This window comes from Brassica napus, chromosome A2 (assembly GCF_020379485.1).
Source record: "Brassica napus cultivar Da-Ae chromosome A2, Da-Ae, whole genome shotgun sequence".
In the NCBI taxonomy this organism is placed as follows: domain Eukaryota; kingdom Viridiplantae; phylum Streptophyta; class Magnoliopsida; order Brassicales; family Brassicaceae; genus Brassica; species Brassica napus.
Genome location: NC_063435.1, coordinates 23,123,250 through 23,249,811, shown reverse-complemented (window position 1 = coordinate 23,249,811; position 126,562 = coordinate 23,123,250). Strand labels below are relative to the sequence as shown.

The 126,562-nt window shown below is 35.1% G+C and overlaps 14 protein-coding genes and 1 non-coding gene across 17 annotated transcripts; 7 read left to right on the top strand and 8 right to left on the bottom strand.

The window, feature by feature from the left end:
- The first annotated feature begins 26,168 nt into the window (after window positions 1-26,168).
- On the top strand, window positions 26,169-27,790 carry LOC106432924 (nudix hydrolase 17, mitochondrial-like). The gene is made up of 5 exons (XM_013873769.3): window positions 26,169-26,546; window positions 26,659-26,764; window positions 26,878-26,961; window positions 27,065-27,193; window positions 27,290-27,790. The coding sequence occupies exons 1-5, from the start codon at window positions 26,461-26,463 to the stop codon at window positions 27,431-27,433; spliced, it is 549 nt and encodes a 182-aa protein (XP_013729223.2). The 5' UTR covers window positions 26,169-26,460; the 3' UTR covers window positions 27,434-27,790.
- A 3,259-nt stretch (window positions 27,791-31,049) lies between these two features.
- LOC106413897 lies at window positions 31,050-32,849 on the top strand. Its single transcript, XM_013854633.1, has 4 exons — window positions 31,050-31,824; window positions 31,930-32,256; window positions 32,370-32,673; window positions 32,822-32,849. Exons 1-4 carry the CDS (start codon window positions 31,050-31,052, stop codon window positions 32,847-32,849), a joined length of 1,434 nt encoding a protein of 477 aa, XP_013710087.1.
- Window positions 32,850-33,072: 223 nt separating this feature from the next.
- LOC106424274 (putative ribosome biogenesis protein slx9-like) lies at window positions 33,073-34,462 on the bottom strand. Of its 2 annotated transcripts, none has more exons than XM_048759206.1 (5): window positions 34,257-34,462; window positions 34,112-34,170; window positions 33,986-34,035; window positions 33,474-33,622; window positions 33,073-33,388 (listed from the first exon to the last, which is right to left on the bottom strand). In XM_048759206.1, exons 1-5 carry the CDS (start codon window positions 34,274-34,276, stop codon window positions 33,193-33,195), a joined length of 474 nt encoding a protein of 157 aa, XP_048615163.1. In that variant the 5' UTR covers window positions 34,277-34,462; the 3' UTR covers window positions 33,073-33,192. The 2 variants fall into 2 exon arrangements, with proteins under 2 accessions (XP_048615163.1, XP_048615169.1); XM_048759212.1 differs by having other exon boundaries at window positions 33,474-33,619.
- A 3,637-nt stretch (window positions 34,463-38,099) lies between these two features.
- On the top strand, window positions 38,100-41,033 carry LOC106401262 (glucan endo-1,3-beta-glucosidase 3). The gene is made up of 4 exons (XM_013841744.3): window positions 38,100-38,510; window positions 39,202-40,455; window positions 40,530-40,557; window positions 40,624-41,033. Exons 1-4 carry the CDS (start codon window positions 38,453-38,455, stop codon window positions 40,775-40,777), a joined length of 1,494 nt encoding a protein of 497 aa, XP_013697198.1. The 5' UTR covers window positions 38,100-38,452; the 3' UTR covers window positions 40,778-41,033.
- LOC106401270 (F-box protein SKIP28) lies at window positions 39,099-42,298 on the bottom strand. The gene is made up of 3 exons (XM_013841756.3): window positions 41,861-42,298; window positions 41,521-41,745; window positions 39,099-41,447 (listed from the first exon to the last, which is right to left on the bottom strand). Exons 1-3 carry the CDS (start codon window positions 42,218-42,220, stop codon window positions 41,133-41,135), a joined length of 900 nt encoding a protein of 299 aa, XP_013697210.1. The 5' UTR covers window positions 42,221-42,298; the 3' UTR covers window positions 39,099-41,132.
- Window positions 42,299-46,553: 4,255 nt separating this feature from the next.
- Window positions 46,554-47,557, top strand: LOC106424266 (pectinesterase inhibitor 11). Its single transcript, XM_013865020.3, has one exon. It carries the CDS (start codon window positions 46,633-46,635, stop codon window positions 47,254-47,256), a length of 624 nt encoding a protein of 207 aa, XP_013720474.1. The 5' UTR covers window positions 46,554-46,632; the 3' UTR covers window positions 47,257-47,557.
- Window positions 47,558-58,871: 11,314 nt separating this feature from the next.
- Window positions 58,872-59,701, bottom strand: LOC106424251 (HMG-Y-related protein A-like). The gene is made up of 2 exons (XM_013865007.3): window positions 59,558-59,701; window positions 58,872-59,474 (listed from the first exon to the last, which is right to left on the bottom strand). The coding sequence occupies exons 1-2, from the start codon at window positions 59,648-59,650 to the stop codon at window positions 59,193-59,195; spliced, it is 375 nt and encodes a 124-aa protein (XP_013720461.1). The 5' UTR covers window positions 59,651-59,701; the 3' UTR covers window positions 58,872-59,192.
- Window positions 59,702-59,765: 64 nt separating this feature from the next.
- Window positions 59,766-64,123, bottom strand: LOC106424243 (HMG-Y-related protein A). Of its 2 annotated transcripts, none has more exons than XR_007324301.1 (2): window positions 61,456-64,123; window positions 59,766-61,375 (listed from the first exon to the last, which is right to left on the bottom strand). XR_007324301.1 is itself a non-coding variant. In XM_013864998.3 (2 exons), exons 1-2 carry the CDS (start codon window positions 61,549-61,551, stop codon window positions 60,893-60,895), a joined length of 579 nt encoding a protein of 192 aa, XP_013720452.1. In that variant the 5' UTR covers window positions 61,552-61,941; the 3' UTR covers window positions 59,787-60,892. The 2 variants fall into 2 exon arrangements, 1 of the variants encoding a protein (XP_013720452.1); XM_013864998.3 differs by having other exon boundaries at window positions 59,787-61,375; window positions 61,456-61,941.
- Window positions 64,124-75,076: 10,953 nt separating this feature from the next.
- Window positions 75,077-75,183, top strand: LOC125589704. Its single transcript, XR_007325876.1, has one exon. It is a non-coding gene; the product is annotated as a small nucleolar RNA R71 (small nucleolar RNA).
- Window positions 75,184-75,286: 103 nt separating this feature from the next.
- On the bottom strand, window positions 75,287-77,879 carry LOC111208114 (glutathione S-transferase T3-like). Its single transcript, XM_048753271.1, has 2 exons — window positions 77,344-77,879; window positions 75,287-75,293 (listed from the first exon to the last, which is right to left on the bottom strand). The coding sequence occupies exons 1-2, from the start codon at window positions 77,877-77,879 to the stop codon at window positions 75,287-75,289; spliced, it is 543 nt and encodes a 180-aa protein (XP_048609228.1).
- Window positions 77,880-79,349: 1,470 nt separating this feature from the next.
- Window positions 79,350-82,646, bottom strand: LOC106401254 (putative clathrin assembly protein At2g01600). Its single transcript, XM_013841731.3, has 15 exons — window positions 82,386-82,646; window positions 82,234-82,303; window positions 82,067-82,164; window positions 81,843-81,981; window positions 81,624-81,751; window positions 81,441-81,533; window positions 81,307-81,357; window positions 81,117-81,182; window positions 80,969-81,034; window positions 80,797-80,877; window positions 80,637-80,717; window positions 80,365-80,553; window positions 80,197-80,275; window positions 80,006-80,121; window positions 79,350-79,878 (listed from the first exon to the last, which is right to left on the bottom strand). The coding sequence occupies exons 1-15, from the start codon at window positions 82,473-82,475 to the stop codon at window positions 79,492-79,494; spliced, it is 1,734 nt and encodes a 577-aa protein (XP_013697185.1). The 5' UTR covers window positions 82,476-82,646; the 3' UTR covers window positions 79,350-79,491.
- Window positions 82,647-84,700: 2,054 nt separating this feature from the next.
- Window positions 84,701-88,515, top strand: LOC125587888 (E3 ubiquitin-protein ligase RSL1-like). Its single transcript, XM_048759181.1, has 3 exons — window positions 84,701-87,002; window positions 87,179-87,948; window positions 88,046-88,515. Exons 1-3 carry the CDS (start codon window positions 86,673-86,675, stop codon window positions 88,236-88,238), a joined length of 1,293 nt encoding a protein of 430 aa, XP_048615138.1. The 5' UTR covers window positions 84,701-86,672; the 3' UTR covers window positions 88,239-88,515.
- A 292-nt stretch (window positions 88,516-88,807) lies between these two features.
- Window positions 88,808-89,767, bottom strand: LOC125587885 (probable NAD(P)H dehydrogenase subunit CRR3, chloroplastic). The gene is made up of 3 exons (XM_048759180.1): window positions 89,458-89,767; window positions 89,243-89,379; window positions 88,808-89,152 (listed from the first exon to the last, which is right to left on the bottom strand). The coding sequence occupies exons 1-3, from the start codon at window positions 89,694-89,696 to the stop codon at window positions 89,028-89,030; spliced, it is 501 nt and encodes a 166-aa protein (XP_048615137.1). The 5' UTR covers window positions 89,697-89,767; the 3' UTR covers window positions 88,808-89,027.
- Window positions 89,768-91,093: 1,326 nt separating this feature from the next.
- On the top strand, window positions 91,094-92,382 carry LOC106401236 (protein C2-DOMAIN ABA-RELATED 10). The gene is made up of 3 exons (XM_013841709.3): window positions 91,094-91,492; window positions 91,674-91,769; window positions 91,865-92,382. Exons 1-3 carry the CDS (start codon window positions 91,379-91,381, stop codon window positions 92,195-92,197), a joined length of 543 nt encoding a protein of 180 aa, XP_013697163.1. The 5' UTR covers window positions 91,094-91,378; the 3' UTR covers window positions 92,198-92,382.
- Window positions 92,383-107,018: 14,636 nt separating this feature from the next.
- LOC106401225 (MLP-like protein 328) lies at window positions 107,019-108,122 on the bottom strand. The gene is made up of 2 exons (XM_013841699.3): window positions 107,873-108,122; window positions 107,019-107,573 (listed from the first exon to the last, which is right to left on the bottom strand). Exons 1-2 carry the CDS (start codon window positions 108,057-108,059, stop codon window positions 107,305-107,307), a joined length of 456 nt encoding a protein of 151 aa, XP_013697153.1. The 5' UTR covers window positions 108,060-108,122; the 3' UTR covers window positions 107,019-107,304.
- Between the last annotated feature and the right edge of the window lie 18,440 nt (window positions 108,123-126,562).

The following is a 126,562-nucleotide window of genomic DNA, read 5'->3' as shown; positions in this document are numbered from 1 at the left end:
CAACCAAAAGAAGAATCTCGAACCGTTGCTTGATATGACTCACAAGACCAACGATTTGAGGAAGTGTTTACTTGGATATAACTCACCAAGAAACAAGACAAGTTCTTAAACGAAGAATAAAGAGTTTAAACTCAAAACTTTAGACAAAAACGATTTCTGATTTATTAAAATGAAAGAGTTTCATACTTATGGAGTTTTGTAAATCTAGGAATTAAATAGAAAAGTAGATCTAGATCTAGTCTTTAATACAAAAATAAAGAGATAAGACTAGACAAGGTGACTGTTCGGCTTCTATCCAGATGCATCCGAACCGGCTAAGTCCAAAGCGGTATGGATCAGCACATAGGAGGGTGGATCAGCACATAGGAGGGACGATCAGCAAGGGCCGCGGGACGTTCTGATCGGACAAGTTGCGTTCCAAAAAAGCCCAAGTCTTCTGATAGCTTAAGGATCCTTGCCTTAGAGAAATTTCCAAAGGAAAAGTCAATGACCGGATCGAACAAGGTAGAGAGATCATCAGCATGGTCGTTGGTACATGCGGTACGAGCCAATCGAGCCAAAAGAGAGAAGTCTCGATCATTTTGTGAAACCTCATGATCTAAGTCAAGTTTGGCATGATCCAAGTCAAGTCTGGTATGATCCTTGTCAAGTCTGGCATGATCCAAGTCAAGTCTGGCATGATCCACGTCAAGTCTGGCATGATCCAAGTCAAGTCTGGCATGATCCAAGTCAAGTCTGGTACGGTGAAAAACATGAACCTCGGTTGAAATGTTCAGAACGTCCTGAACTCCATGCTGAGCTGGTTCCATGTAATGATCTGTGGACTGCGGCACATCACGGTGTCTTACTCTTTCCTCATTAACGGCGCCCCTATGGGTTCTGTTATCCCGTCCTGTGGCATACGGCAAGGTGATCCACTCCTCCGTACATGTTCATTCTTCGTACGGAAACTTTATCCTCCATGTGCGAGATGGCGCAACGGGATGGATCTCTATCGGGTATTAAGGTGGCTCGAGGCTATCCATCTATCAACCATCTCCTTTTCGCGGATGACGCAATGTTCTTTTGCAAATCTAGTGCCTCAAGTGTCTCAGCGCTATTGGCCATCATCCGAGCTTACGAAGAACTCTCAGGGCAATGCATAAACTATGATAAGTCTTCTATTACCTTCTCTGCGAAAACCACATCGGAGGTGAAGCACGGGTTAAAGCAGCGCTGTCTATTGAAGCGGAGGGAGGCTTGGGAAAGTATCCTGGTCTCCCCGAACATTTTGGGAGGAAAAAACGAGATAGTTTTGCCTCTATCGTTGACCGAATCCGACAGAAGATCCTCAGTTCGACTACTCGCTTCCTCTCGGGAGCACGAAAGCAAACTCTCCTTAAGTCCATTCTCACAGCTTTACCGGCCTACGCTATGTCGTGCTTCAAGCTCCCTCTCTCACTATGCAAGCAAATCCAGTCCCTTCTAACCAGATTTTGGTGAGACGCTAGTCCGGAGAAACGTAAAATGTGTTGTATAGCGTGGTCTACCCTCACGTTACCGAAGCACGCAGGTGGCCTGGGGTTTAGGGATATCGAAACCTTTAATGATTCTCTCCTCGCGTAGATAGGATAGTGCCTCATCAAGCAACCACAATCCCTACTCGCCCAGGTTATGCTAGGGAAGTATGCCAGATTCTCCACTTTCCTTGACTGTAAGGCTCCCGCGAGTATGTCCCATGGCTGGCGTAGCATACTAGTCGGGAGAAATTTATTACTGAAAGGTCTCAGCTGGACTGTGACACCCCCGATCGTAGATAACCGGAAATGACACGGTCGATGTTCCTCGATGGACGATCCGAAGTTCTCAGAATACCTTCGATCACCTTAGACCAACAACCAAAGAACACCAACGCTCTTATCGAGTATCACTCTAGGCTTTTCAACCCGAAAAAGAAATAAGTTCGTCCGGACAAGGACTAATATCATATGGAACCTATACTTTAAAAAAAACATTCTTTATATATCAATCAAAAGCATTTTACAAAATTTGTTATAAATTAACCTCGAGGTTTTCGGTCAATAAATCTTATAAATAAGAAATATCAAAACGCCTTTGCAAGGATAATAAAACTACCGCTGGCTAATGATTTTCCTTCCCGTCCTAGAGTTAGGTCTCCCACCTATTGGTTACCTGCATCACAAATGAGTCATGAGTAACTAGTTTATTCAGTGAGCCTAATCCCGCACCCCAACATATATTAATAATATCTCAAGCAATCAACTCCATTTGTATGCAGTGAAAATATATTCCATAACTAATAAAAATACATATATAAGGCCTATCAATCCATCGATGTGAATCTTATCTTAAACATCATCTCCACGACACCCGCCATTCACTCGTACTTATAATATATATATACTAAACCCGGAAAACCACAAAGGCTAACCGAGCCTAGCGGGGAAATAAATATAACTATCATCTCAATTAGATATTCCAAGATCGAAAATCTAACGCTGCATGCAGTTACACGGCCTCCAGGGTGCGACCCCATCATCGTGTCTTCGTGACCTTGTTCCGTATCGCAGGAACAATTCACGGTAATGCGGGAACTCTCGGGAGAGTGAGTATACAATCAGACTTCACATGATTTATGCTTATATATTTAATACTATACATATGTATTAGTACTTGAGAACAAGTACTAAGGTTTGGAATAAACCTCTATGATCATTCATTAATATTTAATAAGTGTTTACATTAAGTAAACACCTCACCAATTCAATATTTGATCAAGAGACAAAGCCTATCAATCATCTACATTCAGTACGTTTAATCAAAAAATATTCATTCACTACTCATCAATTATCTATCTAGACTCACCTTTAATCCATGAGATTGGCTAAGGAAGACTAGACTCGAGCTCAACTAAACGTTCACCACTTGCTGATCACTCCCAAAAAGAATTAGGGCAAGGCCTGATCTGGCTGTTCTGATCACCCTCTTCGACCATCTGAATTCAAACCACAAGAACTCATGGTTAAATGATCTAAGATGGTGCTCTCCTCCAAGCTTAGCTCATGGCTGAACCGATTAAAAAGAGAGATCAAGGTTCGGTTCATATCAGAAACAGAACAAAAGCTATGGTTTATTCTGTATATCTCATCTTCTTCTTTCCCACATGTTCTAGCTGTGGCTTGAGGTTGAAGATTAAACCAACATAAATTTTCTCTTTATTTTTCTTCTGATTTTCTCTCTTTCTTTCTCTGATTTTTCTCTCAATCTCTCAATTTTTTTTCTGGTTTTCTTGCAGGTCATGGACGACCAGAAGAGAGAAGATGATGTTTTATAACATAAGAAGTTGCTTCAGCTGAGGGTTTCACTCAGCACAAAGCAAGGCTGAGAAAGGACATGTGGAGAGCAGCTTCAGCACTTCCAACAGCAAGCTGCTGTCCTTTCCCTCCCAAGAAGAAAGCTGCAAGCAGCTGGTGACAATCATGTGACTAAATTAATGAGCAAGCACAGCAAGCAGCTTGTGACTTTCATGTGCTGTTACTGAAGAAGCTAGGCAAGCAGGCAGGTGCATAACATGTGATTTAATACTAAGCAAGCAGGCTGGTGGAGAACATAACTTAGTTCTGAAATTATTTAGGAAGTTGGTCGATACTTATTAATAATTTTTCAACCAAATATTCCTTGTCTCGGCCCTCGTTTTGCTCTCGGAAAATCTCGTCCAACTTAAATAAAAAGAATTCGACCAGATATTTAAAACTCGATCAAAACTATCAAGGGAAGGTCTTTCGACCACAAGACAGTCCCGTCGAAGCATTAATTTACCGGCTTGATTTTTATTTTTAATTATGGTCGAACCAATTCCGAACTGGTCGAGCAGAATTTTTCTCGACCAAAATCCTATCAGCTCGTGAGGGTCTTTACATGGACGGTCGGAAGCGGAGATAAAATTCGAGTATGGAGAGACCCTTGGCTCTCTTGTGACTATCCAATGACACCCAATTGGTCCTGCAAATGAGCATGATGTGGAGCTGATGGTTAGTGATCTCCTCTGCCCAATATCGAATGTGTGGGACAGAGATAAGATTCGCCAATACCTTCCTCAGTTTGAGGACCATATCCTACGAATCATTACAAGCTCAGCCTCGTCTCCTGATAGTATTGTGTGGCTCCCAGACAAAACAGGATCTTACTCGATAAAATCAGGCTATGGGGTAGGAATAAAAGCTAGACAGATGCAGCCAGCCCCATTGGAAGACTTCAACTGGGCTAAGAACATATGGAATGTCAAAGATTTTCTATGGAAACTAGTGCGAGGAGCAATACCAACCAGTTCAAATCTAGCCAGGCGGGGAGTGCCAACCTTTAACTGCAAACACTGTGATGGAGTAGAAGATGACCTTCATGTGTTCTTACACTGTCGGGTCGCTGATCAGGTCTGGAATCTGGCTCCGTTGACCTGCTGCTATTACTCCCTCCATGCCGACCTTAATCTCGAAAATGGCATCTCTCACAGTCCTTCCCCCGGTGAGATTACATGTGTCTCCATGGCCTTGACTCTTATGGAATACTTGGAAGGCAAGAAATAAACTCTGTTTTGAAAATAAAACTTTTTCCAGTATGGAAATCATGATGAAGTTCATCTCTGATGCAAGAGAGTGGAAATCTGCACAGGAAGGATTCCAAACCTCAATGGCTCCATCCTCGGGGATCCCTGGTCGACCCTGTGCACCAAGAGCGCCCCCCCCCCCCCATTCCGCCCAATATGACGGTCTGCAATGTTGATGCGGCGTGGGATGCTCTCTCTGGGAACTGTGGCATTGGCGGCGTCTTCTCGGGATCTTCTTGCCTGCAACTCGATCCTTTATGTGAATCTCGGTCCCATGTGTCCTCGGCGCTAATGGCTGAAGCCATCACCATCCGTTCGGCGGTTATGCATGCTGCCTCCTTGAATGTTAAATCTCTAATGATTATGTCCGACTCTCTCTCCATGGTGAAGCTTGTGAAGGGAAAAGGCTCGTTTCCAGCATTGTTTGGCATTTTATTCGACATCTATCACTTTAGCTTGTCTTTTGATGTAATTTCATTTTCGTATGTTTCTCGTTTAAGTAATGTGATGGCTGATTCGGTGGCAAGATCAGCCCTCTCATTGCTGAACTCATCCTCCGGTCATGGAGTGTAGAACCCTTTAAGATTTAATGAATGTGTGTGTTTGATCAAAAATTTGAGGATGAACATTTGGAATGTAATGCACTACGGGAAATAATTAAGTTTACTTATAATTATATTTCCCAAAGCTTTGCTTCATTTAGAAAGTAGTCGAGAAGCGGAGTTCTTGATTGGTTTTGTACCTCGTCAGGAAAATGTTTTGTTTGGTTCATTAGCTAAGATAGCGAGATCCTTCCATAGGAACTTGTATTACATTGGTTGTTCTGTTCCGGTCTGGTTTTCCAGACCACCTCAAGCTTGAGTAATAGAACAACCGTTTGAAGAAAAAAAAAAGTAGTCGAGAAGATTAACTGACGTTGATCAACCGTCTATTAAATGATGCATATGTTTTTGAAACTTATCTCATTTTAAGTTTAGCTTCTTAAAAATGTGTATCTCTATTATTATAGAAAAATTGCTTAAAATACCACATAAATTTACTGCTGTTTTTTTTTTAAATAATATTCAATCAAAAATAGCTCTAACATTTGGGATTAGACTTTAGTGATTTTTTTTAAGGGAAATTCTAATTTTTTCCATAATCTTGATACCACTTTTCAAATTTATCTTTAAAGAATGATCATTTTCATAAATATCCTAAATTTGTGATATACAAAATTAAACTAATCCTCTTAAATCATTTATAAATATTTAAGAATTATTTATAAACTTGATTACACCCCATAAATACTAAACTCTAATAATGAACCCGAACACAAATGTAAGACTATTTTTGATTGAGTGTATTTTTGAAAAATGATATCCAACTTATGGTATCTCAAACTTTTTTTTGTTTAGGGTCATTTTACCTATTAAATGAAATATTTTGGTCATTTTCTTCTTTGTGGTCTATTTTTGTGATCAAAATTTGAAAATTGTCTATTTAGGAGAATTGCCCTAAATCTTAATATATGTATAAATTGTATTAAAATTCTAAAGTAACACTTTTTGAGTAACAAAAAAAAAGTTAAGACACATATTTTTTATAAAACATTAGAAGTATGTGTTCTAAACTTCTATTGTTTAATATGTTTCCTAAAAAATTGTGTATTTCATTTCTATCAATTCTGAAATCTGATAATGATATTCAGTTGTTAAAGAGAGATATAACAAAAAATTACATTTCGTTTACTTCTAAAATATAAAATTTTACCATATTAAATAAATATATATTCAATCATAAATGTGGAAAAACGTTTTTTTTTAAATCCATAACTCTAATAGATATTTTGGATCTCAAATTTGACACCTAAAAATGCATAAAATAAACAGCAAAAAGGTAGAAAGTCAAATTTAGAAATAGAGTAAGAGTGGTTGGATAGAATCCTTCCTGATGGAAATGCACTCGACTCAAAGGCGTGTAGCGGGCACGGATCACTTATTTTTTGTCAGTGGAGTACGAGATATATATGTAGAAAATTCAAATACTTTATTTGTTTTAGTTTAATATAATCTGTTAGAATAGAAGTACAAAATAGAAATAGTCTTTAGTTTTACAAGTTATTTACATTAGAATGACACTAAAGTAATAATTGAACCTATCTTCTGGAAATATTGTCTTTTCCTGTTTTAATAATAAACTAGGTGGTTGCCCGCGAATTCGCGGATATAAAAATTGTAAGAAAATATATATTATGTATATGATGTCATAAATTTTGAATAATAATAAGAAACATTAAAAATATAATTTTTAACTTTAATTAGTTTGAAAATCAATAGTAAAGTTTATGTAAATTTGATGTAAAAATAATTGATGAATATTTAGTAATAATAAATGCTTGTGAAATATATATGTAACTATCACATTAACTTCTTCAACATATATTATACATCTTCTTTGGCATCTTTTTATTTTTCTCGTTATCATTTCGTTCTTTTTATTAAACTGTTGCTAATGTTTTCCTAATTTTTTACATCCAAATATTTATTTTTGTCTCTAAATAGCAATACAAAACATACAATCAACGAACCAAAAATCCATCTTAAAATTCTTTTCAACCATAACATTACCTTATTCACTATATTATTTAACTTAAATGCAAAAAAAAAAAATTAATCAAAGTTCTCACATGATCCGTTAAATATAATTATTCCAATCTTCAAAGCCTAATTATTTATAAAACATATATGAACATTATAAGAGATTTGTAATTATTATAGATACAATTATATTTTTATTTGAATATGAAATCATTATATTGATTTCTATAAATATAAATAGATACAACTATATTTTATTGACAAAAATTGTTTCATTAAATGTTATCAAAATTAGTTTTACCAAATGTAGTGACAAACATGACAATCACCATGAAATTATTTTGTTAAACATTGTACAAACAAATGGTGTACATGAGTTTTTGGAACTAAACAATATTAACACCTAAAGGTTACTGGTCATTCTCATTCTAGACCAAATAAATTATAAACTGATTTATTACCAAAATTATAATCGATGTATATACATATCTAATACATTTATTTGTATTTTATTATTTTAAAATGATATGATGTTTTATCTCATATGACAAAATTAATCTTTGCATCCAATGTTAATAGCTTTTAAGAAGACAAAACTTATTTTTTTAGTAACAATCCAGGTATATCTGAGCCCATCTGGTTTAGTATTTTTCTCCATGTAAATTCCTTCAACTCTAGCAATATCACATCGCATCCTGCTGGCACCTCTGTATGCGCGCCATATAGTTCGAGAATTTTCCATTTTAGGCCCATGCGGTAAGAGGCAACGCCATACAATTATATATCCTAGGCCTCTCTCTCTGACCACAATTTAATATTTTTCACTGAATTTTACCTGGTGGAGAGGCTCAACATGTTTTTGGTTGGATGAGCAATTAACTTTTAGAATACTACCAGGACTGAATTGATTTTGTAGTTCTAAAATGCTATTATAACGCGGAACACACATTCCTTCATTCAAACCAAAACACATAGCGATAACTAGCGTAAATATGAGGTAATTCATCTTCTTTTATCTAAATTATTTGTTGAAGTAAGATTATCTTATAGACATTAAACTGGAACATAATTATAGACTTTTGATAAACCATGCGTTAATATTTTATTTAATATTAAAAAAAAAGTAGTAGCTAAAATTAAACACATATACCAACCAGTCAAATCTGTGGTCCAAAAACATTTGAAGACGAGAAATAAGGTGAATCAAATGAGATTATACTTAATGAGTTACACAATCAAATTAGTGGTGACTATGAAAAGCTAAAAAAGAACTAAAACAATACATATATGATATTTAATTAAGTTAGTTTCAAAATAATAAAAATTAAAAAGTTCCGCTCATTATATTATGTAGTTTATAAATATAAAAATGAATTGATCAAGCGTTAGTATTCTTTGTATAATTTCAACATTAGTTACCATAAATAAGTATTTGTAATATAATTTAGATTTTTGGCAAGTGATATTAATTAGATCTAGATATTTTTATTTTAAATCTAAAATAACATAAATAAAATTTAAAATTATCGACCAAGCAAATTATGAAAATATTTCTTGAGACTTAACAAATGATCGACATGTAAGTGAAATTCACTTAAGTGACTTCTATTTTAATATATAGGATAATTTTATTTTTTATAAATGGTTTATAAACTCATATAAATAATTTAAAATTAAGATAAAATAATTTTGTAAGCCATGATAGATAATTTTATAAATGCTTTATTTTTTCTAAATGACTTATAAAACATATATGAAAATTATAAGACATTAGTAATTATTATAATTCTTTATATATGAATTTATTGGTTTATATAAGAATATGAAATCATTATATCGATTTCTAGAAATTATGTTCGACTAATTATATTATGTATTATATACATATAAAAAGAATTAATCAAACATTATTACACTTTCTTTAATTTTGACAATTAGTTACCATAAATCATTATTTTAATATTATTTATACTATTTAGTAAGTTATATTAATTAGTTCTAGACTTCCCTTTTATTTTAGATCTATTTAAAATAATAAAAATTGATTATCTTTCAACCAATCAAATTATAACAATTTTCCTAAAGTTTCTCTATAATTGACACCTAGGCAAAATTAACTTAAGTGATTTCTCATTTAATATTTAGGAAGATTTCCTAAATTTATTATTAACCATACAAATCTGGGCAACAATAACATAGCTTTATTAAACATATGTACGATCTTAGACTAATCAACAATTCTCTTTATTTATTTTTTGGACCATGAGTCAATATCATGATTACCTTTCATAACTGAGGTTGTCACTAGAAATCAAATACAAACACTACAATTTTTTTTTTCTTTTACGAAACCATAAATTTTTTACTTTCTTCAATTTATTTTCTTCTTCAAGCATAGCTAATTAAACATGTACAAACATTAACATAGCAATAAAACATTGAATTAATTGAATTCTTTATCTTCATAGAGTCTTCTCTATATAATATCATACAAGTTTAATTCATTTTTATACACAGAAAATCAATATATGAAAAACTGAACAGAATATAGAAATAAATATATTTAACCAAGTTTAAATCCATACGTTAAATATCACCAGAATCTTTTAATAATAATAAAATCCAAAAAGTTATACACACGATTTCAACTAATTAGGAGATAAAACCATAAAATCCTAAATCAATTAATTTATTTCTACACTTATATCTATCTGTTTACTTGCGGAGGAATTTTTTTTAATTATGAATTATGAAATAAGTGATTTTGTATTTTTTTAAAAAAATCCACACTTTCCGTAAATTGAAAATTATGGAAATAAATCTCTATATCGAATATTGTTTGTAATTCATTTCTAAACTATTGTTTATACTCGTGCTCATTTCCTATTTTTAACGTTAAGAAAATCTAAACAGAATATTTTAACTTTTTTAATTTGTGATATGCTTTGGAAAGTTGGTCGCAAGATATCCTATGCTTTATTACAAACTAGATTTGGGCCCGTGCGTTGCAACGGGCTTTATTTGATATTTTAATTTAATTAAAAATATTAAAAAATCATTTTATTATTGTTTTAAAATTGTTTTTGCATATGTATTGTGAAATTTATTTTATAGTTAAGAACTCGTTTTCGCACATAAGTTTCAGTTAATATTTGGTAGAGCTAAAAAAACATCCAAGTGTAAAAATTAAAACCGGATCCAACCCGAAATAATAATTATAATGAAATAAAAAGGAATTTGGAAGTTAAATAAGGCCAAGAAGCAATGACAACATTATGCACTTTCTTATGTACTAATTTAATATTTTATTAAACTTATCTGATGTTAAATAATTTTCTTGATTCATTATTTATTAATGATATATTTTCATGATAACATTTTAATTAAAATGAATTATAAACTATTACATAGTAAAATTAAAAAATGTAATAAGATAACGATGAAGCTTGATTTGTTTTTGACTAAACATACGTACGGTGACAATAATAATAATCAATTTTTTTTATGAGCAAACATGAAAATATATATATCAAACATGTGTTTGATTTTCATATAACCAAACACATAAATACCAATCACGACAACATCCTAAGTTTTTATTTTTGTTAATTTAATAGCTTTAGCATCATACTTGTCATCAAATTCTTTTTTAAAAATACTATTAAATAGGTATGTTTACTTTTGTTAGGATTGTTTTAAAAAAGGAAAAATTATATTTTATAAATCTCGTTTTAATTTTCAATTTAAAAAAGAAAAACTATGAAATACTTTTTTATATTTTTGTTTAGGATTTTAGAAAAGGAAAAATATTTTCATATAAACTTTTACAATTATCTTCTGTTTAGAATTTCAGAAAAATATTATTGCTGTCAATTAATTATTTCTAGTTACTATTAAATAATTTCTAAACTATGATTAATACAGTTCATATCAATACTATTTTTACACTTCATTTTTAATTAAATAATTTTAGTATCATTTTCATCATCAAATTCTCTCTTGAAATATACTATTAAATAACTTCTTACAATTCTCTTTTGGTTAGGAATTAAAAAATATGATACAAATCTCTTTTGTTTAGGATTTGTTATAAGGAAAAGAACTATCAAATATTTGTTTACAGTTTTAAGGTGTTAGAAAAGAAAATTCAAATTACATAATCTTTTATAATAATCTTTTCTAGGATTTAGAAAATAAAAATACTATAAAATAATTATTTCTAGCAAATATTAACTATTTTTAAAAGTTGCTATTTGCAAAATTCGTTTTCTCAATATCACTAAATTTTTCAATTAAATATTTTCATTATCATATTTATCATTAAATTTTAAAAGTAAAAATTACTTTTACAATTCTATTTGATCAGGATTTAAAAGGAAAAAAAAATCTTATTTGGTTAAGATTAAAAGAGGAAAAACTTATTTTTCAAATTTCTTTTATTTAGGATTTTAGGAAAAAAAAAGTTATTTTCACATAATGATAGATTTTTATTAATACATACACAATTTTTTTTTATACAAATGTCACAATCATATCAGGTAAAATATTTGAAATTATTTTTGGTTTATAATTTTTTAACACAAAATTATCTATCTTATTATATAAAGCTAATTTTAATTTTTTTTAAAAGGAAAATTGCAACTATAATTCGTTTTTGTTAAGATTTTTATGTAACTAATATATTTTCAATAAAATAATTATATTTAGTTAATTATATATTGTGTATTATATATACATACATATATTTTTCATATTCACGCATACTTATGTACGACAAAAACATCATAATTATAAAAAAACTTGTGTTAGCATCATAAGATGTAAAAAGAATGATAATAAATTGAGTTGTTTAAATAAATTAAAAGAAAATACTCAGATAATATTTTTCTTGTAAATACTATTTTTTATGAAAATAATATGAGAAAGCTTAAACCTAAATATAGATGTGAAAATAATATTTATTTTGGTTTATATTTTTGTAGCATACATTTATGTGTTAAAAAGGAAAGTTAGTTATTAATATGAAAATAATAAGAGTATTTTTACATTTTATTTTCTTAGTTTCTTAAAAAGGAATATCACTTATTTTATAGTAAGTTTTTTAATTTTATTTTTATTAAATAATTTCTTGTACTTGTAGGATTTTATAATTCGTTTTTACTTAAGATTATTTTTTAAAAAATTAATATTTTCTCTTACAATATCTTTCTTAAGTATCTTTAAAGATAAAAAATATAAAAAATATTTTAAAAAGGAAAAAAAACTTTCAAATAGCTTTTTACAATTATTCTTTGTTTATTGAATTTTTAAAAAATTAAATTTACTATCAAATATTTTTAAAAAACTATAAAAAGAACCATAAAATATAATTGTAAAAGATTATATAATAGTAATTTTCCTTTTCTAAGCTCCTATAAAGAACAGTAAATTATATTTTTGTATTAATTTTTCTTTTCTAGTGTCCAAAAAAATGTAATAATAATTTTCTTTTTAATAAAAATGTAATAATAATTTTTTTTCCTAAATCTTTTTAAATCATAATAAAAGACAATTGTAACATATTTTTGACACATGTCACAATCTTAATAAATTGATTGCCACATGTCACGATCATGTTAACTATATAATAGTAATTTTCCTTTTCTAAGCTCCTATAAAGAACAGTAAATTATATTTTTGTATTAATTTTCCTTTTCTAGTGTCCAAAAAAATGTAATAATAATTTTATTTTTAATAAAAATGTAATAATAATTTTTTTTCCTAAATCTTTTTAAATCATAATAAAAGATAATTGTAACATATTTTTAACACATGTCACAATCTTAATAAATTGATTGCCACATGTCACGATCATGTTAATTAGTAATTTTGAAGAACCAAGTTTTATATAATAAGATAGTAATTTTCGTTTTCTAAGCTCCTATAAAGAACAGTAAATTATATTTTTGTATTAATTTTCCTTTTCTAGTGTCCAAAAAAATGTAATAATAATTTTATTTTTAATAAAAATGTAATAATAATTTTTTTTCCTAAATCTTTTTAAATCATAATAAAAGATAATTGTAACATATTTTTAACACATGTCACAATCTTAATAAATTGATTGCCACATGTCACGATCATGTTAATTAGCAATTTTGAAGAACCAAGCTTTATATAATAAGATTTCATAGAAGTTTAATAACCATTGTATTCTCTTCAAAAATTAATAACTAATCTATCATCTTTTGTATAGCATTCTAAGTCATGGATCTCTATTTTCCATACTTTTTCAAAATAAATATTGTTTTCTATATATCCTATACAAATGTCTACTTAAATATAAATGTTGAATTTGCTTTTACGATATCGAATATCGGTCATACTATAGATAGTTAAAAACAAAATAAATTATTCAATGTATTTAGACCAATATTACAGATACAACATTAAGTACAAACAAAAAAATAAAAAGTTAAAATAAATACATGCATACCAAATATTACAAATAAACCATTTAGTATAGCTTATAGGGGTGGAAGTTCGGATACCCATTTGGGTTTGGCTTGGATTGAATCTATTCGGGTTTTGGTTTTAGGGTTTAAATTTTTTAGCCCTATTCGGGTATTTATAAATTTTGGTTCAGATCTTTGTGGGTTTGGTTCTGGGTAGCTAATATATTTAACTATATAAATATGATTCTGATATATTTAACTATATAAATATGATTCTGATATATTCGGATATCCGAATTATTTCGGTTTGGACCAGGTTTGGTTCCGGTTCTCTAAACACTAAAATTTTGAATTTTTTTTGATATTTAACCCCTTGTGGTTCTGTACTACATTTTCGGAACAGATTCAGTTCGGTCCTTTTAGATTTTTTGCCCAATCATACTTTACTACAAACAAAAAAAAACTAAAAAGTTCAAATAAATATCTGTGTGGTTGTGCGAGTCAATGTCTAGTTATGATTATAGAGTAAAATTTTAGTTATAGATAAATGTCATTTTAATGTAAACTTTGTTAACAATATTTTCTAGTTTATTTTTCTATTGGTCGAAATATGATTATGCATATATGTAATGATGTTTTTATTTTGAAAATACTCAAAACTGAATATATTTTTAATTCGTGTGCAAAACTTATAGAACGACGACTAATTTTAAATGGAAAGAATATGGGTGAATTTGGTGAATATTCATATTGGACCCTAATATTAAGCTTATAGCCATTTTACAGTGAAAAGTCTCTGATGGGACTAGTTACACCCAATAATGTCAGGAATAACCCTGCAAGCGCGTATGTGTGGAGAGAGGAGTGAAGTTAAAAACACATGTGCTTAATGTGTGCCCGCATGTTGGGTTATAAAAAAACGAAGAGGCAATACTATATTATAGTTTATGTAGTCTAGTTAAGTTCTGCCACACACAAAGTCACAACAATTGGTAAATGTGTATTCATAAGGGGTTCGAAAGTCCGAAAATATACAATATACCCATGCACGGAAACGAGACTACCCTATATTCAATGTACTATGCCCACATTTTGGTAATGTTCCAATACATGTATAGAAAGTGACCCAAACAAATTTATACTATACGATATATGGTATAGTCTAGACAAAGAAGCCAGATCTTCAATACATGCGTTCAGACAAGTTGCAGTAGCCTAATGTTATGACATGGATTGAGGCGATATAAACACACAAAAGAGAAGGCAAACACACAAATAATTGTCTCTAAACTCTAAACCGAAACGGTAGACCATTAAACCCTAAACCCAAACCGTATACCCTAAACCCAAATTCTTAACCCAAACCGTAAACCATAACGGAGCTACCTAAACCCTAAACCAAAACTCTAAACCATAAACCCAAACCCTAAACACAAATTCTTAACCCAAACCATAGACCCAAACGGAGCTACCTAAACCCTAAACCCCCTAAACCCAAATTCTAAACCCTAAACCCAAACCGTAAACCCTTAACCCAAACCCTAAACCCAAATTGTAAAACCAAACCATCGCCCATAACGGAGCTATCTAAACCCTAAGCTTGAAGGTCTAAACCATAAACCCAAACCGTAGACCCTAAACCCAAACCCTAACCCAAAACCCTCCTAAACCCAAACTCTAAACCCTAAGCCCAAACCGTAAACCCTTAACCCAAACCCTAAACCCAAATTGTAAAACCAAACCATCGCTCATAACGGAACTACCTAAACCCTAACTTTGAAGGTCTAAAATATACTATATTTCATTAGGAATAGTATGGCAATTGATGATAGTTACTATATTGATGAATGGGAAAGGAGGAAGATGGAGAGGGTGAGGAGCTGGAGGGGAGGAGGAGGAAGGAGGAAAGATAGTAGTATGGAGGAAAGGAAGGAGGAATGAAGAGAGACAGAGAAAGACCGGGGAAGGGAGGGGAGGAGAGAAAGAGTAGGAGGGAGTGTAAGAGTGAAAGCGACATAGGAGGAAACTATACTATTTTGATGAATAGATTAGTATACTATAATGTAATGTTTATTCAAATATTGTATGAAAGCTATATAAACTGTGAATATAAACATGTATGTGAATCTCCATTAACTTAGAGCATTCATTCAACACAATAGTAAAATAAAACATATTAACAAAGAGCATTGTTTTTCTTCTCCAATGCTACCCACCATCTAATTCTGAGATGGTTATTAGTGGCGGTGGTGCTGAAAAATAAGACAATGAAGCTGATGGAGAAGTGAAAGAGAAGAATTAGAAGGCGAAGGAGATACACTTTGCCGAAGAGAAAGAGAAGAATTAGCATACTACACTGTAATTATAAAATAGAATAGAATATGTTACACAACATTACTGTTCATCTTCCCCAATTCAATTTATCATCTGCTTCTTCATCACTATCTCCAATCCAACGAACCAAACATCTTGCATATATAATCACCCACAATACAACCGCCACAACCAATCACCACAAGAACCGTAAATAGCTTCTCGAACACCCTCACCCTCGCAAAGTAAAGCCGTAGAAACTAGTGGGCCCACCCCTATCTTACGCGCAGCTTCTGGTTTTTTAGTCATTATACATAAATATGAACTCTATATTGTAGTCTAACTTCCCCTATGGTTAGAATCTTAGTTTCTATTTTTCCTATAGTTATACACTCTAATTCTCCAAAGAATATATATTGAGAATCCTTTTAAAAGATACGATGTCAATCATTTTGCTCAAAAACAAAATGACGTCAATCAATTTTATTATCAATTAGGTTTGCGTCCGTATAAATTTGACTTTAACCATTGTTTCTTTTGTACAGCATTATTTTTCCAAACTAGTACAGTATTTCTAATGTAATCTTCAATGCCAATATAATTTATAAATGTTTGGTTTGGTTGATCCAACAAGATTGCCCCCACACCTGTCTACGAGGAGCCCATCAGGTCACATGGTGGCACTAATTGAATCTCACTTTAATACTTCTATAAATTAAAGTATTTTCATTATCGTGTAATCATTATAAATGTTGGAAGATTACCATACATTTAAAAAAGAGAAATTCTTGGGTTCATCCCGTAGGTGAATCTATAAGGGTGAACATGTTCATAATTAGACCGGAAAAACCTTAAGGTGTAATTAAAATGTCCAAATAAATGTACTGTTATAAAACCAATGTACTGTTGAGACATTACAAAAGCCAACTACTTTTGGCGACCATTTTATTTTATACTTCTCTAGTTAACGACATATACTTAAAAACTTTATCATATAACACCAAGAATTGAAACTAAACACTGAGCGTCCATAAAAATTTGATCTTGGTACAAGTTGGTAATACAATCATTAGGATGAATTTGTTTTTGGTTTAAACTTAGTTTGGCATCATTTTAGCTGACATTAATATCATTAGTTTACGTGTATTTCTAAAAAAAATAACAACCTTTACTTTTTAGTTTTTAGTACTACTTCTAACCAATGTTTAGAAACCCGACTCGGACCCGCGGTTGAACCGGTAAACTCGGTGATCCGCGGTTGAATCGATAAATTCGATGACCCGAATATAATTCGGTTTGGGTTTTATGAAAAGCCAATATTTCAAAATCCAGTAAAACCGGCAAAAAATCACTAAAATTCGGAAACCGGAACCGGTTGAACCTTTGGTTAAACTAGTAAATAATTTTTATTTATTTTTTAGATTTCTTAATTATGTTATTAAAATATGTTTTTTATTCGAATTAAAAGTGAGATTTTCAGGATTTACTAATATATTTTTCTGCAGCCGAATGTCTACTATGTATCTCCTTGTTCTTTTTTGATTAATTTTTTGTGAATCTCATTTACATTATTTAGTTTGTGATTAGTTTGTGATTTTTTAAGATTTTGATGAAGATCTATGCCATTTGAAAAAAATGAATTATAGGATGATAATGAAAACCAAAATTAGTTGTTGTGATTTGGTCGGTATTAGTTTATTTTTATTATCGATAATCTATTATTACAGTTTAATATTTAATTTTTAATTTAATTTTACTGTTCACATTTCACATTTAAATACTTATGGATTTCAAGTCTTGATATTTTTTTTTTTTTTTTTAACTTCAACTTTCATTACTTATATTGAGCTTACATGATCCATATGCAAGAAAGCATGTAAAAATTGGGGTACATAATAATGGAATTGAAAAACAACTTCATCTTCAACACGTTTTGCTAGTATATCCGCTGCTCCATTTGCTTTCCTACTAACCCAATTGAAAGTAATGCTTTGGAACTTCCTTGCCCACCATCTTATCTCACGTATCCAATTGTAGTGGTTGAAGTGTAGCTTTTTGTTATTTAGAATGTCAATGGCCTTTTGACAATCACTTTCCATAATTACTTGCTTATAACCGAGACTCCAACAATGTTGTATGGCCATCAGAATCGCTTGTAATTCACTTTCAAGTGCATCTTGAACTCGTTTGCCTCTTGCTTGGACCGAACCTTTATAAACTCCATTGTCATCCCTAAGAATCCAACCTGCAGTAGCATCATCCAACTGTTGTCTGAAAGAGCCATCAGTGTTACATTTAATCCATCCTAGAGGGGGTCGTTTCCATCTCTTATTTTCTTCAGTCGTAGTATCTCCTCCTCTCCTATGATGATATAGTGTATTCAAAAGATCACTCTGTTTCCATTCATTAGCATCTTCTTTCGCATGTCTTAACACAGCCTTCCACGGTATATCTTTTTGTTGGAAAACGAGGATGTTTCGACTCTTCCAAAGCCTCCATAAAATCCAAAGAGGCAAGTCTTGAAAATGAGTAAGTCTTGTGGAGAATGAGTATTGCAAGCATGCTGCTATCTTCTCTTCAAGCGTCGCCGTGGGGTTATTGATAATCAAGTTAGAGAGCCCTGAAGTCCTCCAAATACTCGCAGCATACGGACAGCCAAAGAAAATATGTTCCTCTGTTTCTTCTACATTGCAACAGCGTCGACATAAGCTATTCTGAGTGATATGCCTTCTTCTAAGGTTGTTACCGGTCGCTAAACAACCAGATAGCATCTTGATATTTTTTTATTAAATGTCATAACGTCTAACTTGTTATAAAAATTGTTAAATAGTCTGAATTATATTTTTATATTTTTATGTTAAATAAAAATAAAAATAACAAAATTTAAGTCTTTTCTAAATATTCTTAAAACATAAAATCTGTATTATATTTTTAATAGCTAATATGTTATTATTTTTAATAAATTTAATTAATTTATTGACCTGCAGTTCGTCTACGGTCGACCCAGTAATCAGATGACCCGATATATTATTCGATTCAGTGTTCGGGTCGGGTTTCAAAACATTGCTTCTAACAGTATTAATATTTTTGTTGAGTTTAATCATAGTTAGTAATGATATGTGTGTTGTAGTAAAATATGTATGTTCACATATTCAGAAAATTATCATTGGACACAATTCTTAAAGTTATCAACAAAATATATAAAAATGTTTTGATCTTCCGTTTATAAGAATATGTTAACCTATTTAAAACTATTAAAAAGACAAAAAAAATCACGACTTGTCAATTTGTCATAAATGAAAACAACAACAAAAAAACAATAAACAAGACTTGGCTAGAGAGGTTGGCTGGGCTCATAATAAGGTACTTTATTAGAGAGGGGAAGAGAGCATGTGGCTGTCCGACCATTTCTACCCTCACGACTTGCTCCGGTCTTCCTTTGATGCCGACATCTTCTTCTTTTCTTTTTTTTTGTCGACATCTTCTTCTTTTCTAATATTTCTAAAAAAGATTCTAAAATTTTTAGACTATTTATAGGTTCTAGTGAAATTAATTATCACCAATCAAAATTCAAACTAGTCTCTTAATTCTATAGCTGTTTCTTATAGTGCAGTAATCAAGAAAGTAAATTCAGTAAAGATTGATGCAAGATCTCGACCAAGACCAACCGAAAGAAGGTTAATTAAAAATTAATTTAAACCCATGCAACTAATTTTCCACGCTTTGCTATGCAATACGTATAGTTAACAATTTAAAATGGACATCATTCAACGTCATTGTCAAATTTTCTTTTATTCATAGTAGTACATTACATAAATATAATATCATAGAGGTTAGGTTTAGGTTTTGTAATTTAAATATTATATTTCTCACAAACTTAAGAAATATTCATTTTTCAGTCTGCTTTAAAAACTATAATCGATGTTTATGAGACGACTAAAATTCAAATTAAATTATAGAGAGTCGCTTTTCTAGTTATCTTCTTCTCGAACCTTTATAATTTTATATTTCTAGATGGGAAAAATCCCAAATTTTATAATGTGAACTCGATCTAGAAGAAATTTTTTGTGGGCAAAGTTTCTTATCCTAATCGTCTACTTTCTATATAACAATAATATTTCTAGAAGAAAAAGAAACTAAAATTTTTTAGACCATTTCTAATGGTTCACACAAATTTTTCTTTTTACAAATTAGAATAACTTTATAATAGAGTCAATGGATTCTACTCCAATGGTAATATATTCTAGAGTAAAAAAATAAAGTGATAACAAAAAAAAAATATATATTTTATTTTAGTAAAACTATTTTTTACTTTACTACATAGTAGATAATATAGTTGGGTTGGATCATTTTACCCTAAACTCTATTTTAGAGTGAAAATAAAATTAAGTTGGAGATACTCTTAGTCATGTTATATATTCATATCATATCATACAACAACATTCACTATGTAGGACTTCCAAGTTCGATTCTCGTTGGGAAATGTCTGTTCTTCTAAAAAATTAATTTATATAATTTAAATTTCACTTTTAAAATATGTGCAAGCTTTCGGATTCAGAAATTCTTAGATATTCAGAAGAAGAAGAAACCACTATGTATATTGCCGATTCAAGACAACAATGCACAACATTCATCCCTATATATATATATATATATATATATTAATTACTCTCATATAAGAGGGAAACAAAAATGTCAAATTTTGCTCATTTCTTAGACATTGATGTTTGAATTAAATTTTACTCCTTTAAATGGTTAGCAGTTTTATGAACTAACTTCTATGTAAATTTTATGATGATTTTAAAATACACATCTATTAGTATACTGTTGAATTTAGAAATTAACAATATAATATCAATGCTTTTGTTAATATGTGTTTGAAAAACAAAAACTAAAAGGATTATAATATATCAAAACAACTCCAAATTGTAAATACAGTATTATAATAAAGTATTAGAGTCTGTTGAATGAAAATGGAACCTAATATATTGAAAACCTAATAATTCGAAAGATATTATAGTGTCAACTAATCATTTATTGACGATCTATAATCCCATGATACCCTCGTGGTCGTGTCTATTTCCTGATTTTTCGGAAATTATTCTTATATCCATAATTTAAGATAGAAATAATAATTCAGTTATATCTCGCTATTCAAATAAACACACTCATGTCTTTAAAAAAAGTTCGCATGGAATCTGACAATCTGTAGAAGAACAAAAGGAAGATGTGAAAATTGGTTAATGATTTTCAAGGCTCTCTAGCTCACGTCCATGTTTAATCTCTAAGCGAGTGTGTTTGTGGCTGAGAGAAGTATATTGTGCGGCGATCTCTCTTTCAGACCAACTATTTTCCATCATTTATTCCATTTATTTGTTTTTGTTTTATCATTCATAATCTATACGAGAAGTAGCTTTGAATTTTTATCACGTTTCATGTTTTGTGGGATAACAAATTTTTAATCAGAAAAATAACAAAAAATATCGGTGTGGGTTTTGGATTTGCATTCGAATTTCGCAATAGCAAGACACTTTTAGTTATATATATCACCAAGTGGATATCTACAAAGTTAAACTTCCCTTTCGTAGTGTGCTACGATACGAAATTAGACGACACCGTAGACCATCTAATGATATAGGGAAGAATGAAAATAACTTTAGCTGTTTTCTGAATACGAAATAGTTATTTTTCATAGGTATTTATATATAAAGAATGAAAATAACTTTAGCTGTTTAAAAAGGACAAATATATGAAACTTTTAATTGACACTAGCTGAACTTTATTAAGAAAAGGTTTTTTTTTCTATCAGAACACAAAAACTATGATGCGTTGTGTAGACTAAAAACATTAATCATGTGTGCTGGTGAAAGAAAATACATTTTGGGCTTATAAAGGAAAACTATTCTAAAACGGTGGCCAAAATGTAGAAGCTAATGGTTGTAGCATTTGAAGAATAGATTCAGATCCACGTACCACACGTTTGCAGGAAGTATTCACATTTGATAACTCTACCTAACAATATTAATAATTTTATTCAGCATTCATCGAAATTCATTGAACCTTTGTGGTACACTTAGCTTATATCTCTATGTTACTACCTACTCAACCCTCGAGATCACTTCTTTTCCTGTTTGTCTATAATCTGAGAACGTATATAATATGATTTAGAAAATGATCAACCTAATAGCTAGAAGATAATAATATATATCTATATATTGTTTATCAATCTCAATCATATTATTATATTGATACACATATCTTATTTTTAATTAAGTACTTAATAAACTACACCAATCCGAAAACAATCTTTACTCTACATAAAGTTACGTACATATATATTTTTTCAAAGCCTAAATCGGTAATCATATTTTGTTCCTTGTTGTCTTTTCCATGCATGGGACTATATCGCAATCAAACAAATTTTAAATAATCATAATCATAATTTTAAATCGCATTTTAAACCATAAAAATGTAAAAAATGTAGCACTTTAAATCTTGGTACTAAAAAACTCACACTTCAAACCCTCAAACCAATTATATTAACACATTAAACCTTGAAACTAATTTACTTCTTTGTCAAGCAAAAATGTGACTGGTACTGTTCATCTTTGGGTAAAAAAATATGAGGTATCAGTTTTTTTAATTAATAAAAAATAAAAACATTTAATATAATGAAAAAAAAAAATTAATTTTAAAAATCAGAAATAAATGAAAAAGAAATAAAATTTTAAAAAATTTTAAAATGAAAATAAATGAATAAATTTTTTAATTATATATAATTTTAAATATTTAAAAAAAAAAACAAAATGATTAAAAATCTAAATTTATTAATAAAAATTATTAAATTTGATATTTTAAAAATTAAAATAAATTTTAAAAACTCAAAAATTAATAAACTAAAAATTTAATTATAAATTAAAAAAATTAAAAAATCAAAATAAGTAAACAAAGCCCTAAAGTTAACATACAACTGAAAATTTTCAAAATATTTTTTATATGCAGCGATTTCCAATATATTAATAGTAACTATTTTCAAAATATAACCCTTGATGTTAATGGATTTTGACATATCATCCTTCAAACTCATCACCATCAAAGATGTTATATCGGAAATCACCACCAACGAACCAACAATATGTTGAGAACTTATAAATATATCGGAAAACTGTCACATATGAAATCACCACCAAAGTGCTACCTTCTTACATTCATGGTTTCCACTAACATTTGCTGAATTTATTTACTTTTTTTATTTTTGTTACTTTTAATTTTGAATTTTTTATTGAATTTTTATTAATTAATTTATTTCTTTATTTTTTTATTTTTTGAATTTTTTTTAAGAATTTTTTAAGAATTTTTTACTTTTTAAAAAAAAAATATTATTTAATTTAAAATTTTATTAATTTATTTTTGATTTTTTTATTTTATTTTAAATTATTAATAAATTTAAAATTTTATTCATTTCTTTTTGAAGTTTGATTTTTTCAGTTTTGTTTCTTTAGTTTTTTGCAATTATTTCTGATTTTTTAAATTAATTTTAATTTTTAATTATTTAATTTTTTTTATTTATTAATTAAAAAAACAACTAACACCTCGTACTTTTTCACAAACGGATGAACAGTACCGGTCATATTTTTGCTTGGTAAAGAAGTAAGTTAGTTTGTGTGAGTTTTTGAATACCAAGGTTTAAAGTGCTACCATTTTACACCTTTATCGTTTAAAATGCGATTTTCCCAATCATAATCTAATCATGAGGATTGTATATAATAAGGAAAAATAAGCATTTCCAAAGGGGTTACATCGTATTAAAAAGTGGTCCAAACCACGCCTTATACATGACGACATGAGCAGTTTTATATTGACTAATACAATCGAATCCCCTATATATTAAAGCATTACAACATATTTTAGTAACCACATGTCATCACCACAATCATTCTTAGAATCCTTAGAAAAATATGTTGGTCCATATAAATATATAATAAGCTTTTTATTAAACTAACCATAAATTAGTCATAAATGTTCTTCATTGTTTCCTTAAATAAAAATTACGGAATTACCTAATGTGGCTAAAGTATATATATATGACAATTAATGATTTTGAATAATAAAAATTTGATAAAAATTAGTCTATTCTCTATCATTTTTTTTTAATTTTAACTTATTAAAATAAATTAAACAACCACATTAACTATATAATAAAAATTTAGTTTTTTTCGTATATTTTATATTTTGAATTTTTAAAAACGAATATAAATGACTTAAGTTGCTAAAAATCTCACATAGAAATTTTTGTGATCCATGGTTTAAAATTTATGTTATAACAAGATATAAATGATTACGAAATTACATAAGTAGGAAGTCTCATTTAATAAATATTATATATATATATACTAATAGTTTTTAAAAATAAATTATATACCATATAAAATACATAAGTATTTTAATTCGAATTTGCTTTGAATTTTTTTTATAAACATTTTGAACAGTTATTGACAACTTAATATTTAGATTTTAAATTTTGTATTGAATGTTTTTAAAATTATAAATTACTAAAACTATTAAACATCCCACAAATTTTTTTGTTGTATCTTTGATTTATTTTTTTTATAAATAAATACAAATGATCAAAAATAATATGAGTATAAAATATTTTGTAACAGATGTCAATATTAAAAATGTACTATATATCTATGTTAATATCATTTAAACTTAATTTTATGCCATATAAAATAGAAAAAAAAAGTTTGGCTAGATTAATAAAATTTATTTAAGTATTTGTACCATTTAGTTATATACGTAATAGTTAATAAACTTTTTAGTTATTCAATATATATTTATTATTTTATAATATTTAAAAAATATAGAATACTTGAAAATAATATATATATATAATATTCATTCTGCGCAAGGCGCGGATCTTAACCTAGTTACTTGTAAGATGTAACTACTACATCAGTCTTGTAATAAAAAGATGCAGATACACCAAACATACATCAAACGCAGAGTCGTCCACTAACCGCGATTCAGACACACACTTTGGTCGAGCTTAAGTAAATGATAGGATCATAGGAGGCGTCGACGCACGTGACCATGTCTCTTCCAGAGTCAACATAAACGTGCCGCGTAAGGATAAAGACTTTTTGTTGTTTTACTACGTTTTTAAAAGTTAATTTTACAACCTTTTTAATTAAATTAACGTGATTAATTATTAACCTATTGTCTCTCGTTATTAACCAACTTAACCTACAAGCCTAGACCGGGAAACGACAGAGAAATCCCCTTAAACATTTTGACAGGGACAACATCCAATTATTAATTACGTTGAATTATTGGATATGCCCTAATTATATTGATTCTCTTACTTCTTAATTTCGTTGTCCCACCAATATTTACAAGTTTAGGCATTCTTTAAGCATAATTAAGTTGTTACCTCAAATATAAATATATCAGCTACATCTTTATATTATATACTGTATATTAACTATTTCAATCCGAGGCATTATTTTATAGAGTACGTATCATACATTGTTAGTGTAACTGATGTACGCAAAAATGTCGTCAAGATAAATGAAAAACTAAAACAAATTCGACACTTGAAATACGAATTCTTTTTAATTACAATTCAAAATTTGGTTGGTTTTTCCTAATGCATATCCCACACACTTGTCATTTGGGCCTACACGTAACCAAAAATACAAATTTCTCGAATATTTTCATATAAAAAATCAAAATTGTAATATACACGAAAGAAAATAAAGCATCGTCATTATTGGAATGATTTTTGGTAAGCTTTATTAGCCCTTTTTTTACCCAAATTGTGAATTCAAAACGTTCAAAAGTGACAACAGACAGCAAAAAAAAAATTTATTAAATTTTAGTGAATAATGATGTAAAAGATGTTTTAATACGGGATAGTTTAATTAACACTAAAAGATGGGCTATTTAATATATTTGTAAGCCTGATACGTACGTCGAAAATATTAATATAAACTAACTAAAAAGGGATAAAATGGAGAGGGATCAATCTGATTTATATTTTTGAAAATGAGATAAATTTAGACTTTTAGATATGTGTATGGCACTTTAAATCAACATATTTTCCAAAAAAAAAAACTAATTAGCTATTTTCAGATAGTGACCAAAATTCCAAATAAAAATAAATAAATGTTTAAGAAAAAAATAACCGAAAGAAAAAAAGAGAGCGGCCGTTTTTTATATAAAGGAGAGAAGCCATTGGAGGTTGATACAACGTTTTGTCATCTCCTTCTTTTTCTCTCTCTCTCTCAAATCTTTTCATGCGCAACCAAATAGAATCATACTCTTAAAGAACATAACTAAAACTTCTGATCTATAAACCAACCATAGATTCTTGGGACACTTCTTTGTTTCGACAGATTCTGATCCGTTATAGTTGTTTCAAACGACACGGTTGAAACGTTTTCTCTTATATAAAATATCATACTGCCTTTCTTTCTCCTCCTTCTCTATCTTGAAAACTAGGGCTCTTCAAGATCCTTTGTGAAGCTAAATGGGTGTTGAGAAAATGGTGTGTTTGGTTTCTCGCACTGGTCGTCAGTTTCAGAGATACAACAAAGGTCGTCGTCAAGTCGTCGGGTATGTTCATCTATACATCTCAGCTTCACATATTTTTACCGCGGGGAAAAAAGTCAATGCTACTTTAGTACTTTTGTATTTTCTGATTTTCTGGTATGGAAAATTTCTGCAGATGTATTCCGTACAGATTCAAGCTATCAAGCGATGGAAAATTTAGTGATGAATTCGAAATTCTTGTTATTTCTTCTCAGAAAGGTCATGCCATGATGTTCCCAAAGGTATCATCATCATCTTGTATTTTCAGCCTAGATTTTTATACGTTCCCAAGCTTTGATAAACATTTTGGGGGTATTAATTGTTTTTTTTACTGTAATTAATTTTCAAAAATCAGGGTGGTTGGGAGCTTGATGAATCTGTAGAAGAAGCTGCCGCAAGAGAATCTCTTGAAGAAGCTGGAGTTCTTGGCAATATTGGGGTACTTTAAAATGAATCTTCTTTTTCTTCTGTTTTATTTGATATTTTTGTTTTGTTTCTTTTTATTAATTTTTTGTTGTTTTCTTGTGTTTTGATTTTGGCAGCATCAACTAGGAAAATGGGATTTTTTGAGCAAAAGCAGAGGAACCTACTATGAAGGACTAATGTTCCCTATGCTTGTTACAGAACAACTTGATCTTTGGCCTGAACAACATGCTAGGCAAAGAATCTGGGTAAGTAGCTAAAAGCCTTTTTTTGTTTGGTTTTTCATTATATGTTTTAAATCATATAGATGAATCTTTATACTAATTCCTTTAAAAAAAATTCAGATGAATGTAGTTGACGCCAGAGAAGCTTGTAGAGATTGGTGGATGAAAGAAGCATTAGATGTTTTGGTTGAGAGACTCTCATCGCCATTAAATCAGCCAAAGGAAAATAAGACAATTTCAATCTCTATCGAGACAATGTGCTGATGATTTGCTAAAAAAATTGCTGCTGATTGTGATGGGATTTTATGGACTAGTGGATCTATGTAGATATAAATAGATGTGTTCTCCAATTAGAATTGAGAGAATCATTTGAAGAGCAGATGCAGAGCAGGAACAAAAAAGATGGGTAGATCTTTTAGGTTTAATTTGAAGCAATGAAAAAACATCATGTGATTTAAGAAGTCTAGTGTGTTGTGTTTATAACGTTTCTGCAAGATTTACTTAAGGGATGATGAAGGATTAGGAAGATAAACAAAGAGTGCAAGCAAGACCTGTACAATTGTGTTTCCCTCTGTTTTTTTTTTCATCTCTTTGAATTTGCAATAGAGACATTTGATTTCATGATGATTTATGTGATTGAGAATTACTGAATTATGCAAGTAGGTGATACGTCTCATGAATAAATTACTCCAATCATATACTCAATTGTATATTTCAGGAAAAATTGTCATTTTCCAAAATTATTATGAAAATATCCAAAAAGGTTGATGAGTCATAATCATAATTGGCTTTATTTTGTGAAAAAGTTGTTCACATTTTTAGTAACTTTTTTTCTCCAGCTACCTATTCATTATCACCAACCAACATCTAGCCATTAGTTTTTTTTTTTGACATAGGCATTAGTTTATAGAATAATACTCCATATGTTTCTCTTTATATGATGTTTTAGCTTTAACACACAAATTAAAAAAAAGTTACTTTTACTAAAAGCACTTGATTACAACAAAAAAATAATTAAAAATTAATAATATATATATTAACATTTAATATTTTAATAATTTTACATAAAAAGTTTCAAAACATCATACATATTGAAACACAAATATTTCTTAAAACATCATATAAAAATAAACGGAGGGAGTAACAATATTTGTTAGATTGTTTGTTTCTTCAACAAAGGTTTATTCTGCAATTTTTTGTATATTGCAATTGCAAAAGACAATATTTAAAAGTCTATTGTATATCAATTTTGATACTATATTGTATCCGGTAATATTTTTTCTGTAAACCATTTAGTAGAACTTAATATTTGAAAGCCCTTTTACAAAAAAAAAATTAATATTTGGAATAAAATTATTTCTCAAAAGTGTTAAGAAGTGGATGAGTTCTGGATAAAACTTTGGGCTTTATCATTATCTATACCCAGTTTTAGGCATGCTGGTTCGGTTCAACCGGATAATTCGGTTCAGTTATCTCGGTTTTTCGGTTAAATCGGCTTGAGGAATTTGTACCGAATTGAACCGAAATTAATTATGGTTCGGATCAGTTTGGTTTCGGTTAGTTTGGTTTTTACAATTTGTTACCGAAATATTTGGTTTATATTTCAAATCCGGATAAGTTCCGTCAAATTTGAACGATTTCCGGTTTCTAATAGATTAGATCGATCTGGTTCGTACCTGAAGCTATTGTCCAGAGACAAATCTACAACGGAGGAAGAAGCATTGATAATTATTTTTACTGGATTTACCAGTTGAAGCTTTGGATCGAAATGGTTTAGTCGTGTTAATGAAAGAAACGTTTTTATCGGGATGGGTAGAAGAATAAATCAACTTTATCAGAACAAACTTTAGTTAATGTTGGGCCTGCCATACACAATATAGTTAATTAGGCTCATTTACTAAATAAATCTAAGAAATTATGTAAAGCTCATTTACTAAAATTATAAACGAGGAATCTTCTTCTACCCTTACGTTTCTGGAAGTTTATGTATTTTTTTTCCTCGCCATCGTATTTTGTAACAGAACAAATTATCTTCACTGCAGTTGAAGTAGGATTCGAACTGAGTGGTGCAGACGAATGGATCTTCTTTGACGCGGTTTAGGGAGAAAATATTTTAGTGATTCATATGGCTTAAATCCGGTTAGGGAGAAAAAAAATCCTGATGCAACCTAATGTCAAGAAAGAAGTCAGCATTGCTTGGACTCTGAACAAAAATGGCCAAAATCAATCCATTTCGCAAAGAATTCGGTCCTGCAGAAATGCACTGAGCAGATGGAAGAAACAGTCGGTATTTAATGTGCAGGAGAAGATATCCTTGCTCCAAGAGAGGCTAGAATGGATGCAATCTAGAGATTACCCGTGTCTCTTTATGATTAACATTATAACGAATGATTTGGTAAAAGCCTACAAAGAGGAAGAGTTGTTTTGGCAACAAAAATGCCGAGACAAATGGTTGATCCTTGGGGATCACAGTTCTAAATTCTTCCATTCTGCAGTCAAAACAAACAGGGCAAGGAATCAGATTACCAAGTTGAAAGACGCATCGAGGAAGTTGCAGTGGTCGGAAGGAGCTAAAGCTGAGGTTGCCATTGACTACTTTTCTGATTTGTTCAAATCATCCAACCCGAGGTCCTACTCACCAGTCTTGGAAAGTATGGTACCAACAGATGCGATGAATGTGGCACTTACAAGGGTTGTTTCAAAAGAGGAAGCCAGAGACGCAATTTTCTCTATTAAAGCAGATAGTGCACCAGCACCGGATGGTATGGCGGGGCTCTTCTTCCAAAGCTTCTGGGCTGTTATCGGAGACCAAGTGACCAAGTGACCAAGGAGATTCATGATGTGTTCGTTACAGGGTTGCTCCCTTCTGAATGGAATTTCATCTATCTTTGTATGCTGCCTGAAGTAGTGGATCCAGAGCTAATGAAGGATTTGAGGCCTATCAGCCTATGCTCTGTGATGTACAAAGCGGTCTCAAAGATTCTGGTTAGAAGGCTGCAACTTTTTCTGCATGAAATTGTCTCGGTCAATCAATCAGCGTTTGTTAAAGACAGGCTCATCTCTGATAATATTGGCATTGCTCACGAAGCAGTACACGGCTTGAAAACGCATCAGTCAATCGCGGAGGAATTCATGGCTGTTAAAATGGACATGTCGAAGGCGTATGATCGTGTCGAATGGAGCTATCTCAGGAGCTTGATGGTTTCTTTGGGATTCAGTTTGAGGTGGGTCGAGCTGGTAATAATGTGTGTCACTTCCGTGAGCTTTGCAGTCCTGATAAACGATCAACCGTTTGGATTGATTACACCACAAAGAGGCATTCGTCAGGGTGATCCGCTATCGCCCTTCTTGTTTGTCTTATGCACGGAGTGGCTGACTCATTTACTCAATGTTGCGGAAAGGAATGATTTAATCAACGGGATGAGATTCTCATCAGAGGGACCGGCTATCACACATTTTTTATTTGCCGATGACAGCTTATTCCTTTGCAAGGCTTTGACGAGGCAAGCTTCTGCTCTTCATAGAATATTGAAGTTCTATGGCGAAGCTACCGGTCAAAACATTAACTTGGACAAGTCATCGATATCCTTTGGGGATAGTATAGAGAGTGATTCAAAAGAAGCCATTCAAGATATCCTAGGAATTAGGAACCAAGGAGGTGCAAGTAAGTATTTAAGTCTGCCTGAGTGCTTCTCGGTCTAAAGTGGATCTCTTCTCTTATCTGAAGGACAGTACCCAAGGGCGATTAGACGTGTGGTACTATCAGCATCTGTTACAAGGAGGCAAGGAGGTTTTGATCAAATCAAGAGGACTGTCTCTATCGACTTTTGCGATGTCATGCTTCAAGCTTCCCAAAACGATTATTACCAAGTTATCTAGCATGTTAGTGGCTTTCTGGTGGGGAACTGAGGATCACCATAGGAAAATTCACTGGGTCTTTTGGGAAAGACTCTGCTTACCTATAGATCAAGGTGGTATGGGCTTTAGGGACCTTGAAGTTTTTAACCAGGCGATGCTTGCTAAACAAGCATGGAAGGTGCTCTCATCTCCTGACTGTTTTCTGGCTTCTCTCCTAAAGAGCAGGTGCTTTCTTGATGGTGAGTTCTTATATGTGTCCCTTGGGGCCAGGCCATCCTATGCTTGGTGTAGCCTGCTGTATGGGAGAGAGCTACTGATGAAAGGTCTCAGACATAAGGTTGGCAATGGACGGCAGACCAGAGTTTGGCTTGATAAATGGATTGCTGACCTGGTGGAAGGCTTGAGAGCTCCGTGGATTAAAAATGCTACTTTTGATGTCAATTTAAGGGCTTCAGCGCTGATAGACCTGTCTACACGCAAGTGGAATGAAGGGGCTCTTAATGAGGTATTTGTTCCTTCTGACATTGAGTACTTGCTAAGGAATCAACCGGTGGTATCAAAGGAGGACTTTAAGGTTTGGAATTTAACAAGGAGTGATCAGTTTTCTATGAAATCTGCGTATCAACTTGCCTTCTCGGAAAAAACTAAAGTGACCCAGCCTGAGACTTTCAATCAGCCGTCGGTGAACAGTCTAAAGGAGAAGGTGTGGAAAGTTCCCACATTGCCAAAGATCAGAGTCTTTGTATGGAAAGTTCTTAATGGGGCTCTGCCTGTTGCTGATTTATTGGAATCAAGAGGTATGAAGGTAGATAAATCGATGTCAAATTTGTGGGGAGCAAGGAGAATAAATCAATCACATTCTGTTTGGTGTACGACAGCAAGACATGTATGGGCAATTTCAGGCATTCCTTACCCTAGACTTGGATTTCATGAGAACTCGATCTCTGAAAATATCAGTTACTTGTTACATCTGAGGCAAGATCGAGTGGGGGACAGTTCCTCACCTAGAATGTGGTCTTGGCTCCTGTGGGTAATATGGAAAGCGAGAAATGAGTTATTGTTCAAGAGCATTATGCCGAACCCCTCAAACATCTTGTTGCGAGCGAAACAAGAAACAGAGGAGTGGTTTGAGGCCCAAACGGTAAAGGAAAATTTACAGCTTCAGCTGCAGTTTAAGCCGAAGAAAGGCAAAGCCAGATGGAAGCCTCCTTTGCCAGGGTGGACGATGTGTAATGTGGGGGTGGATTGGAACAAAACCAGTAGATAGCTGGTGGAGGATGGGTGCTGCGGAATGAAAGGGGTGTACTTCTATGTCACAGTAGAAGAGCTTTTAGCAATGTAGGTTCTCTTGATGATGCTAAGCTTGTGGTGGTACTGTGGAGTCTTGAGAGTATGGGAAGTCAGAGGATTTCGAACGTGGTGGTGGCGGGTGAGTTTGCGGAATTGTTTGGAGCAGTGGAAAGGTCCCAAGCATGGCCTTCCTTCCTGCATCAAATTGAGGAGATCAAGCGGGGGAAGGACAGTATTGATGGCTGTCAGTTACTGAGGGTGGAGAGAGAAGTAAACAAAGGGGCAACTTTCATTGCTCAAAGTGTGACTAAACTGGGTTTGATGAGATCTTATGTTCAGAACGGCCATCCGCCCTGGTTTTTCCAGTTCTTCGTCAATGAAAAAAAAACACTTCTTCGTCAATGAAAGCCGCTACCTCTGATTGTTGTCTTATTTTTTGTGTGAGTTCGGGTATGGATGATGTTTAATCGTGATCTGAACAAAATTTTTTGGATGTAACTGTAGCTCTGGCTGGGTTGCAGAGGCTGTGTAAGGCATGCTCTAGGCTGTATGTTCAGTGGAAAAAAAAAAAATTAAGACGAAAAGTTTACGGTTGGAGCTCCTGTGACTCCACAAACACGCACAGAAACCGAGAACCCTAGAGAACGAAGAGCTTGTTCCATCAGCGCTAATTAAATTTAAACCAATTGAAACTCACTCTCGTCCTCACCGGTCTCTTCAATGAACTTGTCGTGATCAGCAAACCACTCTAGTGATAATTCTCAAGGATTTAGACTATCATGTATTTGTGATTAGAGCACATTATATCCAAAATCTTGCTCTTGTACTAGAACAATACAAAACATTTAACTTATGTTTATATAACTCAAACAAAATCAGAAATCCATTGATTCAGCTTTTCCTTTCTTCCTATTTTTTCTTTTCTTGCTTCCGTTTGTGTTAGTCTTCTTCTTCGGTTTCTCTTCCACCGGTGGCTGTTCACTCTGCAGGTGCTGAAATATCGAACCAATTGGATCGGCTTGAAAAGCTGGATGGTCTAGAACCTTGTTCAACCTTTCCCCTTCCGACAATCTACACACACAATATACACAACCCCTTTCAGATACAAATCACAACAAAGGAAAGTTAAACCATAGATGAAAATGTAGAGACATACACGAGCTCTTGTCGCCTTTTGCAGTTCATCTTCAAGTCAGGTGCAGGCTGAGCTGACTTCTGCGAAGCATTAACCTCAGGAAGAAACTCCGAGAGGGTGGAGAGATCATACGCCTTTAGTTTCTTTTGACGACTACGATTTTTCTTCTTCTGATCAATACATATAAAAAAAAAGGTTCAAAACTTTCAAACTTCACACTCAGACTACAGTACAGCAACATTCTTAACGATCTATACATTCAGACACAGGTTGCAGGGCAGCAACGTTCTTAACGATCTAAAAATTAGACTCAGATTGCCGTAACAACACCAAGAACTAAACATTCTGACACATGTTGTAATATAGCAACATTCTTAAGAATCTAAACATTGAGACTCAAGATTGCGTAACAAAACCAAGGACTAATCATTCAGACGCTGATTGCAGTATAGCAACATTCTCAAGATTATAGAAAAGACGATTTTTGCAGACAAGAAGATTATAGAAAAGGGTTTTGTTCATGTGTTGTTTACCTTACCAATCTCCTTTTGAACAGACAAGGAAGCAAGTGTGTCTTTGACCTCTGCGTTAACAAACAGAAGTCTTTAGATAGTTTTTATCTTTACAAGACATAAACGCACATCGCAATCAAGGCTTACTTGTGTAAAACTGAAGCTTCTTCTCGAACTTCTTGTCAGATTTAGAACCTGTTTCCGATCTGAAAGTCAGAAACTTGGCATTAGTAAATCAAATCCAGGAGGGAAACAATCTGAGCGCAGATGACGAAGAGACGAAACGCCAAACCCTTTGCTCGGTTTGCCCATCTTGAAAGATCCACAGAGTGTCTTGGCTCCTCAACGACTTCGAGCTCCGGTTTAATGGCGAAAGCTGATTGAATAAGTTTTAGGGTTTTAGATGAACAGAGGGAGTGGATTTTTCTCAATACATATAAGTTCGGATCTTATGACCCGACCCGGAGAGTTAAAATTTATCGTAACCAAGAACATTGAGCCTACCCAGACTCTATCTTCAGGCCCATTATGATCCCAAAGGGATATCACAATCACAATCTTAATTATTAGTTTTTTTTGTCATCAATCTTAATTATTAGTTAATATTCCATTTGTACATTGTATTTTTCTCAAATGGCTAAATGATAAATCTAATTAATAATATAAGAAAAAAATAACTTGCTGAGCTTCAGCTATGTTACAAGTTACAAGAATGGTTTTCTACTTTTGCAAACCAGTGAGAGCATGTTTATTGCAGTGGCTTAAGTTAGTTGCTTAAGGTTAATTGTAATTAAAATAAATGATAAAAAGAAAAAAAGAGAGAAGGTGTTGCTTAATTTGGCACGGGAAGCGTCGTTGCTTCGTTGCCAGGTGTCGCACGGATACAGGTTGGAGAAGAGGTGACCCTCGCGTCCTTCGCATTTTCTTTTTTTCCTTCATTTCTCTATCTCTTCTTCTCTCCTTGCTGCGACGAAAGGCGAAATCCGATGCGATCGATGGGTCTGTTCGACGCCACGGCTGCGTCTCAGTGGGTGGCTGTCGTCGACGACGGCTAACGACGGCCTCTCTATCTGTTGCTCTCCTCCACCAAGGAAAACGGTGACATCTCTCCGTTTCTTTCCTCTCCTCGGCGAAAGGGGAGATCTCTCCCGATCGGTGGTTCTGTTGGATGATCAGGCGACGTCTCCGTCGGTGGCTGTCGTCGAGGAAGGGCCACGGCGATCTCCCTATCTGTCTCTTTCCTCTCCTCGGCGGAATCGTTGCGAGCTCTATCTCAGGCAAATCGAAGGTAAAGATTTGTTAATATGATGCATGTATTTGATTTTGATTATGCATGTATTTAATTTAGATTTTCTCGAACAGATCGAGAATTTTAATATGAGGAACATGATAAATTTGGAATTGATTTTTTTTGTCATGTTCTTGTGAGATGGAATGATCAAGAGCCAGACGATTTTTCATTCAAAAGGCAGAAGATCAAGGGCTACATGTTAAAGGTAAAACCTTTTGTATTTGGTCTGGTGAATTGGATGAAGCATTGTTAATTACATTTGGTGGTTTGTGGTTTGTTATTGTTGATTTTTATTCTCTGGCGAGCTCGTGTAGATATATATAAATATTTGTTTTGGTTGTGATTTGTTCCTTTCCTCTCTGTCTTTAGGTTGTTTGATGAAGATGCAATGGCAAGGTTCGTGAGACAAAAGTCCTACGCTTGCTGATAGAGGTAAACTCCTCTCTTTGCTCTTGTGAATATGATAAAGCATATTATGGTAGTGTAAATGTAAATGTTGATGGTTAGGTTAGGTGAACACTGTAATAAATGTGATGGTTAGGTTATGGTTGTGTAATTAAGATAATAAAGTGTAGTTATGGATTGATAGATATCTATGGTCTTGTGTGTTAATTGCGGTAGATATATGTCTTCTCGAACTGGTTGTGATCAATGCTTCTCTTCCTCCATTTAAACTCTGTCTTTGGCCTCTCTCTTGAGTCTCATCTCTTCTTTCTCATCTTCGCATCTCTCTTGAGTCTTCTCTCTTCGTTCTCATCTTGGAATATGGATTCCTATCCATATAAGAAGAATCCAAAGTTTGTTGACTTACTCATTAGTCAACAAGACACTGGAATGGGATCCTATGAAGATAGTGTAGAGCTATCTTCATCCCAAGTTCCTTTTCTTGCCACTCAAGGTACCGCTGATTCAGCCTTTGACGGCGACACTCCTGTTGGCCGTCGGGAACGAAAAACTTGGTCACCAGCGGACGATGTGTTGCTGATCAGCTCGTGGTTAAACACGAGCAAAGATCCAGTTGTTAGCACCGAGCAAAAGTCAGGCGCTTTCTGGACAAGAATAGCTGCCTACTTTGCTGCAAGTCGTCAAGATGGTGGCTCCGACCAGAGAGGGGCTAGTCATTGCAAGCACCGTTGACAGAAGATCAATGATCTCGTTTGTGGAAGCAATAATAGATTTGTTAGGAAATCAGTACCTAAGAAGACCAACACAAGATGATCTTCAACGTCTCCTTCATATTAGAGAGATTCGTGGGTTTCCCGGGATGATAGGAAGCGTCGATTGTATGCATTGGGAGTGGAAGAATTGTCCCACCGCTTGGAAAGGGCAATATTCTCGCGGTTCTGGAAAACCGACTATCGTTTTAGAGGCGGTTGCTTCATATGATCTTTGGATATGGCATGCGTTTTTCGGACCTCCAGGTACGTTAAATGACATCAATGTTCTCGATCGCTCTCCTCTTTTTGATGACCTAATAAATGGTCAAGCTCCGCAAGTGAATTTCACGGCCAACGGAAGAGATTATCATTTGGCTTACTATCTCACCGATGGCATTTATCCGAAATGGGCAACTTTTATCCAATCTATTCCACTTCCACAAGGGCCTAAAGCGGTTTTATTTGCTCAACATCAAGAAGCTGCCCGAAAAGATGTCGAACGTGCTTTCGGAGTCTTGCAAGCTCGATTTGCAATTGTTAAAAACCCGGCACTTTGTTGGGAGTCAAGATTGGAAAGATTATGAGAGCATGTATCATACTCCATAATATGATAGTAGAAAATGAACGAGATGACCAAACTCAATACGATGTTTCTGATTTTCAACAAGGAGAAGGAAGCGGAAGTTCACATGTCGATTTCACATATTCAACAGATATCCCTATAAATATCGCTAATCAGATGGGTGTTCGAACAAGGATTCGTGATAGACAAGCACATCAACAACTGAAAGGTGATTTGGTTGAACATATTTGGCGTAAATTTGGACATGATCAAGATACCAACTGAGTTTCGATGTCTCGTTCAAACTATTATCGTTTGTTTTAATAATCTTTGTTTCCATGCTTTTATGTTTGTTTTTGAAAATTTATGTTTGAAATGTTATGTTTAACTATGTTTTTTTAACTTAATAAATTTTATCTTTTATAAAAAAATTATGTTTAAAAATAAATTTAATATTTTTTTATTGTTAAACACCTTAAGTTAAGCAACTACCAATAAACCAATTTCATTAAGTGTTTCTTAATTTGTTGCTTAGCTTTATTTTTAATACTTAAAAATTCATTAAGCAACTCTAAAGGTTGTTAGCAATAAACATGCTCTGACCACCCTTAATATAGAGAGGTCCGACTATCTCTGCAATCTGCATACGGTGGTTTCAAATTTGTAAAGGACAACTCCGAAAAAAACTCTGCCGGGCTGGGCTGATGCTTTTTTTTTTCTTGACGATGTATTCAAGTTGAAATCTAGAAATACGAACCTTATAAAGACCCGAAATGGCAAGAAGAAAGTAACAAAAAAAAAAAGAAAATGAGCAACAAAAGATTCACAAAGCAACAAAAAAAAACCAGCCTGTAAAAGATTTAGGAATCTCTCATATATTAAAAAAAGAAACAAATTATTTGTATGAAAAAAATAAACAGAAACATTACTCGTAGAGTACAAAATTAAAAGAACCAATGATTCGAAATAAAATAAAATTGCATAGATGACCGTTGAACCGAATCAACTGTGATTTACTGTCACTACAGCAGAAGCCATGAATAATTAAAACACTGCCAATAAATACAATATAATTTATTCTTTTATCATAAGGAAAAAAGAATCCTATAACACTTATTCTATTTTTTGTCGACCTTAGAACAACATTTATTGAAAAGATGATTTACAAAAGATATTTTAGACGAAAATAAATTAACAAAAGCATTTCTCTCCACCAAAAACAATTAATTATTTTGTGGTACGATACATCTTTTTCAGAAACCCAGCTTTAGCCTTTAGGCTTCAGTTATATATAAATCTTTTGAAGCGAACTTGTTCTTTCTCTCACTTTTTTTTTAATATCTATTTTTTATCTATATTTATTTGTCTTGGTTGGATTTTGTTCTCGTGGGCTACTACTTGAGAGAACCTCGAGACTTGTCTTGTCTTTATGCTTCAGAAGCAAATCAAAGCATCTCCAAGATTTGTAAGCTCCACCCATGGCTGCCCTTCTTCTCCTTTTCCTTTTCCTATTTGCAAGCTCTGCTCTCTCCCAAGGTAAATATTTCTGAAACTTATTTCACATGAATCTTCAAATCAACTAAAACCTAATTGTTTAGTAAAAAAATATGGAATCTTTATGTTTTGTCTGTTTCTTCGTGTGTTCTTTCGCTGGAGAAGAGATCTCTGTGTAATACACTGTCTTTTAGAATATGTTTTGCTAATTAGCAAATGTGTTCTTCGTTGTGCTTACTTAATGCTAATCTTGGTTAATAATACATAGAAACATCTGATATTTTCAGGGAATTTATTTTTATATGTTCGATTCTAGATTCTGGGCATATTTTTCATTTCATCTTTAACTTGCAAAGAGAAAGAAAAGAGATTAATATTCTTAGTTCTTTAACTTTGACAAGCTTCCATCTTTTTAATGAGAATGAGAATCTCAAGATATTGCATCCCAGCTCATATGCTTCCAGTACTCTCTTCTGAGAAAGTACAACTTGACCAAAATGCCCTCGGAGCCTGTTGAACCCATAGTCTTACTTCCAAGGGCATTATCGTCTGTAGTGTTTGCACATACTTAGAAACTTTATGACTTTTTTGCATTAAGCATTTGATTTTCTAAAACGTTTTATTGAGAAATGGACTGACCAATTGGCTGATTTTCATGCGAATTGTACTGATACATGAATTCACAAATACTATATACTACTAATATTTTCGTTTTTAAAATATCTATTTTCAGATTCTTTAATCGGTGTGAACATCGGAACAGAAGTCACAGACATGCCAAGTCCAACACAAGTAGTAACCCTCCTCAAATCACAAAACATCAACCGCGTCCGTCTCTACGACGCAGACCGCTCTATGCTCCTTGCCTTCGCCCACACAGGCATCCAACTCATCATCTCGGTCCCTAACGACCAGCTCCTCGGCATCAGCCAGTCAAACGCAACCGCAGCCAACTGGGTCACTAGAAACGTGGCCGCTTACTACCCCGCCACCAACATCACAGCAATAGCCGTCGGCTCAGAAGTCCTAACCTCCTTACCCAACGCAGCTCCCGTCCTCGTCTCCGCCCTCAAGTACATCCAAGCCGCTCTCGTCACAGCCAATCTCGACCGTCAGATCAAAGTCTCAACTCCGCACGCTTCGACCATTATTCTTGATTCTTTCCCTCCTTCTCAGGCCTTCTTCAACAAGACTTGGGATCCGGTGATCGTCCCTCTCCTCGAGTTCCTCCAGTCCACAGGGTCCCCACTGATGCTTAACGTCTACCCTTACTTCGACTACGTGCAGTCTAACGGTGTTATACCGTTAGACTACGCGCTGTTCCAGCCTCTCCAGGCCAATAAAGAAGCTGTAGACGCCAACACGTTACTACATTACACAAACGTGTTCGATGCTATTGTGGACGCGGCTTACTTCGCTATGTCTTACCTCAACTTCACCAACATCCCCATAGTGGTTACTGAGTCCGGCTGGCCGTCGAAAGGAGACGGTCCGGAGCACGACGCGACTGTAGAGAATGCGAACACTTACAATAGCAACTTGATACAGCACGTGATCAACAAGACCGGGACGCCGAAACACCCCGGGACCGCGGTAGCTACCTACATCTACGAGCTTTACAACGAGGACACGAGGCCCGGACCACTGTCTGAGAAGAACTGGGGGCTGTTTCACACGAACGGGACGCCGGTCTACACGCTGCGTTTGGCTGGCGCGGGGGCCATTCTGGCGAATGATACTACGAACCAGACGTTTTGTGTAGCCAAGGAGAAGGTTGATAAGAAGATGCTTCAGGCGGCTCTGGACTGGGCTTGTGGGCCTGGGAAGGTTGATTGTTCGGAGTTGATGCAGGGTGAGGCGTGTTATGAGCCTGATGATGTGGCTGCGCATTCTAGTTATGCGTTTAATGCTTATTACCAGAAGATGGGGAAAGCTTCCGGGAGCTGTGACTTTAAAGGAGTTGCTACGGTTACATCCACTGATCCAAGTAATGTCAAAACCTCTCTATGCATAAGAGATTAAATGTTTCTGAAACATTGTATTGATTGATTCTCTATGCAGGTAGAGGAACGTGTGTGTTCCCTGGAAGGTAACTTAACTTAAGATTATATCTTTCCCTCGCATGTTCTGTACCAACGTTTGCTATGTTTTGCAGTGCTAAAAGCAATCAGACACTTGGACACAACACAACGGCGTTGGCTCCTTCAGCGAACTCCACAACCTCTGGCTGCTTCCCACACCCTCAAGCTTCCTTTGTTAACTTAACATTCCTCTCGCTTTTACTGCTCATTGCCTTAGTATTCTTGTAGAAAACTCGGAGAAGAACAACTCCTCCTAGTTCTTGTTTGTTAATTTTAACTTCGTTCCTTGCAACGCTTGAGACAAAAAGAGCTCATTGGTTCTGTTCTCTCTCCATGTCTAGTTTTGTCTACCCAGTTTTGTTCATCATTCTCCTTTAAGGGGAGTTCGCTTAAGGGTAGCCTGTATGTTCGGCTACAGGATCATGGATGGTTGTAACTAATCTCTGTGTTGAAAGCTTGATTCTTTTTTTTGTTTTCTACCCAATGAATGTCTCATAATATTTCGTACTCCAATGTTTTCATACAAACCATGAACAAAGATTGTATCTAGTAACAAGGATGGCTTTAAAAACAAGTTTTTTTTTTAGATTTGATAGTCGAAAGCGTCATATGGGTTTGTACCTGCCCTGTAGTGACAAGCTTGGCATTCAAACATGGGCGGAGACGAAGGATCATTGGTTGCAATATCATGTCGCAGACTACTGTGACTTGTGCAATATGGTTTATTGCAGAACCTGCACTTCGGAAGCACGAGCCAACATTCGAGACACAGACTGTCGCCACCGCAGGCTGCTTCTTGAATCTCAGTGTCTGATCCGAGGCACACTGCACACTCCGTGCATCTAGGGACGCAGAACCAGCATCCCCTGCACTTTCGTTCTTGCCTTCTCCCACGGTTCTTCAAACCAAGAAAATACACAATGTTAAACTCCAATTATATCTACTCTTATACAAAGATTCAGTGTACTTACACATGACGCTCTTGAGCATGAGGGAATCATCTTGACTAGGTCACATTTGGGACAGACCTCGACATCTATGGCGCCCTCGTGAGGAAGGTAAGTGGAGAGTGCTGAGAGATGGTCTTTAGTGAAGCGATGTACGCCGTTGATGTGAAGTGTCTCCACGGTTGCTAAGCTTTCAACGCATCCAATGATTCCTTCTGGAGTCAGTTCAGTGCATCCGGGCACAATTATCTTTGAAAACAGAGTTCATTCAGACACACAGACAGATCATTTCTTCAGACAAAACAGCTAAACTAAAATTCTTTGTCGGAAACTAGTGGTTTCGTTATGATTCAATCAGAATTACCTTTCTTATCAGAGGATTTGCGTCCACCACACGTCGAAGTCCCTTGTCGGTGATCCTAAGACACTGTCGGAGAATCAGAGTGTTTAATTTTCCGGCGGATTTGGAAGTGATCTCCCGTAGAATATCATCGGTTAGACGAGAACGCAGGGGTGGTTCAACAACGATCTTTGTCCATAAAGCTGTTTCGTCTCTGATCGCGTCTCTCAAGGACCGCGAAACGCCGGTCATGGAGAGAAGCTCGAAGAGTGAGTGGAGATATGGAAGAACAATTAGTAAAACCTCGTGAGCTGATCTTGATGATGGCCATTGTTGTTGTTCTTCTTCTTCTTCTTCTCCTTCTTCTTTCTCCTCCGTCCTCATGTTTATCAGCGGTTGTCTGTTTCTAAATGTATCCTTAATTTCTCTCTTTTTTCCTTATCTTTTAAGCGATGATTAATCATTACAAAAGACAGAAACAAAAGGTTCAAATAAATTTGCTCGCTCAGAGCTCTTTGGGCTGTTTTCTGAGCCCAAAATTTATTGTGAATTAGAATAGACTGGGCCTAAAGCTCATATAACTGATACTGATGAGTCACAACAACTATCGCTTATGATTGTATTCTTGTTAAACAATAGCGGATCAGTTCGATTCGGATAAAGTATTTTAGTTTTTAATATTTGTTTAGAGATTTAGAACCATTCATGTATTTACAAGATTTGGTTTGATAATGGTTAAGTTATTTTAGTTTTGAATTCGGTTGATTAGCACATTAGAAAACTGGCTACCATTTTTAAAAAAGTTTGGGTCCAATTCGCTTCCGTGTCAATTTTGGTTTTTTGAATAAGACTTAACCTAAAAGTTCACCAACCAATAGAAAATTGTCATTTTAAATCTAATATCTTTTAATTAAAGAAACAAAATAAATTGCCAAATTATATTATGCTTTTAAAATAAATAAATAAAAGATTAAATAAATAAAAATAACAATAGTTTTAAAAAAAAATATTAAAAAAAAATATTTGTTTTTAAGATTTAGAATTTAGTGTTTAAGATTGATAATTTAGAATCTATCCAAATGTTTAGTGTTTTTCCAAGGGTTTAGGGTTTACCTAAAGGTTTAGGGTTTACCTAAGGGTTTAGAGTTTTTCCAAAGGTTTAGAGTTTATGATTAGAGTTTAGGGTTTAGTGTTTTGTTGACAACATGTTTAGTGTTTTTCCAAGGGTTTAGGGTTTACCCAAAGATTTAGGGTTTACCAAAGGGTTTAGGGTTTAGGATTTGAGTTTAGGGTTTAGTATTAGAGTTTAGGGTTTAGTGTTTTGTTGACAACATTTTTTTTTTAATTCGTTTTTATATATTATTTTTATTTATTTTTAAATTTTATTTTAAAAAGTTAATATAATTTGCTAAGTTATTTGGTTTCCTTAATTAATAGATACTAAATCTAAAATGATAATTTTCTATTGGTTGGTGAACCTAAAGGTTCACCCTAGGGGGTGAACCCAAAAATAACTCTACTCATTTAGTTCTTAATTCAGTTTCAGTCTGAAAATATAAGATTCGTCATTCTGATATTTATTTCAGTTCTGAATATATATGTCTAGACCTACAGAGAACGGTAACAATGAGAAATATTTTATTGATTGTTTTGTTGTTGCCAACAACACTAAGAGTTAAAAATTACATTCCTTTGGCTTACAGCTTTAAAGCGAGTAGAGTATAAAAGTTCAACACTACAGATTACAGTGTTTAATTTTTTTTGTGTTAGTCACATTTTGTCAAAAATGTTGAATACAAGGAAAAATGTTAAAATGACATTATTTATGAAAAATATGTTTTTCCACAAATATTTGAATATCATAAAGTGATTGTCTTAGATAGATAATGCAATTTATAACTTACAATCCACGCCAATAAGATCGTTACAAAACGTTAAATACATGCAACGTGAGGTAATAACTCTTTTTTAAGGTAATAACTTGTATTGCTTTGTCGATGCATATTAGACTTAAAGTCAACATCTTGTTGGTATAGGATGATCATTTCATGCAAAACAATCCAACCACATTTAGTGCCGGTTCTAAACTAATATTTTTACATTGTCACAAGTTTTATATTGCTAAATTTTATAGAGAGTATACATTTTTGGTGTTACAAAATAAATTATATAAAAAATTTAGGGACCACTTGTCCTATCTGCTATCAAACAAGGCCCGCCACATTGTTAAGGAGCATGAATTAAGAACTAATTTACATTGTTCTGGTTCATAGCCTAAGGAGACTGTATACCTAATTAAGGAACATGACTCCAAAGTGAAGAAAAAAATTATTATCTCTTCACTGCAAGTCTACAACACGCCTAAAGTTCAATAGTTCAATGACCACTTGTCCTATCTGCTATCTTTTTTTTTGAATTATACAGAAGTATCTTGACTCCAAAAAAAATAGTCCAGACTAGTCACGTGTTACCACGTATTGGTCCTCTATTCCTGGCAATCAAACAAGGCCCGCCACATTGTTTAGGAGCATGAGTTAAGAACTAATTTACATTGTTCTGATTCATAGCCTAAGGAAACTATATACCTAAGGAACATGACTCCAAAGTGAAAAAATAAAATTTATTAAACGCATCTCTTCACTGCAAGTCTACAACATGCCTAAACCTCAATGAAAGCTGAAGCCATAGACATTCACGGATGTCCATCATCACTATTGGAAACATCATTTTCTCGCCCTCTTCAGTAAAGACATCATCAGCTTAGTTTAGTCTCAGTACAAGTTTAAGTTTTCTTGGTGTAAAGAATTGCTATTAGTGTATGATGTTTCAGCGAACGACGGCTATGGTAGACTTTCGTCTTTATAGTGTCATCTAAACATTGTAAACTGTGTGCTCTTGTTTTATTTTTATAATGTTAATTACACAATTTCCTTTTTCATCATAAGATATTGCTGACGAGAAACAAAAACGAAAAGGTTGTAAAATCAATTTAGTACATAAATGATTATACTTTCGACCATATTTTTTTTGCTAAAACATAAAGAAAATATTTTTTTCAGCCATAATAAGGATTTGTTTTTTTCAACAAAACGGGGTGGTAGAGCGTCAGACTTGGATTAGAATTAATGGTGATATGCTAGTAACATTAACAACTGGGTTTCAAATAACTGTCTACGTAGTATTGTAGACAGCAACATATCCATGAAAGAAAGAAAAGTCATCGAAGATTACTTCAAAATTCAAAATGCTTGCATGACAATTTTTTTTTTCAAGAACAAATCACGCCTTTAAACAATAATCATTTATGCTGCCACAATTCACGGCGTTCGAACACTAATTGGATATGATTATAGGTGGTTATTTATCCTTTTTGACATTTTTCATTTGACCCTTACAAACTAACTTCGAGTGTTCCCATCCAAAATCGCGAACCATCAAACTAAAAATTTAGCATCAGTTTTCTTTTTTAAGTATTAGAAATATCATTCGTTTTTCTCAAAATAGTTTGATCGGGATTGTTAGTTTAAAAAGGTCAAAGGTGGTTAGTTGATTAAAAGAAAGCTGTTGGAACAAAAGGGAACGTCATAGGAATAAGTGGTTCCCATGTGGCCTGCGTCTATATCTTTATGTACTGTAATTTTAATTTTCTTGTTGAAGTAATTGAAGGTAGATTTTGAGCCAATCTCGCCACGAATTTCTACCAAAGTTAAAGTCCATAATTAACTCAGCTCATCATTATGTTTTTCATTTAGTGTTGTTTTTTAAAAAGTGACCCTCCTCAGTCCTCATAGTCATAGATAATGGCGATATGGATGTTTTCTAAAAGAAGACAACAGAAGTTGTTACGTATACCCCCATCACAATCTTGACAAAACATCCCACATAACGATACTTCACATCTTATGTTGGCACTAATTTGATAGATTAGATGGTTAGTTCCACATAAATAGATGGTGTCACACAGTTTCGATTTTTGTATGAAAATGTTAAGATTTCCAAATGTAATCGACGTAAACCATATATATTAATTAAAGATTCAAAGCCAAAAATGAATAAATGATTTTGGGATGAATGGTGTTTATTAACTGTTGCGTGGCCGAATTTTTCTCTAATTAACGTAATACTTTGGTAAGGCAGATAAAAAAGCATCCTATAATCGCAAAAGAAAAGAAAGTAGGCCAATCTCTATGGAATACGGAAATAAACTTCTTAACTACTGCTTTGATCTCCAATAGATAGTGTATCGAGCATTTGTGACGCAGTATAAAACAATGCTGAGTACATAATTAAGGTTACAGTTTCTTTACGATGTAGCTGATCATCATGGTATGTGAAAATATATTAGCCTAAAAGCCTAAAACATAATCAATAAACTCAACATATATCAGACAAAATGATTAGTAGCAACCAGGAGCGGAATCTAGTAAAAAAAAGGTGTGGATGCACTTGCCCCCATTAAACTTTTTAATACTATTTGTTAAAGTAAATTTCGGTTGATTGAAGAGACTAAAGCAAATTGTTAGATTAGCTTATTTTTCTATAAAGATGTTAAAGTACCTAAAACTAATTAACGTTACATATTTTACACGACAAGACAACATATCTAAAATTTACTTTAAATATGATCTTAATATAGATTGATAGATAGTATGTTACTACTGGTAATTTAGTAAATTCACACAAAAGGATGGGCAAAATTGTCAAATAAACTTTATGCTGCCTACATAAACAATCAACCATTCAACTAAAATCTTTACCGTAGCAAGAAGAACAAAAAAAAGCAAAGAACAGTGAAGATGGCAAGCCAAAATCTTACTGCAACGTTGCTTCTCTTCACCACCTTTCTCTTCATTTCCCGACCAATCTCAGCCGTTCATTCTCCTCCACTACTAAACGCAACAACCAACGATCTAACTTTCATCCGAACCAGCTGCAACGCTACTATATATCCAGACCTCTGCTTCAACTCTCTCGCCAGCTACGCCTCCGCCGTTCAAAGCAGTCCGGCGAGGCTAACCAAACTAGCTATCGGAGTTACCATTTCAAAAGCTAAATCAACGGCTGTTTTGCTTTCCAAGTTCTCGCGCTCAGCAACCAAAGTCAAAGACTGTGCTTCTTACCTTAAAGACGCACTCGACGAGATGAGAGATTCACTCCGAACACTACGCAACATTAGCCGCGGAGTAGGCATTGGTGCGGCTCCGTCTTCGGTGGAGATGTTTAGGTTCAAGATGAGTGACGTGCAGACGTATATGAGTGCAGCATTGACGTATGAGGATACTTGTACGGACGAATACGAAGAAATGGATGAAGCTGGAGGGACCAAGACGGCTGTTTATGATCGGGTGAATAATCTGAAGAGGTTAACTAGTAATGCTCTTGCGCTTGTTAACAGTTATGCCAACAATGGAGCTCCATGAGATGAGATCATGAAAGAGTTTTTTTTAACCTTTAATTAAATGTTTTTTTTCTGATGATTTTCTTTACTTTATTAAATATTTCTTTTGATAATTTAGTATATTATGGGGTTTAAACTTTAAATTCTAAATATATCATAGTTGAGTTCAGTGTGGGTTTGGATACATGTTATATTGTCAGATTTTTCGTGTGATTTATTAGGCAACCTTAGAGCATCTACATTGGTGAACCCCCCTTTGGGGTTCATACCAATTTTTTAATATATTTATGGTGGGACCATGAATAGTAATGAACTTCTTGATATTGTACTTCTGCATTAGTGAACCCGAAGAAGGGGTTCATAGGAATTAAAATAATAATTTTTTTAAAAAAATTTAGTTTTGATTTTTTTTTTGAATACATGAATAAAATATAATCATTTATAATTTTTTATAAAGTTTTATTCATTACATTGATAATTGATGAACATAGAAAGATTATTCATTACTGAATTTTTGCCATACATTTTCAACTAAATCAGCTTTCAACCTATCATGTTTCCCTGAATCCCGAACTTCATTGCGCATGCCTAGCATATTATGTGAATGCAAACTTTCTCTCCTTTTGACCTTCGAACCTCTGCTTGACTCTCCTGACTCGAACTCAGATGTATCAGTAAGACTGTATACGTCTCGTTCGTCCTCCACTATCATATTGTGCAATATGACACAAGTTCTCATAATTTTCCCTATCTTTTCCTTGTCCCATAGTAGAGCAGGGTTTTTAACTATTGCAAACCTTGATTGCAAAACCCCGAAAGCACGTTCGACATCTTTTCTGGTGGATTCTTGACGTTGGGCAAATAGCTCAGCTTTAGGACCTTGAGGAAGTGGGATGGATTGGATAAATGTTGACCAATTCGGATAAATTCCGTCAGTAAGGTAGTACGCCATACGGTAAGTGTGGTTGTTGACCTTGAATTTAACTTTAGGGGCTCGACCTTGCAGTATATCATCAAAAACTGGTGACCGATCAAGAACATTGATATCGTTGAGGGTACCTGGTAATCCGAAAAATGCGTGCCATATCCAAAGATCTTCTGATGCCACAGCCTCTAAGACAATTGTTGGTTTTCCTGAACCACGGGTGTATTGGCCTCTCCAAGCCGTTGGACAGTTTTTCCACTGCCAATGCATACAATCAATGCTGCCTATCATCCCGGGAAACCCGCGCTTCTCGCCAATGTCGAGTAATCGTTGAAGATCTTCCGGTGTTGGTGTTCTTAGATACTCAACTCCAAACAATTGTACTATCCCATTAGTGAAATGTTCTAAACATAAAAGTGCAGTACTTTCACCAAGTCGAAGATATTCGTCATACGTATCTCCAGATTGACCATATGCGAGCATACGTATAGCTGCAGTACATTTTTGAAGTGGTGATAGGCCGTACCTGCCGTGAGCATTTCTTCTTTGCTGAAAGTATGGAACTTCAGTAGTAAGGCGATCAACAATGCGGAGGAACAAGGGTTTGTTCATTCGAAAACGCCGCCTAAACATCACCGGCGGGTAAGTGGGATTTTCGTGGAAATAGTCGTTCCATAGTTGAATGTGTCCTTGTTCCCGATCTCTTTCAATATAAGCTCTTTTTTTGGGCTTGTTGGTTTGAACATCTACTAGGGAGTCGATGATATTATCAAATTCTTCGTCAAACATATCTTCAAAGGCTTCATCAACGCCATCTGACTCTGAGGATGTCATAACTGAAAAAAACGAATAGATAAAAAAATTTATTTTAAATATCTCTTGGAATATCATATTTTCGTTTTTAATTATAACTTATATGTGGAACATTAATTTTTTTTAAAAAAATTTCTCTTGGAATATCATTTTTTTGTTTTTAATTATAACAAATATAGTGAAACTTTTCAAAGTAAAGACTATAGATAACAAAACTAAGACTTTGAGACTTTACTTGGTCACTCGATTTTGTAGTCGGCCAGTGAGTGGTTGGCTGGTTCGACAGAACAAGAGTGAGGCAGCTGGTTTCAGAGAACAAGAGTAAGGCGGATGGTTTCAGAGAACAAGAGGGAGGGGTATCGACTGAGAGAACACTGACCTGCTGCGACCCAAAAGATACATGTAGTACTACAACTACATGAACAACCCGTGAACTACTACTACTACAATACCCGTGACACCTACAAAACCCATCAAGTCCAGTCTTTATCTCCCATATGCCCGTGACAAACGGCCCCACAGATCCTTTCACCTGCACAATAACACAGAAGAATATAAGTTTCCAGTCAACAAAAGCAGTTGTAAAATTATCAAAGCCAGTAAAGAAGCAAACAAACAGTTCAAGAAATTTTCAACTAAACAACCTAAAGCATCTCAGAAACAAGTTTGTCCTTCAAAGCGACCTCAGCTTCACTTAGAGTAGCTATGTTCTTAGAGAGGAGACGATCAAGTATTTTCTGTTTCGAAATATTCTGTTTCTTCTCTAGAATGATCTCCAGGCGATCAAAAGCAGCTTCATTGCCATGCTTCTTGCGTTTGGCTGCTTTGCAAGCCTTAACGCCAGGAGGCCTAGCCTCATCCGAGTCAGGCACCGTCTCCGCAGCTTCCTTCATTTTCGCCTTTCCACCATCTCTTGATATAGAGTTCGATCTCCACTTCTGATCATACCTCAGCTCCCTCCACGCGTGTTCAAGTGCAAACTTCGCCTGGTGGTCGTTAAAGAAGATGTCATGAGCTGACTTCATGACATCGTTCTCGTTCTGCCCACTAGATTGCTCCTTCAATGCTGCCTCATAGCTTCCCACAAATTTACACACTTGTTCATTCACCCTTCCCCACCTCTGCTTACACTGACTCCACTCTCTAGGTAGAAAGCCACCTAGCTGAGCGCTTGCATTAAAGTAATCCTCTATTCTTCTCCAAAACGACCCTAGTTTCTGCTGGTTACTAACTATGGGATCTTTGCTTGTGTTTAACCAGGCACTGATGAGGATAATGTCTTCTTGAGTCGTCCACTTTCTCCTTTCAGCAGCCGGTTTAGGAACCTCAGACGACCCTACTTCTACGGTTTGACTGGACTGGGAAGATAATAGGTTCACAAAACCGGGAGAACTTAGTGAAAACGTATCCATTTTGGTTTGGGGTTGTGTTTTGTTGTTTGTTTGAAGTTTTAAAAAGGATTAAGTTTTTTTTAAAGAACTACTTGCGTTTGAGTTACGGGTGGTTTTCTAACTACCAAACATTCATTACACTTAATTAGACAACAACTTGTTCACAGACATTCATTACACATCAAATGAATTCTAAAAAACTCTAACAGGTTTAAGACACAGCAATTTAAGCGCATTCATCACAGCAACCAACCTAGTACTAGATATTTAATGAAGTACTACTACACTCCCTACTCTAGATATTTAGTGAACAAGTTAAGTCTCAGTTCAACCAGAGGAAGCAAGTAACCACACAGAAACAGTTCCTACTCGAGTTCCTAGTTAAGTCTCAGTTCGTACTCTACACGGAAACAGTTCCTACTCGAGTTCCTAGTTAAGTTCTACTTCAGTTTAGTTTGAAAGTTTACCTGTTCTGTTTCAGTCGAAACAGGCCTTCTCCAGAGCAGTCGCCTGGACTGTGAGGTTATAGACGTCACCGGTGAGCTTATCAAGCAGCAATGTGAGCCTCTTAACCTGTGCCTACATAAGTGATAAAGAAAACTTGTAACTCACTTATAAAAACGTAACTTTAAGAAGATTAAATTCCTAATATCTACTGAAAAAAGTCTTCACAAACCTCAAGACTCTCAATCTGTTTAGTGAGAATGGGCACACATTTGATCATCTCAACAGCCTCCTCCACACGCTCACGCATGCGTACCATCTCCTCCTGGACACCTATAACCCAAGGCTGATGGTAATGCAACCCATCAGCCTTGGTTAAACCACGGAAACATCAGTCAGACAACATATTTAACTAGAAAATTTAGACAACATAATAAGACAGGTGAGATTAATGAAGGGAATGCGAATGATGTGGGTTACCTCGTAGTTTATGCAGCTGAAGAAGCGCTTCCCGGGACGCGTGTCGTACTCCTCCTTCACCCGAACCTCATCGATGATTCTACCACCACACGGACAGCTTGTCGGCATCCCATATGACGAATCGGCAACGTTGTACAGGTGGTCGATGAACTCCTGCTTCCTCTTAATATCTGTTATCTCGTCTGAGGGATCCATCTGAAACAGAGAAATGAAATTGATTAACCATTTTCTATTGAATCAAAACTAATCAAAACCGTGAATCGATTGAGACAAAACTAGTCAAAACCGTGAATCGAACCCAGTACAAGATCTAAACCCACTTATCGAAACCCCCAAATTCTATTTTGAACCCTAACTCGAAAAACCCTTTTCGATTTCAAATCCGCGAGAATCGAACCATAAAACGATAAATCGAACCCCTAGACGAGGTAATACAACAATAAATCAAAACCCATCTCGATTTCGAACCCTAAATCGTAAAAAAAAAAATTGAAATTTCCCCTAAGTCGATTTCGAAAGCCAAAACGACATCAATATAAACGAGATTCCAGTCGAGACCCACCTCTGTTAGTAGAGGAGACAATTACTCGTCGAATCGATGGAGAAATAGGGACAGAGATCGTCGTCGCACGCGGTTTCGCCGGGAGGAAGAAACCCTAGAATTTTCGAGACAAATGAGAGAAATGAACCTCTCTCCCCTTTCCACCGCGTGACGTCGACGCCGCGTCTCCAATCACTTGGCGACACGTGGTGTGAACCCGTATCGGACGGGGTCACTCGTAAGGGGCGGGTCGCGAGAAATAACCCATTTAATCTTTATTTTTAATGGTCCGGCCCTATGATACTGAGCCCATGAACCTGTCTAAAACCTCTAATGGGGCTGCTCTTAGCTATTCATCATGTGAAGTTGTGAACCTATGGATATATATTATATATACATATATGCATAGTAAAAACAAGCTACAGTCACTGAGTATAAAGCTAAGCCCTCAGCCTGACTCGTATTGCTCGTCCGGTTAGCGAAGGCATTTAAGTGTAATGCGAGCCTTTGTACGGTACTCGAGCAAGGCAAAGACAGACCACCAATAAAGATAATCCCCGCAAGGCCACAAATAAAGCTTAATTTCTGGAAGAAAAAAAATCACAATAAGGTAAGGCTTATATAGTTCAAAAAAAGATTTGTTGTTAAATCACAATTTAGTAGTGTTATCATGCTCTCACTACAAGAAAACAGCGGTATTCTGACGGACGTTCCGACGGAAAATGAATTCTTCGGAATATACCGAGGAATTTCCGAGGCAATTCCGAGGAAACACAAAATTTGGCTTCCTCGGAATATTCCGACGGAATTCCGAGGAAAATTCATCTCGTCGGAATATTCCGACGGAATACCGAGGAAACAAGTATTCCTCGGAAAAAACCGATGAATTCCGAGAAAATATTATAGATGTTAGAGAGCCGTTGGAGAGCCGTTGGGGGATTTTAAAAATTCCGAGGAAATTCCGACGAACTAGCCGTTTGCATCGGAATTCCGTCGGAATTTCCTCGGACCGTCGGCAGGATTTCAAATATAAATACAAGCACCCCTCTTCCTCTTCATTCACTCCATATCTTCATCCTCCCTCTCACTTTTTTTACACACGAATTTGATTCATAAAAAACATGTCTTCTTCAAATTATTTTCGTTCTTGGATCGATCGACCTCATTTGGATCCGAACACGAGATTGCTTACGGAAGAATACCAACAAGGTATAACCGAATTCATGGGGTTAGTTCACCGACAACCGGAAGCAAAAACATGTATGTTAAGATGTCCTTGCTCTAATTGTAAAAATAAAAAAGTTATTAAACAATGGGATGTTTGGACTCATCTATATTTGAGTGGGTTTACACGAAGTTACAAAATTTGGTATCATCATGGAGAAACTGATTATGAACATGGTAGTACTAGCGAACCTCAGCCAGCGGTTAGATTAGAAGATCCAATTAGAACGGATGTAGATTACGGTGTAGGTACTGAGCAGATGGTAAATGATCATTTTAGAGGGGAAGATTTACCCAATGCCGAAGCTAGGAGATTTTATGATATGTTGGATGCTGGAAAACAACCATTGTACGAAGGTTGCAGAGATGGTCATTCAGCTTTATCATCTGCTACAAGATTGATGGGCATTAAGACGGATTATAATTTGGCTGAAGACTGTGTGGATGCGATTGCTGATTATGTAAAAGGTATTCTACCCGAAGATAATGTAGCTCCTGGCTCATACTACGAGGTTCAGAAACTCGTAGCTGGTCTTGGTTTATCGTATCAGGTAATGGATGTATGCAGAGACAACTGCATGATCTATTGGAGGGCGGATGAACAGCGGGTTTCATGCAAATTTTGTGGGAAGCCTCGTTATAAAGATACGAGTGGAAGAGTTCCAATACCATATAAAAGGATGTGGTATTTGCCTTTGACGGAAAGGTTGCAGAGGCTGTATCTGTCTGAACGCACAGCGCAACCAATGAGATGGCATGCGGAGCACTCAACAGATGGTGAGATCAAACATCCTTCAGATGCAAAAGCGTGGAAGCATTTCCAATCAAAGTATCCCGACTTTGCGTATGAGAGAAGAAATGTCTACCTTGGATTATGTACTGATGGTTTCAGCCCGTTTGGCAAGAGTGGAAGACAGTATTCTCTATGGCCAATCATTCTTACACCATACAACCTACCCCCAAACTTGTGCTTGCGACGAGAGTTTTTGTTTCTCTCGATTCTCGTTCCCGGACCAGAGCATCCTAAGAGATCACTTGATGTGTTTCTTCAGCCACTAATATATGAGTTGCAACAACTATGGGCTCAAGGTGCTGAAACATACGATGTTTCGTATAAAGAAAACTTTCAAATGCGGGCAGTACTAATGTGGACAATAAGTGATTTTCCAGCATATGGTATGTTATCTGGATGGACAACGCATGGAAGGCTATCATGTCCATATTGTCAAGATAACACTGATGCTTTCCAACTAAAACACGGAAGGAAAACGTGTTGGTTTGACTGTCACAGGAGATTTCTACCACCAGATCATCCATATCGTAAAAGTAGGAATTTGTTTACGAAGAACAAGAGGGTGTTTGACAGTCCACCTCCGGAAATTCGTGGGAAAGATTTGAAGACACAACTTAGAGATTTTGGTGCAGAAAGGACGCCAGACGTCGGTGGACATGAGCATTTTCCGGTAGATGGTGTTGGAAACCTACATAACTGGCACAAAAAAGTATTTTCTGGGATCTGCCATACTGGGAGGATCATCTACTAAGGCATAATTTAGATGTCATGCATATTGAAAAGAACTTTTTTGACAATCTCATGAACACGATCCTTAATGTTCAAGATAAAACAAAGGATAATTTGAAGTCAAGACTGGATTTAGTCGATATATGTGCTCGTTCAGAACTTCATGTTGATGAGAGTGGTAGGGCTCCTTTTCCCATATACCGACTTGATGCAGCGGGAAAGGATGCATTCTTTGATTGGATTTCAAACAATGTGGAATTTCCAGACGGTTACGCATCTAATTTGCGTAACTGTATCGACAGAAAGGAATGAAAGTTTACTGGCTTGAAAAGCCACGATTGCCATGTAATGATGCAGCGCCTCCTTCTGTTTGCCTTCAAGGAACTATTACCACGAAATGTTCATGAAGCAATTGCAGGGATAAGTGGTTTCTTCCGCGATTTATGCACGAGATCAGTGACTCTTGAAGGTATTGAAAATTTGAAGACTAACATAGCTGTGATTCAGTGCAACCTTGAGAAGATATTTCCTCCCTCATTTTTTGATGTTATGGAGCATCTTGTTATTCACCTGGTAAGAGAATTGGAACTTGGTGGTCCTGTGCAGTATAGATGGATGTATCTGTATGAGCGGTATATGTTCCATTTGAAGAAGATGGTGAAAAATTTAAGTAGGGTGGAAGGGTCTATAGTCGCACAGATGATCAATGAAGAAACTTCAAACTTTGCCGAGTACTACTTTCCAGCAGAAGTTCAGACCAAAAACAGAAGACCTGCTTAGCAGAAACTTCAAACTTTGCCGAGTAATACTTTCCGAGGAATGTTTTGTCGAAACTTCCGAGGATTGGACCATCGGAATTCCATCGGTATATTCCGAGGAACCTTCCGACGAACATATGTTTCTCGGAGTTTCCTCGGAATTTTGTTTCCTCGGAATTCCGTCGGAAATTTCCGACGGAATTCCGAGGAAGTATGAATTTCCGAGGAGATATTTCCGAGGATTTTTTTCGTCGGTATGTCGTCGGAATAGCGTTATTCCGACGACATACCGACGATTTTTTCCCTCAGTATCCCGATGTTTTCTTGTAGTGTCTATGTTGTAAAAAGGGGGAATTGTGTTTATCAGCGTTTATCATCATGCATTCTCGAATTATTTTCCCTTTCCTGTAAATGTGTTCGAATATCTAAAATTACTTCACGTAACATGTTTTATACGAAAATATATCTCAGCATATATACATATAATATACACATAGATATACATTTTGCACATATGTTTAAATGAATATAGTTAGGAATAGATCACAATCATATGGAGTGGTTATAAGTTTTGGTGTGTGTGTTTTTCTTTTCTTCTTTTCTCGATCCGTGAAATGAGTACTGACTACTGAGTAGGACTTATCGGCAAGACCGAGATGTGTTCATACTTCATACTCGATTCATATATTTTATGTTGTATGTTTTAGTTTCGGTTAATGGGTGGCCCACTTACTCAAGTCCTTCCAAACCAAAAGAGAAGCAAAACGTCTTCTCTTTGGTTCACGAGATTGCACCGAATCCCGAATCCCAAATCCACACTGGTTTTGTTCACTACATGCCGGTAATTGTGTACATATGAAAGAAGATGCAACTGGTTGGTTGTGAGAAAAGATGTTAAGAGCATCTTTAATGGGGTAGCTTAGGAAGGGAGTGTTTAGGAAAAATTAGTTTAATAGTCGGTGGGACCCACCCAGAAAGTAACAACCAATGCTTGATGTTCCCAGATAAGCGTCGCATTATGTGGGTTGTTTGTATTGTTTGCGGGTCCCACTAACACGTGGCGGTCCACGATTGATGGGTTTTAAAATTTTTTTTTTTTTTTTAAATCAGAGAAAAGAAAAAATAGAAAAAGATAAAAAAAATAAGCACCCCATTTTGGGGTGCTGGGATAAAAATGCTCTAAGATCGTTGGAATTTGCAAGGATTGTTTGGATATTGTTATTTTAAAGAGATTGTATATTTGACTATACTCTTAAAACCAGCTTACGTTTATTGTTTCAGTGTTAAGTTTTGTTAAATAATTTCCTCTTTTGGGCAGCAGCAGGCTCAAGCATGATTGTTGGTAGGCCTAATTGTTGGTTATCCTACTATATAAAAGGGACTAAATTCAAGGCTTTTGAGACTATCCACCTCAGCCAAAATATTCTCATCTAAAAAGAATTAAAAATAAATATCATTTAGAAAATAATTAACTAACATACAACTTTTGATATTTCTAGAAATTTCAAATTTGTAACTGCTAATTTATTAATAGAATCATATATCTATATTGAATTATGTTATATTTTAATAGTTAGACTTTAAGGGTAAATAAATTATTAATTTATAATATATATAATTTATAACATTATATTGTAGTTATAAATAAAGAGAAAATAACCGGGAAGGATGAAGAAGCTCATGTAAAATTATGTAATTAAAATGATAAAATGGTGAGTATGATGAGGTGAATCTAAGAAAATTTGTTGTACAAATTATGGTGTTTTATTCGTCCACTATAATGATTTAAAATAAAATATATATTCACATAAATAAGTCAATATTTGTTGTTTTTTTTTGGTAAGATGTTAAGATTATTATTTTCTAAAAGGTTACACTGTTGTTTTTAAACAACTTATTACAGCAAGGAAACAAAAACAACCAACAACAACTCAAGGTAAAAAAAGCCTTAAGGAAGTATTATACAAGAAATATAAAAAGAAGTAGAGAAGATGAGAAAGAAGAACTTACCGGGTAAGAGAGGAGACGGTCACGCATCATACGGTCGAAAGAGGCAAGGATGACTGATGAAGGTGAGGAGACATGACTGAAAGTAGAGCTTGATGATTGGAGTAGCATGTGCATCTACGTTGACGCGAGGTTGATTGATCTAGGCTGCAACAGAGTGTAGATCAGCCGGAGGAGAAATCCAAACTTCAGCAGCAAAAGGCTCCCATATCAAGCGAGAGAAAGAGCACTCAAAGAAGAGATGATGGTGAGTCTCTATTTCCAGATTACAAAGGGCGCACGTTCCTGAGACATTTAATCCCCAACGCCTCAAGCGATCCTTGGTTGGCAGTCTTCTCCGCAAAGCCAGCCATGATATAAACGCATTACGTGGAATATGTTCCTTGAACCAAATATTCTTGTGCCAATATGTATTGTTGATAGTGTTTATATTCTTTTCTGACATTAGTATCCATATTTTTTGATAAACTGATCCAAAGAGATTAGTTTGTGGAGCTAACCAAACGAGGATTATAGTGTTTACTTTGGAAAAAGTAATAGGTTGAATGATAGATGGCGTGCGTGCCTTTTCACATGGAAATCTGCACATATATTAAAATTATAAGTTTTGAATCATAGAGAAAATATAGTGTATATGACTGAAGTTGGTACATTCCGAAACTAAAGATGGCTGAAATTCTTCTTTGTCAAAATGCATAGATGTGAATCTTATATGAATAGAGTTCTACATTGCTTATAGCAGTGTAATAAACTCCGTGTGTAAAGGAGAAAAAATGTTATATAAGTGAAAACAAAAATTATGATTTTTTTCTTGTGCCTATAGGCTCTTCGCAATTTGAAGAAGAAAGAACATATTGTGTGAAAATCTTTGGTTCGGTCAAATTTTATCCAGTTGTTTACAAAACTGTTGTTATCTGATTCATGTAATTTTTCAGTGTTGATTTAAAAGCCCAAAAAACCTATCTATACTGATTTTTTTATATTTTTCTGTGATTTGAATTTAAAAAGAGATAAAACTTTCGATAAGTTATGTAAACTCAGAACAAGTATTTAGCTTTAGAAAGCATTTACATGTTTCAAACTTATAATATATACATATATAATGTTTAAAATTATGCATATAAAACCTGTGTAAAATGTGTCTGAATATGTTTCTCTTCTTTAATGTGTTAATCGTACTATATATAATATTATTTTAAAATTTCAAAAAGTTTATGTCACTATCACATACAAAAAACCATCAATAAAAAATATAATTCTCCATCTACAACAAAAAAATGAAAAATTATTAACATATAAATTTAAATTAAGAAAAACTAACATTGGAAAAACAAGAAGTTAATATAAAAGAAAAAAATTAACAAATAATATTATAAATAAAATAAATTTATAAGACATAATCCGCGCGAAGCGCGGAAAAAATCTCTAGTTAATATAACAACAAAAAAAATTCCAAGTAATGTTCTTTTTGGTCTCTCCCCTCAAACTGCAAAGAACAAAAAATAACCTTGTTTTCAAATGAAGTGTGTTAATAATTTCTTTAACATTCAATTTGTTAAATCCTTTTTACAAAATCAAATCAAAAGTTTTGTAATCTTTTTCAGCAAGAAAATGAAAAAGACCCAAACTTTATACATGAACAAACACATGCAAAGTCGAATTACATTCTCAAACTGTCATTTTTTCTCTACTCAACCCCCTTAATTAAAATAACACAAAAAGTTTCTAATCAAAACGTAAGCTGGAGAGTAACTCTAACAACCAGTAGGCACCATCACATGTTGTGGCCTTCCACGCCCTCGACGCCCACCGTCATTAGCTTCACCCGTCGCTGCGTCTTTAACCATCTACTTCTAGGGCGGTCGTCCTCGTGGTCTCCCGGTGGTGCCTTTGTTTTCTCCCTCAGGTTTCGGTTTCGGAGGACGGCCACGGCCACGCTTAGGAGGAGCATTTGGATCTGGCTTCGTGTAATTGTTTTTCACAATCACGATCTGCCCTGACTGTTTCATCCGGTTGAGATGGTAATTGAGAAGCGTCAGGTGAGACGGTGGCAAAGTGATCTGAGTTGACTCGATGTGCTTTACGATCGCCGTTTTGTTGCATCCGTTCGACGTTCCGATCGCTTCCATTATCATCTGAAAACCAACAAAGAAAAAACGATTCAGATCAACCGAGGAAATACAATTTCAAGATCTGAGACGGTGAAATTAGGTAATACTCGAGGGTAAGGTGGGAGAGAGAAGGGAAGCTCTTGTAGCTGCGGCGGATGCTCCTCCGTTGGAGTTTGTTGAAGATCAACCCCTTTCTCCATCGTCACGTCAAAAACAGTGCAAGGAAAGAAAGAGTTGTGATTTAATATAAAAAAAATGTTTTGTTATGGAAAGCTGATCGGACGGTTAGCGTTTGAGTATTACGACCGTTTTTATCTAACGGTTTAGGAATGTTTTATCACACAGGATTGCTGACTTGGCTGGAGCCGATAACTGATAACTTTTGTGAATTTACGGTACTACCCCATATTTTGAATCTTGAAAGTGGACACGTTTCCAATAGAGTAGGAAAAAAGAAACCTCGAGACACGTCATATCGGTTTGTAGCAAGCTGCTTACCATACACTATTTCTACAGAAAATAACAGATAAATCAAACCGAACATGTGGGATTCTATATTACTCACAAATAGCAACAATTTGCATTCAAATAACAGACAAGATCAAACAAAACATGTCAGGTTATGGTGGAGCTTCTCACCAGAGAATAGCTTCAAGTTGATGGAACTTAAGTTTCTCAATTTTCTTTTAACGACGATCCATCAAACATTCAACGGAGTGCTTACATGCTGAATAATGATATAAGAAAAATTTGCGGGTGGAAATCATCAAGTCCGGCGACAGAATTTGAGCAAATCGAAGATTTACCAACGGTGTTGTGGCAAAAGTTCCTCATCTCACGAGGACAACACGTGTTTGTCCGTAGTCCGTACACAGAATGGAAGGCGCGTAGCAAGCCACTGTGGCACTTGAAGTGGTTAACAAAACCAGTATACTGGGTTTGGGCTAATCTTGGATTTTTACTATAAGCTCCGAATGGTAACTGTGGTTTGAGCGGTGCGTGACAAGCGGTTCAATTGTGGTGCAGTTTTAAAAATTATAAAAATGTATAAATATATAGTATATGGAGAGATTTTTGTTAGTGTTAACTGCAGGACGGGACGGAATGAGACGACGGTCACCATTCGAAGCTTATATAGAGATTCAAGCCACGTGACAAAGAAAGTCATCAAGTCAAACTGGGGATCAAGACGTTGTTTACTATTATCATCTGAAAAACTCTACCACTCGCTTCCCCCTCGTGTTTGAAATGACGTTTGTTAATAATTTCTCCATCATTCATTCCTTTTTATAAAATCAAATTGCTTTTTTTTTTTTCAGCAAGAAGAGGATAAAGATTAAAGACCCAAACTTTATACATGTACCACATGCAAAGTCTAAACGTCATTTTTCTCTAATCAACCCCCTAAAACTAAAACAACACAAAAAGTTTGTAATCTAAGCTTATTCGGTAAGCAAGCTGGAGAGTAATTTGAATTTCACTTTCCGTGGCCTTCCAGGCTCTCGACGCACACCGTTAGTTTTCGCTACCATCTTCTCCTTCTTCGGTGTTCGTCCTCGTGGTCTCCCGGAAACACTCGGTGTTAGTACCTCTTTTTTTTCCTCCGTCAAGTCCGCCCCTGAAAAAGAATCATTCGATTTCGTCCTAGGAGGACGACCTCTAAGCCTCAGCGAATAAGAAACAGAGGGAGACGTGACCGCCACGTGGCTTGAATCTCCCTGAGGTTTCGGCTTTTGATCTGGTTTCATGTAATAGTTTTTCACAATCACGATCTTCCCCGAATGTTTCATCTGGTTGAGATGGTAGTCGAGCAGCGTCAGGTGAGACGGTGGTAAATGTGTCTGTGTTGTCTCGATGTGCTTTAAAATCGCCGTTTTGGTACATCCCTTCGCGTCGTTAGACGCTTCAATCGCTTCCATGATCATCTGAAAACCAAAAAAAAAACACGTTTCAGATCTACCGAAGACACAAGTTCAAGATCTGAGCCGGTGAAGTAAGATAATACCTGATGGTACGGTAGGAGAGAGAAGGGAATCTCTTGTATCTGCGGCGGATGTTCCACCATTGTTGGAGTTTGTTGAATATCAAGCCCATTCTCCATCGTCACGTCAAACACGACTTCGGACTGTGTGAGGAAATTTGAAAGAAGAGAGAGTACTGTTGCATGAATGGCACCTGTAGCTGAGAAGCTGGTTTCATTTAATGTTTAAGTTATGAAAAGCTGATCGGACGGTTCAGGTTCACGAACGTTGATCTAACGGTTGACAGATGTTATCCCATAGGATTGCTGACCTCATCATTAGTCAGAAATATCCAGTGTAAGAGCATCGGTATTGGTGGGACTTAATCCACAAGCCCTTAGCATTTTTTATTAAGGTTATATATTAAGGAACCTAACTAAGGACATTAAACAATTTGGTAGATTATTAGTGGGACTTTTCTGGTCTCTTAGGTTATTATTTAATTAATTTATTATTTTCATAATGTATAACATATAAAAAGAAGTTGTAAATGAAATATATTTTAAAAAAGTTTAACATTAAAATTGAAATCTTAAGAAAATTACAAAGTTGTAAAATAGAAATACGAAACATCACAATTATAAAAAAACACACAAACATTTATTCCAATACAAATAGAAACTTATAAATTATATGTTATGGGTAAGATGTCCAAATTTAGTCCAAATATTTTCAATCAAATTATTTTTTAAATGCTCATGAACTTGTCTATTCCGAACGCTCGTTCGACGATCAATTGTACTCACGATAGGTGAAGGCATATTGACGGAAAATGTAGCCACCTCTTCTCTTTCTTCAAATTCACGACCGTTGTCCTGAGTTCCTGATGATCGTTCATCTTCGACAATCATATTATGGAGTATGATACATGCTCTCATAATATTTCCTATTTTTTCTTTATCCCAAATATTAGATGGATTTCTAACAACGGCAAACCTAGCTTGTAGGACTCCGAATGCACGCTCGACATCTTTTCGCACAGCTTCTTGGGTTTGAGCAAATAATAAATGCTTCTGACCTTGTGGTAGTCGGATAGATTGAATAAAAGTAGCCCATTTCGGATAAATACCGTCCGTGAGATAATATGCCAAATTGTATGGATTACCATTAACATGGAAGTTAACTTGTGGCGCTATTCCGTTAATAATGTCATCAAAAACGGGTGATCGATCGAGAATATTAAGATCGTTCATAGTACCTGGAGCTTCAAAAAACGCGTGCCAAATCCAGAGGTCATATGAAGCTACCGCCTCCAAGACAATCGTTGGTTTATCGGTTCCTCGTGAATACATTCCTTTCCAAGCCGTGGAGCAATTCTTCCACTCCCAATGCATACAGTCGATGCTTCCAATCATCCCTGGAAACCCACGTTGTTCTCCAATATATAGTAGTCTTTGCAGATCCTCCGGTGTGGGACGTCTTAGGTATTCATCGCTAAACAAGTCGATTATTCCCGCGGCGAAATTGTGCAAACTTCTTCGAGCTGTTTTTTTCTCCAATTCGGACATATTCGTCAACTGTGTCAGACCCACCACCATACGCCAATTGAAGAATTGCTGCGGTACATTTTTGCAGCGGAGTTAGACTCGACCGTCCGGTTACATCTACTCTGGGTTGGAAATACTCAACTTCTGTAGACAGACGATGCACAATACGCAAGAATAATGCCTTGTTAATTCGAAACCGTCGCCGGAATATATTGTGCGGGTATGTTGGAGTCTCGCTAAAATAATCATTCCAGAGCTTCTGATGGCCTTCCTCCCGGTGTCTCTCGATAAAAACTCGTGTTTTTCGCTCTTTTCGTTGTGGATTGAAATCAATATATTCTTCACATAAATCTTCAAATATGCCATCTAATTCATCATCATTATCTTTGTGGTAATGATAATGTGAAGAAGAAGCCATAGAAAATTTTAACAAAAGATAAAAAAGTGTTTAGAAATTTAGAGAAGATGAGAGAAGAAGTCTCAATACTTATATGATAAAGAAGAAGTCTCTACGAATCCTCCCGTGAATGAATATTGATATTAACTCTTTAGTATATCTTGTGACTTATTGGTAGAAAGCAAAATAAACATGTGATTATCAACTCACTTATTGGTACAAAGAATCTCAACTTGTGACTTATGGTTATAAATGAAATAAACATGTGTTAGCCATTCTATTTGGTCACGAGCACAAATAAACTAACTTATGAGTTGGTTTACAAATAAGAAACTCGATCATGTTAGTTATTGTCAGCCATTCTATTTGAGCACAAATAAACAAACTTATGCGTTATATTAAAGAGTACAAAACCATATCTGTTACATCCGGTAAAAACCCAAACCATGCCGGTTAGAGAAGTTGTAACCACCAAGCCTTAGCAGCCTTGACACTTTCGGGCCTGCTCTCAACATCAACGAAACCTTCGTTGGTAGATGTTTGGGAATTTACCTCCACATTCTTCCTCTTCGAAGCGCCACCAGTCGTGGGTGTGTTGAGGCTGAGCCACTTCTGTTCAAACCTCAACACACACCAAGCGTGTTCAAGTGTGAACTTGTGATGTTAGGAGTTTTCAAGGCTCCTAAGACAAATGTTGTAGTATAAATGATTGTCGAACCAGTTCTGAGAGATATCAAAGCACCGAGAATGCAAGTAATCACTTAATCTAAGTGCAACCAATGATTTAGATGGGTTTTTAAACTATGACTAATTAAAAGAAATAACTAAATGATACTTTCTTAACTATTGGAAAAGAGAACTCATGGATATAGGGATTAAACCTCGGGTGATCAAGTTTCGAACTAAAGATGGCAAATGATCAATCAATCTATTAACCTTAAGCTTGGACACAATCCTAAACAAACTCTATGTCTAGATGAATGTTCATTTACTTAACACAATTCAAACATCAAATGTCTTTGGTTGAATAATATGAAAGCAATCATAACTAGCAAGTCCAATGGCTATCTTAGCACCTCTAACAACAAATGTCTTTGGCAAAGTATGCTAAAAACTAAGAAGAGTTGTCTCGGGCATTTCCTCGAACACCTTTCGGGGGGGGGGGGGGAAATGCCTAAGGTTCAACTATTGAGTGGCCAACTCAGAAGATGCTTTATGCTCACTCTACTAGCAAGGAAATATGAATGATCTACACTAAAACATCCTAGTTCTAACCTAATCACCCTCAATCTCCCTAACCCATGAATTCAAAAGGTGATTACTCACTAATCTCCATGATTCCTCTTAAACCCATGTTGGATTTCAGATTAATCATGTAGAGAAACACAGGAAATAGATAAGAACACAGAATTTCAATAATAAACAGATCAATTGATTCAAAGAGATGACTTTCCAAAGGTTTTTGGTGGTTTTTTCTAAAAACAAAGATGATCCCCCTCTTGGTGGCTCTTAGAGTATTAAAACATAGGTTTAGAAAATAAAAACGTGCATAATGAAATGACCAAAAGGCCCTTGAGAAATCACAAGTTCGAGCAGAAATAGAACGCGCAGCGACCTCAGCCCGTCGCTCCGACAAGTCGCTCCAGGCTTCGGGAGCGACCTCGCTGTGTCGCTGCGAGAGGTCGCTCCGGGCTCGTTCTCGCGTCTCCGGGTGATGAAAACGCGATCGACTTCTCCCTGTCGCTCCGGTAAGGTCGCTCCAGGCTTCGGGAGCGACCTCGCTGTGTCGCTGCGAGAGGTCGCTCCGGGCTCGTTCTCGCGTCTCCGAGTGATGAAACCGCGAGCGACTTCTCCCTGTCGCTCTGGTAAGGTCGCTCCAGTAGGAAAATCAGAGCGACTTGGTGGTGTCGCTCCGGACTGGTCGCTCCCATGCCTTGCTCGCCCAGTGACCACTCTAAACACTCCTTTTTGAGCTCCAAATGCCTCCAAGTGCCTCCAAGAACTCCATGTGGTACTCTAATACCTGATAAGGACTCATGTATGCAAAATGCAACCTAAACATGGCTAAATCCTAATCTATATGATCAAAATGCACATGGATGAATGGATAAAACAATAGAAATATGCAAGATATCAACTCCCCCAAACTTGTTCTTTACTTGTCCACAAGTGAACTTTCTAGAACTCATAGGGAGAGAGGTTGAAGGTGGGAGCTCATAGCCAAAAGAAACACCACTAGCAAACACAATTAGCACACTCTCTTATTACACTCTAGCTTCTCTAGGCCTATCTCAACTCCTTTTGTCCCTACACTCATCATCAAGCATCCACACATTCAAATCAGTCAACTCTCACATTCATTAAGCATAAGATATCAAGTGAATTCTTGCAAATGGTCAGTTGGTCCAAGTCATTTGGTTGGGTAAGGGAAGACTTTTATTCAAGTGATTCAAGAGGTTCAAAACATATGATCTTTAAGGTAGTTTACTCTCAAAACAAGTAGCCTTGACATTGCACATAATATATCTAAGAAAGGGACCAACTCATGCATACAATGCTCAATCTCCATTGTTCTACCCCTTTCCCAAACATATAAGTTACACATTCACTCTCAAATGTCAAACCCAACTCACACCTCTCACCAAAAGATTCTAAAAACATCAGCTCTTTTTTCCCTGAAATCTATAAGGGATTTTTCACAACCTCAAAATGTCTCTCAGCTCCTAACAACTTTGCTAGCCCTCTTTTTTTTTTTTTTTTTTAGTTTTCGATTTCTTTCTTTTTATTTTTTATTTTTTTATTTTTTTAGGTTGGGGGCCAAGACTTTTCAAAACTAGAGCATGAGGTTCTCTACTTATCCCAATAAATCAATTCACTTGAGCACAAGAATCTATCCTTTTTATTTCTCCCAAATCATGATTACAACACTCACCCTCCCACCTATATCTAGACAATAGAGTGTCCAATCCAGCAAAACTGAAGATCAAGCATTGTCGTTCCCGATACTCTCAACATTATGCACATGTAAAACTTTCCGAAGAAGGCCTCACTCATCAAACAATGAAAGCTTAAAAGGAAGGAAAGGTTTTGGGAGTGGTCTACCACTAGAGTTTGTCAAAAAGAATGGCATCAAAGATGTGACAACTCAAGTGTGTATAGCCATGACTCAGTACACAAGAGACCCTAAGCAAGAAGCATTAAGTTCATTCAGTTCAAATAAGGTTGTAGCTGGCTTCAAAGACTGAGTTTCAACAATCAACAAGTTTCAAGAAGAGTTTTCAAGGCTCGAAACATACAAGTCTTTTCGAGAGGTGCATGGCTACTCAGGTGCAACGTAGTGTTCTTTACAAGGCATTTAAAATCATTGCTCCCAATGCAAGTGAATGCAACCTATATGCTCTAGACTCTCCTAATGGTGCAAATGATGCAAACTAAATGAAAAATCTTTTTTTTTTTATGCAAATAGGTGTGCAATGCATGACTCAAATGAAACACAATCAAAGCAAACATGATCAAATGCTTGGTACCTCCCCCAAACTTGAGTTACACAGTCTCTGTGTTGTCAAGGAAAGAGAGAGATACCGAGAAGAAAACTAATATGCAAAAATGAAATGGTATATACAAGGGAGAGAAAGAAGTACCTCCTATGGATAGTAGGTGGGGGCAGATGCCCCAGCATCGTCGTCGTCAGGAGGGAAGGTGGTGTAGTAACCACCGGATGCTGAACCGGAGCCTCCATACCATGGCTGGCTCTCAACCTCGTCAATCTCGTCCTCACTGTCTGAAGAAGCGAGGGATGGGGATTTGTTGCCGGAAGTGGAAGGTTGAGTGGGTGGGTTCCTCCACTTACGCTGAAGCTGCGCAGCAGTGAGGGGGAAGCCAAGAGCATCAGGCGGGGGTGGAGGCTGGGGGTTTGAGGTGTTCGCGAAAGCGAAATCGGCTGAGCTACATCCAGCTATTCCTCCCCTAGTTAAGACATCAGCTACTTTCTTCATGAACTTGGCTGAAGTCTTTGCCTGCTTCTTCACAGTCTTGCTGAGCGCCTTACACTTATCCTTCAGCTTTTCTATCGTTCTGTCCTGAGCTTTGTTCCACCTCTGGAGATGACCAATGTGGTCATGAGCATCACGGAGAGCTCCAGGGGGAAGGACTCCGTCATGGGGCTTGAAGTAGTAGCGCGGAGGTCCATAGATATGCTCAGATGTAGGGACACTCCTTCTCCTTGATGGAGCTGCTTGAATTGGATCGAGAGGCCCGTGTTCTCCGAGAAAGTACTCCTGAGGAATGTTGAAGCTGACAGCTCCAGGTATCTCTAAACTCGTCAGGTTTCGGTTTGGAAGAACCACCTCGACTGGCTTGCCCTGCAAGTAGTAGTGGTAGACGTAGTCCTTCCCATACATCCCACTGAAATAGGTGGCAATCCTCAAGTAGGTGCCATCAATGAACCTAGGCCCCGCTGCGTCATTTCCCAAGGGAACATTCAGAAATTGGAGCAGTGGTGTGATCATTCCGCATATCCCCATCTTTGGGCGCGAATCAGTGGTGTACCACGCCCAGTCTCTGTAGTGTTCGAGACGGCCCACAAAGAAACTGACCATCCCAAAGGTAGCATAGATATCAGTGCTGGAAAGGGATAACACTCCAGGTTGAGTGTAGGGACGGATAGCCGGACAGAGCAGTCGCATGTCTTCCTCAGTAACCGTACCAGCTTGCTTCCGTGGGTAGAAAGCATGGACTAGCAATCTGTGGAGGTAGCGTACAGACGGGTGTTGGATGTGTGAGTTCTTGTCAGCCCCGGTAGAGTGCTTGTTTCCAGTGATCAACTTCCAAAGCTCTGTGGGGAGGTTCTCACACTTGGGAAGGGAGTGGTCTTCTAGGTCTTGGAACCCCATGACCCTCCCAATGTCCTTGAAGTTCATGTTGTATTCTCTTCCATTGACCTTGAACCTGATTTTTCCCCATCCTTGTCTTACATGCGCCGTGTCGTGGTAAGTGACCACAAGAGAGGAGAGGAACTGACAAGTGACATCCTTGTAGAAAGGATAAGCCATGGTGAGGAGTTTTGGCATCTTCAAATGTCCCAGCATCGCCTCAATATCAGACTCTAGACCCAGCTCCTTCAGCAAATCGAGGTCGGCAAACCTGGTTGGAGCCCAAGTGACTCCATTCTTCAAATGATCATATAGCTCCTCGACAGATGGAGTTTTCGCTCTGTCTCGATCAACAGCAACCCTTTTGCCCTTTGACATCTTGGCTTTCTTCGTAGGTGCCGGCTCATCTTCACTCTCAGTTTCACTTTCCTCATGGGTGGGAACTGCTACACTTTTCCCTGCCCTCTTCTCGTGTTCTTTCGATTTCCTTGCAGCCAACGTCTGCTGTCGCACAGTCCTCTGCGTCCCTGAGCCAGTTGGCTCGCTGGTTAAAGCTTTTCCTCTTAGTGCAAACTCTTGACTTTCGGCTTCTTGCCTCTCAGCTTCCAACCTTCCCTTTGTCTTCTTAACCATTTTCACCTGAAAAATTACGAACTTGAAAAGGGATAAGTAGATGGAAGTAAAGAAAAGGAAGACTTTGCAAGTGAAATTTTTTGCAAAAGTGAACTTAACAGATGAATTTTCAGTTTAAACTCAAGTTCAACACAATGCAACAATGTAACGTCTTAACGCATCTAGTTCACCCACAAAAACACCCAATTAAGGTCAAATTCGGAAAACCCCCAAATCCATGAACCCTAATTTTGCCAAAGTGCAAATTAAACTCAATTTCACCATTAATTCAACAACCCAACTTGATAGATAAGCTTTCCCTAGTCTATTTCACCACAATCTAGCAAGGAAAGGACCAAATTTCGACTTTCAAATTATAGGGTTCATGGACCTACGAATTTGAATTTAAAAACTCAATACCTTGCTCTGGATGAAAGGAAATTGTGAATGGGTGGTGAGGAATAGACTACAGGGGCGAAAGCTTGGATTTAGAAACAAGAACTAGTTGATTTGGGTGAGAATTGAGAAGGTTTTGGGAATTTTGGTGTGGGTGAGTTTGAGAGAGTTTGTGAGTTTGTGAGAGGAGGGGAGAGTGATAGAGACGGAGTCGCGGGGGTTGGGGTAGGTTTAGGGTCGTCCGGTTCGGTCTAGGGTTGTTAGGGTCGGTTTACTTGAATTAAACCGGGGTTTAGAGTTAGGAAACTTACATGGACCGGTTCGGGAGCGACGTGAGGGTGTCGCTGGGAGAGGTCACTCCCGAGTCGATTCCTCGCGTCGTGATTCGACGAAACCGCGAGCAACCTTGGAGTGTCGCTCTAGAAACCTCGCTCTGAGCTGGAGCGACTTCAAGGTGTCGCTCTAGGACGTCGCTCCAGGTCAGTTTTTGAGCTCCGTTTCGTCGAAAACGCGAGCGACTCCGAGGTGTCGCTCCCATAACGTCGCTCCCAGCTGGAGCGACCTTTCAACCTCGCTCCGAGACCTCGCTCTGAGGCGATTTTTCTTGATTCAACGACGAAAACGCGAGCGACCTTGGAGTGTCGCTCTCGGAACCCCGCTCCCAGCTGGAGCGACCTTGAGGTGTCGCTGTGAGACCTCGCTCCCACGCACGACTCCTGCTCAAAACTGAACCGATCAAGTACCTACACATAACTTCTCTCTCTCTTTTTTTTTATTATGCAATAAGATGAAAAATGAAAATACCAATGCAATATATACAAGGATACGCATGGGACTTCCTCCCAAGTGAGCTTGTTTTAAGTCCCGAGCTTGACTTTGCCTCCTTTTGGATTAGGCCCGGGTAGGATCAGACAGTGGAGTTGAAATCCCATCTTCCTCTGGTGCAGTAGCCATGTAGAGCTTAACCCTTTGTCCATTGACTGTGAAGTCTCTTCCATCAGTGCTCCACAAAACTATTGCTCCGTATGGCCTAACCTCCTTGACTTTGAAAGGACCGGACCACCTTGATTTAAGCTTTCCTGGAAACAACTTCAGCCTAGAGTTGTAGAGAAGAACTTGATCTCCTTCTCTAAACTCTCTCTTCAGGATATTCTTGTCATGGAAAGCTTAGTCTTCTCCTTGTAGATTCTTGAGTTCTCAAAAGCATCCATTCTTATCTCATCAAGCTCGTGTAGCTGAAAAGCCTTTTCTCCTTGGCACTCTTGATGTCAAAGTTCAGCAACTTTATTGCCCATAGTGCCTTGTACTCAAGCTCCACTGGCAGATGGCAAGCTTTCCCATACACTAGGTTGAAAGGTGTGGTGCCCAGTGGTGTCTTGTACGCTGTCCTATAAGCCCAAAGTGCATCGTCAAGCTTATTGGACCAATCCTTCCTTGTAATCCCCACAATCTTCTCCAGAATAGATTTGATCTCCCTGTTAGAAATCTCAACTTGGCCACTTGTTTGGGGATGATAAGGAGTTGCCACCTTGTGCTTCACACCGTTCTTCTTGAGAAGTCCCTCAAGCAGTTTGTTAATGAAGTGGGAACCTCCATCACTGATTACAACTCTTGGGACTCCAAACCTTGGAAAGATGATGCTCTTGAACATCTTGGTTACAACCCTAGCATCATTGGTGGGGCTTGCAATGGCTTCCACCCATTTGGAGACATAATCAACAGCCACAAGGATATATTTGTTGCCAAAAGATGATGGAAATGGTCCCATGAAGTCAATACCCCAGACATCAAACACTTCAACTTCAAGGATTGGATTTTGAGGCATCTCATTCCTCTTGGTGATGTTTCCTCTTCTTTGGCAAGAATCACACTTCGAAACAAAGTCTTGTGTATCCTTGAACATATGTGGCCACCAGAATCCAGCTTGTAATACTTTTGCAACTGTCTTGAAGGTGGCGAAGTGACCTCCATAGGATGATCCATGACACTGTGCAAGGATCCCATCAATCTCCTCATTTGCAACCACTCTCCTATAAAGCTGATCCTTGCAGAGAATGTAGAGGTAGGGCTCATCCCAGTAGTATCTTTTCACATCCTTATAGAACTTTTTCTTGGCATAGCCCACAAGATTCAGAGGTTCCTTTCCTGTGGCTAGGTAGTTCACTAAATCAGCATACCAAGGTTCTTTCTCTTTTGTTGCGTTGACCTCTTCCAGCTTCCTTCCAGTCTCACAAACTGCTATCATTGCTTCGATAGCCATGATCTGCTCCTCAGGAAGTCCTTCGTCAATAGGGATACCAGACTCTACCCTCAACCTGGACAAATGATCAGCTACTCCATTCTCAACTCCGGGTTTGTCCTTGATCTCCATATCAAACTCTTGGAGCAAAAGGATCCACCTTAAAAGCCTGGGTTTTGCATCCTTCTTGGCCAAAAGGTGTCTCAAGGCAGCATGATCTGTGTAGACAATGACTTTAGACCCAACCAAGTAGCTCCTGAACTTCTCAAAGGCAAAAACAATTGTCAGCATCTCTTTCTCTGTTGTGGCATACCTCATCTGAGCATCATTGAGGGTTTGGCTGGCATAGTAGATCACATGGGTTTTGCCATCTTTCTTCTGCCCCAAAACAGCTCCCACAGCATAGTCACTGGCGTCACACATGATCTCAAAAGGGAGATCCCAATCAGGTGGCTGGACAATTGGGGCACTAACGAGTTCACCTTTCAGCTTCTTGAAAGCTTGTAGACATTCCACATCAAAACTGAAGGTAGCTTCCTTGCACAGCAGCCTGGTCAAAGGTCTAGTTATCATGGAGAAATCCTTGATGAACCTCCTGTAGAATCCAGCATGACCAAGAAAACTCCGGATGTCTTTCACTGTCTTTGGTGGAGGCAGACCAACCATAACATCGATTTTGGCTTTATCCACCTCAATCCCCTTCTCTGAAATCTTGTGTCCCAGCACAATCCCTTCCTTGACCATGAAGTGACACTTCTCCCAATTCAGCACAAGGTTGGTGTCTTCACATCTCTGTAGGACCCTGCACAAATTTGACAAACAAGCAGAAAACGAAGATCCGTAGACAGAGAAATCATCCATAAATACCTCCACAACATCCTCAATCAGATCAGAGAAAATTGACATCATGCACCTTTGAAAGGTGGCTGGAGCATTACATAGACCAAATGGCATCCTTCGATATGCAAAGGTACCATAGGGACATGTGAATGTCGTTTTCTCTTGATCATTGGGATGTATGGGGATTTGGAAAAATCCTGAGTACCCATCAAGGAAGCAATAGAATGGGTGATTTGCAAGTCTCTCAAGCATCTGATCAATAAATGGTAATGGAAAATGATCCTTTCTAGATGCAGAGTTTAGTTTTCGGTAGTCAATGCACATTCTATGACCTGTGATGGTTTTTGTTGGTATCAATTCATCCTTGTCATTTTTAATCACAGTGATACCACCTTTCTTTGGAACAACATGCACAGGTGATACCCATTTAGAATCTGAGATAAGGTAAATAACACCAGCATCTAAGAGTTTAAGAATCTCTTTCTTTACAACATCCTTCAGGTTAGGATTTAACCTTCTTTGATGCTCGATAGAGGTCATTGATTCATCCTCAAGATGTATCCTATGCATGAACAAAGAGGGTGATATCCCCTTGATGTCATCTAGTGAGTAACCTACTACCTTTCTAAATCTTTTAAGTGTTTTCAAAAGTTCAGACAACTCATTTTCAGTAAGTTCACTACTCACAATGACAGGGTAAGTTTCATTAGGACCAAGGAATGCATACCTTACACCATGGGAAAGAGGTTTAAGCTCCACTTTAGGTGCCTTAAGTTCACTCCAGTCATCTTGCTGGTTGTCCTCTTGTTGAGTGACTGAGACTTCTTGGTGAACCATCTGGGGAAGCTCCTCGTACTGATCCTTACTGAGAAACCCCTGGTGTGAATCCAGCATCATCCCATAGGCAGTACTCTCCAGGTTTTCAACCACCTCAGCCTCTTTCTCTACAGTCAAAGCATGCTGTAGAGGGTCCTCTAGTGACAACTCTTCAAGGAGTTCATCAGCAAGGGCGTCTATCTCTTCAATGTAGAACACCTGCCCTTGAACTGTTGGCCTCCTCATTACCTCCTTGATGTCGAAATGGAGAACGTGCCCTTTACCCAGATGGAGATCAATCTTGCCTTCTTTCACATTAACAATGGCTCCTGCTGTGGCTAAGAAAGGCCTTCCAAGGATTAAAGGGTCTTGAGCTTCCTCACCCATTTCAAGCACTACAAAGTCTGTAGGGATCTCATAATTTCCAACCATCACTGGGAGGTCCTCTAAGATACCCACAGGGTACTTAACTGAACGATCAGCCAATACCAGAGAAAGTCTACACTTCTTGTACTGAGTGAAACCAAGCTTCTTAGCAACAGATAGGGCATCAAGCTGACATTAGCTCTCAAATCGCAGAGACATCTATCAAATACCATAGGCCCAAGAGCACAAGGTAATGTGAAGCATCCTGGATCTTCTAGCTTCTTTGGAATGACCAGCCTCTGAATGATAGCACTGCACTCATGAGTGAGAATCACCATGCCCTCCATCTCTTTCTTCTTTGCAGCTACAACATCTTTCAGGAACTTACTGTACTGAGGAATCAGCATGAAAGCATCAATAATGAGCATTGTGACCTGGACTTCACTCATTTGCTTGTCAAACAGAGCTTTGTACTTCTCTAGCAACTGCCTCTTGAATCGACCTAGAAATGGAAGCTTAGGTTCATAGGCAGGAGGAACAAATGAACTTTCACTTGCAGGAGTGACAACTTCACCATCCTTAACTGCTTTCTTCTCTTCTTCAACCTTTCTTTTTCCTTTGGCTTCCACTATCTTCTCCAAGATCTCGTCATTGATCTTCTCATCAACAATCACCATTTCATCATCTATGGTGATGGCAACCCCCTCACTTTGTTTCTCAGCATCCTTGGTGAGAGCTCTCTGAGGTAACTCCTTACCACTCCTGAGAGTGATAGCTTTCATGGTTTCCTTGGGGTTTTGCTCAGACTTTCCAGGTAGAGAACCTTGTTGGCGATTTTGTTGAGTGTTCATGGCAGCAAACTGGTTCTCCAAAGCTCTGAACTTGTTGTTGAGCTCATTGTAGCTCCCATCAATCATTGAGTGAAGATTCTTCAACTCATAGCCAACATGCTTCTCACTTCTTGTTTGAGACTCCAGGATTTGTTTCAGTAGAGCATCAGTGCTGCTGACTTGAGGAGTGGAGGTAGAGGGATTAGATTGTTGTTGGGAAGAATGGTTGCCCTTGTTGTTGAAACCAGGAGGAGGATTTTGCTGTGGTTGATAGCTGCCTTGCTGATTGTTTCGAGGCTGGTAACCACTATGTTGGTTGTTGGAATAGGATTTCTGTTGGTAGTTGTTGTACTGAAAGTTGGGCTCTTTCTTGTACCAGCTACCATTGTTGTTGATGAAACACAGCTCTTACTGACCTTCCAAACCCTCAACTTCATGGACAACAACTGGTGTCTCTTGGCTTGGGTTGCCAACAAAGTGCAGCTGCTCTTGGGTAGCTTTATCAGCAATGAGGATGTCTATCTTATCCTGTAGAGCTTTCAACTCTTTCCTCGTCTGCTTATCATCAGTTCTACTACCTCTGTCGTGGTCTCAACTGTAGACTGCATCACTCTTAACCATGTTCTCAACCAGCTCCTCTGCATCCTCCTCAGTTCTCCCCAAGAAGAACCCATTACTAGCTGTATCCAGTCTGGCCCTGTACTTAGGAAGAGCACCACGGTAGAATGTGCTCAGCAAGCTCTCTTTAGAGAAGCCATGGTGTGGGCATTGAGCTTGGTAGCCCTTGAATCTCTCCCAGGCTTCACTGAAACCTTCCAAGCCCTTCTGTTGAAAGCTGGAGATCTCATTTCTCAGCTTAGCAGTTCTTGAAGTTGAGAAGAACTTCTCCAAGAATGCTTTCTTGCAGTCATCCCAAGTGGTGATGGAGTCGCTTGGTAGAGACTTCTCCCACTGACGTGCTTTATCCCCTAAAGAGAAAGGGAATAGCTTGAGCTTTAAGGCATCTTCGGACACACCATTGGTTTTTGACAACCCACAGTAGCTGTCGAACCTGTTCAAGTGATCAAATGGATCCTCTAGAGCCAAGCCATGATACTTGTTGTTCTCGATCACGTTGAGGAGTCCTGACTTGATCTCAAAGTTGTTGGCTGCCACAGCGGGTGCTCGGATTCCCAATCGATGACCATGAATGTTGGGACGGTCGTAAGTGCCAATGGGTCGAGCTGCTCGCTGTTGGTTAGGTGGACCATTGTTGTTAGCACCATTGACGCCTGCATCTTCTTGATGAACGTCTCCCATGTCAGTGTTCAGTCTCTGCAATTGAGCCTGATGTTCTTCTTCTCTTCTCTTTCTAGCACACTCTCTCTCTAAAGCTCTGATGTCTGCTGCTCTTGGAACTAGGTTTGATGGACCCCTGCTCCGCAAGTTCATACACCTGTAGATTAAAGGGAGGTGAAGAAGAGTCAGTAACAAAAGAAAATAAAAATGACTTAGTCTCAAGCAATTGACTAAATCTCAATGTTTAAATCTACTCAGAATTTGGCAACGGCGCCAATTTGATGTTAGGAATTTTCAAGGCTCCTAAGACAAATGTTGTAGTATAAATGATTGTCGAACCAGTTCTGAGAGATATCAAAGCACCGAGAATGCAAGTAATCACTTAATCTAAGTGCAACCAATGATTTAGATGGGTTTTTAAACTATGACTAATTAAAAGAAATAACTAAATGATACTTTCTTAACTATTGGAAAAGAGAAATCATGGATATAGGGATTAGACCTCGGGTGATCAAGTTTCGAACTAAAGATGGCAAACGATCAATCAATCTATTAACCTTAAGCTTGGACACAATCCTAAACAAACTCTATCTCTAGATGAATGTTCATTTACTTAACACAATTCAAATATCAAATGTCTTTGGTTGAATAATATGAAAGCAATCATAACTAGCAAGTCCAATGGCTATCTTAGCACCTCTAACAACAAATGTCTTTGGCAAAGTATGCTAAAAACTAAGAAGAGTTGTCTCGGGCATTTCCTCGAACACCTTTCGGGGGGGAAATGCCTAAGGTTCAACTACACAGAAGATGCTTTATGCTCACTCTACTAGCAAGGAAATATGAATGATCTACACTAAAACATCCTAGTTCTAACCTAATCACCCTCAATCTCCCTAACCCATGAATTCAAAAGGTGATTACTCACTAATCTCCATGATTCCTCTTAAACCCATGTTGGATTTCAGATTAATCATATAGAGAAACACAGGAAATAGATAAGAACACATAATTTCAATAATAAACTGATCAATTGATTCAAAGAGATGACTTTCCAAAGGTTTTTGGTGGTTTTTTCTAAAAACAAAGATGATCCCCCTCTTGGTGGCTCTTAGAGTATTAAAACATAGGTTTAGAAAATAAAAACGTGCATAATGAAATGACCAAAAGGCCCTTGAGAAATCACAAGTTCGAGCAGAAATAGAACGCGCAGCGACCTCAGCCCGTCGCTCCGACAAGTCGCTCCAGGCTTCGGGAGCGACCTCGCTGTGTCGCTGCGAGAGGTCGCTCCGGGCTCGTTCTCACGTCTCCGGGTGATGAAAACGCGAGCGACTTCTCCCTGTCGCTCTGGTAAGGTCGCTCCAGGCTTCGGGAGCGACCTCGCTGTGTCGCTGCGAGAGGTCGCTCCAGGCTCGTTCTCGCGTCTCCGAGTGATGAAACCGCGAGCGACTTCTCCCTGTCGCTCTGGTAAGGTCGCTCCAGTAGGAAGATCAGAGCGACTTGGTGGTGTCGCTCCGGACTGGTCGCTCCCATGCCTTGCTCGCCCAGTGACCACTCTAAACACTCCTTTTTGAGCTCCAAATGTCTCCAAGTGCCTCCAAGAACTCCATGTGGTACTCCAATACCTGATAAGGGCTCATGTATGCAAAATGCAAGCTAAACATGGCTAAATCCTAATCTATATGATCAAAATGCACATGGATGAATGGATAAAACAATAGAAATATGCAAGATATCAACTTGTGCTCTTGATCAGAGAAGAAAATGTCATGTGCCTTCTTCAGAACGTCAGTGTCACTCTCACCACTTCTCATTTGTCGCTCTGCTGCCGTGTATGCGGCACAGAACTTGTTAACATCTTCATTAATTCTGTGCCACCTCTTCTTGCAACAAACATGCTCTCTCCCACCATCCTCTCTTCCATGGGGACTTGCTGCATAATAAGCAGCAACCCGTTTCCAGAAGGCCCCCGACCTCTGCTCATTTGCAACAATCGCATCCTTCGAAGTGTTAAGCCACGCACTGATCAGCACCTCGTCATCTGCTGGATTCCATTTGCGCCTTACACCACGGGCAGCTGGTGTCTGTACTGGTGGCTCTAATGGTGCATCTTGAGATTGTTGTGAGCTGAAAGCCGGAAAAGGCTGTGATTCTCCGAAGTTAACACTAGAATGAAAACTTTCATAAGAAAAGTTTTCATGGAACACGCTACCTTGTTGACTGTGAAGCAGTCCTACGTAGCTAGAGGACTTGCTAGGAAGATTGTTTGGATCCATAACAGTAACAAAATATAAGAGATTTCTTGGAGAAAGACTAATGAGATGATAGAAGATAGAAAAGAGAAGAGATTTAAATAGGAGGAAGTGAAGAATACAAAGTACATCACCGCCTTAATGGCCAACTCCGAACAAGAAATGTCTAATCCCAACTTAATACACAACTAAAAAGCTATCAACTTTCTTTTAAAACATCAGTGGCTTAAATGTCTAACAGAAGACAGAGAAACAATCAGTTCAATGCATTACTATTGCAAGATTTTAATAAACATTACTCTATAAACTATGGAAAATGCAAAGTCTCATGAAGAAAGCTAATCAAGACAAATGACATGAGATATTTAAATCTTTACGGATCAAACTCTAAATTATTAGTCTATACGAATCAAATCTATACAAATGACATGAGCTTATTTTCACGGGTTCGAATTTGCAGACAAATCAAACTCTAAACCACTTAAACAATTGATCTCGAACCATAGAAATCTATACGAAACAATCATACATTTGTTCATAGAAATCTATACTAAAGCTCCAAACTTAGAAATTTGAAAAAGCATACAATCTAACACGAAACAATCACACAAGCTACAACGAAACAATCATACAATCGAACCATAGAAAGCTGCGGATATCTATACGAACTATCATAAATTGCCGAACCCTAGCAACTATACAATTGTTCTCAAACCAATGAATCTATATCTTTTTCCCATCGAATCTAACAAACACTCGGATAAATACCATTTTATTCTTCGAATTTCTAGAAAACCCTAAAAAAAATTTTGAAATCAGATCAGACTTGAAAAACATACCTTGTTAAGATTGGGACGATTCTCAATGGTTTTGGGGAGGATTGCTTCTCGTCGTTTTGGAACGGAAGCGAACCGATGTGGATTGGGCTTTGGAGAAGGATCGGGGGATCAAACGACGCCGCGACCTCGCCAGCGAAGATAATACCGATCTCCAATTCCAGTGAAAGAGAGAAGACGCAGGGTTGCCTTTCGATTTGAAGAGATGGATTTGGAGATCAAGGCTTCGCCATCGCCATCGCAATCGCCTTCGAGCTTTCGATTTTTTTTTTTTGGATTTCGGATTCCTCGAGGAGAAGAACACGCGAACAACACAGATGGAATCGGCCACTCCCGTGCTGCCACGTCGTCAACGGGACGAGCCCGAACAGCCCTTACTTAAGGCCCGTCCCACTCTCTTTTAATTTCTTTTTCATTTATATTCAACCCATTAATACGTACGGGACGGGCCTAAGGGCCCCCGATACCGATGCTCTAAGCTCCTTCGCTTGGACATTATTTTTGTGAATTTACGTATTACCCATTATTTAAAACTTTATAAGTGGAGACGTGTCGAATATTCAATGGAGCAGTAAAAAAAAGAATATGAGAAACCTGAAGACACGTCATATCGGGGGATGTATCATACACAATTACGGAAAATAAAAAATAATAATAATTTTAAGAATGCAAATAAAGGGATTGACTCATATATGCAAATATCCCAAATATGATATATATATTCTACAAGATAACAGAGAGAACAAACCAAACATGTGGGATTCTATATTACTCACAAATAACAACAATTAAGATACAAATCAAAGCAGACCAGTGCTGTGGAAGGGGTTATTATTAGGTTGGTTAACCGCAAAATCACCAAACCCGCTCGTATTTGGCTGCTGTGAAACCGGGTTAACCGGAAATTCCCCGAAATCACCAAATGGATTATTATTGGCTGTGGGGTTTGGGAGTGCTAGCTGTAGTTGCTGCTGTTCCTGATGATGATAAGTTGGCTGGTAAGCACCAAAAGGGTTGTTGACAGCCGGCTGCTGAGGTGTCTGAATGCCATTGGATGATGCTGCAAAAGGGTCATGATGGACCTCAAATGGATTGGGAGCTGGTGCACCGTAGACAGGACGTTGTGAGGCTATGTAGGCTCCATCATCGTATAGACTGTTCAGTGTAAGCGTGTCTAAGCCTCCACCCTATTAACATATTCATGCACACAACATTACATGGTTAGTGGAAGAGGTTAAGCCAACAAAGGGGTATGGTGGTGAACACATACACTATAAAACATTAAAAAAAAGAGAGAGAGAAGAATGCTTTTACCAATTGCCTATCGGTGGCTGCAGATATATCGTTGCTTGGTGTTGTTACCAGTGCAAGCTCCCATCCTGATGGGTCATAATCGTTTGCGTGACCAAAACGTGGTGTTGCAGGGTTATCTGGACAGAGAGACAAAGAACAGAGGTAAGTCAATGGGGGAAAAGGTATTAATGACAACGTAACAAGAAGCTCACCATCGGTTGGGATTATGGCTAAAGCACGTGCATTTTGGTTCTCAATCGCTGATGCATCAGGACCACCAGAGTTCAGACCCTGTGTGGAAAATTAAACAAAGAGAAGTTAAGAATATCAAAGCAAAACTGAGATCAGTACTTATAAAGTAAACATAATAGGAGCTTCACCAGTAGATCATCAGTATCAATGATGTTCTGAGACTGAGTGCTGGCTGAAGGAGGAGGAGGCGGGGGAGAAGGTTCAGTATCTTCAGATACAAGAACGACATCATCTGAAGGCAACACAACTTCACGTTCTTCATGAGACGGTTCAGGATCTTCGTCAGGAAGTCCATCATCAGGCCTATAAGTTAGAAGCTGCATGTAGACAACTTCATTAGCACTTAAAACCCAAAGAAAGAGGCCAAAATATCACTAATATGAAAAACAAATGTGTATACCAGTGGCTCAGCTGGGGCATCTACCGCACGCGGTGCTTCTTTAATATACTCCTCCATTGTACTCAGAAAAGATTGTGGAGGCTGGAGAATACAAAAAAATTAAATGCTGTAATAAGTAACAGATACAAGCAATCATCTTCAAGTTGTCCTCATCAGGTACCTCTCTTAGTACAGGAAATTGAAAATTCCTAGCGAGTTCCAATCCTTTACAGGCTTCATAGAATTCAGAAAGGCTACGTGTCTGATAGAATACATTATCCCTCGTTAGTAAAGAAAGTGACTATACAAGTGGAGGAGTCTTAGGAAGACAGAATAGTTCAACAACATCAAACCTGTTGACCAGCACGCTTGTATATTTCAAAGGAACTCATGGCTTCGTGTTTTGGCATTTCAAAGAACTGCAAATAAAATAAATGAAAAACTGAGTAGGTAGAGAGAGACATGATAACTATGATTGCAACACACACCAACTAGACCGACCTTGTCAATGAGATTGATAATTCCGTCATTGATAGCACAATATACTTTAAAACTCTCCTTCAACACCTATCGTTCCATCACAAAGAGTGTAAGAAATTTTCTGATTTTTTTCTTTCCCAGAATTGGAACAGAAAGCTTTGTAGAACAAAATATAAACAACGGTCTAATGACCATGATCATTATCACGTACCAGAGCAAGTGCATATTGTATAACATGGTTGTGGTTTGCAGCGCCTTCTGGCTGAACAAAAGTAACCGAGCAAGACAGTTTATTGATCAGCAAATGCATAGTTGCAGGTACACAAAAAGAAGATTAAAAAGTACCCTGCAACCAATGAGACGATAGAGAAGCTGCTGCAAAGCTGGCAACTGCACCAAGAGCTCTTCACCATCTAAATCCCTGGTTCTACTATACCCCTGCCAATCCACAACACCCAAAACTGAAACATCAGAACAAAGAGAGGCCAAAACGCAAGACAAAGCTCAAAGTAAAGGAATAGTTGAAACCTTATCCTGCCCTGGGGTAGCCTTAGGAAGACGCTCAGCCTCAGTATCATATTTCAAAACCCTGAAGCACTCAAGCCGCTCCTCAAGAAACAATGCATAAGTACGTACCCAAGCTGAACAATCCCAAGCTGTGAAAGAGAGAAACAAACAAAAACACACTATAAGAACCTCTTTTGATCCAAACACATATACACCTCCTGCACAGAACTCACAACACACCAATAGGACTTGAATCATCCTTGAAGTTAGAAAGCTGCAGAATCCTCCCTCTCTGCGAAAAATTAAGTAGCTCCTCTCTGAACGTCGGATCTCCTTCCCTTAAAAGCCGATGAATCACAATCAGCGTCTTCAGAGCAACCTGTAGAGAGAGAGAGAGAGAGAGAATACACAAATAAAGCAATAAGCTTTTTTGACTCAAACAGAGTCTCAAAGCAAATGGGTACCGTCCAGTTTCTGGTTTTATGCAAGCGGCGAGAAAGGGCGTGAATGCAATAAGCAACATCTGCTCGAGCACGAGTCACCGCCGTTGCAGCAAATATCTCTGCAACAACAATTAAGAAATGATTTTTAAGCAGATCTAAGGGTTTCACGAGTAATCAGAATCACTCACTTCTGAGATGACGATCTTTGGGAGGACACTCGACATGGTTGGTGGCTTTGACGATGGCAACGTCTAAATCCTATTTTAAGAAAAAAGATCGAATCTTTCAGAGATATTTTTCGTAAGAAAGATTAAATAAGATATGATCGGAGAGCGCGTACGGCGTAATCGCTGTTGACGCGGACAAGGCCGACTTTGGTGGTGTCTTTTAGGGCTCCATAAGCTTTACGCCATGTCTGCAGCGTTCCCATCGGAAGGAGGGTGACTCTTTCAGATCTCTGACTCACTCTCCCGATGAATCCGGAGATGACGTGTCTCTGTCTCCAATCTTCAACCTCCGAGTGACCAACCAAAGAAAGAGAAAGCAAACTGAAAGAAGGAGAGACGACGCGATGTATAATTCCGTTTTCTTTTTTCTTTAAAGAAGGAATTTCTGTTGTTTAAAAAAAAAAAAAAAAAAAAAAAAGAATTTCTGTTGTTTTTTATTATATTACTGTATTAATAAAATTAATTTTTATATACACGAAATTTAAAGTCATATAAATCCATAATAAAAATGTTAGTTATTTGTTCAAAATAGGATTTGGTGATTAAAGTTCACGCAAAGCATAAATGGTAAATTATGATATTTATATCCGGAAATTTCTGACAGGACTAATGATGACCTAACTAATAAGACTCGAATCTGCTCCTCTGGATTTGTACAACCCTTTTGAATATAAAATCTCAAAGCCACCTACCTATGCAATCTTTTTAGTGTACACACAAAACCCCCCTAAATTCACTCACTAATTGAAACTCTTCTCTTTCTTTTTTTTTCCATCTAAGATTTTATTGATTAAAGGGCCAAGCCCAAAATATTACAAAGCCCAATTCTTACACTTTAGGCCCACATCCATACAACCCTAGAGCCTACACTCAACGCGGCTCAACCGCTTCGCTCCGCGGCCTCACCTCCGCTTCAAGACACCACCGGTGAGACGATACACCGAGACACAGAAGCACTCACTAGCTTCACAAACTCATCATCGCAAACTCTTTCCACCCAAGTATGTTCAATTTCGGAGAGAATCAATCGGTAAACCGAGATCTCATCCGCCTCCATGCATCACTAAAACTGGAAAGAAAGCTTCGCCGCGACATCACCTTTAATCACCAGAGAGCTTTAATCGTCCTCAGATGAGAGTTCCTCCATCAATTCCAACCCAAACCCATATAATCCAAGACAAACCCAAAATACAAACCAAACCCTAAAACAGAACTAGGGAAACCAGAGCCAGCGATGCAAGGCACAGAACGCCTTCACCCCCCGGAGACTAGAGCCGGCGATAGCAGAGCTTAAGAAGCATCCGCCTCCCGGAAACAAGACCGGCGGCGATGGAGCTGTATAAGCCTCCACCTCCCAGAAACGAAACCTAAACTAAAAACTGACTTCACCACGCCAAAAGCTCCCCACGATCGCGTCGTTACTCCAACCGTAACACCACCAAAGATGTCGGTTAACTCCCCGAGTTGTCACCGATGGATGGGACTGGACCAGAGCTCCGACAAGGCGGTCGTGAAGAGGAAGTGAAGGAGGAGCAGGATGGTTATCTCTCTCGGAAGAACAAAAGGTTTCGGCGACGACACGCTCGCTCACGCGCCGGCCGTACGCCGGACCCAAAAACAGATCTACTTTCTCTCTCTGGAACTCTCTTTGGAACTCTCTTTTCTCTCTGGAACTCAAATATTTGATAGTAGGTCTTCGTTTTGAAACTCTTCTCTTTCTCTCCCTATCTTTTTCTATAATTTTGATTTTTTTTGGTTATTTGGCAAATAAACCTTTATAAAATGGAACAATTGGTAGAGTATACAGCTGGGAGGAACATTAGAGTGAGAATTGTTGGTCACCTACCACTAAATACCTAAAATGGCCATAGTAATACAATTCGTTTAGCAAACACGTTCCATATCTGAAGCAGAGCTACAATATTATACCTCCTGACGTGTTTTTTTTGCATGAACCTAAAAATATTCAACCTAACAAACTTGTTTATATCAAATGCATCTTTAATAAGATGGAATCAAATTTTTTTTAACTTAGAAAAAAACCAGATGTTTAGTGATTCCCATGGGAAAGTTGTGCCATTGTTGGATTCCATCATTGTGCTTATGGATACCAGCCATCTTGATTGAGTGAAGTAAGTTTCTCACATTTTTGTCTATCAACTTAGACTATTTCCAATGTATTTTGCTATTTTTATCTTTAAAAATTAAAATAGAAATTTTTTATAATAGAGATGAAATATGTTCCAATATATTTCTTTAAAATAGCAATCTCTAAATATAAAGTAAAAAATAGAGGAATGCTATTTCTTCTTCTATAAATAGCGGAAAAATAGAGATCTCTACTATAGAAAAAGAAATAGAAGTAGGTTGGAACAATTTCACCTCTAAATACTATTATAAAGGTTAAAATAATTGGGTTGGAGATGCTCTTATTAATGATTAAATCTGCTGGCCTTGGGTCATCACCATGTTTTCTGCAATTTATTTCTCTTCATGTATGATAAAGAGCAGTTTGAAACGTAAATCTGAATAGGAAGGGTTGAGTATGTGATCTCCATGTTTCTTTCCCATCCAGTAGAGTGTTGTGTCATAAGGATTCCTGACAGTAGTATATGGCCCGATGAATATAAAGACCAGACGCCCAACATAAACTAAAGGATGCTTACAAATATGTGTAAAAACAGTTTTAAACAATTGTAGGATGAAAGATTTGAATCCGTTATCTTTAAGGCCCAACATATTTACCACTATGCTAAAGAATATTGTGGTGAAAATGAAGGCCGATAAATTATATATTTTTGTGTCAGCCGGAAGCTCAAGCTTCCATTGCTTGGTATCAGGTCGAGTGTCGACTAAACTGCCGATGAGTATTCACAGACAAAGAATCAATGAGAGCGGTTTTTCTCTGTTTTGTAACATAGAACACATTCTGAGTTGTGATTGGGGTTCCAGATTTTTCTTTTGTCTCCTATCATGAGTCTGTTACAGTGGCCAACCAACCTCTTGAAGTTTTTCTCTTGCAGCATAGTATTTATGTATACATTTTTTTAACTATGAGAACAATAAAATTTTCACAGAAATCACATTCTTTTGAGATTATTATGGGGCTAACACACAAGGTGATTGTGATCATGGTAAAAATGTGGTGCATAAGGTGCAATCACATGATCAAGTCATCGAGTAAGGGGCGGCTAAAGGGATGTTTGATAAGTCCACAAGCCAAAGTAGAGACACAATCCATATATGGAGTATCCACTGAATTGTAAACATCAAAACTGGTTTTCCTGCAGCATATCAATCATCCCATTATGACAAGAAGGAAGCGTTTTTATCAATAGTCACATTCCAAGAAAGAAAACTAAACTTACCAGAAGAAAGAAGCTTAGACTCTCTGTTCGATCTACAAACATTTCGCCAACAAGTACTTAATGATTAATGCAAGTAACAACTCATAGCCATACAATCTATTAAGCCAATGAATAACATGATACAAAATTCCACATGCAGCGCAAAAAACTACTAGTTACAAATAAAATAAAACAAAATATAAAAACGCAAACTTTATGTCTTTGACGAATGCATTATTAGATTAATAACGAATAGTAGTGGGATATTTTGTTAAAAACAATGTTTCTTGTTAGGTGTTCATAAAAAAAACTAGGTGTTAAAAAAAAGAAGCATTGCTTCTTTTTTTTATGAGAGTAAAATTTTGATTTATTATTTCAAAAATTAAAATCAACATTGATTGAAAATATGAAATTCAGCAACCAGATTTACCGTTGATTTAGCAGAAGGAATACCAAGAGAGGAGACATAGAAAAATAAATTGTTTTCTCTACTGAAACAGATTAGTTTCATAGAGAATGGAGAAATATATCTCACAGTTTATTGAGTTATTCCATGGCAAAAGTCTTTCCTTTATTTTTGGTAGGGTAAGACACAGACCGAATATTCGGACTTCAAAATTATTCATAATCCTATTTGTTTTATCTGGATAATTATTCGATTTGATCCGATTCAATTTGCATTTATCCGGATATTCAGTGTGAATATCCGATATGATACATATAAATAAAATAATAAATAAATAATAAATAAGGTCTAAAAATAATATAAAAATAATATTTAATTATAAAATATAAATTTATTTACTTTTTAAAACTATAATAAGTAAAATAATCAATTTAATAAATAAAAAAAATTGTAAACTTCAATAATAGATAAAAGTAAAATAGAAAATTTCCAAAAATATTATTGAGTTATGACTTTGGATTCTAGTCAATATTCTCACGATGGACGCACCAATCATATAAAACGTAACTTCGAAATCCTTAGCTAAACAAAGGAAATACAAAATTTAAGGCTCTTATAAGAGTGATCTTGCGGTAGCAGAAAAAAACATGGTCAATGGATTCCCTACAATAGACGGTCCAACACCCGCCGGAAAACCCTCATCGGATAAACACTCCGGCAAAATTGACGTCGGTCATCACATGTACAGCCTTTACTTCAAGGGTTTGGTCAGCGAGGACTCATTGGCCGGATTTGGGGTCGCAATTTTGGGGCAGAAAGATGAACTCGTGTTTCAGATGAAGGGACCAATTCATGGCACCGACATTACTGTTTTGGAAGCTGAGCTTAGTGCATTGAAGCGAGGACTAACCGAAGCTGCGGATTTAGGGATCAACCATATCACAATTTACAGTGATAATCATCCAACTCACGACTTAGTAAGTTATCCTTGTCTCCTAATATAAACAAACATTCATTCTCTACCTGATTATGATAAGTATTGGTAGGTTTAATAGTTTAGCAATTGTAAAAAAATTAATTATCGATCAATCTCAACATCACATAGTATATACTTTTAATGATTACATATTCTTGTTTTTTTTTTGGAGTGTAGATCAGTGGAAGGTTGGTGCCAAAGGAGAATAATATGGCCTTGCTAGTAAACGATGTGCAGCGCATCAGGGGAAGGTTTTCGTCTAGCTTTACAATTTTTGTGTCCCGATGTAGTATCAAACATGCTTATAAACTAGCTAGAGAAACAATAGTTTCTGAACAAATCAGCATACCTGTGGATACTCCTCCTCGACGAGCCAAGCCTGCCCGGAAAATGACTTGTGCTATATGTTTAGATGATGATGTCAATGCTGATCAGATGTTTACTGTTGATAAATGTGGTCATCGGTTTTGTTCCGAGTGTGTGAAACGACACATAGAGGTAAGGCTACTCGAAGGAAGTGTGATGACGTGTCCTCAGTTTCGTTGCAAGTCTGAACTGAATTTTTATAGATGTGCCGATCTTTTGACACCTAAATTAAGAGAGATTTGGCGACAAAGGATCAGAGAGAACTCGATTCCTTTTGAGGAAAGAGTTTATTGCCCTAACCCGAAGTGCTCAGCTTTAATGCGCGTAACCGAGCTTTCAAAACTGAATAAAGAGAGTGCAGTTAGGAGATGCTGCGAAAAATGCGGTGAGCCCTTCTGCACCAACTGCAAGTTTCCATGGCATGATAACTTGTCATGCGACGATTTCAAGATAATGCATCCAAATTTAAGAGAAAGCGAGCTAAAGCTACATGCCCTAGCAAATCAGAAACTGTGGCGTCAGTGCGGAAAATGCCAACACATGATTGAACTTTCTAAAGGATGCGTCCTCGTAGTTTGCAGGTATCATATCTTTTAATCACATCATTTCCTTTCCAATTTCGGTTATATATATGCTTTAATCTTGATAAGAATATATAACATTGCATTTTCGTGGCAGATGTGGACATAAGTTTTGCTACCGATGCGGAGCCAATGCTCGAAGTTGCACACATGGACTTGGCCATATGTTTCCACCACAGCCTCAAGAGCTGGAATCTCCGCCACCGGCACCGCCATGCTGGGCACAATGTTTATGTTGGTTGTTTCTTCTATTGTGCGTATATTTTATATCTGTTGGTATCAAATCCTGATAGTATAATCGAGGTTTAAAGGTAGTTTCAAAGGGTTAATATTTCAATAGACAAGTTACCATTCTGATTATCAAAACAATTTGGTCTTCTCGTATATATTTTCTTATAACACTATTCACACTAAACCAAATTTGGTGGGATAATATCACTTTTAGTGTAAGTTAGTGGGATAATGTAAATTTTAGTGTTTCGTTAGAGATGAAATTACACCAAATTTGGTGTTTGGTATTCCATTATAGATGCCTTAAGCTTTTGGAGATTATAGAAACTGGTTAACCGGTAGAATATACACGACTGAAAAAAGCAAATTAGAGTTAGAAATGTTGGCCACTTACCACTAACTACCTAAAATGGCCAGCTTTATATCTAAATTTGGAATCACCGTCAAGATTAGTATAGAGAGTGAGGGACTATTCTTTTTTTTTTCACTGTAACAGGATGATTTTGCATACAAGTGTCGATTGTGTTTTGCTGCTACAAACACCCAAACTTGGTATAGATTTCGCTTTGTGTAAATATAACTGTAAACCGATGACATGTGGAACATTAGACAAAATGAGATGGTGTAATAGTAAAATACAGTTCGTTTAGTAAACACTTTTTACAGAGAACTGCAATATTATACCTCTTGACATTTCTCTTGTGGGATAGGGTTTATGTATACATTTTTCTAACTATGATTAACAAAAATGTTCACATAAATCACTTTCTTTTGAGATTATTATGGATGGCTAAACACAAAAGTGATTGTGATCATGGTAAATATGTGGTGTGTGTATAAAGGTACAATCACATGATCAAGTCATCAAGTAAAGGGAGGCTAAAGGGAAGTTTGATAATTCCACAAGCCAAAAGCAGAGACACAATCCATATAGGAAGTATCCATTGAATTGTAAACAGCAAAACTGGTTTCCCTACAACATAAATCAATCATCCCATTATGACAAGAAGGAAGAGAGCTGTTATTACCAATACCATTTCAAGAAAGAAAAAACTAAACTTACCGGATGAACGAAGCTTAGACTCTGTTAGGTCTACAAACATTTCGCCAACCTCTCGTAGCTTCTTCTCCAGCTTTCCTTCAAACTTATTAGCATGACCCAGAAGAAGCTCATCGAATACTGTATTCATATCCATTTCCCTTTTAAAACAAAACAAAGCAAATAAACTTCAAGTATCCATACAATCACATGTCATACAGTTTGCAGAGTATGTGTACCCTTCAGAATCACGATATGATCCAGCGCCAAATGCTCTCTCGATCTGAGCTATTGATGGCTTCTTCTCTCGCCGTTGCTTCCGTGATAGTTGCTGATTTTCATTCCCGGGTTTTTGGCTGATTCTTGTCGGTTTCTTGGTAGGTTTTGATGGAAGGGGAGATGGAGAGTCGTTGGTTAGAGAAGCCATAGCTGTTGAAGCTCTGCTCATGGAGAAGATGCTGCTGGATAAGACCACCATTGCCTTCTCTTGTCTTGTGTGGTTTCCGCAGCTTGGCTACACTTTTAAATTATATTATTGTTATTATCTTTAAAGTATTCCTTTTTTTTTTGTATTTTGATTTTTTTACATGTGAATAAAGTCAAAATGTGGTCACTAGAAAATGTTCCTATCCGTTACAAAGCTTACAATGCAGAAGCTATTAATTAAAGCCACCAGCGAGAACCATTAGAAAATTGCAGATTCCAACATAGAGACCAGCAGTAACTAACAACCACAAACCGCGTGCAAGACAAGCGTTCATGTTTTAGCTCTCCTCGATGGGAGCGCCTTAGGGTGAAGGTTGTTGTTTCCGTCTTCTCGGTGCAGGTTCGATGGAGTGTGGCTGCTCTTGGGTGCTCCTTCTCCAAATAAAGCCCGACTTTCTTAATGCCGGTGTCCTTGGTTGCGAATGTAGCAGTCTGTTCTTGAAAGCCGCAGATTAGGTAGACTTAGCAAGCTGTTTCTGACAATCCGATCTTAAAGAGTTGGTTACCGGGTACGCCAGTTTTTACTGGGTCCAAGCTCTTCTATTATGCTTGTAAATAGGTCCTATAAAATTAGGCCTGAATCTGTGTTAGATTATATTTACTTTCCTCTGCTATTTGTGTTCTTTATATGTGTAAAAAACTAAAAAATTGGTAATAATGTTAACATGCTTACCAAAAAAAATCTTATAGCAATAAATAATCTTGTTGTAAGCAAGATTAATTTGCAAAAAGCCAAGATTTCTCTTTGTTTGTTTTAGGTAAATCAGCAGATGTCACAACTTTTTATGTTTGTTATTAACAAAAAGTAAACAAATGGTTACAATATGACATTTGAAATTTGACAAATGATATATGGTTGAAACTAGGGCTAAGCATATTATGCGAATCAGAAATCTAAATACGGACCCGGTAAACCCGGTCTGGAAAACTTGAAATTGAATCCAATCAGATGTATAAAAAACAGAACGTGAATCATGTTAAAGAAGATTGAATATCTGAACCCAATCGGATAATATTTGATATTTGAAACTCATCTAAGCATATTCAAACTTCTATAAGATATTGTCCTAAAACATATTTTTTTCCATAATCCTTAACATTGTTTTTGCTTTTCTTTGTTGATATCTTCATGTTTAGTTTGTTTGAAGTTATTTTACTTTTAAATAAATATGTTAGTTTAGATATAAATATAATTTCGTATAAAAAAACTGAATATATGTAAATACTAGATATATTTTGAATATTAATACTAAATTCGGATAGTTTGGTTATTTTCGAAAATACCCTGATCTGAAACCTTCGAAATAAGAAAAATACTTGAATAGTAAACCGTTGTTTGACAAAAAAAAAGAATAGTAAACCTACCAAAATCTAAAATATCCGACGTGAACCTAAATTGGGTAACCCAACACACCCAAGCCTGGTCAAAACGAAAAGCTTTGGAATATTAACCATCGAGAATCTTATCTTCCTCCGGTTTAGTTATTACATTTCCGAGCAATTGTGGGAGAGGTCGTGTTGACTAGTTGTGGAGGAGGAGAACAGAGAGAAGCATTTTTTTTCCAATAATCATCATCATCCCCAAATCGCTCTCTTTTTTTTTTGGGTTAAATTCTACCTCGTTGTTTTCTTGAAAGCCGGTCAAATTCTCCAATCTTGAATCTTGACAAATCCATGGATCAAAAGCCTCTAGGATTGCTGACAATTCACATCAAAAGAGGTATTAATCTCGCCATCCGTGACCATAGAAGCAGCGATCCTTATGTTGTTATCACCGTGGCTGATCAGGTTCCTTTCCTTCTCTCATCTTATCTTGTTCTCAAGTTTCAGCCTCAGATCAAGAATCAAGATTATGAAATTTAACATACCTTTATAAACCATTTGAATCGTCGGTTTATTTCTGTTATGTAATTAATTACTCGTCTAAACTGTCTGTTATATAACACAAAAACAAAAATAAAATGGCCAGACATTGAAGACACGTGTGGTGAAGAGAAACTGCAACCCAGTATGGAATGAAGAAATGACCGTTGCAATCAAAGATCCAAATGTCCCAATCCGCTTGGTAAAACTGAAAAGAACATAACTCTTTTGATCTTTCTTAAATATTACTGTTTCAGACAAGAAACATTTGTGTTGTTGTTATTGAATTTTGTTCAGGCAGTGTTTGACTGGGACAAGTTCACTGGAGATGACAAAATGGGAGATGCAAACGTAGAGATTCAGCCATACTTGGAGGCTCTGAAAATGGGGATGGAGCTTCTGAGGCTCCCTAATGGATGCGCTATCAAAAGGGTTCAGCCTTCGAGGGAAAACTGTTTATCAGATGAAAGTAGCATTGTCTGGAACAATGGTAAGATCACTCAAGACATGATCCTTAGGCTCAACAATGTTGAATGCGGAGAGATTGAGATCATGCTTGAATGGCATGAAGGTGCTGGTTGCAGAGGTGTAACTTCCTCTGCCAAAGGAGCAGGCTCTTCCTATACCTAGGAAATGTTTTGCCCTTGTTGTTAGTCGTATACTCGATGAATGATCTCTTGTTGTTGTTTCGATATGTATAAGAGATTTGAAGCATATTTATTTGATGACAACTTCATTTAAGAAGAAATCTTGCGAATTTTGTTTCTAAAAAAAAACAATCTTGAGAATTTTTGTATTTGAATATCCTTTGATTATTGCAGTTTCTTTGAATTTTTGTATTCATTTGTTTTGGTCCATTCTAGAGCACCAGTAATGAATAGACCTAGTCATAGGTAATGGGAATTTGGTTCAAAATTATACCAGGCCCCGTCCAGTTTTACTTTAACCCATCACAAGATAGATGGAAATTAAGATTTTTTAAAATATTTTAGTGCAAACTGTGTGAATTTATGTAACTTTTTGGGCGGATGCAGATTAGCATTACAAAAGTTTACTAAACCGTAACTTTTTTTTACAAATATATTATTATTTGTCTAATTTTCAAATATAAATATTATATAATATATAGATATACTAACAAAAAATTATTATATTTTTAAAAATACACATTTATTTTAGAATATATTATTCATGTTTCAAAAGTATATATGTTTTAGAGTTTTTCACGTATATTAAAAAAAATTTAAATATTAATTAAAAATGTGTTATTTTGTAATTAACTATTTCCAATGTTTTTAGCCAAACAAAATTTAATAAACAAAATAATTTTTTTAAATATTTACAATTTATCATTATTATCTAATAAAATACACTAAAATATTAAATGTATCTTTTAAAATATTATTTTCTAAAATATGGATCATTTTGAAAAGAGAAAGACTATTTATATTATTTAATATATCTAATTTGTTAATTCAGAATCTTATTCAAAGGTTGTCATTTAAGTTTTGGACTTTTTATTAATTGATAAGAACAGATGTATCTCATATTTTTCTGTTGCAATAATACATAAAATATTCTGCAAATCTACTTCTTAGTTAACGAAATTTATGTGGTTCAAAATTATAATAACCTAAACTAAACACTATAGCTATGTACGAACCAGCGTCAATTTTGGACACTGTTCTACTCATGTTAGTTAGTAAGCATAATCTTTTAATATATGGTTACATAAACCTACAGTTTATTTAATAAACTAAATTGCGAATAACTTAACACATTTTTGGGGATTTTCTGTCTGTAGATGTTATTAGTCAGGTGACTTACAGATTGTTCAAATTCTTGTGAAAAAAAAAGAAATTTGAGTTGTTTTTCAAGAATATAAAGTAGTTCTTATTTAATTTTTATTCTCTAGATATCTTTTATTTTTAAACTATATTGTTTACGGAGACGATCCGCTATTCGCTAATCATGTTTTCACAGCTTTAAAACGGTACTAGATTTTGACCCGCGCTTTAAAAGCGCGAGTTTATTATTTTTTTTTCAATTGACAATTATTTAGTAAATGTCATATTTTCATATATTTGTGTTTTATTTTATAAAAGACTTAAATTTTTTTATCTTTATTTATCGTATTTTATTTTAAATGGCTATTTATGATTAAAAAATTAAACTTTATTTCTTTAATGAATTAAGTTGGTATAACTTTGATAAATTTATTATGTGCTTAATATTTTAATAAAAAAATTATATAAAAATTTATACTTTTCAATGAAAAAAATCAATTTTTATGAATGAATAAATTATATTAAGAAAAGGAAAAAAATAATAATTAAGAATAATTGAAAAAAAATATTTGAATTTAGACTCAATGATCCAAAGGAAAAAAATGTGAGAATCGGATCTGATTTCTTAATCAGCCCAAATAGCCCAAGATAGATCTGATGTGGGGTGGATCCAAAAAAGACCCAATATAGATATGTTATTAATATTACTTGATTGCTTTTAATGAAACATGCAATTTTAGTAAAGAAAAAGGTAGGCTAAAGTAAAAAGAACAATATGATCTTACTTTAATAGTATAGATAAAGGATAAATGATTTGGGCAATTATCTCAAATAGTCATTTTTAAAGTCTTCAATAAAAAAAGACCAAAATAGCATCTTTATATTTTGAAATTTTTTTTTTTATTTTTTTTTTAATTTTAAAATTTGAAAATCTATCTTCAAAATTCCACCCCTTAACTCTAAATCATCTATAGATTAGTTAACCCTAAGATATAAATATATTTTTGCTTTTTAATAAAATTTATTTTGGTCATTATTTTCATTGAAGGCTATTTTGTGCCAAAAACTTAAAAACGACTATCTTAGAGAATTTCTCATGATTCTATGTTTTACAGAATTTGTAAAATCACTTTTTAGAAAGATTTTTCAATTAACTATAGTTCTAAAATGGCTTATCTTCTTAATAATTGAAAACAAGTGTATCAGTAAACCCAGTAATCAACCTAACGGATTGGATGTAAACAATAAAGTTTGATTGTAATCAATCATACGTTAACAATAAATCTATTCCAAAATAACAAAACATCCAAAATTCTATATATTATCTAAATCAAACAAAAAAAAACATAATTTGCGTTTTAAGGCGAGTCTCATTCTAATCTATACTATTATTTGCGAAGTAAATTTTTACATCCGAGCTCTCACATCTAAACTATTAAAACAAGAGTACATTTAGTATTTATCCCAGACTTTTCCTAAATAATTACGATCTTCTGCCACTGCCCAAAACATTGTCGTTTTATCTGATTCTAAATCAGAATATTTTTTTTACATACCAGAAATCTTCAATTGTTTTTTCCAAATCGCACAGTGGTCCATGAAAGCTTTCCGAGGTGGCTCCTGATCTCGCCGTCGTCAGCTCACTTGCTCTGAGGCCGTGCTCACCTATCCACCATGTCTCTTCTTCCTCCATGGCCTCGAGTCTCCATCTCTGCCGCCTTGCTGCATAAAGAGTGGCGTCTCCATTCCGTGTCTCTGCTGCATCGTGAGCTTCGTCGTCATGGCCACCGGCATCGTCAAGCTCCAGATCCGGCGAAGATAAAAGCTCGATCCATTCCAATGGCTGACTTCTCTGTATTTGTACTTTATGTCCCTAATATGTTTGATTATTTTCAAATCGGCCAAAGGCTTTGTAAATTGCAAAAACATCATTCCAAATCAACCCATAACCTTTCAATTATATTATCTAGACCCAGCGAATATTCCATTTTTGTAACCTTGGTACCTGAGTTTTCTATTGTTTTCACATTTGCCCCAATACTTCTAAATTCATAGGAATAACCTTACAATTTTGTCTCAAACTTCTCAAGTGTGCATTTTAATCCTTTTATATGCAATTATTCATGCAAATACAATATATACACCTAATATACAATCTAAATGATTAGAATGAGTTAAAACTAGATGTTAAGAGTCATTAAAAACACGATATACCACATACATCTATATGAGTGTTTGTTTTCGATTTATAGTATACAACATTTCTGATAGATCGATGTTTTTAATTGTTTATAATTTGTTGGTTGTTCATATTGTATTTAAATACTAAATTAATCAAAATAATATATTATATAACATATTCGTCAATCAGTAATTTTAAACTACATTAGCTATTTTAATGTGTTTATTTATAAGCTAAAAATAATTAGTATGTTTATTCATATTAACAAATCTATATTTTCAAATAAAATACTTTACGTAAAATAAAATATTGTATGTTAAATAAAATTCACTCCGGTTTTTATAAAATAGATTTATCAAATATAAACATATGAGCTTGAATTATTGGAAAATTTTCATTATAATGTACTGACTTTTTCATAAAAAATGGCCCAATTTAATAACATTAATTAGGTTTGCTAAATAAATGTTTTAAAAATCTATCCTTATTTTTTTTTACATTCTTCTTATTTTGAATGTTTTTTTGTAACTCGGTTTTATTATTGTTTTGGTTTGTCTACACAATGTATTTGTTTTAAAAATCTCAATAAAAATTTTGAACTTCATATTCAACTTTAAAAAAAATATTTATAATATAATTTTTAAAAAAACACAATATACTTAAAACTTTAATATTTTACTGTTTAATTTGCCAAACAAACTGAATAAAAATATAATAAAAGAAAAACACAATCTCATAGTTTATAAATGAAATCTAATCACATTGAACAAGACACACCAATGTCAACCTGAAAAACCTATGAATCTATAACTTAATGAATACAAACAATTAAATTTATTAAATTTTCAAAAGTTAAAAACATATGATTATGAAGAACAACCACCCGCGCGGGCTTGCGGGTCAAAAACTAGTTGAAAGTTAAAACGGTTAATTTGTATACTACCCTTAATGAATTTTTATATATAATTAAAACGAAATTTATGTTAATAATATTAGATTTATATGTTATATTAGATAATTATAAATTATGATAAATTTGCCAAATGAAAACATGTTTAAAAAAGATAATTATTATATATGTTGTGTTGTTATCTGAAAATAATGTTTTCTACTATAAAATTTAAAACTTTTAAAAATTAATTTTCTGTTAATAATATTAGATTTATATGTTATATTAGATAATGGTAAATTATTATAAATGTGCCAAAAAAAATTGCATAAGAGCTCTCACGTTGAAAGTTAGAGCGATTACTATCTATACTACCCTTAATGAGTTTTTATATATAATTAAAAACCAAATTTATGTTAATAATATTAGATTTATATGTTATATTAGATAATTGTAAATTATGAAAAATTTGTCAAATAAAAACATGTTTAAAAAAAGATAATTATTATATATATTGTGTTGTTATCTGAAAATAATGTTTTCTATTATAAAATTTAAAAAATTAAGATATAAAAAAATTCAAATTTAATATCAATTATGTAAAAGTTTGTATAAAGATAAATTGTCAAAATAAAAAATATATCTTTAACAAGCCAATTCTTATATATATATAATGTTATTATTTGGAAATAATATTTTTCTACTATGAAAATTAAGAACAAAATTAAAAAGATTATGCCCGCACATGCGGGCAAAACACCTAGTTTTTAATTAAAACATATAAATTAATGTATCTCTTCCACGGATAATCAACAAACTCAAACGCAATAGATGTAATTTTTTATGCGGGTTACCGATGTCTAAGGGCATCTCCAACCCCACTCCATATTTTACTCCAATATTGAGAAAATAGAGTGGAAAATAGAGTAATGAACAAAAAATAAAAGGATTACTCCATTTATAGAGTAATGTTTTTATTTTTTGTTCATCACTCCATTTTCCACTCCATTTTTTTTTATTTTGGAGTAAAATATGGAGTGGGGTTGGAGATGCTCTAAATGTTTTGATAAAAAAATTTCAACCCCCCATATATATAACGGATCAAGCAAACGGATTAAGCATACTAGCATAGCAAATTTAACCCGTTTTCAAAACTTGGTTATTGGTTCATAGCATATATATTTTAATAATAATAATTTTTAAATGGAGCAAACCAGAAATTAGCATTTTAAACTTTTATTTATTTTAAATAGTTTTAGTTCATTACATCATAAAAGTTTAATACTTTGAAAATTAATGGCATTTGCCACAGTTAAAATAGCAAATATAATTTTTAATAACTTATTAGCAGAACCAAAAATGATTTTATTTTAATACTAAAGTAAATAGTTAGATGTTTCAGTACTCATACTAGCATGTGGACTATACTTCTAGTGTGGGTACAAGTTTAAGCAAGAAAAAAACTACATTGTTTTATTTAGATAAAACATACCGGTTTACATGGTCCTAACGTATTATAGCTGACCAAAAAAAAACCGTATTATAAGATTTTCTGGATTCCTAGACCATGATTTATCAAAATAACTTTTTTGATGTAAGTAAATTGGTCTTCTGCGGTAAGATAATACAAAACCGTTACTACTTGCTAGTGATTGCCTTGCCATACTCATGTGTGCATGGCCATTGTGGGTCGAAAAATTATTGCGCCTCAAAAAGTTATTGAAAATTTTAATTCGTCTTGGGCTTGGCCCCATTGACATAACTATACATACCTCAATAATGCTGGTTCGTACAAACACAGAACATGTGCTCCTAAGTTGACCTTTGAAAATCGTCCATATCAGAAGCAGATAAGTATTCTAAATATCTTGTTATATATTTTATATTAATTTAGATAATTATCTTTTATTTTTATTTTCTATATGTTAATGTTTTTTTGAGATGATAGTTTTCTTATTTTAATTAAGAATATGGTTTTCTAGATTTAAAGTTTTATTAAAAATAGTCATTAAAACTTAAAGTTATATTCAGACTTTGATAATTAATAAACTAGTTGCTGCTTTATACATTGTTTCGTTTCGATTTGATTAAATTCATCCAAGTTGGTCTCAAAAAGCTATCGGAAGAAACTCTTGATCGCTCCAAAAACAGGTCTCTAGAACGTCCCTAAAGGTTCCTTGATCGACCGTTCAACATATTTGTTTACTGCATCGGTTGGTATCAGAGCCATGTTGAACGATCAAGGAACCTGGCTCTGATATACCACCCTGATGTAGCGGACAAATAGTTTGAACGGTCGATCAAGGAACATTTAGGGTTTTTAGAGACCTGTTCTTGGATCGATCAAGAGTTTCTTTCGATAGCTTCTTGAAATAAACTTTCTGCTTGATTAATTTAATCAAATTGAAACAAAGTATAAAGCAACATCTAGTTTATTAATTATCAAAGTCTAAATATAACTGTAGGATTCAATGCCTATTTATAATAAATCTTTAAATCTAGAAAAACCTAATCTTAATTAAAATAGAAAAACCATTAAAATATAAAAAATACAAATAAAAGATAATTATCTAAATTAATATAACTAATAAAATAAATAACAAGATATTTAGAATAAGTCGAAAGTTTGATTTATACCTTGTTTCGATTTGATTAAATTCATCAAACAGTAAATTGGTTTCAAGAAGTTATAAAAAAAACTCTTGATTGATCTAAGAACAAGTCTATAAAAACCCTAAAGGTTCCTTGATCGACTGTTTAACATATTTGTGTGCTGCATCAGAAGCAAGCTCTTCCTCTTCGTACGGCCTTGGGTGAGCATTGTTGCCAATTTGCCATCTATCCCTTATATATTAATTGAGGAACATTTGAAAAGATGTAACCTCAATTTTGTATTAATTAAAAGAGGCCCCAATGCATAGGTGGCACTCAATTAGGTAGTCAATTACATTCAATTAAAAAAATAAGTAGGTCCACATTCGATTTTTATATGTTGTTAGATATATAAGTTAGTCAAACTATATGATATAATGATATGATATGATATTTTTTTCTTTAAATAAAACCTACGGAATTACCATAAGTGACTAATATATATATATGACAATTAATGAGTTTAATAATAAAGATTTGATAACAATGTATATCTCCTCCATCATTTTTTGTTTAATTTTATATTATTAAAATAAATTAAACAATCAAATTAGCTATAAAAATAAAATTTAGATTTTTTCGTGTATGTTATATTTTGAATTTTTAAAAACGACAATAAATGACTAAAACTATTAAAATTATTATTTTAAAAATTAATGATCAATAGTTTAACATTTTTATTATAAGAAGATACACATGATTTTAAAACCATATGAGTAAAAAATATCATTTAATAATAAAATAAATATATATATATATATATAAAACACTATATACCATAAGATTACATAAATATTTTAATATTAAAACTTTCAATGAATTTTCAAGAACATTTATAAATTATAAACTTATTAAAGATTTCAGATTGAAAATTTTGTTATCGATGATTTAAATATTTTGTTATAAAACGATATGTACGATCATAGAACCGTATGATTATAAATTCTTATTTAATAAATAACTATACAAAATATACTATTCCTAGAAAAATAGGTTGGTCCATCTTAACTTATATTACACTTTTTATTAAACTAACTATCGAATTGATAAATAACGTACCAAAAAATGTTTTGCACTTTCCTTAAATAAAAGCTACGAAATTACCTAATATGATTAACGTATATGTGAAAATTAATTATAATGAATAATAAATATTTGATAGCAATTTTTGTATCTTAGTTCTTTTTTTAGTTTTATATTATTAAAATATATTTAAAAATCACATTAAATATATAATAAAAACATTTATAATTTTTCTTATATGTTATATTTTGAATTTTTCAAAACGTCTATAAATTATTAGAAATTTGAAGATCCCCACTCTGAAAATTTTGTGATCAATAGATTATTTTTTTGTCATAATAAGTTACAAATGATCATAAAATTGTATTAATATGAACTTTTATTTAATATTATAAGAAGATACACATTATTTTAAAACCATATGAGTAAAAAATATCATTTAATAATAAAACATATATATTTATATATATATATAGATTATACTATATACCATAAGATTACATAAATATTTTAATATTAAAACTTTCAATGAATTTTCAAAAACATTTATAAATTATAAACTTATTAAAGATTTCACATTGAAAATTTTGTTATCGATGATTTAAATATTCAGTTATAAAATGATATGAATGATCATAGAACTGTATGATTATAAATTCTCATTTAATAAATGACTATATAAAATATACTATTCTTAGAAAAATAGGTTGGTCCATCTTGACTTACATTATATTTTTTATTAAACTAACTATCGAATTGATAAATAATCTACCAAAATTTTTTTTGCACTTTCCTTAATTATAAGCTACGAAATTACCTAATATGATTAACGTATATATGAAAATTAATTATTATGAATAATAAATATTTGATAACAGTTTTGGTATCTTAGTTCTTTTTTTAATTTTATATTATTGAAAGATATTAAAAAATCACATTAAATATATAATAAAAACATTTTTATTTTTTCTTATATGTTATATTTGAATTTTTGAAAACGTCTATATATTATTAGAAATTTGAATATTCTCACTCTGAAAATTTTGTGATCAATAGATTATTTTTTTGTTATAATAAGTTACAAATGATCATAAAATATAACGCATATGAATTTTTATTTAATAAATATTCAAACTAAATAATATATATATATATAAACACTAATGATTTAAAGCAATAAGATTGGCTGATCAATTTAGTCGTCCAGTTGAAATCTTTCAAAAGTATGTGAAAGACTAAAGTCAAAGTAAATATGGATTTAGAATAGTAGTTATATTTTACTAACCAAATACTGAAAAAAACCGAACCGAACCGAAACCAACCCGATATTCGGATTGAACACCCGTAATCCAAATGAAGCCAAACTATTGTTTCATTCTCCAAAATATAATAAAAATAATAACTTAATCCCGCGCAAGGCGCGGATCTTATCCTAGTCCTATACTAAAAGGGAGATATACTCAACAGAGAAGCATGCCACCTAAGCTCTCTATCCTATACTAAAAGGGAGTTATACTCAACAGAGAAGCATGCCACCTAAGCTCAAAAAATCAACCAATCAAACTATTTTAAACTTCCATGTCATTTTACCTTTATACAAAAATTAAAATTTACGGTATTAACCAAACTAAATGTTTTGACTCATCATCTATTTTCACGTAACTTTTTTTTAATACTATATGTTCCATAAATTGTGATGTCTACCTTTTGGATTCCAGCTGTCAGTTTAATTGTTTTCAGTTTCGGCCATGAAAACACCAATTCTTCAGCTGCCATAAATCAGAAACTGGTTAAATTCTAGAATGAACTTCCCCTTCCACTTCTAAAGTTAGGCTTCTAGCTCCTTCCTGCAGTGATTTCCGTTAGAACCTTAAGCGGCAGCAATACATCCTCAAACGACATTACTCTAACAATTCAATCCACATCTCCGCCGGACCTCCTAAAACGTTGTCGGAAGGTTTCTATGGTTCTAGAAAGATCGCAAAATCATGGGAATCGTACTCCTCCTGTTTGATCTAAAGGTAGTCTAAACCTAACGTCTCTAATCAATGTTTTCTGTTTTTGCAGAGACGGTCTACAATTTAAGATCAGAGTTATCAAATAAGGTGATCTAGCGAAAGATGATGTTAGAAGATCTTCGTGTGCAAGCGAAATGAGCGGCTTTACGGGAGGTGGCGAAGCTCTTGCCGTTACCGAACTTTTGCAATATATTTCTTCAATCAAGGCCGATTGCATGGCACGTCAACCGGTATGCTAACATGATCATTTACTCTAAAATTCTGCCGGTATGATTGTGATGTCAATTAGTGTCGAAGCTGGTGCTCTTCGGGAGTCTTTGAGTGATGACAAAAAAGTTGTTGAAATACGAGGTCACATGAATTCTCTTCGTGTGGATTCCAAGCATTTTTACTGCCTCACTTTTTTGAGAAAATATTTCAGGTGTAAGATATATATAATATAACATTCTTTGTGCTCTTTTATAGAAGCTAACATCATTTGATGGTAACGAGAGATTTGCCTTAGCAGCTGTTTGATAAGAGATTAGGAGGCTAAGGTTTGTGTATATTCATTCTAATATTTCATTTACTTTGCTTTTTGTGCTTATATGAAGCGGCCAGAAAGCTTTAGTTCCAGAGTTACTCTTTGATGCCAAAAGTATGGTTTATGATAACTAATCTCAATAGCCTTTAGAAAGCATGTGCTTTAGGGCTACAAAGAGATAGTCCAATCAGATTACCATTCATGTGTTTCTTTTCCGTGAGGAGACTCAGACGAAAAGGTTGAAAAGGATGTTTCAAACAAGATTCAAGATTCCATATCAATTTCTCGACACTCATCCTTTTGTAGACTCTTTAGTCCAATCTGGTTACCATCTTTCATTGGAAGTAAGTAGCATCCAAACTTTCATGGGAGCTTATATACTTTTTTTTATTTTTCTTTTTATACAAAGTTAAAATTTGATATGCTTTGTTAATTATTTAAGGTAAAACATCAAAATTTCTTTATCTCGAAGATGAGAAGGCTTATCAAAGAAACACAGTATACACTGCTGCTCTACATTCAAGCTTCTCATGCGTCTGATTGGACTGATAACAAAGGAAATAAAGAAGCAAATCAGAGTGTCGAAAATAGTCGAAGGAGATACATTGATGGTGAACATTGGTTTGATGTTGAAGGGAGCCAGGATTATGGGAGTGAATAAAGATATGTTGAGAATGCAACTGATCAGTCTAGAATGGATCAGTAACCGTATTCCTTCATTGATTTGACGAATCTAAGTTCTGTTTTGGTAAAAGTTTGAGACTTATTCCTTACATAATATCTGACCATAAAATGTTTATATTTGACTGGGATGGTTAAGTTTAGATTTGCCTGGGATGGTTATTTTAGTTTTTAGGGCTAACTCTTCTTACTTCTTTGGAAGATAGACATATCTTATGGTGTTTTTTTCTCTCTCTGAACTAACTTTACGCTACCTTGAATTTTCTATATGTTTTACTCGCTGAGGAGACTGAGGTAAAGGATTGTGCGGATGATTTTGGAAGAGATGAAAAATTGGATTTAGATGACAAATGAATCAGAGTATGATGATGATGAATATGGTGGGGGAGGAGTTTGAAGAGAGATAATTAAGACAAGAGGATCATGAGTTGGTAAATCAGTAGGACAAAGATCTGGAGGAGGAAACTGAGGCAGAGAAAAATGCAGGTGAGTTTGCCGACGAGATTGGAGATGGTCTGATCTTGAGAGTGAAGGTGATGAGGTGCATGCTTATCAAGAAGTCAAGTTTGGAGAAGTTGTTGATGTGTAAGAAGAGCATCATGATGTTCTCCATGATAGACGTAAGCGTAAAGATTTTGAAATATTTGTTAGAAGCTTAGACAAAGGTACTACGGAGGAGGATTTAAATAAAGTATTTAGTCCCTAGGCAAGTGACTGAATTTAAAATTATGAAGAATCCACAGACAAAGAAGAGCAAGAGTTATGCTTTCTGCTTTTTGTATTTGTGGATTAGGCAAAACGAGGTGTTAAAGAGCTTAGAACCCAATGGTAATCCTTACACTGTAGTATTTAATGGAGCGTTTTGTAGCTTTACACTGAACATCACTCCTTTGGTCATTTTGTGTTTACCTATTATATATAAAGTATTTTTTGTTTCACTATATAAATTGTTTTTATATTTCAATGTAACTTTATATTTATTGGATATTGTGTTGCCAATTAAATTATGTAAACTACTGTGTAATTGATTAAATTTATATATTAAATAACAATTTTTAAAGTAATAACTTTTGAATATTTGTTCAAAAAAACTTTTAAATATTACAGATTTTAATTAAAACTGGTGGATATAAACCTCAGATAGAGTATCCACGTAGGCGAAAATAATCGGCCAGTGAGAAACTATATTTTTGCCATGTCACATCCTCTATTTGTTTTTACAAAATAATTCTTTAACTGTTTACTTAAACAATTATAACCGAAAATAGTTTTTTAGTGAAATATATTATTTATATAAATATAATTATATTTTTTTACATAATGGTTTGTAAAGAAATATTTAGTGTAAATAATATCATAATTTTATAAAATACTAAAATAAATTAAGCTGGTTTTCAACTTTCACAAATAAAAAATATTATTTGTAAACTTAGAAAAGAATATATCAAGAATACTCTTTTTAGGAGAGAAAATATAAAAATATATCGGAGACAAATCCATCTATATTATGAAATTCCTCTATTTTAGAAATAAAATAGAGGAATACATTGGAGATGGTCTAAGGCATGGCCGACGTAAATGATCGACGTTGAGATTTCAGCTTTTCTGATTCTTACTATTCTAATGTTTCAATATAATTTTAATATTCCCTTTGTTTTATAATATAATGGTTTAAAAGTATTTTTTGTTTCACTATATTGTTTTTTATATTTCAATGTAACGTTATATTTATTGGATATTGTGTGGCCAATTAAATTATGTAAATTATTGTGTAATTGACTAACTTTATATATTAAATGACAGTTTTCTAAAGTAATAATTTTTAGATATTACAGATTTTAATTAAAACTGATTACATTTTGAAACAAATAGAGTAATCTATAAACTAACTTTATATAGATATGAGGAAAAAATTGTAAAGTGGTCTCACTTTAAATTTTTCTCATTCTGTACATTCCTAATTAGAGTGAGATAATCAACATCTAATATTATATTACTCTCAGTATATTAGAAATGGTCGAACAGTAAACCAATTAAGTAATGATAGAATGAAGACATAAAGATGTATTTCCAGTTATCACAAATATATAATCAATTGACAACGACTTAATTATGTCCAGCGTAAGACAACCAAGAAGAGTTTCCATACATTCTAATTTTATAATATCTCACTATAATAGTGGCTAAATCAGTTTTCTCTAGCACAAATACTCACTTCATTCTTGGAGTTTAAGCTTTTCTATCTGATGATATTAGTAGTTTGATCCAAAAAAAATGATCGAACGGTACATTGTAATTGGAGAAAGAAAACAAACAAAAATCAACCGAAGACTTTTAAGGTATATGAAACAAAAATTAGAAATCGCAATTCTCTGCACTTAAAGAATAAGGCAATAAAATTGTAAAAATATAAAATAAAACAAAAAATATACACAGAAAGAAAGATTTAGTAAAATAAAATCATAATATAATTTCCATAATTGATAGTGCTCAGGTACACTAAAAAGTCTAAATTTACAACATACACAGTTTTATCTAATTAAAATGATTCTACAAAAAGTGCCAGCACGAAGAGTTAGAAAATATATGATAAAATATAATACATAACGTTAAAATACATTATCACTTATCACTAAAAAATCATGTTAGTAGTAATAAAAATGAAATGACAATACATTTATTAAAACCATAGAATGGCACGCAACAAGGTGTTATTAATTATATAAACTAAAAATTAAATATGCTCAACGCAAACTCACATAAAAATGAGACATCATATTTTGATATATTTAAAATTATTAAATATATTATATTGTTGATATTTTTAAAATTACTTAAAAAGAAACTACATTATTAAAAAATTAATATACAAATAAAACGAAAGCAATTTTGGTAACGTCAAAATAAAAAAATGAATAAAAAATATATTATATTTATAAAATAGATTTTATATTTTAAAGACTTCTAATTCATTTAATATTACAAAATTTAAAATTTATTTATTACAATTAATATTTTACCATTAGATATATTAAAATAATATTCTAGATCGATATTCAATTGTCAGTTTTCAACTATTACACGTAAAAAAATATTATTACGTACGCTTTTTTTTGTTGAAAAAGGGGTTTTATATTTTAAGTAAGTTATTGGAATACTTTTTCTTTTCGTGAATTTATTCGATATGAGATTCTGATCTTTTAAAATAAGATAATTTATGTTCTATACATAAATATATATATTTTTACATAACTCTAAAATTTCGGAATTGATTCTTCATATTTTATTAGTTAATTGTATTACATATAATAGAAATATTACTTCAAACTAAAAATATAAAAAAATGAAATTTAAAAATTACTTATATATAATTTAATATACAAAATTCACATACAAATAAAAATGATATATGTAACAAATTTAAATATATTATCCGCGCGTAGCGCGGAGAAAGAATCTAGTATGTATAAAAACCAATCTTCGTAACCATTTTCGTGTATATATATATATATTTACATTTTTACCAAAAAATATATATATTTACTAATTATAATTCATTTGTATACAGTGTGATTCATAAAGCATTAACACTTTAGCAGTTGATGCTTTATCTACTCTGTCCATTTTTTTTTTTTGGTCAAATCTGTCCATTTGTTTAATAACAATAGATTGGTTAAATGCACTAAGGAATTAGTATATACGCAACGCGGATAACATATTATATATACTTGTTTGTCTTTTCTACATCGATAAAGACATCATTACCTAGAAAGTGGACATACATACAACCTTGTCATTAATCACCATAGTTAACAAAACCAAAGCATATTACAAACCGCAAGCAGAAATAGTAGTTAATGATACCATACATGAGCCGCCTTATTTATTATATTGATTTCAACAGATAAAAGAGTACACACACAAACACGAGGGGAGCCATATATGACGATGATGGTTCGAAAGATAGGAGGATGGGATTTGTTTAAGCTTTGACGACATGATTGTCCATATCAGCAGCCATGCTCTTGACAAACTTCATGTAGTTGATGGGCTCAGGCGAGTCATCGGTTCGCTTCTCCCAGATCATAGTGATCTTGCAGATGATATCATCAGGCGACTTTTGAATGAACTGAAAGATGACGTCATACACCTTAAGAGTCTCCATCACGTGACCTTCAAGACCTCTAAAAATGACCGCATTGTTCTCATCGTCTATCTCTCGCCTCTCCTTGAACACCTCCGGTTTCCCATCTTCATACACATTAATTTTATATAAGTATTTCATTCATTAAGTTCGCACCACCATATGTTTGGATATATATGTATTAAAAGATTAATGTGCCGAATTCACAACAGATTGAATCAATTTTATTGATCAATGTGATACTAACTATGAAAATTGGTGAACTACAAGTTCATTAAATCTGTACTTGACCATCGCTATAGCATGGCAATACTATTAATTACTAACTAGTTTTAAGACGTTGCTTATAATCAATTATGTCAAGTGTGTTGTTATCCCAGTTTCAAAAAAAAAATTGTGTTGTTACCACATGTGTAGTTCCAAATCTTGATGGCTCCATGAGAGTCCCATTCGCCATCGTGGACGGTGACACCTTGGATGTGGTGGCCGATGGCGTCGGGAAAGAGGTGGTTCTCATTTCTCCATCGCTTGTAGTGTTTCTCCGCCGATCCTTTCAACGGAACCTCAGTCACATATGTTCCCGACGTCGCCATCTCTCTCTTAATAATATTCTTTGTGTTGTGAGTAAAGTGTGTGTGTTTTTTCGGTTTGTTTCTTTCGTTGATGAATATTTTCCCTTGTGATCTCCTTCTTTATATAGAGAGATGAGGTTAAAACAAATTTTACATAAGACAATTCTTTTACCAAGAGTCTCTCACTTCCATTATTACAATATAATCTGATCAAATTTTTACAATATAGAGGATCATCTGTTTCACGCATCAACACCAAAGCCTTCTGAATCTGAGATTTTTAATACTCAGATTTTTAAAGCGCGTCCAGTACACGCGCTAAACAATCTCTCTCCCGAAGGCGATTCAACCAACCCTAGTTTCTTCTGCTTCAAATCGGCGGTGAACACCGTCGTTACTGGGTTTCGTCATCAGTTCACACGCGATTGAAGCCTCCACTACCTCCATATTGAAGATCCATCTCTCTGTATTTCAAAAATGGCCACTTCAGCGACTGGTTTTTTAGATTCTCGTGACGGCGAGCTTTCTTCCACCGGTACTCCTCCTGCAACCACCGACACTCCGCTCTCTCCAACTGGCGACCCTCCTGCAGACACCGCTCTCTCTCCCACCGGCGCTCCTCCTACTTCTATGTCTCTCAACCATGAACTCATGGAGGTTCATGTTCCCTCTGCTGGCGAATCTCCGGTGGAGTTCGACTCAGGGAAGAGACAGCGTAGCTCAGTTGATCTCGCTCCTTCTACTGAGATTGATTCCACGGCTTCTCTGGCTGGTGTTACTGGCTCTCCTAAGGCTGTTGTTACTGGTTCTCCTATTGGTGCAGTCTCTGAACTTAGAGGAGCAGAAACACCGTGTACTGATGCCGTTCAACCTTCAAAGCAATCAATTCCCTTTGTTCCTTCATTAGGAGCATGGGCCCAGAGGATAAAAATCATTCCAGAGCTAAAGGATCCAATACCCCAAAATCCTCTGTTCTGTGATTCTCCTAAGAAGCAGAGCAAGCCCGCTACCGACATTCTCCCACCAGAGATAAAAGAGAACGGGCAACTGCGGTTTCCGTGGGCAGAAAAGATGGATCCAAAAATCCGAAATCTTTACCGCACAACTTCGCCAACCTATTTGGAAGACGGTACACCTATGGTTGAGATTCCAAACCATGTTCTGATGCAAGGGCTTGAGAATCAAAAAGAATATGTCATTGGACAGTTCTCTCGATGTTCTTTGCCTCCGGGAGGTCTCATTCACGCAGTGGCTAATCGAATTTGGGGCAATAAGTGTAAGATTTTCTCTCGAAAGTTAGGAGATTCCTCTGTTCTGTTTCATATTCCAGACGAATCAACTAGAGCTTGGGTGTTAGAGAGAAGGTTATGGCAATTTGATGGTTGCATTATGTTTGTTGTTCCTTGGTCCCCTGCTCCTTCCTTAGCCGACTTACCTGAGATAACTACAATTCCTTTATGGGTCACTTTGAAAAACATTCCACACTGCCTATATTCTTTATGGGGAATAAGTTGGATAGCTTCCGGGTTAGGAGCACCTATGCTCTCTAACAAGCCATGGTTAGATCCTACTTTCATGGGAGAGGCTAAGTTAATGGTGGAAGTGGAATTAGAAAAAGCTTTCCCGCAGAGAATTGCAGCTACTGATAAACAAGGCAATGTTTCCATGGTTTCAGTTGAGTACTCATGGATTCCAAATAAGTGTGAGAAATGTGGTCATTTCGGCCATAAAAAATCAAGATGTCTGCAGTCTGAATCATTGGATCTGGGATTCACTGCATCTAATCAGGTTGTGAAAGAAGTGGGTCTAGCACCTACCGAAGCTGTTACTCCCGTTGCTGCTTATGATAAACTTTCAACATTACCTCTTACTAATACTCATGAGGAAGTAGCTTCTGATACTCCAACTCTTCCAAGTTCAGAAACAGAACTTGAAGCCACAACTCCATTTGAACTTGTTGCATCTGAAGCAACATCACCTGCTGCTGCGTTTCAAAGCGTCATCCCTACCCTGCCTCCTGCTGTTGCAGCTGATGCAACTTCTCTTGCTGCGTTTCAAAGCGCCATCATCCGTACCCCTCCTCCTGCTGTTGCATCTAATGCAACTTCCCCTGCTGCGTTTCAAAGCGCCATCCATACCCCATCTCATGGCTCATCTCCTGCTTTGGTAACTTTCTCTTCTACTTCTTCAGATTTAGTGACTGAGAATGTTGAAGGAGGTGTCTTTGGTAGCCATTTTGCTGCATTACATTCAGAGTTTTCAGGGTTTGAAATGGGAGATCCTTCTCAAAGGACTCGAGGAGGTCGACCAATTAAACCAACACAAAAAGTTCAAGAAATGCAGTGGACTTTAGTAGGAGGAAGAAAAAATAGAGGCCGTGGCGGTCGTGGCGGTCAAAGAGATCATAGACCTCCATTTTAAACGCCTCTAAATCTCAGGTTTCTGTCATCATGCTCCGTGCATGCATTGGAAAACTCCCATCTTAACCAAGTACTAAGTTACTTTGTAACTTCTTCTATAATTTCTCATATATCTGTTTCAGATATATGTTTTCTCAATTGTAAGATGTTATTATCGAACAATTGTAAACCTTGGTTACTTTTATTTTAATGCATCAAATTTAGTCAAAAAAAAAAAAATTTTTACAATATAATTTGGTGTAAAGAAATTAATAAATTAATGTTAATGTGTAAGGTGTCGTAATTCACGTTTGTCAAGTTCTTGTCGTAGAATGATAAGCATTAACATGCATTTAGAAGAAGAAGAAAAATGCATCGTCATATATCAATCAACTTAGAAAAAATAGTGAACCTTATACTATACTAGATTTAATACGTATTAGGCTTTCATTACCGGGTTTTTGTAAATATGACTCAAAACTTGAATTCAAACACAAAACTAACCCATGTTTTTTTTTGGAACTTTGACTTGCCTCTTTCACCCCAAAGTTCAGATTATTCACGAAAATGCCATCATTTTTTTTCTTTTCGAAAATGCATAGTTTACTCTATCACCCTCATCTTCCTCAAGTATTCACAATATTGTCATTGACATCAATACATCAATCACCATGTACAACCAATTTGAAGCTCTTAATGCACCTAAAAGTCGATTTACACTCTTTCTTTCTCAATTCTTATGAACTAAAAACAAGATTTTGATTCTAAAAATTGTATGGTTCATAGAGCAATTGAAGCTTACGATTTTTGGTGGATCATTTTTGTTTGAGATTTTGGGTGCTTGGAGAAAACTTTTGTGTGCTAAACAATTTATCTCACTGGTTGAAACTATGAAATTAGATTTTTTCCAGATCTGTTCGTCCAGACGACTTCCAGGTAAGTCGCCTGGTTGTAGACGACGTACACGGAAATCTTCTAGTCAATGCTATTTTTAACTGATCCGAGAAGACTTCCGTGGAAATCTTCTACGCTAGTTTTTGAATAACCTGTATATTTAAGAGTGATAATTAACATCAAGATATTTAAAACTCATATTTTTAAAATATGTTTTCTCCCTTAGTTGTACTAAATTTGATTAAGTTTTTCAACAAAAACTTGTAAAAAATGTGATATGCTTTGACTAGTTACTATTGTTTGTTTTCATCTCTTAAGTATTATCACTACAAGAAAACAGCGGTATACTGAGGGAAAAATCGTCGGTATATCGTCAGAATAACGCTATTCCGAGGACATACCGACGAAACAAGTCGTCGGAAATATCTCCTCGAAAAATCATATTTCCTCGGAATTCCGTCGGATATTTCCGACGGAATTCCGAGGAAACAAAATTCCGAGGAAACTCCGAGGACACAGAGTTCGTCGGAAGGTTCCTCGGAATATACCGAGGGACGTCTTCCTCGGAATATTTCGATGGAATTCCGATGGACCAATCCTCGGAAGTTTCGACGAAATATTCCTCGGAATGTATATCGGAAAATTTCGAGGAACTTTTGTCCCTCGGAAAATTCCGAGTAACTTAAGTCCCTCGGAATATTCCGAGGAATTTCAGTTCCTCGGAATTTTCCGAGGGACTAAAGTTCCTCGGAATTTTCCGAGGATCTGCTTTCCCTCGGAATTTCGAAAAAATTAATTTTTTTAAAAAATTATTTTTATTTTTAAAAATTAAAAATTTTAAAATTTAAATTCGAAAATTTAAAATTAAAATTAAAATTGAATAAAACATAAAACATTAAAACATAGTAGATAATATTCAAAGTTAAATAAAACATTCAGAGTTTTTGGTAAAAAAAAAAAACTACTGGTCTGGAATGTTCGGGAACACCTCGTTCGGGTACATCCTCTTCATCATCTCCATCATCTGCTCGTTCAACCTCTTCTGGGTCTCATAGCCCGCCTGTTGAGCTGCCATCTGGGTCTCCAACGCAGATATCCGATCATCCTTGTCCTTCAGCTGAGCCGTAAGAACTTCTGGATCAACATATGCCGGTGGTGCAGAAGAAGGAGCAGCCGACCGGGAGCGACGACCCAAACCGACCAAACGTCCCTTTTTCTTTGGAACCGACTGAAATATAAATAACCAAATTTAGATAATAAATTGATGATAAAATAAAAATCAAGAAATAATTAAATTGAACTTTTTTAAAAAAAAAACTTACCGATTCAACGATTTCGTTGATTCGAACCCGGGACAAGTTGGTCGAGGCCGTCGAATCGTCATCATCGGTTTGAAGCTGAGACACTTCGTCATACACCTGAGTTTGGACCAGGTCGACCACGTCCCTCACAAGACCATCATCAATCTGGCCGGTCTTCTTGTTGGTATACGCCCTTTTCATAAGGGCGAGATCATCAACCGGGTCGCCCCCATTTTCTTCCGCCTTGAAAAAAATAAATTAAACAAACATTAGAAATATTGAAAAAATGTACAAAAAATAAAATTCTGAAACTTAAATAATTGAAGAAAAAGTGGTTGAACTTACCATGCGATCCGCCAGAGTGGCAATAGATTGAGCACCCAAGTTATGCTTGTAGATGCCCTTTCCTTTACGGTCGCTCCTGCGGTTGTTGGAGTTGGTGGAAGAAGTTTCTTTCGTCTCTTCTTTATCCCAATGCGCACACAACTCCTTCCAGACCGTGTCGTTCATCGACTTTGGGACCTTTTAATTTAAAAAAAAAAGTTTAATAATTTAAAAAATAGTTTAATAAATTAAAAATTGTTAATAAATTAAAAACTACCTTGTTTACTTCCCACTTCTTCTTCCACTCGTACATCTGCTTCCCATAGTTGTCCATAACTTTATGGACAAAATGGTGATAGATAGAGAGCGTATCATCGGAATTCCAGTTGAATTCTTGCTGAAATAGTTTAAAAATAGTTTTTAAGCACAAAAATATAAATAGTTTAATAATTACAAAAAAAAGTTTTAATAAATAAAAAATAGTTTAATAAATATAGAAAATAGTTTAATAATTACAAAAATAAGTTTTAATAAATAAAAAATAGTTTAATAATTAAAAAAATAGTTTAATAATTAAAACAATAGTTTTAATAATATTTAAAATGTCTAATAAATATAGAAAATAGTTTAATAATTACAAAAAATAGTTTTAATAAATAAAAAATATAAGTTAAAAATTTAATACTTACCGCAAACTGACGAAACCACAGATGCTGCTTCTCGAGAGGGAAGTGAGTGAAAGTCGGATGTCCCTGTCGAGGGCCGAGTACATCATACGGTTGATCCATGCGCTGATCCCGTTCCCGGATCGGTTGAACCTAATAAAAAAAACAAATTATTAATAAAAAAACAGTTTAAATAAAAAATAGTTAAAAAAATAAAAGTTAAATTACCATGTTTGACCATGTCCATGTGGATACTCAGTGAGATAGGGAAGATGGTCACGACCAGGCTGTCGAACCAACTCTGCAACACTCATCACTCCCGGAGGACCTGGAGGAGCAGGGGCGGGTGCAGCAGCGGGAGCGGGAGCAGCAAGAGCGAGTAATGGAGAGGGAGATGTATGGTATGAGCTGTGGGGCGAAACGGAATCCTGAACATGGCTGGAAGAACCCCGAGACTGGCTCCCCATACCACCCCGGCTACGACGCTGGCGAGACCGGATCTGATCATCATTAGACCTGTAAATTAAAAAAAAACATATTTAAAAATTAGTTCTAATAATTTTAATTAAAAAATAACAGTTTAAATAAAAAATAGTTAAAAAAATAGTTTTTAATCACAAAAATATAAATAGTTTAATAATTAATAAAAAAAAGTTTTAATAAATAAAAAATAGTTTAAAAATTTAAAAAATAGTTTAAATAAATCCCAAAACAGTTAATAATTACGAAAAATAGTTTTAAAAATATTTAAAATGTTAAATAATTACAAAAAATAGTTTTCATAATATTAAAAATGTTTAATAAATATAGAAATTTATATTTTATATATAAAATACATAAAACGTTTTATAACCACAAAAAAATGATTTTAAATATTATATATATGATTTTTAATCTTAAAAAAAGTTTTATAGATTTTAAAAATGTTTAATAAATATATAAATGAATTTAAAATGCAAAAAATAGATTTTATATACAAAAAACGTTTTCAATATATATATATAATTACAAATTCGATTTTTATAACCACAAAATTAATAAAAACTAAAAAAAAACTTCAAATCAAGTGAAATACATAATCAAACTCGATTTTACACAAATCTACCATTCACCCTAACAAAATCTATAAATCTCATTCCAAAATTATCAAATCTACTTAAAAACCATACAAATCTAACCTAAAAGAGTGGGATAGGGTTCTTACATGATTATGGGGGAGGATTAGGGGAGATTCGCCGGAAATCGCGAGAGAGAACGGTGGAGTCGCCGGAAATCGCGAGAGGGAGAGACTGTGCGGCGCGGAGAGAAAGAGAGAAATGGGGAAGAAGATCGGGCTCGCCCTAATATTATGAGGCGTCCGACGGAAACTATCCGTCGGAATTTCGTCGGAAATATTTTTTATTTCCGTCGGAATTTCCTCGGAATTCTTTGATTCAATTTTCCCGAAATATTTGGCGGCTTGGTTTACCCGGTTAAATGAAAATATTCCGAGGAACCAGGATTCCTCGGAATACCCTCGGTAATTACCGAGGAAATTCTGAGGAACCATGGTTTGGGGTTTTAAAACATCGATTATTTTCGCCGTATTTCATTTCTTATACAATTATAATGCATACCATTGAGGATTCTTTGTATAGATGATCATAAACCATGAAATAACACAATTTCAAAAATAATTGTAAGTATTCCCTTTACCGTTTATTAAAGCGTATAAGTGTTTCTCTTATGTTGTGTGGTTTTCGTTCATGCAATCGTAAAAGTGTTTGTTATTGGATAAAACACCAAAGTTCCTAGTTCCAAACATCATAATCTGGTTAAGACACTTAATGAAGGTTATATACGTGTTATTCAATCCGTAAAACGTTGTTTTCGATTTAAAACCCCAAGTTCCTCGGAATTTCCTCGGAATTTTCCGAGGGAATTCCGAGGAAATCTTTATGTTCGTCGGCATTTCCTCGGAAAATTCCGAGGAGATTCCGAGGAAAAAGAATCTATAATCAAATCCCCAAGTTCCTCGGAATTTTCCGAGGAAATGCCGACGAACATAAAGATTTCCTCGGAATTCCCTCGGAATTTTCCGAGGGAATTCCGAGGAACTTGGGGTTTTAAATCAAGAAGATCTATTCCGAGGAAATTCCGAGGAAAACCTATCTGTCCTTGGAATTTCCTCGGTATTTATATTTAAAAAAAAAAAAAAGGTCGACGCTAGTCTGTTTCCGAGTCGTCATCACCAGATGAATCTGAATCTGGATCTTGGTGAAACTCTCCAATCACTGGTTCATCCTCTACGTGAACGGCGGCTTCCTCTCCGAAGTCGGTTAAATCGACTACAAGGCCAACTCCACCTAAATCTTCTGCTGCACTTAAGTTCCCGGATGTGCTTGGTTGTAGTGGGTCTTCCAGCTCAGAACTTCCCTGAACTCGGCCTCTCGGGTTGAGTCTTGTAACAGTAACCCATGGATCATCATAATATTGCAGCTTCCGTCTTGAATTTACTGATGTAACACCAAATGCATCTGTTCTCACACCTCGATCTGGAGTGTTGTCGTGCCAATCACAATAGAAAACAGTACAGCGCAATCCAACCATGCCCAAATACTTGATTTCCAAAATCTCATTTATGTGTCCGTAGTATACATCATCTCCTGATGCAGAACAAACACCAGCATCGTAAGTCGTACTCGAACGTCTCCTCTTCTGAGTTGTGAATGCATATCCTCGAGTACAAAATCTCGGATATGACTTCACAACAAAGTTTGGTCCAACGACCATCTCGCGTATCCAATCGTCAAATGTTTCACCTCTGGCCAAACCATCACTCACATAAGTAAACATCCATCCACCAAATTCTCTCTGCTTCATTTCTTCTAGTTCGTCCTCTGTGGCGTATCTATATTCTAACCGCTTTTCTGCCATGAAAATCCTTTCATATTGAAGAACATCTTCGCAGTTGGTGAGTAAATATGTTTGCAAATGACTGCGCTCCTGATCAGTAAGTCGACGGTCCTTTGGTTTTCCGCTAAGTCGTCCAACGTCTGTGAAAATGTCTGGAACCTTCCAATGATATGTTGCCCGTTCGCCTCTATCATCATGCCGAGCAGGTCTTCTGTTTTTGGTCTGAACTTCTGCTGGAAAGTAGTACTCGGCAAAGTTTGAAGTTTCTTCATTGATCATCTGTGCGACTATAGACCCTTCCACCCTACTTAAATTTTTCACCATCTTCTTCAAATGGAACATATACCGCTCATACAGATACATCCATCTATACTGCACAGGACCACCAAGTTCCAATTCTCTTACCAGGTGAATAACAAGATGCTCCATAACATCAAAAAATGAGGGAGGAAATATCTTCTCAAGGTTGCACTGAATCACAGCTATGTTAGTCTTCAAATTTTCAATACCTTCAAGAGTCACTGATCTTGTGCATAAATCGCGGAAGAAACCACTTATCCCTGCAATTGCTTCATGAACATTTCGTGGTAATAGTTCCTTGAAGGCAAACGGAAGGAGGCGCTGCATCATTACATGGCAATCATGGCTTTTCAAGCCAGTAAACTTTCCTTCCTTTCTGTCGATACAGTTACGCAAATTAGATGCGTAACCGTCTGGAAATTCCACATCGTTTGAAATCCAATCAAAGAACGCATCCTTTCCCGCTGCATCAAGTCGGTATATGGGAAAAGGAGCCCTACCACTCTCATCAACATGAAGTTCTGAACGATCACATATATCGACTAAATCCAGTCTTGACTTCAAATTATCCTTTGTTTTACCTTGAACATTAAGGATCGTGTTCATGAGATTGTCAAAAAAGTTCTTCTCAATATGCATGACATCTAAATTATGCCTTAGTAGATGATCCTCCCAGTATGGCAGATCCCAAAAAATACTTTTTTTGTGCCAGTTATGTAGGTTTCCAACACCATCTACCGGAAAATGCTCATGTCCACCGACGTCTGGCGTCCTTTCTGCACCAAAATCTCTAAGTTGTGTCTTCAAATCTTTCCCACGAATTTCCGGAGGTGGACTGTCAAACACCCCTTGTTCTTCGTAAACAAATTCCTACTTCTACGATATGGATGATCTGGTGGTAGAAATCTCCTGTGACAGTCAAACCAACACGTTTTCCTTCCGTGTTTTAGTTGGAAAGCATCAGTGTTATCTTGACAATATGGACATGATAGCCTTCCATGCGTTGTCCATCCAGATAACATACCATATGCTGGAAAATCACTTATTGTCCACATTAGTACTGCCCGCATTTGAAAGTTTTCTTTATACGAAACATCGTATGTTTCAGCACCTTGAGCTCATAGTTGTTGCAACTCATATATTAGTGGCTGAAGAAACACATCAAGTGATCTCTTAGGATGCTCTGGTCCGGGAACGAGAATCGAGAGAAACAAAAACTCTCGTCGCAAGCACAAGTTTGGGGGTAGGTTGTATGGTGTAAGAATGACTGGCCATAGAGAATACTGTCTTCCACTCTTGCCAAACGGGCTGAAACCATCAGTACATAATCCAAGGTAGACATTTCTTCTCTCATACGCAAAGTCGGGATACTTTGATTGGAAATGCTTCCACGCTTTTGCATCTGAAAGATGTCTGATCTCACCATCTGTTGAGTGCTCCGCATGCCATCTCATTGGTTGCGCTGTGCGTTCAGACAGATACAGCCTCTGCAACCTTTCCGTCAAAGGCAAATACCACATCCTTTTATATGGTACTGGAACTCTTCCACTCGTATCTTTATAACGAGGCTTCCCACAAAATTTGCATGAAACCCGCTGTTCATCCGCCCTCCAATAAATCATGCAGTTGTCTCTGCATACATCTATTACCTGATACGATAAACCAAGACCAGCTACGAGTTTCTGAACCTCGTAGTATGAGCCAGGAGCTACATTATCTTCGGGTAGAATACCTTTTACATAATCAGCAATCGCATCCACACAGTCTTCAGCCAAATTATAATCCGTCTTAATGCCCATCAATCTTGTAGCAGATGATAAAGCTGAATGACCATCTCTGCAACCTTCGTACAATGGTTGCTTTCCAGCATCCAACATATCATAAAATCTCCTAGCTTCGGCATTGGGTAAATCTTCCCCTCTAAAATGATCATTTACCATCTGCTCAGTACCTACACCGTAATCTACATCCGTTCTAATTGGATCTTCTAATCTAACCGCTGGCTGAGGTTCGCTAGTACTACCATGTTCATAATCAGTTTCTCCATGATGATACCAAATTTTGTAACTTCGTGTAAACCCACTCAAATATAGATGAGTCCAAACATCCAATTGTTTAATAACTTTTTTATTTTTACAATTAGAGCAAGGACATCTTAACATACCTGTTTTTGCTTCCGGTTGTCGGTGAACTAACCCCATGAATTCGGTTATAAAGCAATCTCGTGTTCGGATCCAAATGAGGTCGATCGATCCAAGAACAAAAATAATTTGAAGAAGACATGTTTTTTATGAATCAAATTCGTGTGTAAAGAAAGTGAGAGGGAGGATGAAGATATGGAGTGAATGAAGAGGAAGAGGGGTGCTTGTATTTATAGTTGAAATCCTGTCGACGGTCCGAGGAAATTCCGACAGAATTCCGATGCAAACGGCTAGTTCGTCGGAATTTTTTCGAAATTTTTAAAATCCCCCAACGGTTCTCTAACGTCTATAATATTTCCTTGGAATTCATCGGTTTTTTCCGAGGAATACTAGTTTCCTCGGTATTCCGTCGGAATATTCCGACGAGATGAATTTTCTCGGAATTCCGTCGGAATATTCCGAGGAAATTCCGAGGAAGCCAAATTTTGTGTTTCCTCGGAATTGCCTCGGAAATTCCTCGGTATATTCCGAGGAATTCATTTTCCGTCGGAACGTCCGTCAGAATACCGCTGTTTTCTTGTAGTGTATTGTTATAAACACTAATGATGATTATTGTTATGAGTTGGAAGAAGGGTTAAAAAGTTTTTTAAAATTTTGTATCAATACGAGGCTAACAACATTCTTGTTAATTAAGATGAAAAAAAACCATTGGAGTTTATTATTGCCTATGGAAGATCCAAAGATAAAAAAAAAGACTATTGAAATATATTATTTCATTGATTTGTAAATGTGTAAACACATTGTTAGCACATATATTACATCTTGGGAAATATTATTATTGATTTTACATAAAAATAACAACTAAAAGAGTAGACATGCAAATCACAAAATATACCACAAACAAAACTATTATAGATCATTCCTCTATAAAGACAAGCTTGGACTCCACTTGATATGGAAGAAGACTTCGTGAGAAGACTTTCAGGAAGTCCAGATGACTTCCTCGAAGTTGTCTGGAAGAGTTCCTGGAAGTCGTCTAGCGCATTATATTTTAGACGACTAACAAGTAAGTCATCCCAGAAGTCATCCAGATCTGAAAAACCTGCATATCAAATCCAGATCTGAAAAACCTGCATATCAAAAAACGTTCAGTTGGCTTAAAAACAGATAAAATGACTAAAAGATTAGATAAATCTACTTTTATAGAACACATAAAAATACATATATAAAATTAATAGATCTACCTTTAAATGAGTGGAAGATGACAACCATCTGATTAAAAACCTGCAAAAAAAAAAAGATAGATTAGTGAGACAGATATGAGACAAAACTGAAAAATTCATATAAACTTTGGTATTTTCAAGTCAAAGAGATTAGAGTGGGTTTGGAGAGTTTAGTTTTGGAAAAAAATAAGAATTTTATACAACAGAAAGTTGCCAAAAGAAGAAAAATCAGACATAAAAACTTACCAAAACGCTCAGATCTGTTATGAAAGGAAGAGACATACGAGAAGATTCCGTCAGATGACTTCCAGGAAGTCCAGACGACTTCCTGGAAGACTTCCTGAAAGTCGTCTAGCGCATTATATTTTAGGAGACTAACAGGTACGTCGTCCCAGACGTCTTTCAGATCTGAAAAACCTGCATATCCAAATCAAGATCTGAAAAACTTGCATATCCAAAAACGTTCAAATGGTTTAAAACAGAGAAAATGAGTGGAATTTAGATAAATATACTTTTATAGAACACACAAAAATACATATCTAAAATTGATAGATCTACCTTTAAATGAGTGGAAGATGAGAACCATGTGATGAAAAACTTGCAAAACAGATAAATTAGTGAAAAAGACATGAGACAAAAACAATAAATTGATATAAAGCTTAGCTTTTATAAGTTCAAAGAGATTAGAGAGAGGTTGAAAAGTTTTAGAATGATGAACATTACATTTTTTGTTGCAGCCATTTGAGAGAATGAGAGATAATGTGTAAATGTTTCTTTATATAGGGAGACAAAAAATCCAATTAGGTTAAATATTTTTGATTGAGATGACTTCCTAGACGACTTACTTGTAAGTCACCTAGAAGACTTTAATATTTTTAATGGGAAACTAAAATATTTTTAGTGGAAAACTAAAATAGAAGACTTCCTACACGACTTAAGTCGTCTAGTTTAAATTATTTAAGCGAAAAAATATTTTTTTAAAACATTTTAGGCGGGAATATTTGGACCACTTACATGTAAATCGTCTGGTTTAAATTATTCACCAGACGACTTACAAGTTAGTCGTCTAGACCCTAAACATAACCCCTAAACTTAATTAACTTACTAAACATTTCATAAAATCAAATTAAACTTCAAAAGTGTAAACTATACACAAAAATAAACACTTGTAGGTAAGATTTTATTTTTTCAAAAAAATATTCAAGTTTTCCAAAATCTAACCCTAAGAATAAATACAATACTACAACATATGTTGTTAAACCATAAAACAAAAAAATATCATAATTAACTACTTCCACTCATCTATGTTGAAAACTATTCAGTTTTATTATATTTTAATTTACATTACTTAAAACTGTTTATAATTACATGATTTTAATTTTTCATTTGTCAAAATATTTTTTTTTAAATTTATAAATTATTTTTAAGATCAGCTACACCAGACGACTTATTTGTAAGTCGTTTAGATGACTTCCAGCATTTCAGATGACGTACTGGAGCTACATTCGTAAAAATAGCTTATGTTTTTTTGTTTGGTCACAAGAGACTTATGTAGTTTCAGGCTTTTAGGTTAGTTTTGCATTTAATTCAAATTTGAATATACTTTTACAATAAAAATCAAGTTTTGAGTTATATTTGGCAAATTCCCCTTCATTACTTGTCCATTGGATCCGTCCCCAAAACAATATGTGGCAATTTGCCTAGAAAATCATTGTCAAAACATCATGGAAAAAATAAATTAGTGAAGCAGGTAACAATCACTTTCTTGGACATATAAAATAAGTAAAGTTTGATAGATAACCTGATTGAAAATGACCGTTCAGTTTTAAATAGTAGTATTAAAAAGAATATGGACGAACTATTTGCATTATTTGTTTTAGTCTAATGGATGCATGCGTTATTTTGGTCAAACAGTTGAGCATGTATAGATAAAATTACTTTTACGTAGTTTAATAGTTTAAAAAAGATATATACATCGCTTTGCTTTTATAACCTGGTTTGCTTTCATAAACAAACTAACTAGTAACACTGGTGATCGCATGAGAGCAAGGGGTTTCAATCAACCATATACCCTATGTGATTTCATAAACAAACTAACTAGTAAAACTGGAAACCACTTCTTTTTACGTGTTCATACTCTTTCACCGTATCGATTGATCTTCTTGGTTTCTTCTTTACGTGTTCAGATTGGACAATAACGGTTTCCTCATTCATCTCTGAACATGCATTGCAAAATGATAAAAGCTTCAAGAACCTAGCTTTCCAAGAAACATTTCATAGTATAAGGTTGTTGTCACAACGTCACTCGCCAGACCAGCTTGTTGGTGTACTCGACAAAACGATTTGAAACAGAATCACATCTTTCGCCAAAAGGAACCGGCAGCTATACAGAGCCATGATGCAAAAGTGCTTGAGAAGACCAACTTTAAAATGGCCAGAATGCATGTTTTAATAATGTAACTTAGTTGTAAATTTGTAAATTTGTAATCCCTATGGATAACCAAAAACCAGTTTGTAACCATTGTTCTAGTGTTGATATATAATTTTAATATATATATATATATATATATATATATATTTAATTATACATACATGATTGGTCTTCTTTGCTTTTGGTAGGTAGTATCTCAATGGATTTTTTTTTTTTTTTTTTTTGATAAAAATGATCAAGAGGAATGGATTTTATTTTTTGTGGGTAAAATGTTGATTTAAATTAGTGTTCTCCTACATAATTCTAACCTTACAACTAGCGGATCCAAAACACAAGAGTTCAGAAAGCCATTGCTTATGTAGTCCTAATATACATATATACACTATGATATATTGGCGATTGGAGTTGGATCTAACCGATGATACAAATTAGCATATCCAACTTCTTGAATAGTTGATGGGGGGTAAAACGAGGCTGCAATATTGTGCGACATGTTGTTCCATTTTCTTTTGCCAAAAATAATAGACAATGACATTCCAGGGAGCTGTTGGCGTAGAATCAGGGCTCCATGCGATCATCTGGATTCGTTGGCATTTGAAATTCAAGTAATATCTCCTTTTCTTTGGTTTTTAATACGACTTGGTTGTGATTGCCTTATCATATCAGCATGGGGCATAGTGCATCAACTAATTATTGCGCTTACCAAAAATTATTGAAATTTTACCTTTAAAAAAATTCGTTTTTATAAGAATACTAATATTTTAATATATTTGTTGAACAGTTAAATTTGAAATAAATGAAGGAATATGTTTAATCAATTTTTATTTTAATGAGCAATTCCAACAAATCTTGAAGAGAATTAGGTCGAGAGTAATCCTATATAAACTAAATACTGAACCTGTCACCGAAGAGTACTACATTACATGTCTAGAATATCATAATCAATCCATTGATAAATTAATCATATGTTAGTGAGGCCTAGTGTTTTTACTTCCCATCCGGACCTGCAAACCCGGTGAACCAATAAATAATCTGATTTAAGTTTTAAGAAATATCCGCTAATTAAATCTGATAAAATCCATTAAAAACCCTTGAACAAACCAGTTGAGCCCCCTGGTGAACTAGTGAATAATGTTTATTCAGTTTTAGGTATATAATTAATTTAATCAATATTTTTTTGTGTTTTTCAGATTTGGTATTGTTTTTTTATTATAAAAAATTTATTACAATCTTGATTTTTTAGTTTTGGTTTATTTTGATTTAAAATTTATTTATTATTAATATTAAATATCTAAAAACTTATGAGATTTACGTCTTGCTATGTTTGATTATATATCTTAACTCTTAACTTCTTACAAAAAAACTAAAACTTTTTAAATTATTTTTAAATATTTTATATATGAAATGAATATAAATTTAGATATTTTCTATATTTTTAGAAATGTGAAATTTCTTTTATATTTTAATTGTATATTAAATAAACTAATTTATTAATCTGTGATAGGATTTAAAAATATTGGTGAGCCAATAACAGTTATTATCGTCTTTCCACAAAAGAAAAAGTAGGTGAATTTGATGGGAAAATAGCTGAAAATGACAGTTTGTTCTTTTTACAAGTTTTGTTTTGTTATCATTAGTACTTTGAAAACTGAAAAGTCATTTTAGATTACTTCTGTGAGCTATTTTGCTAACCGTTGGAGTGATAAATTTTTGTCAAGAGGATTAGTAACTTCAATCTTTAATTTTTTTCAGAAGTTAGGATCTGTTGTTTATTTTCCTAGATTTTTAATTTTATTTTATAGTATATACATTGTAATTCAGAAAAAAACCAGATCTTATTATCTTAATGTAACACAAACGATAAGAAAATTTTAGTATAAAAAACGTAGGCATAAAATGTTAGAATGATTGAAAAAAAAAAGAAATAATAAATCTGATTGGTAACAAGTGGATGTCCACACCTATTTGCCAATTAACAAAATTTGTGGGACAGAAAAAAAAAACTCAAAAATGGACACTTGCGTTTTAGTTGACCAAAATACAAAAATATCAACAAATAGAAAAGTGAGTATCTATATATATAAAACAGGGTTTTCTCTCACCTCCTGCTGTCACGTCACTCTGGAGAGAGAGGCATTTTGTGAGAGCTGTCAGCATCTCTTTAAAGATCTAAAAATGCTCTTCACAGGTTTGCTTCGTTGTTTTAACTATTATTGGGTTCGAAGTTTTATTTGCAGCTATTGGTTTGGATGGACTTTAGTCATTAATTTGTTGGGATAGTTTTATTCATTGGCCCATTTTCACGAACCTAATTATAGAATTTACCCCTTTTAAACTAGCAGTATATTTCTTTTATCTGAAGCATCTACCGTTACGTTTCCATTACTCAGATCATCTATAGTTTCAGAAACGTATGCAATAATATCATTCAATCAGCGACGTCCACTATATGCTCTTCAATGCCTTTTTAACTTTGTTTTCAAGCTATCTCATGGAGTACATATACAGAATATGTGAGAGGACCGATGAACATCCATTTGTTCTTTTATGTAACCATGAGCAGCCCAAGCTTTCAATTTATTTTTTATCCTCACCAGCGACCACCCCTTTCCTATTTAATTCTTTTCATGTTTCTTAGAGAGAATGTTTTGATCTTTTTAATTGTTTTTTGCAGTGTTATCTGCACATAGACATCCAAAGTATGTGATGGAAGGAGTCAAGCATGGTTCCTGCGACGATATCCTTAAATCAGTTCGAATAGAGGAGCTCAAGAACATATGACAACATGTGGCGGGAAAAATCATGTTTAAGAAGATGAAGAGCATTTTGACTAACGTGGAATCCCAAGGAAACTCTGATCAAAAAGGCGTGAATAATCAACAGTGCTTTATTTGAACCAGTGAGAACAATTAGAAACAACTGCCGTAATTGTTTCCAAGACAAAAAAAACATAAAGTGGGAACAGACGCCAATAGTCAAACAATATTGTTACCAATCAATTGACTATCCGTTAGTTATTTACAAGTAGGAACAACTTATTCAAACAATAGAGGATTTACATGCATCACTCAACATTTTTTCATCGACTTTATGTTTTACATTCAACTATATTTATTCTGGTGCAACTATCGGTTATTTATTCTATTTATATTGCACTAATCTATGAAAACCACTTATGATATTCCTATTTAACCTAATCAACTATAAAATAAAGTAATACACTTCTATCACTAACCAATATCAAATGGATCAAAAAAAACTATTTAGAACTCATTACAGACAAAACATACGAACCCGGCGCGTAGCGCCGGAATACCACTAGTTTATTATATATTAGTGGAATCAACATTTTAATATTAATAAACGATATGTAATAAAATTTTAAACTCTCAAATGAATAATTATCTTTTTAAAATAATTTTAAATAGTTATGCTATAAATAAATTTGATTGTATAATATTATAAAATATTAATATATTATTATAATATATTGAAAATTACTTTGACTGTATAATATTATACAATATTAATATATTATTATAATATATTGAAAATTAAACTGTATAATTATAATAACAAGTGTAATGTTTAAAAGAAATTAATTTGTTTTCATATATTGTAATAATTAGTTTAATTATTAATATTTCTTATAATAAATTAAATAGTACATAATATGTTTTTTTCTATATGATTTTATATTTTATCATTTCGCCAAAAATCATCCAATAGTACAAGAAAATTATTTAACGATTTTCATTTGGTATATTTTAATTTTTTTTCCATAGCTTCACTAATTTTTCAGCAGCTTCATTAAAATTTATAATATTGCAATTTTGATCTTATGCCTGGTTATCAGCAAGAGCAACGTCAATATATTAAATATTTAGACAAATTAATAAAAAAATAGTTTAATAATTTAATGTTTAGATATAGTGATTCTTAAAATTTTGT

Bases quoted from the DNA above. Each gene is read 5' to 3' on its own strand.
- LOC106401225 (XM_013841699.3), bottom strand. From the start codon at position 108,059: ATGGCGACGTCGGGAACATATGTGACTGAGGTTCCGTTGAAAGGATCG. The intron at 107,574-107,872 runs GTAACAACACAA...ATGTGTATGAAG, and splicing joins GATTTGGAACTACACATGTG to ATGGGAAACCGGAGGTGTTC.
- LOC111208114 (XM_048753271.1), bottom strand. From the start codon at position 77,879: ATGGATCCAAACAATCTTCCTAGCAAGTCCTCTAGCTACGTAGGACTG.
- LOC106401236 (XM_013841709.3), top strand. From the start codon at position 91,379: ATGGATCAAAAGCCTCTAGGATTGCTGACAATTCACATCAAAAGAGGT. The intron at 91,493-91,673 runs GTTCCTTTCCTT...TAAAATGGCCAG, and splicing joins TTATCACCGTGGCTGATCAG to ACATTGAAGACACGTGTGGT. The intron at 91,770-91,864 runs GTAAAACTGAAA...AATTTTGTTCAG, and splicing joins CAAATGTCCCAATCCGCTTG to GCAGTGTTTGACTGGGACAA.
- LOC106424251 (XM_013865007.3), bottom strand. From the start codon at position 59,650: ATGGAGAAAGGGGTTGATCTTCAACAAACTCCAACGGAGGAGCATCCG. The intron at 59,475-59,557 runs GTATTACCTAAT...GTTGGTTTTCAG, and splicing joins CTCTCCCACCTTACCCTCGA to ATGATAATGGAAGCGATCGG.
- LOC106424266 (XM_013865020.3), top strand. From the start codon at position 46,633: ATGGCAAGCCAAAATCTTACTGCAACGTTGCTTCTCTTCACCACCTTT.
- LOC106401254 (XM_013841731.3), bottom strand. From the start codon at position 82,475: ATGGGAACGCTGCAGACATGGCGTAAAGCTTATGGAGCCCTAAAAGAC. The intron at 80,718-80,796 runs GTACCTGATGAG...TGTATTCTCCAG, and splicing joins AATTTCCTGTACTAAGAGAG to CCTCCACAATCTTTTCTGAG. The intron at 80,276-80,364 runs GTGAAGCTCCTA...TTTTCCACACAG, and splicing joins TTGATACTGATGATCTACTG to GGTCTGAACTCTGGTGGTCC.
- LOC106424274 (XM_048759206.1), bottom strand. From the start codon at position 34,276: ATGGGCAAACCGAGCAAAGG. The intron at 34,171-34,256 runs GTTTGGCGTTTC...TCTGACTTTCAG, and splicing joins ATGGGCAAACCGAGCAAAGG to ATCGGAAACAGGTTCTAAAT. The intron at 34,036-34,111 runs GTAAGCCTTGAT...TTGTTAACGCAG, and splicing joins GAAGCTTCAGTTTTACACAA to AGGTCAAAGACACACTTGCT.
- LOC106424243 (XM_013864998.3), bottom strand. From the start codon at position 61,551: ATGGAGAATGGGCTTGATATTCAACAAACTCCAACAATGGTGGAACAT. The intron at 61,376-61,455 runs GTATTATCTTAC...TTTGGTTTTCAG, and splicing joins CTCTCCTACCGTACCATCAG to ATGATCATGGAAGCGATTGA.
- LOC106413897 (XM_013854633.1), top strand. From the start codon at position 31,050: ATGTTAGTGGCTTTCTGGTGGGGAACTGAGGATCACCATAGGAAAATT. The intron at 31,825-31,929 runs GTATGAAGGTAG...GGGCAATTTCAG, and splicing joins TGATTTATTGGAATCAAGAG to GCATTCCTTACCCTAGACTT. The intron at 32,257-32,369 runs GTAATGTGGGGG...TTAGCAATGTAG, and splicing joins TTTGCCAGGGTGGACGATGT to GTTCTCTTGATGATGCTAAG.
- LOC106401270 (XM_013841756.3), bottom strand. From the start codon at position 42,220: ATGAGGACGGAGGAGAAAGAAGAAGGAGAAGAAGAAGAAGAAGAACAA. The intron at 41,746-41,860 runs GTAATTCTGATT...CTGTTTTCAAAG, and splicing joins CAAATCCTCTGATAAGAAAG to ATAATTGTGCCCGGATGCAC. The intron at 41,448-41,520 runs GTAAGTACACTG...CTTGGTTTGAAG, and splicing joins CATGCTCAAGAGCGTCATGT to AACCGTGGGAGAAGGCAAGA.
- LOC125587885 (XM_048759180.1), bottom strand. From the start codon at position 89,696: ATGGTGGTCTTATCCAGCAGCATCTTCTCCATGAGCAGAGCTTCAACA. The intron at 89,380-89,457 runs GTACACATACTC...TTGTTTTAAAAG, and splicing joins TCATATCGTGATTCTGAAGG to GGAAATGGATATGAATACAG. The intron at 89,153-89,242 runs GTAAGTTTAGTT...TTTATGTTGTAG, and splicing joins GTCTAAGCTTCGTTCATCCG to GGAAACCAGTTTTGCTGTTT.
- LOC106432924 (XM_013873769.3), top strand. From the start codon at position 26,461: ATGGGTGTTGAGAAAATGGTGTGTTTGGTTTCTCGCACTGGTCGTCAG. The intron at 26,547-26,658 runs GTATGTTCATCT...AAATTTCTGCAG, and splicing joins GGTCGTCGTCAAGTCGTCGG to ATGTATTCCGTACAGATTCA. The intron at 26,962-27,064 runs GTACTTTAAAAT...TGATTTTGGCAG, and splicing joins GAGTTCTTGGCAATATTGGG to CATCAACTAGGAAAATGGGA.
- LOC125587888 (XM_048759181.1), top strand. From the start codon at position 86,673: ATGGTCAATGGATTCCCTACAATAGACGGTCCAACACCCGCCGGAAAA. The intron at 87,003-87,178 runs GTAAGTTATCCT...TTTGGAGTGTAG, and splicing joins ATCATCCAACTCACGACTTA to ATCAGTGGAAGGTTGGTGCC. The intron at 87,949-88,045 runs GTATCATATCTT...TTTTCGTGGCAG, and splicing joins TGCGTCCTCGTAGTTTGCAG to ATGTGGACATAAGTTTTGCT.
- LOC106401262 (XM_013841744.3), top strand. From the start codon at position 38,453: ATGGCTGCCCTTCTTCTCCTTTTCCTTTTCCTATTTGCAAGCTCTGCT. The intron at 38,511-39,201 runs GTAAATATTTCT...ATCTATTTTCAG, and splicing joins AAGCTCTGCTCTCTCCCAAG to ATTCTTTAATCGGTGTGAAC. The intron at 40,558-40,623 runs GTAACTTAACTT...TATGTTTTGCAG, and splicing joins ACGTGTGTGTTCCCTGGAAG to TGCTAAAAGCAATCAGACAC.